At 54.5% G+C, this 117979-nt stretch overlaps 4 protein-coding genes and 1 long non-coding RNA gene across 17 annotated transcripts in view; 1 reads left to right on the top strand and 4 right to left on the bottom strand.

Annotated features, from left to right (window-relative positions):
* Positions 1–22201, bottom strand: part of Ppard (peroxisome proliferator activated receptor delta) — a 75537-nt gene extending 53336 nt beyond the window's left edge. The window contains exons 1-2 of one of the 3 annotated variants that reach the window (XM_006983116.4): positions 22057–22201; positions 17767–17850 (exon numbers count right to left, since the gene is read on the bottom strand). The gene's annotated coding sequence lies outside the window, so the exon portion shown is untranslated. Of the gene's footprint in view, positions 1–17766; positions 17851–18084; positions 18369–22056 lie in introns of those variants that run through there. The other 2 variants (XM_076558365.1, XM_076558364.1) reach the window with 2 other exon arrangements.
* Positions 22202–30548: 8347 nt separating this feature from the next.
* Positions 30549–52676, bottom strand: Def6 (DEF6 guanine nucleotide exchange factor). 2 transcript variants are annotated; one of them, XM_006983117.4, is made up of 11 exons: positions 52493–52672; positions 44586–44726; positions 43918–44103; positions 42292–42528; positions 41561–41707; positions 36689–36797; positions 36275–36573; positions 33887–34053; positions 33595–33793; positions 31314–31404; positions 30549–31143 (listed from the first exon to the last, which is right to left on the bottom strand). In XM_006983117.4, the coding sequence occupies exons 1-11, from the start codon at positions 52586–52588 to the stop codon at positions 30923–30925; spliced, it is 1893 nt and encodes a 630-aa protein (XP_006983179.2). In that variant the 5' UTR covers positions 52589–52672; the 3' UTR covers positions 30549–30922. The 2 variants fall into 2 exon arrangements, with proteins under 2 accessions (XP_006983179.2, XP_015857157.2); XM_016001671.3 differs by lacking the exon at positions 44586–44726 and having other exon boundaries at positions 52493–52676.
* A 1729-nt stretch (positions 52677–54405) lies between these two features.
* On the bottom strand, positions 54406–82002 carry Znf76 (zinc finger protein 76). Of its 4 annotated transcripts, XM_076558376.1 has the most exons (15): positions 81749–81879; positions 81281–81456; positions 70047–70202; positions 64344–64424; positions 64157–64234; positions 61536–61735; positions 59618–59734; positions 59314–59389; positions 58713–58838; positions 58397–58576; positions 57451–57681; positions 57203–57366; positions 56471–56635; positions 55817–55930; positions 54406–55210 (listed from the first exon to the last, which is right to left on the bottom strand). In XM_076558376.1, exons 3-15 carry the CDS (start codon positions 70117–70119, stop codon positions 55106–55108), a joined length of 1710 nt encoding a protein of 569 aa, XP_076414491.1. In that variant the 5' UTR covers positions 70120–70202; positions 81281–81456; positions 81749–81879; the 3' UTR covers positions 54406–55105. The 4 variants fall into 4 exon arrangements, with proteins under 4 accessions (XP_076414491.1, XP_076414489.1, XP_006983180.1 ...); XM_076558374.1 differs by lacking the exon at positions 81281–81456 and having other exon boundaries at positions 81863–82002; XM_006983118.4 differs by lacking the exon at positions 81281–81456 and having other exon boundaries at positions 81749–81886.
* An 801-nt stretch (positions 82003–82803) lies between these two features.
* On the bottom strand, positions 82804–117500 carry Scube3 (signal peptide, CUB domain and EGF like domain containing 3). Of its 6 annotated transcripts, XM_076558369.1 has the most exons (23): positions 117060–117498; positions 106776–106898; positions 105596–105721; positions 103364–103498; positions 102453–102578; positions 102156–102272; positions 100214–100261; positions 98366–98482; positions 96715–96837; positions 96208–96324; positions 95370–95495; positions 94994–95110; positions 94754–94858; positions 94388–94504; positions 93926–94081; positions 93493–93708; positions 92986–93147; positions 92612–92779; positions 92011–92172; positions 91488–91685; positions 90960–91112; positions 90777–90856; positions 82804–87685 (listed from the first exon to the last, which is right to left on the bottom strand). In XM_076558369.1, exons 1-23 carry the CDS (start codon positions 117142–117144, stop codon positions 87536–87538), a joined length of 3027 nt encoding a protein of 1008 aa, XP_076414484.1. In that variant the 5' UTR covers positions 117145–117498; the 3' UTR covers positions 82804–87535. The 6 variants fall into 6 exon arrangements, with proteins under 6 accessions (XP_076414484.1, XP_076414483.1, XP_076414488.1 ...); XM_076558368.1 differs by having other exon boundaries at positions 82804–90856; positions 117060–117500; XM_076558373.1 differs by lacking the exon at positions 92986–93147.
* Positions 86901–102162, top strand: LOC121824852 (uncharacterized). Of its 2 annotated transcripts, none has more exons than XR_013046875.1 (5): positions 86901–87006; positions 88076–92131; positions 95311–98713; positions 98945–99058; positions 99760–102162. It is a non-coding gene; the product is annotated as an uncharacterized LOC121824852 (long non-coding RNA). The 2 variants fall into 2 exon arrangements; XR_013046874.1 differs by lacking the exon at positions 86901–87006 and having other exon boundaries at positions 90641–91789; positions 92005–92131.
* Positions 117501–117979: the final 479 nt, after the last annotated feature.

Raw genomic sequence — 117979 nt, 5'->3', positions numbered from 1 at the left:
TGCTGTGCCGCAGCCATGGAAGTTCTAATTCTGTGGGCTGAGGAAAGAAAGGCTCAGGGAGTTAGCTTTTCCGAAACTCCCTGGAAAGCCAGCCAGCCGGCCATGTGTGGGAAACACTCGGTCAGGCACCATCTGGCACAGCCGAAGGCTGGCCAACCTGCACATCTGCCTGCAATGCAGTACAGTGGGGGGGTCCCCCACCCACCCAGCACTGCAGAAGGGGGTCTCATGCAGTGTGTGTGGGGTCCCCCACCCAGCCAGCACTGCAGAAGGGGTCTCATGCAGTATAGTGGGGGGGTCCCACCCAGCCAGCACTGCAGAAGGGGTCTCATGCAGTGGGGGGGTCCCACCCACCCAGCCAGCACTGCAGAAGGGGTCTCATGCAGTGGGGGGGTCCCCCACCCAGCCAGCACTGCAGAAGGGGATCTCCGCAGGGAAATTCCATGGTGTCTGATGCCTGGAGGCAGCTGGCAGATCCCGAGGGCACAACCCATCTTGGAAGGATCTCGACGCTGAGAGGCGAATGGGGCTGGCGCAATTCCCACTCAGCGGGTAAGAGGGTAAGAGGGAAAACCAGCCACACAGGAGCCAACACACTCTGCAGCTCCCTGAGAATCAATCAGAAAGGGACTCAGCATGGTACACAATGTTGTGGCAGAGTCTCCAGGCTCTGGGTTCAAATCCCAGCTCTCCATTGCTGGTGCTGAAGACAACGTGCCCTTTGCCACTCTTCTCGTGGTGAGGCAGAGGCTGCTGCCATCCTGGAACAGGGACTAGCCTGCTGAGGTAAAGACTCTCACTGAGCCCAGGCCTCCCACATGACATCCAGCTGTCAGGGTGGCCACCAGAAAGGAGTGGAAATCGTGCCAAGAGACCACCTTGGTCATTACACCCTGGCTTGGCAAGCTCGGGGGGCAGAACCAGTAGTCAGGCCCAGGCAAACCCCAGTGTCAGGAGACAAGATAAATGGCGTGGACAGTATTTGGTAACGGAGTTGCAGTAGGTGGTGGAGACCCAGCTTCTCGGTGAGCAAGTCAGCTTTGCTCCAAGCCTTGGCTTTCTCACCGTCATGCGGGGAACACTAACTCTGACGGGCATCTGTGCGACTGGACAGGCTGATTCTGGCTGTAGGGGGGGGGGGGCTCGGTGAACAAGCACCCCGTTCCCGATGACTCACCTGCCCCGCCACACCAGTGTCCCCGGCCTCTCTTCTCTATTGCCGTCATCTTTGCTGTAGGGACCTCTAAGTCAGCCTCCCCCATCTCCCTCCAGCATCAAGAGAAGGACCGGAACCTACGCCATGGCCTTCAAAGCCAGGCAGACTCCACTCTCAGCAACCGACTGGCTGTGTGAGCACACACAGGTGTCCTCGTGTCTCTGAAGCCGTTTCTGGGCTGCAGACTGTCAACAGGTATTCAAAGAGAGGAAACAGAGCTGAGGTCAGTACTGGAGGGAACTCAGCAGTCAATCCAGGCCAGAAGCTGGTCAGCCGAGCCACTGGAGTTTCCCTACGAGGTCTTTGGCTGGAATTCTCCTCTTGGACACCCCAGCACAAAGCCAGCAATGTCCAGGCCTAGGTGACATCATATTAGTTTCCAACAATGGCTCCATCCTGCAGCCCAGAGCAGCTCTGGCCCATACCATCCACACTGAAACCTGGCCATGGTGCCAATCTCCAAAAGTGCCCGGTGGGGACTAGAGAGATGGCTCAGCAGTTAAGAGCTCTGGCTGAGAACAGAGTGGCGATCAGGCTGGGATGCAGCTCAGTGCTTGGCCCGGCGTGCACGTAGCCCTGGGTTGGATCCCAGCACTACGTAAACAGGACGCGGTGATGCAGGTCTGTGATCCAAGTGCTCAGACAGTAGAGGCAGGAAACTGGAGTTCACTCCCATCAGCTACACACTGCGTTTGAGGCCGGCCCGGAATACCAGAGACGTTGTCTCCCCTCCCCGCAGAGGGTAAAGTGGGTAAAGATGCCTGCCACCAAGTGTGACAAACTAAGTTTGAATTTGATCCCGGGGACCACCCACATGACGCCCGCACGTTGTCCTCTGGCCTCCATACGGTGCTGTGGCATGCTTGTGTGTGTGTGCACAAACACATACCACACATACAAATAAATATAATTTACAAGTCTAGGGAGTAGAAATCGGGGTTGGAGGGAGTGCTTGGTGATGAACAGCGCTGGCCGCTCTTCCAGAGGACCTGGGTTTGGTTTCCAGCACTCACATGGCGGCTCACAACCATCTGTAACTCCAGTTCCAGGGGATCCGACATCCACCTTCTTCCGCTCGCCATGGGTACCAGGCATGCACAAGGCGCACAGGCGTACACATGGGCAAAACACTCACACACGTAAGTTTTTATGTTTCAGTAGAGACTCCTGCACATCCACACAGGCAAAGCAGGACAGGGCGCTTACAGAGGATGAGGTGGCTGTGGGAAGGAGTGAGGAAAGAGATGCTGTCTGGTCTGCGAGGGTGGCTGAGACATTCTAAGTGGCATCAGCAGGCCAGGGAGCACAGTGGCAGCCAGCCGCCCCAGAAGCACTGACGTCAGAGCTGGGTTAGACGGTGTGTGTGTGTGTGTGTGTGTGTGTGTGTGTGTGCACTTCAATCCCAGCACTAGGAAGGCAGAGCCAGGCGGATCTCTGTGAGTGTGAGGCCAGCCTGGTCTACAGAGTGAGTTCTGGCCTGGAGGGGCTACATAATGAGACCCTGTCCCAAAGTAAATAATAAGTAAAAAGTTTACCCGTGAAGCTCAGGGCTGGAGAGACGTCTCTGCAGTTCAGAGCACTTGCTCTTGCAGAGGACCCAGGTTCAGTTCCCAGCAGCCACACGGTGGCTCTCAAACACCATAATTCCAATCCTGGGGGATCTAGTGCCTTCTGCTGGCATCCCTGGGCACCAGGGACACAGGTGGTACACATGCACATATGTAGGCAAAACATTCATACACACAGAATAAACATAAATAATGCTATAGGAAGTTCAGACACACGCTACACACAACATAGATGAACCTTGAAGGTGCTGTGCTAAGTGAACGAGCCACTCAGAAAACCATGTCTGGGTGTGAGGCACACTTGTGATTTCAGTACCGGGAGGCAGAGGCAGGAGCATGAAAGCTCACAGCCAACCTGGGTACACAGCACAACCCTGTTACAAAACAGGAGGATCAAATAGATGGGCCTGGGGGGTGGGTCAGTAGTTAACAGCAAGTACTGCTCTTCAGAAGACCCAAGTTCAATTCCCAGCACCCACATCAGTGGCTCACGACCTCCCAGGGGATCTGACTCCTCTGGCCTCTCGGGCACCTACACTCCTGTCCACATACCTATATACAGACAGACAGACAGACAGACACACACACACACACAGACACACACACACAGACAGACACACACACACACATATACACACACATACACACACACATACAGACACACACACAGACACACACACAGACACACACACAGACACACACACACAGACACACACACACACAGAGACACACACACAGACACACACACACATACACACACACACATACACACACACAGACACACACACAGACACACACACACATACACACACACACATACACACACACATACACACACACAGACACACACACACAGACACACACACACAGAGACACACACAGACACACACACACAGACACACACACAGACACACACACAGACACACACACACAGACACACACACAGACACACACACACACACAGACACACACACACACACAGATAATAATAACAGAGGTGAGAAGGAAGGAGAGGGAAACACTTGGTAATTCCACTCGTGTGCAGCACTGTGAGTGACTTACAGAGACAGGGAAGGAGGGTGGACTCTGGGGCAGATGGGGTGGGGGAGGGGGAAATGGGAGTTAATATTTAATGTATAGGATTTCGTTTTCGGAATTATGAAAGTTCTGGAGGTGGGAAGTGGGGATGACGACGGAAACTGTGAGTACAGTTCAAGCTACTTAAAAACGGTCAGGACGGTAAACTGTTCGGAGCACATATCCACACAGAAGCCCACACAGGGATGCTCACGGCAGTGAGGGAGGGGAGGAGGAAAATGAAGAGAGGGATGAGGAGGGAGAAACACCCCAAATGTGCATCGCTGGATGACTAGATAAACAGATGTGATTTACACACACGAGGGAATGAGATAAACAGATGTGATTTACACACACACACACGAGGGAATGTTAGCTGACCCTGAGAAAGGACTGACGTCTGGCGGGACGTGTGGCTCCATCAGCAGAGCGCTTGCTCAGCACGTGCAAAGCCCTGGCTTGCTCCAAGCACGACATAAAGCAGAGCCTGGCACATACAGCTTACTGTGAATACCCGCACTGGAGGCAGAGGTGAGAAGGTCGGAAGGTGAAGGTCAACCTTGGCCTCGTAAGGACTCTCAAGCCATTCTGGATGACAAGAGGACTTGTTTTCAAAATCAGAGGTGGGGGGGGGCAGCAAGGGGGGGTACCAACACATAGTAGGGCAGCGTGGGTAAACTGGAAACGTGATGTAGGGAGACGGTTCAGTGGCCAAAAGCAATCGTAAGCCTGATGACCTGAGTCCCGTCTCGGAACCTACATAAAAAGGCAGATGGGCTGAGGTCCTGTGGTCCCCTAACCCCCGAGAGAGGGGAGGCAGACACAGGAGAATGAGCCACAAGCTCATGGGCCAGCTAGCCCAGAGCACACAGTGTGACAGAACAAAAGAGAACCTGCCTCAAACAAGGTGGAAGGGCAGAGCCTGCAAAGTTGACCTCTGACCTCCGCACACGCATGAGCCCACACTCGAGTACACATAGTTCTTCCAAAGAAGCCAGACGTGAGTGGTCAGGTGTTGTACGGCTCTCACATGAATATACAGAATAGAGACAGACCTAGGAGGGAGGGTGAGACCAGTGGCTGCTGGGGCGGGAGGGGGTGGGGGGGGTGGGGGGGGGTTGGGACTCACTGCTCAGAGGTGTGGGTCTGTTTTGGGGATGAAGCAGATGTTGTGCAGTTAGATGGTGGAGTTTTTCATTATTCTAAATGCTAAAATTCTCAATTCTAATTGCAAAAAAATGTAAACAGAATAGGCTGGGTGTGGTGGAGGCACTGGGTTGATCTGGTGGGCAGGATCAGGAGTTCAAGGTCATCCTCGCTTACAGTCAGTTGTAGGCCAGCCTGGGCTACCTGGGACCCAGGACTGAAATAAGTAAAAGACTCTAAGCCAGTTCACAGTGTGCCCTGTGGTGGGGCGCCCCCCAGGCCCTGCCGGCGAGCCTGCTTGCTGCCTCCATCTTCGTCCCCTGCCCTTTCTAGATGCCCATCCACCCTCCTCCTCCTCCCCTTTGGCCCAGTCCTGGGCAAAACCAGATCCACCTTTTCCTGGCAGAACAACACCTACTCAGACCTGCCAGAGACCATCTGGAAGCCAAGATGCCAGCCCCCGAAGTCACCCCAGCCTGAGCTGCCCAATGACCAGAGCTGTGGTCACAACTATGTGTCAGCTGAGGGTCCGGTTTCACATGGGAACTTAATTATAGCTCTGGAGTGGAGGGGGGGGAGGGGCAGTGTGGGCTTGCAGGGGACGAACAGGAAGCCGGTTCTCTGGGCCCGGGCATGTATGAAGGCTCACAGGAACACAGCTCATGCTAAGTGGACTCCGGGCCCAAACTGTGCACAGGCCACCATGGCACCCAGAAAACCTGACACACAGTTTTCACACTGCTGCTTGCTGGAGACCTCATTCATCCGGCAGGCAGAGCTGCTCCCCGGGAAATGCCATCCTCAGCTTTCTCCCTGACTTCGAGTTTTTCATGGGCTGGAATCTGAGCTGTGGATCTACGGGGCTGACCGTCCCACACCTGACTACACTCAGATGCCTGCCCACTGCCCGGGGAGGTGCCAAGGAGGAGCGAGGACACCTACCACACAGGTGTCGGCTGCTGTCCTGGACTTGATCCCACCACGGGCCTGGGCACTGCCAGGTGGAGAAAGTAAAGAGAGATGAAGAGAGAACCTCCGTGGAGGCCCATGGCAGAGAGGAGGCCCATGGCAGCAGATCTCCCTGTCTGTCTCCGAGGTCCCTGCTCTCCAGGCCTCTTCCCGCTCAGCCTTAGAGTCTCAGCAAGAAGTCCCTGCAACGTCACTGTCTCCACCCGCGCTGCCCAGTGCCCTCTGCCTCAGAGCGAGCCAGGGACCAGACCCTGGTCCCTCGCTGTTCCACAACTACACCCCAGCCAGGTCCCCACCTTCCCATCTCATAAGCCCCAGATTCCTCCCTCAAAGCTGTGAGAGGACATCTTCAGAACAAATGAGGCCGACTTTTCTAGATGTGTATGGAGAGAGGAAATGAGTTGGGATGACAGTTAAGAGGCGGCAAAGCCTAGGAGGTCTCCGGGAGTTACAGGCCAGCCTGGTCTACTAGTGAATTGTGGGGCAGTTACAGCCCACAGTGAGACTTGGTCTCAAAACAAAACAAAACAAAACAAAGCCAGGTGGTGGCGCACGCCTTTAATCCTAGCACTCCAGAGGCAGACGATCTCTGAGGTTGAGGACAGCCTGGTCTGCAGAGTGAGTTCCAGGACAGACAGAGAAACCCTGTCTCGAAAGACCAAAAATAAGTAAATAAATAAATACATAAATACAATAAAAAATAAAAATAAAAGGGCGGGAGCCAGCCATCCCCTTTAAGCAGCAACAGTGAGGAACAGCCTGGTATCTCCTCTCAGGGCCTCCCTAGGCCGACCTCCTCCCCACAGAGAGAGAAATCCTCTCTGTAGGTGCTTGGCCTCCAAGAGGAACAACCTGGCCGCGACTGTCTGAGTCCGAAAAGCTGACAACCAGGAAACCCTGTGGCGTTCCCTCAGAGGAGGGGGTGGAGAGGGTCACTAGCCCTCCCCGGAGATTCAGCCCTTCTGTGCTCTGCCCACCTGCCGGCTGCACCCTACAGAAGCAGGAACTCTATGGGGCGGCTGTGGAGGTCCCCCATGCTGAGTGGGGGTCCTTCTCAGCAGTACAGTTCTTGGGGGTCACTCGCTGGTTCACTGGGTTGAACGTGGCAGCAATCATCCAGAGGAGACAGCCGTCTGCTCCTCTCTCCTCAGGAAAAGTTACTGCAGCAGGGAGGGCATCACCACCCCAAAGCTAGCCAGGCCAAACTGACCGCTAACAGCTGGAATCTGGCAGAACAAGGAGCTGCCGAGGGAAGGAAGGACATTTCCTTCCGAGCCCCAGTCAGCAGCCCTAATAAAGACACTGCTTCATTAAAAGAAACAAAACCCTGTAAGTCGACAAGGGTAAGGCTTGGGAAGACGGAGGGGCAGCGAGAGCAGACGACAAGGACGGGAAATGGGAGTGGATAGGCTCAGAAGGCGTTATATACAATGTAAGAAAACGCCACGGTGGAACCCATCATTATACGTAACTGTCATATGCTAATAAAACATAAACAGAATAACCAGGCTCACGCAATCTGAGAAGACCGGAAGCCGAGACTGACTACAGCGCCTGCGTGATTGGACATGGAACTGATTTTCTTTGTGTTTCTCCTTTTCTTTTTTGTTGTTGTTATTGTTTTTGTTTGTTTGTTTGGAGACAGAGTTTCTGTGTGTAGCCCTGGCTGTCCTGGAACCCAATATGAGGACCTAGCCAGCTTGAATTTACAGATCTACCTGCCTCTGCCTGCCGAGTGCTGGGATTAAAGGCATAAAATATTTTAAAAATAAAAATGTAAAGACCTACAGAAATTTATCTCAACTTCATACCCTAAAAAACGACAGTCTCCCAGGTTCCACAGACCCAGCCTCAGGCTGACCACGGAGGTCACTGCTCAGCTGCAGCGAGATGCAGTGCTAAGGTTCCGTTCAGTCCTCAGATTCACGTGCAGTGCAGGCACTGCAGTAAGGGACAGCCCTTCCACTAAGGTAGAGAGCCCTCAGGGAATAGGGTGCGCAGCTGCCAACCCACATAAGGCACGGTGACCTGCCCGAGGCCACTCGGTTAGAATGGCCAGGACTGGACCTCAGCTCCCACAGTCTGCTCCCAACCACCACTCCATGTTTCCTCGGAGTTCTCCGGGTGAGCGTGAGTAACCGGGCCGCTGGTAGCTTCCTGCTCGCTCCAGGGAAAGCTCGCTCCTGTTTAGATTCCACAGAAACCACAAGCTGCCCCCTGCCCCTCCAGCCTCCGGCCACCAGCTCTGCAGGGTCCCTGGGGTCTGCAGCAGACAGGCTGCGCACAGTTCCCAGAGACCAGCCAGCGCCACTGCCACACCTGCGTCCCTCTCTGGACCAGAAATGGGAACAGAAACAGAAGGAGCCTCTGAAATAAGCCAGGTGGACCGGCGAGATGCTCAGCAGGTAAAGGCGCCTGCCACCAAGCCGACTACCTGAGTATAAGCCTCGGGATCCACACAGTAGGGAGGATCCACTCCTGCAAGCTGCCCTCTGACGTCCACAAGGGCGCTGGAGCATGAGCCCCCTGCCCCAGGAAATAATATAAAAACTTTAAAAGTTTTAGAAGAAATAGGAAAGGGTGCCTGAAACAAACTGGAGGGATGGGCATGTGCAACCAGGCCTGACATCCCAACTTAGATCCCCGGGTTCCACAAGGTGGAAGCGGAGAACTGACTCCACATGGTAAGCCAGGGTGCGCATGAGGGTCAAGGAAAAAGAAAACACGATACTGTGGCTTGTGTGAGTCAGGCTGCGACTCTAGGGAGGGTCCATGTCTTGGAGCAGGACGGGTCCTGGGGCCACGACTGCTTCTGGCCTCTGCTCACAAGCCTGAGATGTAGCACAGGAGCCACACACCTCAGGAGCCTGGCTGAGGGGACACTGTCGGGACAGGCAGTCACTGAACTAAGGGCACAGATGCTCTGCCTCCCCGATCTCATGCGTGTGTGAAGGGGTGTGGAGCATGTCTTTGGGGTGATGACTGACTCAAGGGAGCATCTGTTTAAGGCGATCTCCCTCCCTCCCCTCTCCCCAGATGCAGACATCTCGGTCATCTTTGCTTCCCTCCCCTTAGAGGGAAGCAGGGTCCCTGGGGTCTGCTTGGAGCAGAGACTGAGTCCTGCCCCACCCCCCACAAGGCTCACCCACAGTCTGGCTGGGCAGTTACTTGTGTTTCTCCGGGGCTGTGTTGGAGTAGGTCCCTGGGCCTCCTCTGCCTGCTGACCTGGAATGAGACCCTACCGGAGGCCTGCCAAAAGGCTGCTGCTCACTGACCAACAAGGGACCACTGTTCTCCGAAACCAACGCCAGGCTAGTGAGTCAAGCAGGTGATTTCCAACTGGACCAATCAGGTTCGGCTATCCGTGGCTCCTAAGAAACATTCACCGGCTTTTACCATCCGGTGCCTTAAGAATCAGCGATATCCAGCATCTTATCATCTGTGAAAGAACTCACGCACGCACGATCAAACACAACACTCACACACACTCACTCCCAGGCAGGCACAATCAAACAGGTGAGGTGTGTAAATGCCACCGGGTGCTCAGCTCACCATGGACAGGCGCTCACCACCCAGCTCCAGCAGTCACCAACAGCTCTGGGGACTCAAAACGAGATGACTCCTGAAGTCACCATCTAACAGTGAAATCCACCATTACGCACTGTGGCAGGGGCCAGCCAGAGGCAGAAACAGGGAGCTTCAGGAGCTTCACTCAGACCGGAAAGGGAGGAAGGCGCCAAGGTGGGGAGGTGGGGAGGGGGGGCTGGGAAAGCCTTGCCAAAGCACTCTGTCTTCTCCACTGAGCTCAGACGGGGAAAGGCAAGTGAGCCCTTGGCTGAAATGTTCTTCTGTTGTGGGATAACCCTTTGGTACACTGTGAAGAGGCATCTTTGCCAGGGTGCCTTCTGATTGGTTTAATAAAGAGCTAAATGGCCAACAGTTAGGCAGGAGGTGTAGGCGGGACTTCCAAGCACAGAGAGGACTCTGGGAGGAGGAGAGACAGAGAAAACAGCCAGAGACAGGAGGCGTAAGATGGAAGAGAGGTAACGCCACGTGATAGAACATAGATTAATACAAATTAATTTATATTAATTTAACTTAAGTTATAAGAGCTAGTTAGGAACAAGCCTAAGCTATAGACTGAGCCTTCATAATTAATAAAAAGTCTCTGAGGACAGAAGAAGGCTCATTACACTGTTCTCCTTGAATACTCCTAGAGAGGAACACTCTGGAAGGTGGCCACACTGGGTGACACTTAACCATCTTCCACCTGACCAGCTCTGTGGGGAGGCACTGGACGGCTCCATCAAGGAGCTGGTTTCTGGGGAGATGTCACTAACAGTGACGAGTGAACCTCCTCCCCAGGGCTGAGAGTCGGCTCTTCTGCAGATCATCAACTCCTGGAGCACACCCGGCAGTCAGAGCAATGGCGGCCGGTGTCGCACGGTGGAAGGAGAAGGCGGGGAGGAGGGTGAGTGCAAGCTGCTGCTCCAGGGACCAGCCCAGGAAAGGTGTCGCTGGGGGGCAGGGCGTGCAGGAGTGACAAAGGAAAGGTGATGTGGCCACCGACCTTGACAGCCCAACACACACACACACACACACACACACACACACACACACACACACTCAATCAATCCATCCATCCATCCATCACTAACTTTTTCAACTGAAGAAAATAAAAGAAAGAAATGAGTGGCCCTCACGGTGGTGGGGTCAGGTTGAAAACTCTACTCCATGTTTGCAGGAGACAGCTGAGCCCTGGCTCGGGCGCCCCGACACCGGCAGGGTCAGACAACTAACCAGACGACAGAGCAAACTGCCCACAGCTGCCCACAGCCACCCTCGGCACCGCCACGAAGCAAATCACACTCCATGCCACAAATGCGCTCAGCACAGGAATGGCCCCTCCAGCCACTGACTTCTTCACTTAGTGACTTCACTAGAACAGTAACAGTTATTGGGGGTGGGCACCTTTAACCCCAGCACTCGGGAGGCAGAGGCAGGCGGATCTCTGAGTTCAAGGCCAGCCTGGTCTACAGAGTGTGTTCCAGGACAGCCAGGGCTACCCAGAGAAACTCTGACTCAAAAAAAAAAATTGTTATTGATCAATTTATTGGTTATCAATGGTTCCCCCATAACCCTACCCTACCCCTCCTTCCCCAGTATGCCCGCCCAGAGGCAGACCAACCAGGACCCCCCACTAGTAAGCCATCCTGCTCTCTGCCCCACCACTGAAGACTTGTATGTTCTGAGAAGAATCAATTTGGGATCGTTACCTGAAAATACGAGGTCAGGGCAGGCAAGATTTAATACAAGGAGACAATTTGTACCCTGCCCCCAGATGACAGTGGGGGTTACTATAGACAAGTGACACACTGGCATTCTGGAAAGTGGCCAGGGAAGTAGAGGTGGGGGTCACCATCCAGGGGAGGGCGGCTTTTCGGCTTAGGCACCCTTGACCTGTGGGGTCTGAGTCTTAGGCACCCAAGGACCAGAAGCAGGAAGGAGGCCACTCCAGGTGTGGGTGGGAGGTTCCGTTTACTTCTGGAGGCAGGGAAGAAAGCCAGGCATGAAAACGCGCCCCCCCCCCTCCCACGGAGGCTGAGCAGGGGCGCGCCCAGCTCTTCAAGGTGACAGCCACACATACACCCTGGCTACCAGGCTCAGGGAAGACAGCTCTCTGGCCAGGAGGGAAGGACCAGGGCTGAGACGGTATCTCAGGTGCGCATCTGTGAGAGCGGAGAGAGGGGCCTTTCTTGGGCCTACTCTACCTCCCAGGCCTCTGAGGGAGGTGAAGACTCCAGAGACCCAGGCCTGCCTGCCGTGAGCTGGGACCCCACGTTAGGCACACGCCCCACACCAACACTGAGGGTGGAAGCGCCCTCACTACCCGGGAAGGGAAGGCCACCTGTCTCGTCTCTCCAATCATGTGCTCCCGGTGATGCTCCTGGATACAAAGCAGCAGATGTTCTACGGAGAAGAAAGGAGGCAGGCACCAGGGAGAACAACACTCCGCTCTGGAGATCGGGAGGTCAGGAGGCCAAAACCGGTTTCCTTGGACCGGAGCCAGTGCTGGCAAGGCCACACTTCCCTGAAGGCCCTTGGAGAACCCTTTCCATGGCCGTTCCCAGACACACAACTGCATTCCTCACATTTCCTGGCCTCATCTTCTGCCTCCAATGCCAGAAGTATAGCATCTTGCAGAGGTCACACGTCCGTCCTGTGCCCAATCTCTCAGTTTCTGGTGGCCTGGAGAACCCACCAGGAATACAGAATAACCTCTCCAGCCCAAGAGCCCTAGCTTAAGCTGGGCGGCGGTGGCGCACACCTTTAATCCTAGAACTCAGGAGACAGAGGCAGGAAGATCTCTGTGAGTTTGAGGCCAGCCTGGTCTACAGAGTGAGTTCTAGGAAAGGCACCAAAGCTACACAGAGAAACCCTGTCTTGAAAAGAGCACTAGCTCAGAGTTTTCACACCTGAAAACTCCACGTGGCTGCCGGACAGCAGCTACAGGTTCAGGGGTTTATGGCCTTGATGCCTTTGGGGGACATTATTCAGCTCACAACGACAGAAGCAACTCAAGGACACTTAAGGAACACAGGTCCCTGTCCGGCCTGGGAATCTGGTTGATTCCAGATGGCTTCCTCCGGCTCCACCTCCACCGGCTCACTATGTAGGTGGGTGTCGGGAGGAGGAGCTGAGTGAGCCTGAACACCTCGGCCTTGGGGAACTTCTGTGGAAGGAAAGGGGTTTCTTTCCACTTCCCCAAGGGCTCCTGAAGCCTGCTCTGCAGGATGGGTGTGAGGAGCCGGGCGGTGGCGGTGACGGTGGTGGTGGTGGCCGTGGCCATGGCGCACGCCTTTGATCCCAGCACTCGGGAGGCAGAGCCAGGCAGATCTAGGGTAGCGAGCTTAGAGAGGTCAGGGTGCCCAGATCCTTGGCCACGAAGACACCAGAGATGGGTCAGTGCATGTGCAGTCAATGTCACAGTAAATGTCACCAACTGTCCCAGGAACGTGGCTTCTGCAGACACTAAACGGTTTGGAAAAGCACAGCCAGAGGCCTGTGGCCTGGAGACGGCTGTGTGTCTTGGACATCGACCCTCTGCTGGGTGGCCATCACTGGGGCAGGCTACTCTTTGTAAATCATTTCCCACCTTCCCAAAGCTGGCCAGTACCTAGTGAGGTGACAAGAAGTCCACACAAGGACTATCTGCTCTCCTTACCCAGCTGGCCAGAGACACTTAATAGGCTGATTGTGGCCCCAAGGGTGCACTTGGAGATGTCTGGAGACCTTCTTGGGTTTCCACAGCTGGGGAGGGGCAGTGTCACCAACCTCTAGTGGACAGAAGCCAGGTATTGCTGACCCCCCGCCCCCGACACACACACAACAGAAGATCACTAACTTCCCAATACACCCAGAAGGCTGAGGAACCAGCCTGCACTCAAGAATGTTGAAGCAGAGGCAGAGGAGAAGATAATTAGTCACAAGCCTAGAAATGCTTTAGTTTAGGCATTCAGAACACTGGGGAAAAGCAAACTTCACTTGTTTGGAAATGGAGATGTATGGGGTTCTGGGTTCTAGAAAATTCCAGCACAGAGTTTGTGAGGTGAGAGGCCTAGTCAGCTACGCTGCCAGTTGGGAGAGTTGGCCTGCGCAGCTGTTGTGAGGAGGCCAAGTTCTCTGAGCCTCAAAGGTCACGGACTTCTGGACACAGTGCCAAGTGCCAAGGCTGTGCCAAGGATCATACAGGAAAGCCGTGGCGGTCTCACACAGGACACCCATTAGCATGAGGGCAGAGGAGAGAGTTCAGTGCCAGGCAGCTCCTCTGATGCCGTGTGGTGCCCTCCAAGGACAGTAGCTTTCCGAGCTGCATCCAGATAAGCTGTAAAGAACTCAGTAACGGTCCCAGGAGAGCTGCTGAGACACCACCGACCGGGCTGGGCTGACGCAAGGTACGAAAGATGGGGTAAGAACGTGCAAGAGGGGTACTGTTGTGTGCTGCCCCGGCCCCAAGGCCGTGTGACAGGTGGTAAAGACTGTTCAAATGCTGGCTCCTGAACGGGGAGAGAAGCTGCCTCAGGAAGTCCCTCCCTCAACATCCAGAACCCAGCTCACAGAAGGGGGCACATGGGGGCTGTGGTTCCTTCCAATCCTCGCAGAGAGGCTGATGAAGGCCGAGGACACTAAACCGTAGGGCAGGGCTAACGCGGCACTAAGAGCACTCTCCGTCGGCCTGCACCAAATCCACACAGGCCTCTCCAGACAAAGGGCAGCTCGGAACAGGGCTGCTGACTGTGGGGCGAAGCCCAGGGGAGTCTGTCCTTCTTCAGTCCCTTCTACAGTCTGCTTTCTGACCCTGGACCCTCACTGTCACCCCCAACATGGCTCCCCTCTTGGCTCTTCTCACTCCTTCCTCCTTTTGTTTTGGAGGCTTGGTCCCATGAGGCCCGGGCCAGCGTCACACTCCCTGAAGTCGTGATCCCCCTGCCTCCACCCCCATGTACCTGGGTTACAGGCCTGTGTCCCCTTGCCTGTCTCACACAGGACTGGACTCCAGCCCACACTGCCGCCACTGTCGGGACCGGCCACCAAGGATCATCGCAGCTGGGCTTGTAGACTGTCAAGTTCCCTCTTGGGAGGAGGGAGGAGGGAGAAGGGAGGAGGGTGGAGGGAGGGCCATGGGACCCTCACCTGAGTACCCAGACACCCCTCCCAGTCACACGTGTACAATTCTGCCCTATCTGCCCTGGTCTCAAGGTCTCTGGGAACAGCTAGAGGACACAGGTGGTGAAGGACTGGGGGAGGAGACGGCCGCGAAGGAGCCATCATCCACTCGGGGTGCAGACCCGTTGTGTCCGCTTCAAGATCAACCCCACTCAGTAAGTAAGCCTGATAAAAGCGAAGCTGATGGAATCAATCACACATTGGTTGTCAGTGGGCCTGTGGCAAGAGTGTCCAATCTCTCAAGGAAATTTTAGCTACACCTGCTTTTAAAAATATTCTTTAAGACTCATTTATGTTATGACTATGTTATAAGTGTTTTGCCTTCGTTTATGCCTCGGTGGCAATTCCATGCCTGGGGCCCTCAAAGGTGAGACACTGGATCACCTGGAACCGGAGTTACGGACAGTTACAGACAGTTGTGAGCTACCATGTGGGTTCCGGGACAGAACCCAGGAAGAACAAGTGTTCTTAACCACTGAGCCACCTCCGGCCCCATCCTTGCCTCTTAGTGGTCCTGAAACTTAAGTACACTTGCAACAATTACTGGTGTTAACATTTATTTCGTCTGCCTGGTTTTTCAGTTTTTTTAATAAAATGCTTAGCTTTTTATGTGCCTTAGCCTTGACAATAAAGCTTAAATGTAGCTGCCTTCTGATGTGTATAAACCCTTTAATTAATTTCTCCCATGCATCAGTAACCCTGAGTGGGGCTGGAGATCCCCCTCTCACACCCTGGGCACTTCTATGACTGGTGGGTAGGTCAAAGCCAGTGCAGGCCACTGCACCCACAGGGACGAAGACAAAAGCGAGGAAGGACCTCCCTCCTCCACCGAGACCCCTGGACTGGTCCTCCCATCCTCCACCTCAATTCTTTCTCCGTTCTAGCCACCTTCTGCAACGTTAGTACTCCTTCTCCAAAACCATCAGTGGTTCCCCACTGCCCACACACGATGGAAACACCTTCCCCGTGACTCAGTGTCCTCGATGTACCCACCAGTGAATTCCTAACAGGTCTGTTCCAGGACGGAAATGATGAGAAAGTACTTTCCTTCTGGAAGTGACTCATGTGCAGGCCAGGTGACCTCCCCACAGCAGAGGCCTCTCCCTCTCCATGTCTCTTCTAGATACACCCTGGTCTCAATTGGTCCTGTGACCAAAAGAACAGAAGGGATGAGACCTGGTCACACGATGAGACCCGGTCATGAGAAGGCCTACCATCCCTTCAGCTCTTGCTCTGGATTGTCTGTGCTCAGAGTTCAGCCGTTATGCTATGAGCAGCCAATGTCCTCCGACTTCCACATACATACACACAGTGCATCCATGCGCACAAGCACACAGACAGACTAAATACACACACACACACACACACACACACACACACGGTGTGTCCGTGCGCACAAGCACACAGACAGACTAAATACACACACAAATGTAACTTTAAAACAAAGGTGGCTGGATGTTGTGGCTTACACCTTTAATCCCAGCACCCTGGAGGCAGAGGTAGAGGCAGACAGATCTCTGTGAGTTTGAGACCAGCCTGGCCTACAGAGGGTCAAAAAAAAGGGGTGTGTGTGTGTGTAGGGGGGTGGGGTGTGTAGTGGGGTGGGGTGTGTATGCTGCGGTCAGAAGTTTGAAAACTCCTACTTTGCATGGTGATTTCAAAGCCCAGCAGTCTCGTTTGGCCCTCGGGGTGCCATCTAAAGATAAGCCCACCGACCATCACACTCTGGCACCTGCCAGCTCCCTAAAATCTGAAAACGTATCCTACGCTTGTCTTGTCCCCTCAGCCAGGTTCCTCACGCCTGGAAGAGGGGTGTCAGCTGAAGACTGTGTCTGAAGCACCTGTCACAGCTCCGGACCCAAGGAAGTGCTAAGCAGCCTGGAGAGGCAACAGGTGCAGACTCTCGAGATGTGTACAGAAAACTGAGATGGAGCTCGAGCCGAGCCTCCGTGGGAGGAGACAAGGCTCAGGCTGAACTGCGGCCATTGTTGCTGCTCACGTGACAGAAATCAGTGCAGCTCAGCAGCTCTCGCAGCCTAGAAGACTTCCTCCTCCTCCTCCTCATCCCATTCGGGACCTTCAGAAGCCTCTACCCCCTTCTTCCTCTGAATGTGGGTCTGAGAACCGCAGGGGCTCTTGCCCCAGACCTTCCAGAAGGATCTACAAACGACCTGAGCCCGATGACAGACACACAGCTCCAGGCTGGCCACCCTGCTTGGCAACAGGAAAATCCGCCGGGTGTAAAAGGCAGAGAAAGGGAAGTGTGGAGGCCACAGCAGCTCCTGGATCCACTGAACATCAGAGATGAAAACGGAGCCAGGTTTCCCCAGCCCCCAGCAGGGACCCGCCATGATCCAGCCTGCCAAACCCGCAAGACAATGACCATCAAACCCCCTGGGGTGCCCCTTCTGAGAGTTTCTAGAACCTGCCAGGCGTCCTGAGAACAGAGAAACAGCATGGGAAGCCCAAAGCATTGTTAGATTCTGCTGAGGGCTCAGACACCCAGCAGAGAAGGAAGAGCCCCCATTTCTGCCCCATAGACCTGAGGGCGGGGATCAAACGTCCATCATGTCCCTGACAGATGTGAGGGCACACACACACTTAGGAAAGAGAAGCAAAGGGATCTGGAGTTCTAGACCAGTCTGGCTACAAATCCAGGCTCTGTCTCCAAACAGCAACACATCTATGGATAAGCGGAAGAAAACGATGAACGGCACATCTTGGTGACCCGTTGCACCCACATGGCAGAGAAGAAAGAGTGTTCATTTAGTCACTCAACAAACACTGCCTACCCTCTGTAGCACGGAGTCCCTGAGACACAAGAGGAGCAAGAGTAAGTCCTTGTTTTTGTGGAGTTTATTTTTCAGTGGGTACCAAGGTACCACACTCCACACTCCTAAAAGACCCTACATGCGCCACACACAACGGATGACCCCTTGAGGAGCGCCCACTGGGCGTTAAGCGATGGTGCAGATGCTGTGATAGGCGCCCGTGATCGGGGACTCAGCCTGCGGAATCCCGCGAGGCCCGGCGCCTATGTGGAGTCAGTGAAGCGGGCTTTACCTTTACCGTGGGTTCGTCTTCATCTGTCGGTGAGCAGGAGCCACTGAGTGAGTGCCACGTGCATACCCACACCGCTGCACAGCGCTGCAAGACAGAAAGGGACCGTGGTCCGTAACTGAGTGGTGCCAGGGTCCCAAAAAAAAAGCGCTAGGAAACGGAACACTGGGACGCAAAAACCAGTGGTCCCATGTGACCTCACACACACACACACACACACCCTGGGAGGCTGCTGAGCTGAGCTTGAGTCGGCAAATATTTCCCAATCCTGGAAGGAGTCTGCACTTCCAAGCAAGCAGACACCAGCTCTGCTGATCTTACCTGGGTGGGGCGGAAGGAGCTGCCAAGGTAAAAAGAGGTAGTGCCCAACACCCCGCCAGCTCATAAAAGGAGAGGCCCTGAGTCACACGAGATTCCTCAGGGGAACACGGAGAGACTGAAGTCACGCCCCAGTCACCAGCCCCAAGTTACGAAGGCCCGGGGAGAAGACCCACATGCCTGAAACCTGAAGCTGACGGCCTGCTTCCCGGCCAGGCTCCAGCTAAGCACCCAGCTCCCCTCCGACACCCTGGAATCCCGCTGCCACAGCAAGCCACACCCCCTGGCTCTCACGGCACGCAAACATGCTCGGCGACATCCAACCATCTCCAAGAAACAGCCACAGGGCAATCTGGGACGGCGCGGCACAGACAAGGGCACCAGGCACAGGGCTTCGGGCAGAATACAGGCCAGAGCCTGGCAGGCCATGCCAGCCTGAGTGCTGGGTAAGGAAGAATGCCCCCAAGGGGGACAGTACCATGGGGCTAGCCTGGCACTGCTGGCTCCCCAAGAGGCACTAGAGGAGGGCACTAGAGTACACACACACACACACACACACACACACACACACACACACACACACACAACATACACGCAGACATGCAGCAGCACCCCGTGAAGGCGGGCCTCAGGAGAGGACTCAGCTGAAGCTGATGGAGGCCACAGCTCTAACGCCTCCTGAAGAGATGAGCCTCACTGTACCAGGACCACGCCAGGCTCAAGCCCGGGTGACAGCGTGCACAGCAGCCAGGCAGCTGTGTTCTATCCAAAATCGAGGCGCACCAGTTTCCCAGGCTAGTCTCCACACTGGCTATCCTCCCAGGCCTCTGGGAAAGAGAGTAAGGGACCATAGGTGGGGCTGGGAGGGGGAATACGGGCTGCTTTTCCTGGGGGGCTTGAAGGACACCCCAGAACGCAGCGGAGAAAAGGCAAGAAGAAAAGTTTCCAAACAGAGTCGGGGGTGGGGGGTCGATCCAGTGAACTATGGAGGTGACAGGAGATGCCACTGGCAAGGGCCTGTCCACCCGCACCTTGAAGACAGGCATTGACCCACGATCTGCAAAAATCCCCAAATGGAAAACAACTATTCCCTTGAAGGCTGCAGAATGGATGCGCCCCAGGAGGCTACCTGGCCAGCGCTGCTAGGACGTTCGAGGCTCTTCCTGGACTGGCCCTGTGCTCTGCCCAAGGCTCCCATGCACCGCCTCAGCACAGAGCGCTGTGATTGTTGGTTAAGTAAAGACGGGAGAGCAGCAGACTGCTCTAGGTGTTAGGTAGGGGGCCAGAGAGATGGCTCAGAGGTGAAGAGCACTTGCTACGTTTGCAGAAGACCCAGGTTCGATTCCCAGCACCCACAGAGCAGTTCACAGGCATCTGTGACTCCAGTTGGAGCAGCTCCAAGGCCCTCTTCTGACCTCTGAGGGCACACAGCACCAAGCACAGACGTGGTGCAGACAGACAGACAGATGCACCAAAAGAGTGTCAAGCAGCGTCTCTGGGGAGCCAGAGGCTGGACTAATCATTGCCAAGCTCTCAACTGCACCCCTCAAAAATGACTTGGGTGGGGTGATGTAGCCCAGTAATACCAGCACTCAGAAGACAGAAGCAGGAAGATGGCCGCCAGATAGGAGGCTAACCTGAGCTACAAAGTGAACTCAAGGCCAGCCTGGGTTACAGAGTGATACTGTCTCAAATTTAAAGGGGGGAGAGGGAGTGAATCAGAGGGCAAAGGTTCTTGCCACCCAGCCTGATGACCTGAGTTCAATCCCTGGGACCCATACGACAGAGAAAACTGATTCCCAAAATTTGTCCCACACACTCACACAAAAACAAATAAATAAATAGATATAAAAGATATAAAAAAAATAAAACCTTTATGGATGTTTTTTCATAGAAAGAAAAGATCTCTTCTAACCTACTCTCTGCTCCACTCCCCCCGAATCCAGCACTGCAGAGGGGTCTTGGGGGCCTGTGGAGAGGAGAGGGGCCAGCCACAGGCCAGCCACAACCGTGCTGCGTTCCTGGAAAAGGGTCAGTGTACACCGAGATCACAAAACTAGTAAGGTCCGGTCGGGCTGGTTCTGTTGGCTCCCGGCTGTGGCTCCAGAAGGCTGCCTGTTCTGTGGCCAATTCTGGCTCAAAGACGGAGTGCAACCCTCACAAGAGGAAGCTAAAGACATGGTACCAGCGAAACAAGGGGCTCCCGCTTCTAATAGGAGAGTGGGTCACGCTTCCAGGGTCTGCCAAGACCACGTGGGGTAAAAACAGGGTAAACATTCTTTCCTGAGGATGTCTCCAGGGGTCCAGGGCCAAATCAAGGGGCCCAAGCCCAGACACACCCGAGACAATGATCCATGTGCCTGGAAGCAGACAGCTCAAGTTCCTTGCAAGGCCTCCCTGGTGCAATCCCACAGCTTGCCCAGGCAGATACCAGGGCAATACCCCAGACCACACCTGGGCAAAAGGAACAACGTCAGCTGCCTCTCCCAGCCACAGGAAATGAAGCTGTCCAGGAAATGGAAGCAGAAAAGGTACCGAGAGACCACGTCCAGTGACCAACATGTAAGGCTCATTCCATCAGTGAGAGACAGAGGACAGAAATCCAGTGGCCTTTAGTCAAGGCATTGTGACTAAAGGGTGCAGATACCCAGCAGCCCCAGGGCAACCAGGCCCATAATCCATTAAAAAAAAAAAAAACAGAGAGAGGGGAACATATTCTGGGGCTGGTGAAGGGCTCAGCAGGTAAAGGTGCTTGCCACCAAGCCTTGATGTCCTGAGTCTATTTCCAGGGTCCACACAATGGAATGAGACAACCAACTCCCAACTCCAGTACCTTGTCCTCTGACCTCCACACACCTACACCTCACCCCATATCCACACCCCACATAAATAAATAAATGTAACTTTTAAACAAAAAAAGCTCTTTAGAGCCTGTACAGGGAAGAAAACCCACGTTGACGACCAAAGTCATCCCCGGGCATGGCTTCTGGAGACTTCTCTTAGCTCTCTGGGATAGGGCAGTGCGTGGAAGGGAGGAGTGAGGGCAGAGAGCTTTAAGTACCATGGTTTAAATGGGCTCCATAATATCCCCAATGAATCCCTATTTCCTGGCAGGGGAAAAGAGTTAGTTATATGAGGCCTCCGGCTACCGCTGGCACACATCCAACTCAGAGCTGTCTCTCCCCAAGGGTTCCTGGAAGTCAACAGACCCATAAAGGGGAAGTATTGTAAAGCTGAGATTAGCAGGGCCTAACAACTGGACATCCCTCTCAGTACAACACCCAGTAAAACCCTCCCACTAGAACAGACCCGGTCAAGAATGGTCAACACCCCACTCTGCCACCCTCCCATCTCCACCGAAGGGGAAACCTCTGGGTTCACCCCGAAGCAGAGGCAAAGAACCTAGAAACGCAGCGGTCGGGTGACCAGAGGTGACAGGGACGGGACTGCTCCCAAGGAAATCAGAGGCGTGCAAAAGCAGGGCCTCTGCGGGCCGCCAGGACAGAAGAGGCTCGGATAAACCGGACCGGCTCACAACATCCTAGGGAAGATGGGGAGGGATCAGGCAACCGGAGAAGCAGGGGACGGGGATGGGGACAGAGAGCAACGACCGACAGGACAAGGATGGGAGGCTGTCGGGGGAGGCAGGAGGATCTCCAAAGAGGGCTGGGTAGAGAGGGGCACCAGGGAGGCACTCGGGAAGAGGTCAGAAGGGAGGTGGAGATGGGGTTCTCGTGGAATCGGGAGGAGATGAAGCCACGGGGCCCCAGAGGGGCTCAGGGTGGGCAGGAGGCGGCCGGGATGTCAGCTTGGAGCAGCCACAGAGGTCTCCGTACTGTGGACCCCGGTGGCGGAGCCTCAGCGCACAGGCCGAGCGTGGAGGAGCCGCAGCCCCGCGGAACGCAGCCTCCGGAGCCCCGACCCCACCGTCCCCCTCGGCCCGGACCGCGCTGGCCTCTCCCGACCCGCACGGACCTGTCTCGGTCGCCTCCCGCGCCGCCGCCGCAGCCGTCCCGCAGGCTCCGCAGAATCCCCCAGCTCCTGCCAAAACTTTTCCCATTAATCCCCGGCTCCGCCGCGGCCTGCGGCGTCACACGCTCCCAGCCCCGGCCCCGCCCCCTCTCGCTGACGTCACCACGCCTCTCGCTCCCGCCCCTCCCAGCCGCCAGGCACTCGTCACGCCCTCTTTCCCCAGGGCAGCAACCAATCGCCGCGCCGCCGGGGCCATCGCTCCGCCCACCGCCCTGCTGCGCCCCTGGCGCGTCGGCAGCGCCCTCTGGAGTCCGATGTGGGAGCAGCAGCTCAGGAAGGCTCTGGGGAGAAGCTAGGGAAAGCGAGGAAAGAAGGTGGAGGTCATCTAGTACAACCTCCTCGCTCTTCCCGAGGAGAAACTAGGCACAGACGTGTGTGGCTTTGAAAGAAGCAAAGCTAAGGGCGACGGGGCAAGGAGTAGGGGCAAGCTGTAATATTCAAAAGAGTTCTAGGGCAGAGCGTGGGGGATGAAAGACCTGGGAATGAAAATACATACATACACAGACCCATTTTTAAAGTATTTGTCTGTTTTTGTACGTCTGAGAGTTTTGTCTGCGTATCTGTGCACGATGTACGTGCAGTGCCAGCAGAGGCCAGAAGATGGCGTTGGATCCCTGCAAGTGGAGTTACAGCCAATGGAGAGCTTCCGTGTGGGTGCTGGGAATGGAACAGCGGTCCTCTCCAAGAGCAGCCAGTGCTCCTCGCCACTGAAACATCTCTCCAGCCCTCCAGTATTTTTTTTTTTTAATTTGAGGAGAAAACTGGTGGTTCATTCGATGACTCAGCAGGTAATCATGCTTTGCCTTCAAGCCTGATAACTTGAATTCAGTCCCTGGTTATCCTCTTCAGCAGGTAATCATGCTTTGCCTTCAAGCCTGATAACTTGAATTCAGTCCCTGGTTATCCTCTGACCTCTACAACACCCCCATGCATGCACATGTGTACACACACACACTATAAGTTTAAAAAAATGTAATAATAATATTAAAAAGAAACAATTGGGAGGTATGGTGACATTGTAACTCTGGCACTCAGGCGGTGGATAAAGAAATATCAAAGGTTCGATGTCATTTTTAGCTATGCAGGAAGCAGTTCTAGGCCAGCCTGGGCCGTATGAGACCCTCCCCAACGGGAAAACAAATTCAAAAAGAACTTTCTTCCCTCTTGAGATCTCTTGTCACTGGAAATTCATGGTCCTGAACCTTGTGTCTACCTAAGTGGGGGGGGGGGGGCTGCCTTCCCTGGCAGAGGAAATTCTGATCTTGTCTAGAAGAAGGACCTCTCATCCCAACTTGCCTCTTACCATGTACCCTAAGAGGGTATGTAGCCAGAAGGCAATCTGGCAGGAGCTGGTTTCATCATCTTGGGATGATCAAAACTTGACTGGCAGGAACAGTCAGCAGGTACCTCCCTCCTCTACACCTCCATTAAAGGCTACCTCTGCCCTCTTCAGGCACTGCTTACACCACATCCTCAGCGCTCTGGATTTGAGATTCCCACACCACTTCTGTTCTCTGTCTCTCTCTCTTTCTCTGTCTCTCTCTCTGTCTCTCTGTCGTGTGTGTGTGTGTGTGTGTGTGTGTGTGTGTGTGTGTGTGTGTGTGAGAAAGAGAGAGAGAGAGAGAGAGAGAGAGAGAGAGAGAGAGAGAGCGCTCCAGCTTGGAAGACAGAGAAGAGTGTTGAGCATCCTCCATGGATAGATTTCCACATTGTTCCTTTGAGGCAGGGTCTCTCCATGAATAAGGAGCTCTTGTTTTGTGGGATAGGTTGTCAGCCAGCAAGTCTCGGCTATCCTGGTTCTGGCCCGATGGTCTGCAGTTTCAGGAGTGCTCAGGACCATGCCCTGCTTTTGTGTGTATGCTGGGATCTGAACTCTGGTCCCCTGCTAGTGCAGCAGGAGCTCTTAAATTCAGAGCTGTCTCTCTACCCCCTTTTATTGCCCTCCCTCCTCCCCGGTATTTTGAGACAAGGTTTCTCTGTGTATCCCTGGCTGTCCTGGAACTCACTCTGTAGACCAGGCTGGCCTCAAACTCAGAGATCCACCTGCCTCTGCCTCCCGAGTGCTGGCATTAAAGGCATGTGCCACCACTCCCTTTTATTGCTTCTTGAAATGAATTTGTATTGATTGTTTTTTAAGATGTCACTTTTTTTTTTTTTTTTTTTTTTTTTTTTTTTGGTTTTTCTAGACAGAGTTTCTCTGTGTAGCTTTGCGCCTTTCCTGGAACTCCCTCTGTAGTCCAGGCTGGCCTCAAACTAACAGAGATCCGCCTGGCTCTGCCTCCTGAGTGCTGGGATTAAAGGCATGTGCCACCACCGCCCGGCAAAGATGTCACCTTTCTTGTCCTCTGAGACTGCAGTAAAAATGGACTGTGGAAGTAAAAGTCCTCCCGAAGGCTTCTGCCATCTTTTGTTTAGATAGGCTCCCACGGAGGACCTCAGGCTGGTCTTGAACAGGATGACTTTCGTGTCTCCATACCCACGTGCTGGAGTCCTCCATGCCAGTTCACATGGCACTGGCATGTGGGCCAGGACTCCATGCATGTGAAGCAAGCTCTCGGCCGACGGAGCTACATCCCTAGACCTCTTTTGAGTTCTTTTTTATAATGTAATATTTTTGTTAGTTCTGAGAATTTTGTACTTGCATATTATGTATTTTGATCTTATTCACCACTCACTCTGCTTCCTGACTCCTCCCCCCATATCCAAATCCAAACCTTTGTGGTTCTTGCTACAGTGTATTTATTTTTTGTGTGTGTGTGTGTGCATGTGTGTGCACATGTGTGCACTCAGGGATATGCATGTGTGCATGCGTGTGTCTACTTGCCTGCACAAGTGTGTGTGTGTGTATGTGTGTGTGCATGCTTGTGCACACATGCGAAGGTCAGGGCACATCTTACAGGAGTCAGTCTTTCCATCACGTGGGTCCTGGGACTTGCAATCAGATGGCCAGGTTTGTTCGCAAGCCCCCTTGCATGCTGAGCCATCTCACCGCTCCCCCTGGGTTCTTAAGTATTCTGTTTGGGGGCTGGTAAGATGGTTCAGTGGGTAAGGGTTCCTGTTGCTAAGCCTGTGACCCGTCCTCTTCTCAGGATGCACACGGTCCCAGGAGAGGGCTGATTCCTGCAGCTTGTCCTCTGACCTCCACACGTGCGCCATGCTGAACTCATTCACCTCCATAAATAGTTAAATAATAATTAATCAGTCTGCTTCTGTTACTTGAATCACAACCCTGCCTGAAACAGTGCTCCCAAACCTTCCTGTTGGCTATATTTGCCTTTGGGGCAGCTGGGTGGGAAAAGCAGATTCCTGCCAAGTTTTTATGGCCCTTTGAAGGGAGCCAGGGGTCTCAGCTCCCCAGACCTGCCCGGAGATGCCCAGTGTCTGCGGAGTTTGTCCCCTAGCGTCCCGCTCAGAGCTGTGCCGCCTCTGGCCTGCAGGTGGCGCCTGCTGACTCTTGGGAATCAATCCCCTCCTTCCCCTTCTCTGCGGCAGGGGCAAGGGTAGCGATTCAAAGCAGCCACTTGCCAGGTCTGGGTGGCCCCCTGACAACAAGGTCTAACATGCCTGAGGCATGCCAGCCCTGTGTCCTCACCCATCCTTACACAGAAGCCACACTGAGATAGAGAGCCTGGGGCCACAATGGCTATGTTCCCTGTGGGAACCCCAGAGTTTGGGGGTATGGAACAGGACACACTCTCCTTTCAAGATGTTGGACAGGATGGGGGAATTATTTTATTTTATTTTATTTATTTATTATTTGTTTGTTTTTTCAAGACAGGGTTTCTCTGTGTAGCCCTGGCAGTCCTGGAACTCACTCTGTAGACCAGGCTGGCCTCAAACTCACAGAGATCCATCTGCCTCTGCCTCCTGAGTGCTGGGATTAAAGGCGTGCGCAGCCGCCGCCGCCGCCGCCGCCGCCGCCACCACCACCACCACCACCACTGCCACCCATCGGGAGTTATTTTCTAGCCTTGGGACTAAAAACTAGGAGATATCTTCTGGTCCCCAAGACGACCATGCTGCTCAAAATTAGATTGCATTCAGCCATCATGTGGTCGTCCTTGTTACATCACACCTCCACCATCAGTGCTTGCCCATGCCTCACCCCAGGACGCTGGAGAGCCCACTGGGGAAACTGAGGCACAGGGGATAGTTGGTGATCTCGAGTCTAAGTTCTTCGTAGGGCTGGGATGTGGGAAGGCCCCATGTGACCACAGCATGGCAGGAGCACAAACTCACCTTAGCCATTATGATGGTGTACACACTTACAACCCAACACTTGGGAGGTAGGGGCAGAAGGAGCAGGAGTTCGAGGCCAGCCTCAGCCTCGCAGTGAGTTCCTGGTCATTTTGGGCTATATGAGACCCTGGCTTAATAAACAACCCCCAAACAAGAAACTTTATCGACATACGGTTGATGATTTGGTCAGTCATGGTGGTACATGCCTGTCATCCCAGCTCTGGGAAGGCTAAGGCAGATAGAGATCTCAAGTTCCTAACAAGCCTGGGCTATAGATCTTGTCTCAAAAAAGATAATAAAGATTTGTAAATCAGCTAATCAACTCAATCAGTCAACTCTGTCTAGTTTTCAAGACTCTCTTAAGTAGGCCTTCTGTTACTTTTTTCTTTCCTCCTTCGTGTGTGTGTGTGTGTGTGTGTGTGTGTGTGTGTGTGTGTGCTTTTGTTTTGTTTAGATGGTGTGTGGGTGGGGGGGGGGGGTGACGTACTATGTTCCTGGCTGTCCTAGAACTCCCGATGTAGACCAGGCGGCCCTGGAACTCTCAGAGATCCTCCTGCCTCTGCCTTTCAGGTGCTGGGACTAAAGGCATGTGCTACCTTGCCCAGAAGTTATTTGATTTTTATCATATCTCCCCCTTTTCCTGTTTTTGTTTTGTTGTCTCATTACTGTTTTGAGACCAACAGGGTTTCACATATTCCAGGATGGTCTCAAATGTCCTCTGTATGTAGCCAAGGATGACCTTGAACTTCCGATCCTCTTGCCTCTGTCAGTTTATTTATCATTAGTGTGTACGTGTGCAAGTGCACATGTACCATAAAGAGCAGAGCATGAGGTCAGAGGATGCTTCCAGGGACTTTGAACTCCTGATTCCCCTGGATAGTCCACTCTGGCAGGAGAATGAATGGGTGAAGGAATGGCCAGCCTTCCTTCTGAAAGCAGAGAAGGTGAGGTTGAAAACAGGAAGACCATTTCCATACACAGCACTCGGGAACTGACAAACTGATTTTCTCCCAACTCTTTGCACACTATAGATTCCCTTCTCCAATCAGAAGGACATTAATTCATCAGTCCTATGCCCTCCAATAGCGGGATCCTGAGTGTGCATGCCTCTGTGTGTGTGTGTGTGTGTGTGTGTGTGTGTGTGTGTGTGTGTTTTGAGATGGAGACTCGATATGTAGATCAAACTGGCTTAAAAGTTTTTTTCCTTCATCTGTGTATTCCCACTCCCCTTTATTTTTGTCAAACTTTTGATCCACCTGCCTCCATGCCTCCTCCTGCCCCTCAGGGCTGGAATTACAGCCCCATACGGGGCTTAGAATTCAGCCTTCTTGAACCCAGATACTCAGTGCTTCTTCAGACCTACTTATTGAGTGCTGTCCTGGTCTCCTTCATATGTGTAGGACACTGAGAGATTGCTGGCTTGGTGGCACACACCTGACATGTCAGTGTGTGGGAGGCTGTCGGGCAGACTGTGAGTGGAGGCCAGCCTGGGCTAGAGTGAGTCTGAGGGCAGCCCAGCATACAGCAACAACACATATAAAAAAAAAGTTAATAAACAAAAGAAGAGTGAGAGGCAGCTCCCGAGGGGTGAGCAGCGAGGGAACGTTCCCGAGGCCCTGGTTTCCATCCTCAGCACCGCAGGAACAAGGCAGCATCCAGGGCAGCCTCAAGTCCCAGCGCCACCTTAAGCATCCCTCGGGCCCGGTTATCCCCACAGCACTTGGAGTCTGGACTCTCCCTCCCCCCCCCCAGCCCTCACCTCTGCACCCTCTCGTGCTAGCAGCTGTTTCTGTGACACTTTAAATGTCACAAACTTCCTTGAAAGAGCACCAGGTTCACTTGCAGAAGCTGTGAACTTTGTGACCAGATAGCAAGCCAGCTCCAGGAGGGCAGGAACCCTTTCTAGATAATGGCTCACACCAAAACGTCAGACCTGGCCCATCCTCCTGACTCACTGAACTGGATGAGGGATGGGCTTGAACTCCAGTCTCCACTCTGTCATCATGTTCTAACTGCGTCACACCCAGTCCTGCATCATACCCATTCAATACACGTTTGTCCCACAGATTTCTCAAAAGCAAGCCCTGGGCCAGGCGCTGGGAACAGCACTGGAGAACTGAAGTCTTTGCCTTCAAGGAATGCCAGCACTTAGTTACAAATGCTGTGACATGAACCGAGGAGAAAGCACTGCCGTGGTGAGACCTAGGAGGAAGAGAAAGCTGAGCCTAGATCCTTGTAGCAAGTCTTCCCACAAGGAAGCGGGGCCGGCAAACTTGACTGTCAAAACTCACAGTGCAAGTCCAGGAAGATGGCTCAGTGGGTAGAGCATGCTGCCAAGCTTGGTGACTTGAGTTTGATTCCAGGGACTACGTGTTAGGAGTGAACTGACTCTTGAAAGTTTTCCTCTGACCGCTACACACCACCATGGCACATGTGACACACACACACACACACACACACACACACACACACAGTGGGTATCTGTTCCAGCTTTGGCCTAGAAGTACCACTCCCATTGAGGCTTCAGTAACTGTCACGCCTACAAGCCGAGACAGGACCCCCGAAGACCCGAGATCCAGATGGGCCAGCTCTCTTGGTTCCTGGATCCTGGACACTGGGCCGAGACTCTTCATCTCAGGGTCGTGGGTTCGTGCCCCATGTTGGGCGCCAGATATTGGTTGAAATATTAAGGCAACTCCACGTAGTTCAAAGGGAGGTTTATTTTGTGGGGTAACTTACAAGTGAAGGGATAGGTTGCAGGTTCTGAGAAAGGTAAAGCACAGTCCAGAGGTGTTCTCTGGAGAACGCTGCTCGGTCTACCTCCAGCATGACAGTTACTGAAGCCTCAATGGGGGTGGTACTTCCAGGTCAAAGCTGTAACAGCTACCCACTACACACACACACACACACACACACACACACACACACACACCTTAAATTAACTCTTGGATGTAGCTAAGTGTGGTTGTGTCTACCTGTAATCCCAGCACTTGACCGACTCAGGCAGGAGCATGCTGAGTTGGCGGCCACCCTGGGTTATAGAGTGAGCTCCCGTCTCAAACAATAACAACAAAACCCTTTTAGACAGCACCAAGGAGCTGGAAAGGAAAAAGAGTCGCGATCACACCTGCGTTTTGGAGATCTCATCCAGACAGCAGGACTAGAAAGGAGTCTCAGTGGATTTCTTAATTAGGAGCTGACAAAGACCAGCATGAGGCAGTGGCCCCCTGGATACAGCACCGCTGGGGTGGATTTGAGAGTGGCCCCAAGAATCCAGTTGATCAGGTTTGGCAATTTATTTAACATAGGGCCAAACCATCAACGGTTCACACTGAGCAGCTATGAGGATAGGAAAGGAGGGCACGTTAGTTATTCTGTATCACGTGACAGTGCCTGCCACAAGCATCCCCAGGGAGGAAAGATTTCTTTCTGCTTAGGTTTGGGAGGGCTCGCTCCATCTCAGCAGGGCGGCATGGCGAAGCAGTTCAGTTTACATTCAGGCAACAGAGAGCAGAGAAGAACCAGGGCTGGCCTCACAGTGACCCCACTTCCCAGGTGGGTCCCACCTGCTACAAGCTCCACAGTCTCCCAAAAACAGTGCCCCTAGCTGGGGACAAGCATTCAACACATGAGCTAGGGGGATAACAATCTAGATTTAAAGCATACTAGAAAGAGGTACAAGACCATAAAGGAGAGCGATCCTAGTGAACTTCCTAGGCTTCGGGTGAGGGGCATGAAAATGGATGCAAACTTTGTGGAGTCCAGACTCTCAGATCTCTTGTCTGAGAGAGCGAGGTCCGTGTTCAGGGAACATGGGACAAAAAGCAAGTTTGGAAGGCTTTGGACAAATTGCCCAATCTGGTATTGTGATATAGTAACCCAGTGGCTCTTAGGGCTGCTCTGAGAATGAAGAGATGTAGGTGTCCTCCAGGCACTCAACAGATGCTCAATAACCACTTCAGATAACACTAATGATGAGTAGTTATCATCATTAAATGTGAGTTTGTGCTCCTCACAGGCCCTCTCCATGGGGACTGAGATCCTCTCCATTGACCAGCATGGGGAGTGAAGTTCACCCACTAGAAAGTGGCAGAGTCAGGTTCAACCCACAGTCCATACTCCTAACCACCTCACCACACCTGCTGCCTCTGGGACCTTGAACTTGAACTTGAGAGAGGGACAGAGAGGGGCAGGAGCAGTGGGCAGATGGGAACAGTTTTATTTGGAAGTATGCCTCCATGACTTGCTGGTAGTCTGGGCAGGGGAGGGGGCAGATGACCTTTGGGGGCAGATGACCTTTGTCTTAATTGTTCAGTTTCTTTCCCAGCCCTGATCACAGGGTCCTTGAGGCTGAGGCACAGAACCATAGTCTCGAGTATTAATACCCCAGACAGCCTCTATGGCCTGGGCCCAGTGAGAATGTCAACCACACCTTATCTTGGACCAGCTTCTGGTCGGCAGGCCTGGGCAGTATCCCCAGGACCTCTCCCAGAGGCTGGAGTCAACCCTCAGGCCTGCTGTAGCCGGGTCCTAGCAGACACAGCATCAGAAGAACAGGAGTCATCAGAAGCTAATTTTCTGGTGCCGGATCCAGTTTATCTTCCTGAGAGGCAGAAGCCAGGATGGGAGTCTCATCCCCACCATTGAGGGACTTCTGTTCGCTGCTGAGGCCTGAAAGGGTTCTGCTGCCTTGGGAACCCCAGCGGGTCAGGCGCTTCAGAGAGGAGTCCCGGCGGGCAAGTGGAGGGGGCTGGAAGCCAGTGAAGGAGCTGCTGGTGGTCGGACGCTTGTCTGGCGGAGGGAAGAGAGGTGGGAAGGAGGAAAGTGAGTTGCGAGGGAGAAGGGAAGGTCTTGCCTTAGCCCTGGGAAAGGGAGGGAGACCTTTGACCTTCAGTTCCACCTCTGTGGCCCAGCAGACGTGGAAGCCTCTCTTTGTCCACCCCAAGCCAGGGAAGGCTCACCTCCTGGCTCAATCGGATGCATGAGCCTGTTCATCTGGACATTCCAGTGTTTCACGTTGGTGCTGGCCTGGCGCAACTTCCTCTGGGCAGCCTGTGGAGCAGGTGGTGGGGATGGGTCAGAACTGCCACCCGTGGTGGCAGGTCAGGGTCAGAGCCCGAGACTCTGACTGCAGCAGCTCATCATCTCCCTGGGAAACTCATGTGAGGCTGGCCATGACGGTGCGTGTCTGGGATATATACTTAGATATAGAGAAATGGGGAGGTCATGGCCCGGGCTACATAATGAGTTAGAGGCCAGCATGGGCTACATGAGACCCTGCCTCAAAAAAGGTGGGGGAAGCGAGCTGGAGAGATGGCTCAGTGGTCAAGAGCACTTGCTGCTCTTGCAGAGGACCCAGGCTTGGTTCCCAGAATCCATGTGGCAGCTCACACCACCTGTGGCTCCAGGTCCACGGGATCCAATGCCTTCTTCTAGCCACTAAGGACACTTACATGCATGTTGTGCACATACACATCACATAGAATCAAGAAATCTTTAAAAAAAAAAAAAAACAAAGGCAGGGCGATGGTGGCGCACGCCTTTAATCCCAGCACTCGGGAGGCAGAGCCAGGTGGATCTCTGTGAGTTCGAGGCCAGCCTGGGCTACCAAGTGAGCTCCAGGAAAGGCGCAAAAAAAAAAAGCCCACGGGTGTCCATAAAACATAAGGGTTTGCCTCCAACTTCGGGGGGCTCGTGTCCTCCCAAAGGTTCAGCAGTCATCATCATTTTCATCGACGGAGCTGCTAAGACATGCTACTTCCTGAGCAGAAGTTAACACAATCACATTTGAAACAGGTTAAATGTCCAGCCCAGGGACATACACTGAGTACCAAAGCACTGTAGAACAAGGACCTTGTAGGAGAGTTTCTGCGCCAGCACTCAGGGCCCTAAGCAGGGGTGGGTCGGCTGGGTGGGCAGATCCAGGCCTTCTGTGTTGTGGGTGGCCGTGAGCTAGGGTGCTAGCGGCTAAACCTGGGTCCCCTGAAGGGGAGCAAGTGTTCTTATCCACTGGCCCATCTCCAGTCTCCGTCCGCACTGTTTTTGCCACGACCGTGTTAGCCGGAAAGATTAAATAAGAGCACCTTTAAGATTTCTTTTTATTATTTTAAATTATGTATGTCACAGCTGGGTGTGTGCGCATGAGTGCAGGTGCCCACGGAGGCCAGAGGATTGGAGCTCACTGGAGCGGGAGTCACAGGTGGTTGGGAGCCTGCTGATAGGTGTGCTGGGAATTGAACTTGGGTCTTCTGGAAGAGCAGCACATGCTCTCAACCCATGAGCCATCACTTCAGCCCCAATAAAAGCTTTTTAGACTTTATGTGTAGCTCTGGCCGGCCTGAACTCACTCTAGACCAGGCTGGCCTAGAACTCAACAGAGATCCACTTGCCTCTGTCTCCTGAGTGCTGGGATTAAAGGCCTGTGCCACCACACCCAGAAAAAAAAGCTTTAAAAAAATGTATTTCTTTAATTTCCTTTCATCAGACAAGGCCTTGTGTATTCAAACTCCCTATGTAGCCGGTGATGACCGTGAACTTACCCTTATTCCAGCTCTTGAGTGTTCAGATTACAGCCACAATGCCTGATACAAACAATGCTGGTGAACATACCGAGGGCTTTGTGCATGCTAGACATGCACATTCCCAGGCCCTAAAAGACATCACCGGGCTGGAGAGATGGCGCAGCAGTGAAGAGCATTGGCTGCTTTTAGAGGACCTGGATTGGACACCCACATGGTGGCTCAACTCCAGACCCAGGGGATCCAACACTACCACCTTCCCGTCTCTGTGGGCACTGCCCTCACATGGTACACAGACATACATGCACACAAAGCATCCATACACATAAAAGTGAATAAAAAAAATTTAAAAAGACATTTAAAAAACAAAACAAACCTAGAACCCTTATCTATAGAGATTCAAGCTCCAGGGAGTGTGTACAAAGCTAGGGCTTAGAGGAGGAGGAGGGAATTCTGCCCAGGTTAATTATATTATTGGCAAATACAGGTGTGTTCTGCATTTACATACTAAATACCATGTGGTAGCTTGTTTCGTTGTGGTAACCAGAGCTATCTGTTTCCTCTCCCAGATGAGAGACTCCAGACTGAGAGGTTAAGCAACCTGTAGGCGGTAACACCGTCAGCGGATGATAATGCGCGTTTGAAGAAAGGGAGCTTGGCTCCTGGGCAGGCGCAGTGACACACTGGCTCCCCCAGCTTCTCCCGGTTCCCGCCGGCGCCTCACCTCCACGTCCTCGTCCGCCCTCTGCCGGTTCTGCCGCACCTCCTCCAGCTGCTGCTGGGCTTGCTGCAGGGAACGGCTCTGCAGCGCCATCTCCTGCTGCAGCTCCTGCTTCTCCTGCTGCGCTCGCTCGATGTAGCGCTCTTGCTCCTCCTTCAGATGCATCAGCTGTTTCAGCTTCTCCTCCTCCTCCTCTAGCAACCTGCCCGGAGAGCACAGGGACCTCTCAGAGCGAGGGGCGGAGGGAGGTCCGCTCAGGCCCTGGCGGGAAAGGGACCCGGGTCCTCGTGCCTACCTGGTCTGGGCGAGGCGCACGGCCTCCTCATCCCGCCTAGCTTTCACCTCCAGCTGCAGGGCTTCCTGCAGCCGCTCCTGCATCTCCTCCAGCTCCGCGATGCGCTGCCGTTGCCGGGCTGCCTCTTCCTTCTTCAGCTCCATCTCAGCCTGCATGGAGGCCCGGGCCTGTGGGGAGCGCAGAGCCGGTCAGTGGGGCACCGGAGGAGGCAGACAGGCTGCTTACTGCCTTTCCCAGGCTCTGCCTGGCTGGGTATGGAGGGTCTTCAGTTGTGGTTTCCTGATCTGACCTGTCCAAGAGCCTGACACCTCAAATTATTCTTTCCTTGCACTGGCCTTAGAAATAATAACTAAACGTTTGCTGGGGCTGGGGCTTAGCTGGCCTAGTATGACCACGGCCCTGTGTTTGCCCTCCAGCACCTCACACAGAACAACACCAATTATAATTACATGTAATTAAACACCATAGTGTTATATTACAATAAAACAACATATTAAATTAAGGTAATCCCTTCCTAGCTCCTACCCTAACAATTATATTATGGTGGGTACCAGGGACTGCAGTTATAACGACAACCAAAAGCTATTGAACTCCTTTTTTTTATTTTCCGAGACAGGTTTCTCTGTGTAGTTTTGGCCTTTCCTGGATCTGTAGACCAGGCTTGCCTTGAACTCACAAAGATCCGCCTGGCTCTGCCTCCCAAGTGCTGGGATTAAAGGTGTACGCCACCACCGCCCGGCCTCTCTCTCTTTTTTTTAATTAAAAGTTTTTATTCATGTGGATGGGTGTTTTAGCTGCATAGATGTCTGTGAACGATGTGGGGACAGTGCCCACAGAGGCCAGAAGAGGGTGTGGGGTCTGCTGCCTGGTTCTGAGCTGCCATGTGGGTGCCGGGAGCCCAAGCTGGGTCCTCTGAAAATGTTGTATAATATAATTTTAAGGTGTGTTACTTTTGTTCATGTTGCATTTGTTTAATTCTGTGAAGAGGTGTTACTGTGCCTGTCTAAAACACCTGATGGTCTAAGAAAGATCTGAATGGCCAACAGCAAGGCAGGAGAAAGGATAGGAGGGGCTGGCAGGCAGAGAGACTATATAGGAGAAATCTGGGAGGAAAAAGGAACTAGAGGAGGAGGAGGAGCACTCTTGGGGCCAGCCAGCCACCCAGCCACCCACCCAGCCAGCCAGCCACCCAGCCAGCCAGCCACGGAGTAAGAGTGAAAGTAAGATTTACAGACATAAGGAAAGGTAAAAGCCCAGAGGCAAAAGATAGACTAGGCAGTTTAAGTTAAGAAAAGCTGGCTAGAAACAAGTCAAGCTAAGGCTGGGCATTTATGTTTAAGAATAAGCCTCCATGTGTGATTTATGTGGGAGCTGGGTGGTGCCCCCATCCCCAAGAGAGCAAAAAGCAAACAGCAACATGAAAAAGCGGCCAGTGCTCTTAACTTCGGGCCATCACTCCAGCCACACTTGGTTCTTTGCGACAGGATCTCCGGAGGTTCAGACTGGCCTCAAACTCTCTAAATAGCAAGGATGACCTCGAACTCTTGACCTTCCTGCCTCCACCCCTTCAGTGCTGAGAGTACAGGCGGTGAGACACCCGGCCTGCTTCATTGAACTCCTTATGAGTATTTCCTCACCGAATCCTCATCCTAACCCCGTGAACAGGGTTCTAGTTACTGACACAGAGAGACAGTGCGTGCTGTACTGGGCTCAGTGAGCTCTTAAGGTGGAGGTGTAATGGGCACACACGCCACCGCGTGCCTACGGGGGTCAGAGGACGACTTTGTGGAGCCGGCTTCCTCTGCCTATCTTTAGTGGATTCCAGGAATAGAATTCAGGATGCTAGGTTTGTGCGGGAAGCGCCTTTACCCTCTGAACCAGCTCGATGGTCTAGAACTGAGTTTTCTCAAATTATAAATTGAATTGTTTCTGCACGCCTACTTGGCCCTCCGCATGCGTCCTACCTACAAATCCCAGCTTCTAGTCCCCAAACTGGTTTTGTTAAAATGTAGTTCAAGTCCAGATTGACTCCGTTCCAAACTATTTGCAATCAACAAGTCTTAAGCAGCTTTTTCAGCCCAAGTCCTGCCCCCTAAAAGGTTTCTGCAGTAGGTCCCATTCTACAACAGGGGTTTGCCCTAGGCTCTACCCTCTATTACGGCCCCACCCCACTACCCATTAGGCCACGCCCACATTATCCTCCACCCTTCGGCGAGGCCCCGCCCACAGCATCCTCCAGCCCTGGTCCTCTCTTCCTGTCACGCTTCCGTCATGACCCCGCCCCACCCTCTCACCGGACCCGGTCCCCAAAGTCTCCCGCCCAGAGGCTCCGCCCTCTGCCTTAGCCCTGCCCCGGTCCTCCCTGCCCCGCCCTCTGGACAGCCTCACCTGCTCCGCCTCCCGCAGCTGGCCCTCCAGAGCCTGCTGCAGCTCCCGGTGCTGGCTGCGGCGGCGCTCCTCCTCCTCCTGCAGCAGCCGCTCGGCCTGCCGTTGCGCCTCCTGCAGCAGCTCCAGCTCCTGCAGCTTCCTCTCCTTCTCCTCCTGCAGCTGCTGCAGCCGCAGCAGCTCCTCCTCCTTGGCTGCCCGGCGCCGCTCGCGCTGCTCCCGCTGCTCCCGCCGCTTCTGCTTCAGGTCCTTGTGCAGCGACGTCTTCCCCTCCGCCTGCAGCCGGATGGCGGTCTGGATGGCTAGGGGCCGAGTGGGACGGAGTCAGCCGATGCCTAGGCCACCACGGCCAAGGGCCTCCAAGGGTCACTCGGATGAAGTGACCGGAGGTCCAGCCAGACCCAGGCAGGCACTCACCGGCCGTCCACTCCTGGCGCTGGCGTGTGTCGGAGGCGCTCATCTCGTAGGTGCGGCTAGCCGTCTTCACACAAAACATGCAGCGCTTTCCTTCGCGGTCCGGAAGCACCTAGGAGAGGGGTTAATGGCCCAGGTCAGATGACTTCACTGAGATGGGGGCCACATCTGCCCCAGCAGTGCCCCAGCTCCAGCCCCCTCCTCCTCCTGGCTGACCATCTTCTCTGGGACCGTCCCCACCCTGCCAGGAGTAGGCATGGTCTGGGGTGGATGGTTAGTTACTGGGGTGCCTGTGTGCCCACAGTTCTGGTTTTCGTTCTTTGGAGGCTAGCCGGCGCCATTTTCATCGTGGTATCTCTCCACAAGGTGTAGTAACATGCTTGAACATGTGCCTGGGTCCTCACCACTGCTGATTTCCACTTAGTCTCTTGAGTGACGCTTGTTCTTCATGGTCTGTGGATTCTGGTGTTACAGGGGTGTGTCTGGCGCTTTCGCCTCCGCTAAATGTATGTTCCATGGGAAAATAACAGCTGTCTGAAGTAGTGTTTCCTTCTTTCTTTTTTTTGTTTTTTGAGACAGTGTCTCACTATGTAGTCTTAGTTGTCCTGTAACTCACTATGTAAACCAGGCTGGAAATTTTTTTTTAACATTTTTTATGACTAATTTATCTTTATTTCTGCATGTATGTCTGTGTGAGGGTGTCAGATCCCCAAGAACTGGAGTTACAGTTGTGAGCTGCCATGTGGTTGCTGGGAATTGAACCCAGGTCCTCTGGAAGAGCAGCCAGTGCTCTTAACCACTGCACCATCTCTCCAGCCCCTGCACTGATGTTTTCTATATAACATTTATCGATATATTCCTGTCAGGCATCACTTCATACAGAAAGAAACTGGCTCTGAGATGTCTGGAGGCTTGTCCAACACCTGTTTCCTTATGTAACAAAAATGGATAAAGGCTTGGGTAACTGATTATTTTTTCTTGAGATAAGGTTTTGATACGCAGCCCAGGCTGGCCTCTACCTCCAGTCTTCCCTGCCTCCGTCTCCTGAATCCTGAGAGCCCTTAATAAATCTTTAATATAAAAACAACAAACAAAGATATAGAGAAACTGTAATACTTAGATCCCACAGATGAGTGTATCAGATGATACAACTGTTGAAAAAAAATTGGCATTTCCTCAAAAGTTAGAATTATCATATACGGTCCAGTGATTCTATTCCTATATAAATATTTACCAAAGAGAAATGAAAACATCTGCAGTAGAGGGGGCTGGAGAGATGGCTCAGAGGTTAAGAGCACTGACTTCTCTTCCAGATGTCCTGAGTTCAATTCCCAGCAACCACATGGTGGCTCACAACCATCTGTAATGAGATCTGGCGCCCTCTTCTGGCCTGCAGCCATACATGCAGGGAGAACATTGTATACATAATAAATAAATAAATCTTTAAAAAAAAAAAAAAGAAAACATGTCCAGTAGAAATGTGTCCCATTCCAGGGGGCTGGGCCAATGGTTCAACAGTTAAGAGAGCTTGCTTACTGCTGGTGCAGAGGATCTGGGTTCGGTTCCCAGCACTCGCGGCAGCTCGCAACTGACTCTTCTTACCTCGTCAGGTTCTTGAACATATATGGTGCGTATACACACACTCAGGCACACATACACATAAATGAAAGGTAAATATTTCAAAACCTAGTGCCTGGTGTGAGTTCCTGTGGGAGCTGTTGGCCCACGAGGTCCCCTGGATTCCCAAACATTACAGGCTGTTGGGCTTGCGCTTCAGAACTTGACCGCAAGGCCCTATTGCCGAAGGCGCCAATTGCTTGAGTCTCAGAGCATGGCAAAACCAAGCTGGTGTGACCTCGGAAGCCTTAGCTCTGCTGCCTGGCTTTCAGAGTGCTGGGAGGTCCACGACACTGGAGAAAAGTCATCATCAGTCATGCTCAGCTGTGAGCCCTCCAGGCTGCAACCATGACTGGCCTGGAAAGACATGACCACTGGTACAGCAGTGTCCTGAACGCCATGGGAGTCGCTTTCTGATTAGATCCAAGTCCCGCTTCACAGGACAAAACCCACACTTGACACCATTATTTAGCTACCTATGGCTCTACAGGGGTCATGGGCCCTAGAGAAGAACCCACTGGTTTTTGTTGTTTGTGTGTGTGTGTGTGTGTGTGTGTGTGTGTGTGTGTGTGTGTGTGTGTGTGTTTGAGACAGGGTTTCTCTGTGTAGCTTTGGAGCCTCTCCTGGAACTCACTCTGTAGACCAGGCTGGCCTCGAACTCACAGAGATCTGCCTGGCTCTGCCTCCCTGAGTGCTGGGATTGAAGGCATGATCCACCACCGCTGCCACCGCCACTGCCGCCGCCCGGCTTGAGGAGAACTCACTATGATTGTGCTGCTGAACGGACCGAGTCTCTAACTAACTCCCAGTGAGTCATCCCTATCCCCACAGACCAGTGCATCTCTCAGCCCTCATCTGAGAAGCTTCTGTTCACAGTAGATGGCGATAAACATGGTGAACCATAACTGGCCAAGGGAGGGATTGCACAATGCTCAGCCCTCAGGGGATCCGTACATACTGCAAACTCCCTCCCAAGGTTCAGGGATCATTTTGGAGGAGAGTGGGAAGACTGTAAGAGCCCGAGGCAGCTGATGACGACAAGGAAACAGCAGGGCAGCTGAACTCACAGTCATTTCAACACCATGGCCAAAACCTGTGCAAGCCCAAGCCAGACCAAATCCCACGAGGGGAGTTGGGCACATTGTCCCACCACAAGCAGTGGCGCCAATGGCAATTGTTAGTTGCTGGGAGAGGAAGAGTCAGCTTTCTCTGAGAGTGTAGCCCTTGGTAAGTCACCCGCTCTCCAGAATCCAAGAATATTTGGACAGCACGAATTATCTTGAAAGATTAAAAAAAAAAAAAAAAAAAAAAAGGAAAGATACAGAGTTGGGTGAGTAGGGAAGGGGGAGGGGGAGGGGTGAACTGAAGAAGAGTTGTATGGGAGGTAAATATGATCGGGACAAGTTGTATGACATTCTCAACTATAAAAGGACCTCAATTCAATCCCTAGAACCCATGTAGGAAGCTAGGTGTGATGTCATCAGAGCTGGGCATGATGGTACATGCTTTTCTACTAGCACCGAGGAGGTGGAGACAGGCAGATACCAGAGCTTGGTGGCTACCAGCCTACCCTACATAGCAAGATGCCAGCCAGTGAGAGACTCGATAGCAAGATGCCAGCCAGCGAGAGACTCGGCCTTAGAAACAAACAAACAAAATGGGGTTGGGAGCGCTGGGTGGTAGCTCAGCAATGTGCTTGCTGTGTAAGCATGAGTTCTAGCCCAGCACTAGGTTAAAAAGCCAGGCATGATGATGCATCCTATAATCCCAGTGCTATAATCCCAGGAGGCAGAGAGAGGAGAGTCCCGGGTCTCTCTGGCCCACCAGCCTAGCTGAGCCAGTGAACCCCCAGGTTTCATTGTGAAAGACTCTGTTGTGGAATATTACTTTAACTGTGTAAAATGTGTTGCATTTGTTTATATTGTGGAATATTTAACTACAGAAAGATGTGTTACATTTGCTTATGTTGCATTTGTTTAACAATGTAAAGATGTGTTGCTTTGCCTGTATAAGGCACCTGACTGGTCTAATAAAAAGCTGAACGGCCAATAGCTAGGCAGTAGAGGGATGGGCGGGGCTGGTGGGCAGAGAGAATAAGGAAGAGGAATCTAGGCTCAAGAGGAGAAGGAGAGAGAAGGAGGGAGAAAGAGAGGGAGACACCCAGGGCAGCCAGCCAGACAGCCACCAGCCAGACAGAAGAAGCAGGAAAAGGAGGACATACAGAAGGAAAGAAAGGTAAAAAGCCTGAGGTAATACATAGAGGAAGAGAAACAGGTTAAATTAAGTTGTAAGAGCTAGTGGGACACGCATTAGATAAGGCTGAGCATTCATAACTAATAAGAAGTCTCCGTGTCTTTATTTGGGAGCTGGTTGGTGGACCAGAGAAAGCATGCTATAAGACTCTATCTCAAAAAATAAGGCAAATACTCCTGAAGAAATTCTATCAAAGGATGACTTCTAGTTTCCATCTACATATGCACATGTGTGTGGAACACACACACACACACACACACACACACACACACACACACACACACAAACAATGTGGGTAGCTCCTGAGGAATGACACCCTAGTTTAAACTTCGGTGTCCATATATGTGTGCATGTACACCTACAAATGAAAGTGCACACGCACCCACAGGAACATGTACACACACACACACACACACACACACACACACACTCCTGGTATTTGAGAAGTAGAAAAAGCAAGAGAATTAGGAATTCAAGGTCAGTCTTGACTATATAAATAAGTTCAGGGCCATGCTAGACTACAAGAATCCCTGTCTCAAAGGAAAAAGAACTGGAAAGATTTGCTGTGCGGTGTAGATATGAGTCATGTCCTCTGAAATCTCTCTTGAAGTTTAATAATCCACCAGTGACTTCCGAGTCTAGTTGGTGGTTTCAGTCTTTTTAAAGTGCTGACACTAGGCTGGTAAGGCGGAACACCTGCCTATCATGCTAGAGACTCTGGCTTTGACCACTTACACGACAAAACGGAAAGAAAAAAAAAAGTGCTGACGTGGATGAGAAACGGCTCCAGGCAGCCAGGTGTGTGTGTCCTAACCTAAGTGGAACCGTCACAGTGAAGGAACCATCATCACAGTGAGGGAACCATCAATCATCACAGCGAGGGAACCATCAATCATCACAGCGAGGGAACCATCATCACAGCGAGGGAACCATCATCACAGTGAGGGAGCTTCCTCTTTCCTCCACCCTTGCTCCTGACCCCTTGTCTGCACACTGTGCCCTCACCTCCACACAGCAGTGAGCATCCAGTGGGATGGTGCCTCTTTTCTCCTTGCATTCTTCACTCCCAAAGTAGCAGAGGCAGCTGGGCTGCAGCTGGAACCAGCGCTCTGCCCAGTTCCTCCTCAGGTGCCCTCGCTTCCACAGATAGCCCTGCGCCAGAGGCAAGTCAGAGAGGACTCCTAGGTCTCCATCACCCCCTCCTGATGGTCCTCTAGGTCTCCATCACCTCCTTCTAATGGTCCTCTAGATCTCCATCACCTACTCCTAATGGTCCTCTAGGTCTCCATCACCCCCTCCTGATGGTCCTTTAAGTCTCCATCACTCCCTCCTGATGGTTCTTTAAGTCTCCATCACCCCCTCCTGATGGTTCTTTAAGTCTCTAACACCTCCTTCGAATGGTCCTCTAGGTCTCCATCACCACCTCCCAATGGTCCTCTAGGTCTCCATCACCACCTCCTGATGGTCCTCTAGGTCTCCATCACCACCTCCTGATGGTCCTCTAGGTCTCCATCACCCTTTCCTGACAGTCCTCTAGGTCTCCATCACCACCTCCTGATGGTTCTCTAGGTCTCCATCACCACCTCCCAATGGTCCTCTAGGTCTCCATCCCCCCCTCCTGATGGTCCTCTAGGTCTCCATCACCCACTCCTGATGGTCCTTTAGGTCTCCATCACCACCTCCCATTGGTCCTCTAGGTCTCCATCGCCCTTTCCCGACAATCCTCTCAGGCTGACCTGTTTCAGGACATCCTGGATGAGCTCCTGGTAGACCTCTTGGATGGCCATGCTGAGGGAGTCCCGACCCACACCCCGCAGGCAGCGGCCGGAGTTGAAGAGCTCCAGGAACTGCCAGACGCTGAGCCCCCCAGAGGTCTGGGCGCCTTGAGCCTCCTGCGCCAGCAGCTCCTCCAGCTCGCCCAAGCCCAGCTCCAGACTCAGGCTGCCCAGGAGCTTCTTCAGCAGGTACTCCACCTGGAAGGGAGAGGGGGGCCAGGTGACGTCAGCAGCTCCTCCAGAGGAGCCTGGACCAGGGACGAGGGACGAGGGCACGGGAAGGCCACGCACAGGTGGAGACCGGGGGACAGACATGAGAGGGAACCCTAGAACCCTAACCACACCCCAAACAGCCTCCCTCACCCCCCATGCTGTGCTGTTTATGCTTTCTGCCATAAAATAAAAGTAGGGTCACTCTCCCAGCCCTCGGGAGGCAGAGGCAGCTGGATCTCTGTGAGTTCAAGGCCAGCCTGGTCTACAGAGTGAGTTCCAGGACAGCCAGAGGGAGCTACACAGAGAAACCCTGTCTCAAAAAATCAAAACCAAAACCAAAAAAAAAAAAAAAACCTCCTACCCAACGCCCTCAACTTTGCATATGACAAAAGCCAAGGACCAATATAGAAAATGACTAACATACTTCAGGTAAGTGGGAGGCAGCCAGCACTCCATTTGGCTTTCTGGTCCCAAAGCCAATCCCCAGCCCTTGAGATGCTTCCCTTTGGGAGAGCAATGGAACTGGGGCTGGGGGTAAGCAGGGTAGGCACAGGAAATCCATGGCAGAGGAACAGGAAGTGGTGGTTGGGGTACATCCTGCTGCAGTCTGTTCTCACAGCAGAGAGAGCCTTCCCACTCTCTGAGGGGCCACCTTGCCCCAACTGGCAGAGACCTGATTGGAGCGTCCACATTGGCCCCAGCAGTCTTGAGAGACTCTCTTTCGGGATGTCACCCTGGGGACTACGGGGTCTCCAGTGGCAGTTGAGCAGGAAGCAGTAGTTCAGATCTCAGTCCCCCCAGAACTAAGAAGGCAGCGCCCAGACTCTCTCAGTCTCTTCCCCCAGCATGCCCTAAATCTTTAGAGTCTGTCTGCCTCTCCAGTTAATAAGAAAAAAGAAAAAGAAAGAAGGGAAAAAAGCCCTCTGAGGTCAAGGCCAGACTTGGTTTGTCCACTTTGTGTAACCAGAGAGTTACTTCCTGTCCGCGAAAGCGCCCCCCATTTCCCTTAACAAAGTACCTCCCTAGATTGCGACTGCGCCTAAGAATCCGCTGTTTGATCTGAATGCTCTCGTTTAAAATGCTCATCAGTGTGTCGGGCATTCACACTGACACAGAACATAAGCATTGGTGGTTCGTTTTCTTCTTTAGAGAACCCTGATGGAAATGTAGTTTTGCCTCTCCTAGAAGAAGGCACAGGTGATGTGATGTGGACACTTCTCAGCATCCAGAGACAGCCTGGTGAGGCTAAAACGGCACGGAGGGACGATGAAGACAGGGGACATGGAAAGGCACAAAGACAACCTCCATCCTTCATGGCTTTGCCAGGGGCTTGGCCCTGAGTGACTCAATCTCTGGATCTGACGTCACCCTTACCTCATCAGGAACCATGATCAGGGGGTACTTGTCCTCAGACAGGAAGTTGAAGAGGCACCAGAGACGGAAGGCATCCTGATTGGAGAGCAGGCTGTTTCCATTGCTGTCTGCCCGATAGTTCTTCTTGGCGGTCAGCGTCCAGCACAGCTCATCAAAGTGCTCTTTAACGAAAGCCCCCTCCTCCACCTGCCACGAGCGAGGCCTGGAAGTCAGCCAGCTGCCTCATCCCCGCTCCAGCCTGGCTTCTTCCGTCCATCTATAAACCCCGCTCCCCACTCCCGCCAGGCCCAAGACTGAACTCAAGCTGGTCCAGGCACTTCACCAATATCTCCCACCTTCTCCCCCTAATTTCCCTGGCAACAGTGAAACTAGTTTCTCAGCCAAGGGAGAGAGGAGGGGAACCCCAGGGGACAGGACAGCCAAGGAGAATCTGCAAAGACAGTGAGGGTGGAGATGAGCAGGGTGGGGGGCTAGGGTGGGCTTTGGCAGGGAGACGCTGAAGATAAGACAGAGGACAGGCGGTAGGGGACCGGTGACTGAGGTGGGGAACGGAGATGAGGAGCGCAGATGGGCAGCAGATGGGCAGCGTGGAGAGAGTGGAGAGATAGAGTCCAAAGCTGGGTATTAGGGTCCTGGGGCAGGAGCACTCCCCACAAGCCAGGCCCCACCTTGTCTAAGATGTACTTGTTGAGGTAGGGCATGTAGCCTTGGCTGGACACGGGGCCATCGTCATCATCCCGGAAGTGCTCCTCCAGGGCCACGGGGTCATGGGGGATGTGCAGGACCGTGTACAGGTTGTGGGACAGCACCTTGGACAGAGTGACAGTTTGCTTTCCCGCACCCAATCAGGCCTGGACCATTGACTGCCTGTTCATCCATCTCCACCCTGTGTTGGCTGAGTTCTCTTTGGGCACTATCCAATCCCTCACGAGTGTACTCAGCACTTTCCATCATTCACAGCACCCCCACAGCGACTACCCATGTCCCCAGTGACAGATGAAGAAATACTGAGGTCCTTCTCTGCTGGCAGAGCTGGCATTCAGATCCGGGAGATGGTGACTTTTCCTGTTCTTTTATTACTAGTCGGTGGCTTCTTTCTATAAATCAGGACTCGGGATCCTGGTCTCTCAGAAAGTGAATGAATGGGAACTTGGGATTCCAAGCGTGTGTGGCAAGATTCTAAAGCCCAGGTGCTCCCCACAAATGCTAGGCTATCTGCAGGGAAGCAAGGGTGGGGGGCATTCCAGGGCAGAACCCTTGACTTTGATCATTTCCAATCAAAGACTCGGTATTCAGGCTGCCATGCGCATCCAAGTGAGTCTGATCAGGGAGGGCCCTCTGAACAGGGGAGGGAGGTGGAGGGCGTTTCAAAGAATGAGAAATGGCTCATGAGATGGAGACATAAGAGCAATGGTAGCGGCCGGGACGGCAGTGGACACGCCTTTAATCTCAGCACTCGGGAGGCCGAGCCAGGTGGATCTCTGCGAGTTCGAGGCCAGCCTGGTCTACAGAGTGAGTTCCAGGACAGGTACCAAAACTATACAGAGAAACCCTGTCACGAAAGAACCAAAATAATAATAATAATAATAATAATAATAATAATAATAATAATAAAAAAGAGCGATGGTAGCCATGTGGCCAGGATGGTGTGTGGGGGGCGGGCTTTAGCTGAACAGGTTTAGGATGCTAAAACAGGACAGTGAAGTTTGAACAAGAAGATTGGGTAAAATGAAGAGGAGGGGAAAAGTGACTTTGGGGAAATTCTGTTACATTGTTTAATCATAGACAGCGTGAGTTTTAAAATCACCCCACTTACTGGGTGGAGCATAATTCGGCACGATTTTAATCCCAGCACTCAGGAGGCAGAGGCAGGTGAATCTCTGTGAGTTCCAGGCCACCCTGGTCTTCAGCGAGAGATCCAGGTCAGCCATAGATACACAGAGAGACCCCGTCTCAAAGGGGAAAAAGCCACTGCTATTAACCTGTCCCTCCCTGTGTACCAGTCACTGCAGAAAGAGATTTAAAATGTCTTCTTACATTTATTCGTTACGTGTGGCCAGGGAAGTGCTTAAGTCATGGTGTACTTAAGTCACATGGAGGTCAGAGGACAACTGTAAGGGTCCAGTTCGCTCCTTCCACCATGTGGGAGAGGTCGTCAGACTTGCCAGTAAATACCTTTACCCACTGGGTCAGCTCTTCAGCCAAAATTGCTTTTTTAATGAAAAGAAAAAGAATTTAAATGCACCACGAGCATGGTGCACATACACGTAATCTTAGCAACTAAGTGGGGGTAGGAGGTTTAGGAGTTAGAGGCTAGCCTGGGCTACATGAGACCACATAAATAAAACATTTATGTGTATTTGTGTGTGCGTGCGCCCCAGCCTTGCAGGTGCTGGGTAAGGATTCTACCAGTGAGCCCCTCTCCCGGCCTCGTTTCCGGAATCCTGGCTGTGAGAGCTAGAAGTATCCTTACTCTCAAACCATGAGTTCATTCCTGTCACTGACATCTGGCTAACGATCTACGGTCCACTCTATGGGTGCCATTGGCTCAAGGTCCAGCACTTTACCGTCCTGTGACCTCCTCAAGGAGACAGTGACGGACAACCACTATGACGGTGACAGTGTCTGCCCGAGAGTCTTACTTATCCCGTCTGCCATGCCTCTTCTCAAAGGGCCTCCTAGGGGGCTGCCTGCAAAGCCCCAGGGAAATGGCTACCCTCCGGTGAGGGAGAGACCCTGGGGTCTTGGATAAACCCTTTCACAGTCTGAGCCTTGGTTTTGTTTTCAATCAAATGGGCTATCACTGCTGGGGGCTACAAGGTGTCGGATGACGCAGAGCCAGGCTCAGGTCTGCACACTGTGAATGTGAGCGTCTGTCCAGTGTGGAAGGCGTGGCTTTTTATCTATTTGCCAAAGATGAAAAAGACAGTAACAGCAAATACTGAGGAGACTGGAAAAATGGGGGCTTTACTAATCCACTACCAGCTGGCCGCTGGTGGGGCACTCCTTTACCCCCAGCACTTGGGAAGCAGAGGCAGGTGGATCTCTGTGAGTTCGAAGCCAGCCTGGTCTACAGAGTGAGTTCCAGGACAGCCAGGACTGTTTGTTACACAGAGAAACCCTGTTTCAAAAACCAAAAAAATAAAACCAAAACCAAAAAACCCTACCACCAGGGTGTGAATTAGTCATCTAGATATGTCTCACGTAGCCAAGGCTGGTCTTGAACTCACTATGTAACCAAAGATAACCTTGAACTCATGATCCTGATGTCTCTACATCCCAACGCTGGGAATACAGCTGAGCACTGCCGTAACAAGTAAATTAGTCATCTTTGTGGTGTTCAAGAATCAACTTAAAATTGGATGTGGGCTGGAGAGACGGCACCACCGTTCAGAGCATTTGCTACTCTTCAGAGAACCTGAGCTCAGTTCACGGCATCCACACCAGGCAGCTCACAACTGCTTTAATTCAGGAGGTCTGACATCCTCTTCTGGCCTCTGAGGGTACCCACACTCATGAATACACACACACACCACCACCACCACCACCACCACCACCACCACCACCAACAACAACAACAACAACAACAACAACAACAAAATTTTAATCTTTTAAACTGGATGTGACCTTTAACTCAGCATTTCTTTTCTTTTTCGTTTTATATTTTCTTTTCATTTTATGAAGATTTACTCTACCTTTAATCATGTGATGTGTGTACGCCTATGTGTGTGTATTTGCTCACAGTGTGGGTGCTCTCGGAGACCAGAGGAGGACATCAGGTACCCTGGAGCTGGAGTTACAGCTGTGAGCCCTCTGACATGGGTGCTGGGAGTCGGCCTTAGGTCTTCTGCAAGAGCAGTGTGAGTTCTTAACTACTTAGTTGTCTCTAGGTCTTTTTTTTAAAAAAATTTCGAGACGGTTTCTCTGTCTAACAGTCCTAGCTGTCCTGGAACTCACTCTGTAGACCAGGCTGGCCTTGAACTCATAGAGATCCGCCTGCCTCTGCCTCCCAAATGCTGGGATTAAAGGTGTGTGCCACCACCACCCGACCCATTTATTTATTTATGTGTGTGTGGTGGAGTACACATCTCACAGTTCTCAGGTGTTATTTAGACATTCAACACAGATCTGGGGAGGACATCAGCTGAACTCTGGGGAGGGTTTGGCTTAGGCGTTCTTGTCCTTAAGGAATGGGTGACACCCAGAAGCACACAAACAGGGACAGCATAACACTATTTCACAGAGCAACTTAATAACTGGGCAGAGTAATAACAGTGGTTAAAGGTCCGCCTTGTTTTTTAAATCTCTGTTATTTTAACAGTGTCTGTGTGGAGCTCAGAGGACGACTTATGGGGAATCAGGTCTCCCCTTCCAAAGGTGGGTGCCAGGAATCCAACTCGAGACGTCAGGCTTGGCCGCAGGTGCCTGTTCCTGCTGAGCCACCCCAACAGCCTGTCAGTGTGTTGTTGAAGTCTGGAACATACATTGCCTTTATGACAAAACACTGGAGGGAACATTTGAGACAGGGTCCCATTCTGTAGCCCAGGCTGGCCTTCCAACCCTTCTACCTCAGTTTCCTGGTGCTGGAATTCCAGGTCGACACCATCTTGCCTGTTTATGGAACTGGAGTTACAGAAGTTGTTTGCTACCTTGTGGGCCCTCTACAAGAGCAGCCAGTGCTCTTTTTTTTTTGAGACAGGGTTTCTCTGTGTAGCTTTGTGCCTTTCCTAGAACTCACGGAGATCCGCCTGCCTCTGCCTCCCGAGTGCTGGGATTAAAGGCGTGCGCCACCACTGCCTGGCTGCAGCCAGTGCTCTTAACCACTGGGCCATTCATCTCCTATCTAGCCCATTCCTGGTTTTTTTTTTTTTTTTTTTTTTTTTTTTTTTTTTTTTTTTGAGACAGAGTCTCAGGTATTCTTGGGCTGTCCTCAAACTCATTCTGTATGACCTTGAATTCCTGATCCTCCTGCCTCTCCCACCGAAGTACCAAGATTACTGTGCTCTCTACCATGCCCAGTTTAGGCAGTGCTGGAGACCCAACCCAGGGCCCAGTTGCACGCTAGGCAAACCCTCTGTCAGTTAAGCTGCATCTGCTGGCCTGCTGCCTGCCTTGGGGCATTCACCTGCAGCCACCTGCCCCGCAGGGGTCCCTCATCTCCGCCCTTTGTGACTGAATCTGCAGAGCCCAGTGCCGGTTGTCAGAGTGTGGTGGTACTCAGGGCTCCAGACACTTAGGGCCCTCCACACAGAGAGGCTGACCTCAGACTACTAGACTTTCCTGGGGTGAGGGGTGGGGTGAGGGGCGGGATCAGGCAAGACAGGAAGTGGCAGGGTGGGGCAGTGATGAACAGGAGCTCACTGCAGATCTCAATCAGCCCTGGGCCAGGAGGAAGGGACGCTTATCCTCCACTCACAGGTGAGGAAATGGAGGCCCAGGAGGAAGTGTCGAGCTCCGGGGCCCCTCTGGGTCTCTGCTAGAGCAGGTAAAACTGAAAGGCTGCCCCACCCTGACCTCCTGACTCAGAGTTTCCAGGGGTGGGGTCTAGATATTTTCCGTATGCTGACATCTGGACTCACATCTGGACTCCCTCAGCCCCTGGCCTCGGGGTGGGCAGCCCTGGCCCTAGAAGGTTCTGTGTATTCCCACTTCCCTCTGTAGGTGTGGGGTGGAGCTCTTCTCCTGGGGACCCAGGTCCAGGGAGAGGTTGGCAGTCATGTCTACACTGGCCCCAAGAAATCGAAAGGGCTCATTCTGCGGAGCCCCAGCTCTCAGACCCCTGTCTGACCGAGGTCAGAGGTGTACACACGGCAGGAGCCCATAAAATCACCGGGCAGTGACCCCACAAAGCAGGAGTAATCTCGCTCTTACACAGACTACTCTTTTTTTTTTTTTTTGACTCCTTTTCCTTTTTATTTGTTTTGTTTTGCTTTTTGGGATAAGAACTCACATTGTAGCCCAGGCTGACCTCAAATTCTCAGCAATCCTCCTTCCTCGGCCCCTTAGTGCTGGGGTCACAAATGTGACCTCTGTGTAGGTTTCAAGTTATCCTTTGAAAAGGATGCACAGCCAGGCATGGTGGCACATAGCGTTAGTCCCAGCACTTGGAGGAGGCAAAGGCAGAAGGATCTCTGTGAATTTGAGGCCAACCTGGGCTATACTGAATGCTGGGATTAAAGGCAAAATACTAGGTTAAGGCTCAGCAGATAAGGGCGCTTGCCCCCGACCTGACAACCTGAGCTCAGTGCCTGGGACCCAGCTGGTGGAAGGGGAACCCAACTTAAGCTGTCCTCTGGCTCTACATGCACACTGTGGTTCCCACAATACAGACAAAGATTTAAATAACTAAATAGCTAAGTAAGAGGATTCACAGAAGAAATAGCCTTCTATTCTCCAGGGAAAACAAAACAAAGCCACTCTCCATCCTTGGGGCTCCTTGGCTTCTTGGTTTATTTATTTATATGTTTATTTTATCTTTATTGTTTTATTTGTGAGACTCTCTGGAGTGTCCTGCTTCCCTGTGCTGGGATCACAGGTGCCGACCCTTCCAGCCCCTTGGGCTTTTCTCTTCCCTCCTCAGCCCCAGCGGGACGTCCCCAGGCTAGCCAAGGCGACTCTGCACACTTCAGGGGAGAAGAGCGACTCACAGACACTGCGAGACTGGGGCTGGTACAGCCGCCCCCCACCTGCCTCCCACAGAGACCACAAAGGCTAGGAGCACCTTAGTTATGCCCAGCTAACCTCAGGACCTTCCCTGTGTTTACAGAAGATAGGGTGTACCCCGCTGGTGATTTCTGTCGCTCCGCTTCTTCCTCTGCCTCCCGACCACTTCTCCATTTCCTCTGCCTCTGTCCCCACCTCCAGTACGATCACGACTCACGACTTCCTCCCACTCTAGCGTCCGCCGCTGTGGGCCTGGGGGAGACCCTCTCCTCCTATGCAGGGATCCTGCCTTTTCTGCCTCACCTCCACGGGGGCCCAAGACTTTCCGTGCTAGTTTGAGAGTGGATAAGTTTCCTGTCCGGCAGGTGTGACATTCACTGTTAATCCAGCTGAGCTGTGAGGTACACAGTTCAGGCGTGCACATTCTCAGACTCTCCCCCAGAAATGCTCATCCTGTGGGTGTTGGAGGTGGGAATGGGGCCAGTCAGAAGCTAACACAGAGGGGTTCTAGTTGGGAGACCACCAGAAAATGGGAACTACTCGAGGGCTGCACCCTCTGCATATAAGGCAGAGAGAGCCCGGAGAGGTGTCAAAGGTCACAGATGGAACATACTATCTTGGGAGCAGAAGCCATGTGGTGGGGTGCTAATGAGACAGGATGGAACGAAGGTGGGTGGGCACAGTTTCGGCAGGACCGGTGTTCTGGATGATCTAGTTTCCTTTCACGGACAGAACTCAACTGGATGAGCTGGGCTTACACAGGATGGAAGGAATAACCTGCCTCCCTCGGGGACCAGAGGTGCACTGGACTCTCCTTCCCCGGGGAAGTACAGCATTAGCCTTAGATGCTCACAAATCCAGCTAAGGGACAGATGAGGACAGAACTGGAGTATCTAAGTTCATAGGACCCAACTTCAGCAATATCAAGGTTGAGATGAAGGAGGGCATGCCTATTCTGTCCCATTTGCCTCCCAGGCTTCCTGTCTTGGTGATCAGCCGTGGAGGTTGTAAACACACCCGTCTTTTGAGGGGAAAGCGAGACAGAGAGACAGCCTAGCCTCGTGGTGGCCCCACAGCCTAGATGAAGTATTTACAGAGTGAATGGACCCCTAGGCAGGGTCTCAGAGTGGGGCCACTCTGACGCTTTCCCCAGCACGCCGCAGCTCCAGGGGCAGAGGCCTCCCCCAGGGAGAAGAGAGCTCGTTCCTCTCCTCAGAACTGTCCAGACCAGGTGGTTCGAAGACGACGGGGGGTGGGGGGGGGTGGGGGGGTGGTCACTGATGGGGTTCTCCTGGGCCTGGCTTCCCCCCAACTCTCAGCCTCAAGTCTCAAGGCATAAGGCGAATTTCCCAACCTGCTGTGTTCCTGGGCTGGTAGGTGGAGCCGGCCGGTGCTCTGTGTGGCAGCACTGTGGAGACTTTGGCCATGACCCCTTAGCTGGCCCACAGTACTGTTTCACTCTCCAGCTTGCTTTGCAAATGGAGGAGGCACTCAGCTCCAAAGGAAGTGACTGGCAAGCACTAACTAACTGTCTTTCTTCAAAGCCCCGAGGAAGCCACAGGGAGGAGCAGGGTACGTGCCCAAGCATGACTCTGGAGAGCCCACACGAAGCCTGGGAAGGGGGGCAGGCTACTGAATCTCAGAACCCCATGGTGCCACCTCTGCCGTCCAGTCAGAGTGCTCGGTCCCGGATGGTGGCTCCGGTGACACATGCCTGGGACCTCTGGGAGGCGTTCCCTGAGCTGCGTGGGCTCTGTTGCCTACCCTGGGCCGCCACTCCACCAGGGGCCGGGGCTGCTGGAGGGCAAGGTGCCTGCCAAGCAGCCAAGGCTTCCATGCCTGACTCTCGACAGGGCGGATGGGAACTGGTGTAGCGAGGGAGCCCCCCCTAGGCCCCACGGACGCCCCTCACCTTGAGCTGGGACTTGGAGACCTTGCCGCTCTTCTCCACGTCCAGGGCGGTGAAGGCGTACCAGATGGACTTGAGCAGCTCCTTGCGAAGGGCCATGGCTGAGGCGCCCGCCCCGGCCCAGGGGCGGCTCTGACACCGAGATCCGGTTTCAGGAAATGCAAACGGCTGCAGACCACAGCGAGGCCCGGGTGCAGAGCGGAGCGAGAGCTCCACCTGCCTGCGCGCTCCGGCTTCCAGCGCTGCCTGGTTGCTCTGGCTTCCAGCGCTGCCTGGTTGCTCTGGCTTCCAGCGCTGCCTGGTTGCTCTGGCCCTGCTCTGCTGTCCCACTCCCTCAGGGGACCAGGGCCAGCCTTCCCAGAGTTAGCGCTCTCCTTTGCCTGGCCTGGCTCCTTCGGCACAGTAGCCCCCCCTTTACAAGCTCCCCTGCCCCAGAACCTTCCCAGGGTCCCAGTGGTCCCAGAGAGAAAGCGAGCGGCCCTGACTTGGAGGTAGACAGGGTTGGGAGTCAAGATTACCAAGTGGGAGAGCTCGGACGAGTTAACCCTGAGTCTACTCCTAGTAAGATGCCAAGTCCCCACTTCACAGAGCTGGGTAGACGAAAGACTGGGCATAAAGGACACAGCAGGCTCGGGACAGGACTTTCCTTTTAGGGCCACCTAGCAGGATCTCAATGAGGAGTTCTATCCAAGCAGACGAAACCCACCTGGAGGGAGATCAGAAGCAGCCCCTCCCCAGGACAGGGTGAGCTGGCACGCCGGCTGCTGCTTCCCTTCCCTGGGCCTTGGCTCTAAAGGAGACTCAGAGCACTGCCCGCTCTGCACCCAGTGGCCGCCAAGAACTAGAGCCTGTGTGCGGAGCGTGCAGAGCAACCTTGACAGCGGGGTTCACCTCGGAGGTCCTGGCAGGAGCAGGACCCCTTCCCTAATGCCTCCACCTCTTCAGATGCAGTGCCCACTCAGACTGGGGTGCACCCACATCGTGGTGGCCACCAGATTTCAACGAAGCCTTGCTGAGGCTGACTATGGGACATCCCACTCCCAGGGGAGCGTGCCCAGCCTCTCTACCTCCACAGGACTCGTGCCCAGAGTAAATGGGAAGCAGGATATGGAGACACACACCACAGCTTCTTACTTGGAGTTCTTAAACTTAGGGATAAGTTTGGGGCCACCCAGGCTATGAAGCACAATTCTGTCTAAAAAAAAACTAACAAGAGACCCCAAAACAACAAAGAGCAAATGTGAGCCTTCTAGGTACCCCAGAAGAGGATGCATTTGGTCCTTGGTGTTCTGCATCCATTCTCAGTAAGGGTCTGGGGGCCCATTAGAGGACCATGGTAGAGAGAGGAAGAGGCACCCCCTAATTCCTACAACATTCCCACACAGCTGTTGTCAGCCCTACAGCTGCTCTCCACGAGGTCCCTCCAATATCCGTCCTGTGTGGCTGTTCTGCATTACGACTCACTCTTTAATGGGGTCACCCTGCACCTTTGGAATCCCACAGCCTGGGCTCAGGTGTTCTGTCCCCCTAACTGGGTAACAAGAGTTAGGATGTCAGCAGTGAGGCGTTAGAACCCCAGCAAGCCTGGGGAGGTCCTTCCCCTGGGGCTTTGTGTGTCAGTGGCTGGGAAAGGAAGGACTCAGGCTTCATTCAATGACAGAAAGACAGGAGACCTGAATTTGTCCAGTCCAAGCACGGTGAGACCCAAGATTCAGACTCGGCCCGGGGACCACGGCCACTCTAGCCCTATCTGGCGTGGGTGTGGGCAGAAACCCCTAGCCGCTCCTCGGGGCTCATCTCTCCCGGGGCCTTCCTCCTGCCTGAACCCACAGAGAAGGCTGCACAGAGTTGTGCTGGCTAGGGAAGCGGCTGGGACCCAGGGAGCTCAACCCTGAAACGATGGAAGGACCCAGGTGGAAACTTGCAACTTTTATTAAATACTCATTCACCCGTTTGCCGCCACCACCCAGAGCAGGAAAAAAAATAATTATCAAAATAGAATTAAAAAACTAAACCACAAAACAAATTAACCCCGATCCCAGCAGTCTAGGTACAGGCCATTCTCTGTGTCTCTGCCACAGACAGAGTAAAGAGCCACTGGGGAGCCACGGCCTGGGAACCTACTCCAGCCACAGGCCCCTGAGGAATTAATTCTGACTGTGGTGGCAGGAAGTTCCTGGTGCCAAGTGGCTGGGCATCTTGGCCACCCTACCCCCAGGAGGTGGTTATTGCTGGGATGCGCTGGGCTGAAGAACTGTCTACCTTTCCCCTGGTGGTAGACCAGTCAGGGTGGAGGCCAGTCCTCATCCACCTAGTCCCCATCTCTGAGAAAGGAGTGGACAGAAGCGAATATTCCCCCAATGGAGGAATGCAGGCGTCCAGGGCAGCCTGGTGACCACGCTGGTTGTCCTTGGCCCCCACTGCCCACTGCCTGACGCCCATCTTGGGTGTGGCCCACAGCCCTGTCCACCAGAGGTCATTTTCCTGCCGCCTTCTCACCCCAGAGGCCCATGTGGCCATCTTCTTGGGGTCGGCCACAGCCAGGGCCCCCTGAGGCGGGGCCACCTGTGAGCATGGCACCTTCTCCGCACTGTACGGGAGCCAGTCACCTAAGGCTTAGCAGCCGCTCTCCGCCACTGTGGTCTCCAGGGTCACAGCTCCTTGCTGCATGGCAGCAGTGGCCACGCTGATGGCGTCCTCCAGCGTCTGCTGCTCCTCCAGCTGTGAAGAGGTGCAGCAGGAAGTTCAGTGTGAGGCCCCCCCTTCCAGACCCCAACAGAGGCCTGGTGACCGTCCAATCTTCCTTATTATGGCTCTAATATAGGAAACGCCGCAATGAAGAGTCCTGCGAGGCCCGGCCTTGGCAGAGACCACAGGCTGCCTCAGGGTCAGAGACACCAGACAGTTCACAAAAGAGTACTTGGCTGGGTGGTGGCACACACCTTTAATTCCAGCACTTGGGAGACAGAGGCAGGTGGATTTCTGAGTTCAAGGCCAGCCTGGTCTACAGAGTGAGTTCTAAGATAGCCAGGGCGGTTACATAGAGAAACCCTGTCTGAAAAAACCAAACCAAACCAAACCACAAAAGAGTGACTGGCTAGGAAGGTCCTTGGAGGGAATGTGCTCCAGCCTCTGATCTCCTGGGTGAAGAGAAAGACTCAAGAAGAGACGAGCTTTCACCTCAGGTCGCTCGCTGCCTCAGTCACCCCCAAGGCAAGGATGTCCCCACTGTCCCTCAGATGTGTGGATGTAGGCAGAGAGGAATCCAAACTTGGCTCCCTTCCACCCACCCTGCACCCAGACAACCCCCCCCCTTCTTCTACTCACCTGCACGGCGATGTGTGTTCCGTTGGCTGTGGCCAACAGCGCCACCTGTTGATGATGAAGAGATGCCACACTTGAGTCCTCGGTTACCAAGGCCCCGGAGGTAATGATTGTGACCTGCAAACACAGAAGCAGAAAGACCTTCCTTCCATCTACCTGCAGCACCATCCCCTCCCCATGCAAGTGAAAACATTCCCATGGGTCAGATTAAGTAGCTTGGAGCTCAGAATTAAACAGGACTGGATTTTTTCTTCAATTTGCAATTTGTTTTTTGAGAAAAAGGTCTTTCCTGGCTGTCCTGGAAATTGCTGTATAGAGCAGGCTGGCCTCGAACTCACAGAGATCCGCCTGCCCCTGCCTCCCGAGTGCTGGGATTAGGGTTAGGGACAGGACCTCTACTACTGAGCTGTACCCCACACCTTTTTTACTCTTTAGCTTGAGACAGGGTCTAAGTTGCCCAGATGGACCTTAAATTTGTGATCTTCCTGCCTTAGCCTCCCACATAGCTACAATTACAGCCCTATAGCACTAGGCCTGGCAGGGAGACCGTTTACGGTCTCCTCCTTTCATGAAATGTCTTGATTAGTTTGGACTGCACGTTTAATGCCCCCCCCCATGGGAAGGGACACAGAGAACAATCAAACTGCCTGCTCGTACGGGCTGCGTCTGCGTGCCATCGGCGCTGACCATGGTGACCGTATGTGTGCCAGCTGTGGCCAGTTCGTCAGGATGACTGGGGATGGTGAGGGTGGTGCTGCCGTGCTGGGTCACCACACTGATGGCACTGCCCAGGGCCTGCAGGTCTTCCGGGGACAGGCTGACCTGTCAACAGGGGAGAAGAGCTGCAGCATCAGAGGAGGACTGTCCACGCACACGGGGGCCACCGGCTTTGCTGGACACGTGTGGCGTGCAGCAAGTGAGAGCCAGGCTGGGGCTGTGGGTGCAGAGGGGCTCCCTGAGGAGCCCGCTGGCTCGTCTGCTTCCCGCTACATGGCCTCTGGAAGCCGCTGCATGCAGGTCAGGGGCTCCACCTAACTCATCTTCCTGATCACTCTGGAAGGAAGAGGCGGCCCAGACAATGAGCGTGGCCAAGGGGCAGGACACCCTGCGGCCAGCAGCACTGGTGGACGGACTTCCAGCTTCAAGACCCGCGCACTGACTGACTTCTCTTGAGGACATGCATCTCATTCAGATGAGGACATCAGTCTCAGAGGACACAAGACCGGGAGGAGCAGGTGACCACACGGGTCCCCTCAGCCTTAGCTTTCTCAAGTCCATAAAGGCAAGCAGGAGCCTGGGGGCAGCTGAGGCTGGGACTTCAGGACTCCCCACAGCCCCAGACTGGAGGAGCCATGCTGAAACTGCTCCACCCATGCCCAGGGGCTCTACCTGCTGGGCACCATCCTGAGTGATCAGAGCCACCTGGGGGGCCCCATCTTCCTCGGTCACCATGGCTACTTGGGTTGGGATGTCACTGCTCTCCTCCTTCACCTCCGAAAGGTAGGTAATGTGGGCTCGTTTGGTCGGTGGGCTTTCCTCAGCAGCAGAGGCGGCTAGGGGAGGAGGGCCCAGGCTGTCACCTGCCGCCAGAGGCTGGAGAGGCCCTGCGGCCCGCCTCCCGCTTCCTGCTCCCTCACCCTCCAGCTGCTGCTCATACAGGGCCTGCTCGCTCTCCTCGGTGGCCTCCAGCTCCCCGTGCGCGCTGCGCTTATGCATGGCCAGGGTGGAGGTCTGCCGGTAGGTCTTGCCGCAGCTACTGCACGTATAAGGCTTGCAGTGTGTGTGCACCACGTGGTGCTTGTACAGGCTCGAGTACTCAGTGAAGCGCTTTCCACAGCCTGGCACCGTGCAAACGTATGGCTTCTCCCCTGGGGACACTGGGCTGTGAGGGGGCGGGAACTGGGGCTGGCCAGGGGGGAGCTAAGGGGACCGGGCTGGGGACAGGGCTGGGGAAGGGAAAGCCAGGGGAGAGGACGGGGGCTGGGGAGACAGGAGGGCATGGGAGTGGGACCCCTGCACCCAGAGACGAGGTGCAGAGAGCAAGGTCGGGCTCAGAGAGGGGATAAGGCAGGGCATTATAATGTGGGGTGGGGGTTAAGGGTCGCGAGCAGAAGAGGAGCCAGTGGGGCGGAACGCAGTGTCAGGGAGGAGGGGGAAATGGGAACGGAGAGAAACGACGGAGAGCTGGACAGGGTCTGACACCGGGCGGGTAAGGACACCAGAGTCATATGCACAGGGGGGGCTTGGAGGGGACGAGGTGACATTTCCCTCTGCTTCTTCCAGACCACTCCTGACCCTGGCCTCCTTCAAAAACTCAATGGACAGGGAGACCTCAGGGAGTGTGGAAATGTGGCTAGGAGCTGTCCAAGTCCACAGAGGGTGGGCGACACCAGTCAGACTAGACCCAACTACCAATGGGGAACTGCTCACGGGAGGTGACAGTCATTTGGGGGACCCACCCCAACTCAGCCCGGAGTGGCTGGCAGAGAAGGGCTGAAACTGAGAGGTGTCTCAAATCAGAAGCCCACAGGAGAGGGAGATGGGGCCTGGGAGAGGGTGGTCCTCACATGCCAGCCGGCCCACCTGTATGGATGCGCACGTGATTCTTGTAGTTGGTGGCACTGGTGAAGCCACGGCCACAGTGGGGCTCGGGGCAGGTGTAGGGTCGCTCGCCTGTGTGGGTGCGCACATGTACCTTGCGGATATTTGAGGTGGTGAAGGAGCGGCCACAGCCCTCAAAAGGACACCGGAACGGGCGTTCACCTGTGCACGTAGGGATTGGAGGGATGGCTCAGGAGGACCAGGGTCAGAAGGGATAGCCCCGACCGAGCTCTGGGACTCAGTCTGAAACAGAGTGAGCCCCCGGCCGCTGTGGACGGGGTGGTGGGGCCCAGCCTACCTGTGTGTGTCCGGACATGCTTCTGCAGGTCCCCTGAGGTCTTGAAGGCTTTGCTGCACAGCTCTTCTGGGCACTTGTATGGTTTCTCACCCGTATGAGTACGGACGTGACTTTTTAGCCCATAGCCTATCCACGTGTGGTGGGATGTAAGAAGGGCAGCCGGCGAACCCTCCTCCCTGAATGCCTACCTTACTTAGTTAGAGACTCTCTATCTAAAGTGATCTTCCGGGAGGCTCCAGAGGCTCAGGCCAGCCTCTGTCCCACCCTGCCCAGGAAAAGCCCACTGTGCCCTGTGGCACTTCATTCTAGAACATGAGACTCAGGGAGCCTAGGGAGCAGGACCCGAGGGTCCTTGTTCTACAAAGGAGACAGACAGAGAGGCCCGAGTCCTCGGGAGCCCACAGCTGGTGCGCCAGAGCTGACTCAAGAGCAGCCTCTCTACTGAGCCCAGCCTCTCCTGGAGGCCCAGTCCCCACGGTCACCTCAGTGGTTTCTCTGCGACAGCAGGGTCAGCTTGGCCACCTTTAAGGAGGGCCCCAAGTGCACCTAGAACCCTTTGCCCTCAACTGGAAGCAGACCTTGTCTTCATCTTGTATGTTACCTGTGGCAAAGGCCTTTCCACAGCTGGGGAAGTCACACCTGTATGGACGGTCACCCGTGTGAGCTCGTTCATGTACCTGTGAGGAAAAGCAAACCCGTAACTCAGTAGGATGCGGGATGGGCTCCGCTCTCTGGCTCTCTTCCTCCCACACTATGTGGCAGCTTCCTTTGCAGACACATGTGTGAACATGCCTCTTCCTCCAGCAGGTAGCATGAGGGGAGGACCAGGACCAGGGCAGGGCTGGGGTAGAATTACAGCCTTCCCGGGAAGAGGACAGGGTTGAAAGCTGTCCATCAGCCCTTACCTTTAAGTGATGGGCGGTGGTGTAGAGACGTCCACAACCCTTGTAGCCACATCGGAAAGCTCTGTCCCCGACCTGTTGCCCTTTGCCATTGTGGGGAGCTGAGCTGTCATGCAGAACCTAAGGAAAAAATCCTGGTGTCCCTACGCACACTCCGAGAGGATGAGAAGGGAGGATCCAGGACCCAGCTGTAGCCTAAGACCCAATGACCAGAACTAAACTCCTGGGTCAGGAGCGGGAAGCTGACCATTCAATCTTCCACCACACACAGACAGAGGGACCTGGCAGTGGCGAGGCTTTACATCTCCAAGTCCATGCCCAGTGGCACACTTCCTACTGTCCCCAAATGGCACTGCCAACTGGGAACCAAGTGTTCAAACTTCTCACTCAAACCCAACAGCATGCCATGGCTCCGTGTGGCCACAGGCTGGACTCTAGGAGGGAAGGGCTGGAACAAGAACACACCAGTCCCTTGAGATATGGTTTAGCTTAGAACTGGAACTCCTGTTTTAAATGTTTTTTTTATTATTGTATATACATATACGATGTGTGTGTGAGAGTGTCTCTGAGGCAGAGAAACACATCTAGACAGACAGGGAGAGATAAGCAGACATGCTACATGAGAAACAGGGCTGACATGCAGTCGTGGTGCAGCCCTGGGGGGTACAGGGAGGGCTGAGTGGTACAGGGATCTAGAAGGATCTCCAGGGCAGCTGGGAAGGAGGGAGGCAGAGTTGCTGGGATGGCTGCACTTGAACTAGGCCGAGTTAGAAAGTCCTGCTGACCACACCCCCCAAGGAGGCCGGGGTTCAATGGGTACAGTGGGTGAGGGGTCCAAGTCATCAGAGCTGCAAGAGATCCCTCTTAGCTTACTCACTCAGCTCGGGCCTGGGAGGCGAGTGACTGCCCGAGGCTGGACTGGGCAGTGGCAGAGCCAGCATATACATAGCCCTAAATATATAATCATGTAAAATCACGGCTCCTGCTTTAAGAGAGGCCAGCTCTCCTTCGGCCTCACCTCTGGCCTTTAACGTCCCCTAGGGCACAGGGGCTGAAAGGAGACGGAGCCTGAGCAGTCTGTGGTAATTTTGTGCTTCCTTTTGAAGAGGCATGAGATTTCCTCTTTTCTCTTACAGCCTATAAAGCCAACTCTCCCAGCATGCAGGTTAGCCAGTGTTTGGGACACTGCCCATCCGCCAGTCTCTGTGGTCAGCCCAGGGTGGGCGCACACCCATGGCCCACAGGTCTCTGTTCCTGTCCTCAGCAGGTAGGACACCAGGCCCAGCAGAGACTCAGAGAGAACCAGAGCCTTCTCGTCAGGCCTCATGTCCCAAGAATCCTAGGTGCACATGGCCTGCTCGCTGCCTACTGGGTTCACCTTACCAAGTGACTGAGTGAGTCTCAGAGAAGCTACAGATACACCAGCATGCACTTCAGTGGACGAGAAACCAGTCAAAAGACACGGGCAGAGCTTTCCCAAGAGCAGATGGTTATCACAAGCGCTTTAGTGGGGCTGGGCCTGACTTCCTGCCACACAAGCCACCGTTCCTTACAGTAGCCTTCCCTCCTCAGGCAGCGTAAACGCTAAGCGCCCACAGCTGTCTGTCATGGCCCCCGTGGGTCAGAAGGACTCATGAGAGAAGAGCAGGAGCCGGGGTAGAGGGCTGAGGCAAGAGCAGTCTTGGCCACGCTCAGGCACAGGCCTGCCACAGTTCTCTAGAGGTGAAGTTCTATGCTTCCTTTTGGTTTGATAGGATCTTGTGTGGTCCAGACTGGCTTCAAGCCCCTGTCTCCACAGGCCAAGTGCTGGGGTTCCAGGCACTTGGCAGGCAAGTTAGGTGTGGGAGTTAGTTCCAGGAGGTGGTGGATGGGCGAGGCCCTCCTCTCCTGGGAATGGCAGTGCCGGGCTCTGCGTGCTCACCTTGCTGGCATATTGCTCCAGGGCCACCACTGTGTCCGCACTGAAGGCCTCTTCGTCCTCCGCGGCCAGGTCCTCCAAGCCCACCTCTGTCTGCACAGCCAGGACGGCGCTGTCTGACGGCTCGGACACAGGGTGATGAATGTAGGCGGTGGAGCCGTCTTCCAGCTGGACAGCTTCCAGGGCACTGGGGTCATAGCCCTCTACAGGGCACATGAAGTTAGTCCTGATGCCACACAGGGGGAGACCCAGCTGAGACCCTGACTAAATTATGAGCAGTGAGTACAGCAATGGGGGTTTCAGTGTGGGGTCTCTCCAGCCTTCACTGTGGTGACGTTTCTCTGGTTGGTCCTTCTGGGACTGTCCCTCATAAGACAAGGCTTCCCAGGGTCCATTATCATCTCGACATAGATGACCCCCAAGGGCTTCCTGCCCGGGTACTCACCATGCCCCACACCCCAGTTGGTTTGGTCTTAGGATAAAGACCCAGAGCTCTGTTCTGATGAGCCCCACATACTCTGACCTTGGCTCTCATCCCTTTGCCTCTTTTCCCAGCCTTCCTGCTCCAGGAGATCCTCGGAGGTGCCTTTCCTCGAATGGCACCTCCCACCTCCACTTCTGCACAGTTTGGTCCTGTCTGGAGTGCTGAGCCCACGCTGCCACCCCTCAGCTAGGAGCTGAGCCCTAGCTCCCAGCTGCTTAGACTGTGGACGGTGACCCCAGACAGCTGAACATAACTGAATGTTGGAGTTGTGAAAAACTGGGCATCATTAAATGTTTCTAAATATGCAATGGCTAAAAACTGAATCAAAACAAAATGCGCAGTGACTCTGAGGTGTTTCTGGGGTGCTTGCTAGCATTGCACCCGAGGCCTCACTATGGCCTCCGTTCTGAACACACAACACGCACGCACTTTGTGTTCTGCATGCTATCAAGCCACACAACACAAACCAACCCTGCCTGAAACACCCCAGCTCAGATTGGAGACTGTGTTTTAATTTGCAGTTTTAACTCTTCATACAAGGTGTCCTGCTCTTACAGAAGCATAATTACAGAAAATAAAAATAATATTTTTCTATTGTCGTTGTTCAATAAGTATCAAATCAGTCTACTTTTGGATTATAATGTGTTATAGGTTTGATTTTAAAAATTGCAGTTTGAATTGTTGATTTGGATTTCATAAAAATTGTTAAGTGAAGCTGGGCAGTGGTGGCGCACGCCTTTAATCCCAGCTCTCAGGAGGCAGAGGCAGGTGGATCTTTGTGAGTTCGAGGCCAGTCTGGTCTATAGAGCGAGTTCCAGGATAGCCAAGGCTACACAGAGAAACCCTGTCTAGAAAAACCAAAAGAAAAAAATTGTTAAGTGAATTTTGGCTTGGGATTAGGACAGAATTTCCAACCCCCTTTGAGATGGCCCCGAACACACGGCTGCCATTTTACACTACATGATGTGAAGTGGCACTTAGCAATGATGATTATAAAATGAAACTATTGGTCAAATCCGAAATGCTGAAGATGCTCTACACTGCTCAGCCATCATCAACCTGTGCTGCAAACGTTTGGCCAAGAGCTCAATATGCAAATCTGCATTTGTCCTCAATAACAGTGAATTTAGATGTATGCCAAGGAAATCTGAAGATTTAAAAATTGACGTGTATGCATGGGCGCCTGTGGGCGTTTATGTGCATCAATGTGTACAGGAGCCCGAGGAGGCCAGAAAGCACTGTATTCTCTGGAACTGGAGCTATAGGCATTGGTATACGGCCTGACTGGGGATGCTGGGAACCAAGCCTGGGTCCTCTCTAAGGGCAGGAAGTGCTCCCAACTGCTGGGTCATCTCTCCAGTCCCAAACTGTAAATGTCTTTATGATTCATTATTGGTGATTGTCTATTTGTATACCAATTTTACATGATTATATATCTAGGGCTCTGTAAGCAGCCCAGTACCTGAGGAGTCTATCCACCCTGGCTCAGAGGAGCGCTCCCCGAATCTGCTCTCTGTGTACAATCACTTCATCCCCGACAGCTGGCCGACAGCTGAGCACGGCCCCGTCTGACTGTTCTGCTGTGCATGCTCCAGCACAAACGCAAAGCCTCGTGTGTGCTTGCCCACAAAACCACTTCCAGACTAAATGACTACTCTTCTGTACATCAGAAACTATTTTCTGTTGGGTCTTTAGACAGTCTCATTCCGTAGCCCTGGCTAGCCCCGAACACACTAAGTAGCGCAGTCTGATCTTGAGCTCCTGGTAATCCCGCCTCAGCTTCCCAAGTAACGGGAGCGTAGGTGCGAGCCACTGCGCCTGAGGAGAGCTTCCTTCACTGTTAGAGATGAGTAAGTTTCTCTCCCCTGCTTTGTGATAATTCCCTCAGGCCCAATGGAAAGGCCTAGGTCTTGGTGGCTGGTCTGTGCCAAAGCCAGCACCAAAGCCTATGCCGATGTTTAAGACTTGCGGCCGTCTTACGGCAGAGGCTGCTGCTCCTGTGCTCTGCCCCAGGGAAGGCATGCAAGGCTGCTCTTGGGGAGGCACAGTTGTGTTTCAGGGAAGATAGCCCGGTGCTGACTCCCCGCCCCCGGCCAGTTCTGCCTCCTTTCCCCGCCAGCCATGACCGCCGCCGGCCCACCTTTGGGTGTGTGGTGTATGTAGGCCATGCTGCCATCCTCCAGCTGCACAGGCTGACCATCCTCAAAGGAGAAAGACTCTGTGAAGAGAGCAAGGCCAGCCATCCTCTGGAGCTTGTGGCCATGGAGGCTCCCCGAGGGAGGGCTGGCAGGCCTCCCTCCGCACAGGGCTGTGCCGGGGCGCCTCACCTTTCTGTATCGTCACCTGGTGAATGTACGCAGTGGTCCCGTCTTCCAGTTGGAACACTTGCCCTTCAAGCAGCTTCTCCCCTGGGGAGGAGAAGCAGAGACGTGGGCCAGGCTGGCAAAGGTCTACCACATGCTCGCCTGCTTTGGTAGATGCCTGCTGGGGTCTCGGCGTTCTTGCCTGTGGCCCAAGCATGGGTAACATTCACCATGTTCCCTCGTTCCCCACTTCCTAAGCCTCAGTCTGGAGGCACCGAGGGAAAAGTCATCCTGCCACAAGGTAATCTTCCGGTCACTTACCCAGGATCAATCTCCTCTCTTGTTCCAGCCAGACCTGTGAAGATGGGGGCCTCTAATCTAATACAGAGCTGCTGAGATCGAGCTAAGGCAAACCAAGAATGTCCTGAAACCAGGGACGATCCCAAATGCTAAAAAATCAAGATACAGACCAAACTAACAAAATCAAACACATTACCTCATTTTCCTTGTAACAGTGTGCCAAAGCCTCCACAAGGCAGGCTTTGGTGTGGGCAGTGGCTATGATTGGCCCTGGAGACAGGACAAACCTCCGGAGTGTAAACTCCAGGTTCTTACTTCCTGTGAGACCCTGATCCCTTATTTAGACGGTCTCAGCTTCCTGTCCATCTTCTAACTGCCCTCTCCCCTTATACGGCTGCTGTGAGGACTGAGTGAGTTCACTGGGGACAGGCCAGGGTTGTGGTCAGCCCTCCATGAGCCTCAGTGCTCACTACAGGGAGCCAGCGTGCAGTTTGAAATCCCAGCACCTGGGAAGTGGTAGCAGAAGGGCCGGGAGTTCAAGGCCAGCCTCTGCTACAGATTTGAATTTGAAGCCAGCCTAGACTCCATGAGATCCTTTCTTGAAAAACAAGACAAACAAACAAAAAAAGGAAGTAAAGCAGTAGGAAGCTATGAGTGTGTATGTGTGTGAGAATTTGCGTGTGTGAGATGTGTGTGTACATGAGACGTCTGTGTGTGTGTTGTGAGATGTCTGTGTGTGTAACGTGTGTGTGTGCATGGGCGTGCATGTGTGTGTGTGTGTGTGTGTGTGTGTGTACGTGCGTGCGTGCCAGAGGTCAACGTTGGGTGCTGCTCCTCAGTAAGCTTTCCCTTGTTTTGGAGACAGTATCTCTCATTGGTTGGCCAGGAGCTCCCAGATTAAGCAAGGCTGGCAGGCCAGAGAGTCCCCTGAGGTCCTCCTGCCTCTGCCTTCCAGCAGTGGGCTTATAAGCATGTGCCATTGAACCCAGCTTTTTATGTGGGTGCTGAGGGCTGAACTTGGGTCCTCACACTCATGTGACAAATGAGCCAGCCATCTGCCTAGCCTGAGTTGACTACTATGTCATGGGCTCATCTGGGTCTCAGCTCACTGTCATTTCAGTCATGTTTCCTTAATGGACCTATGGAGCTTCATGCCCCCATCTCTGCCCCCGCCCAAAGCACTTCTTGTTCCAGGGTCTTGCTGTGCAGCCCAGGGTGGCCTGGAATTTGCTAACCAGACAAATGAAGAGCTCAAAGTGGCTGTAACCCTCCTCTTTCTGCCTTCTAAACGCTGAGACTGCAGCTGTGGGCACCATGCCAGGCTCTCGCTTCCTTCTCAGGGCTGGGGACTGAGCCTGGAGCTTGTGCACGCTAGGCAGGGGCCTCACTCGTGGCTACAGCCTTATCCTTGATCTGTGTTTTTCAGATGAGGTCTTGATAAGTGGCCCAAGCGGTCCTCAAATTGGCAATCCTCCTGGGACCACAGGCATGGGCCGCTGTATCCTGGCTGATCTGTGGTCGTTCTTATCTCTTCTTTTCTCTCAGACCAGTCTCCTGTTGCCCAGGCTGGCCTCACCACCATTATGGGGCTGAGGATAACCTTGACTTCCTCCCATCCTCCTGCTTTCACTACCTAAGTTCTGGGCTCGCAGGAATGAGCCACCGTGTCAGGGTGGCGCTTGGAATTAGACTCAAATGCTCCCTGCTCAGGTAGGTCATCCTCTCAGGAGGCCAGAAAGAGGAATGGAGTGAGGACAGAAAGGAAGACATGGAAACTGACAAGTTCACGCGAGAGATGTGTTTGCTTCTCTCTTTCCACGTTTCCAGCTCAGGACCTTGAGTCCTGTAAGTCAGGAGAAACGCCAGCTGGCTGCTTCTGACTCACTCATCTGCTGACTTTTCTCCCCTGGGGAACCCCCAAACTTACCCTAGAGGGAGCCTTCTTGGGTTCTGTTATAAATGATGGATTATGCACAGCACAGCTGTGACTCACCAGTTATGTAGCTGTACACAACCTTGAATAGCAAATGCCCTTCTGTTTTGGAAAGTTCTGGAAACTATAGGAGGTGGGCCTGGCTGGAAGAAGTAGGTTCCTGGGGGTCAGGCGGTGTGTGTGTGTGTGTGTGTTTTCCTTGGCCCGTTTCTGCCTCACTTCCTCCTTCCTGTCTGCCATGTGGTGAACAGGTCCCTCCCACCACCCACAGACTCCTGTCTGCTTGAGGTCAAATGACCATGGACGGGCCACCTTCAAACCGTGAATCAAAATAAGCCTTTCCTCTTTCCTGTCGCTCATGTCAGGTCTTCACCACCGCAGGAAAAGATCACACAGAAAACTGGTCTCAGGGAAGCTGGCTGCTGGCTGTGTGGACAGTGTGGATCTTAAGGCTCGGGGACTTTTTGTGGGAGGACTTTGGAAAAGTCTGGAGAGGCAAGCTGGAAAAAGCTTAGGCTGCTGTAGGCAAAACTTAATGAGCAGTTCCTGTGGGAGTTCGGAAGCCCAGGATGCCAAGAGGAAGTGGTCAGTGAGACCAGGCTCCCGTGGTTTCAGAGGGACACAGGACTCGAGTGGGAAATGGACTGGAGGGCCATACAGGACACATTCCGGCAAAGAATATTGTCCATGTCCTAAGATTCTGAGTAAGGCTGAATTTAAAAGTAAAACACGAATTACTGTTTTTAAATTACACGTATTTGTGTGTGTGCATGGGGGTGTGTAAGTGTACACACATGTGCACACTCACTGCAGCACAATGGGGGAGGCAGGGACCAGAGCCGGGAAGAACGCTGGAGAAAGACACAGAGTGGAGCAGGCAAAGGCCTGACTTAGGAAGGAAGGCGCAGGGGAGTGGCTTCTTGGGCCAGGGAGTCTGGTCTCTGCTCTTCTGTTCTTTGGAGACAGGGTCCTGCTTTGCAGCCCAGGCTTGCCTCAGTTTCCCCAAGTGCAGAGATGAGAGGGTGTGCCTGGCTGACAACTGCTTAATTCCCTCAACTCCTAACTCTCTGTGGCGGTCTGACGTAAGGGAAGGAACAGTCTGAGGAGAAACACGGCCCCACCTAAATTCTTCCTCCCACAGACTTCACCGGAGGGACAGGACTCCTAATGGAAGGTCAGAGGGTTCGGGACTTTATAAGAATTGTAGAGAAAACACCTTCCCAAGAGAACAATTCTACAAAGAACACAAACAACACACAGTTCGTAACAGGCTCCCAGGAGCCTGACCACCTGCTTAAGAGCTTACTGAGGGCATCTAGGGGTATCTTACATCATTATCAAGAAACAAAATTTTAGGCTGGATGTGGTGGCTCACACCTTTAATCCCAGAGCTCAGTAGGCAGGGGCAGGTGGATCTCCGAGTTTGAGGCCAGCCTGGGCTACAGAGTGAGTTCCAGGACAGGCAAGACTACACAGAGAAACCCTGTCTCAAAACAAAACAAAACCCAACAATAAACAAACAAAAAGGAAACAATTTTAAATGAAAAATAAAAAAACAAGGCACCTGTAAACCTAGGCATGGAAATGTTCTTAGCCATGCATTGAAATGGAAGATAGCGACATTGGTCATAAGGACAGCAATGCTCCAGAATCCAGAAAAGGTAGGAGGAGGCAGAGTTCCTGTCCAAGGAGGACAAGACAGCATGGGACACTGTGGTGACATATTGTGTACCCGAATAAAAATTGCCTGAAGATCAGAGGACAGAACAAGTCACTAGATTAAACACAGAGGCCAGGCAGGGGTGGCACACACCTTTAATCCTAGCACCCGGGAGGCAGAGATCAGTCTGGATCTCTGTGAGTTCAAAGCCACCCTCGACTACATGAAATTGACTCAGTCTAGGAGAGAAAACCTAGCCAGGCAGTGGTGGCACATACCTTAAATCCCAGTACTGGGAATCACACGCCTTTAATGGCAGGGTGGAGAAAGGTATATAAGGCGCGAGGAGACAGAAACTAAAGCCTTTTTGGCCGAAGCATTCCTTTCAGCTACAGGCTTTTTCGGCTGGAGCCTTTCGGGTGAGGGCTCAGAGACATTCAGTCAGAGGATTCATGGAGTTGGCGAGGTGGCTGTGGCCTGTTCCTTTGTCTCTCTGATCTTTCAGCATTTACCCCGGTATCTAGCCCCGGGTTTTTATTATAAGACTATTTAGGAATTGGTGTTACAGGGCATGGTTGGGAATGTGGAAGAAAGGAGGAGCACCCTACCCAAAGGCCCCCTGCCCGACAGCACTTCCTGCCGGCTCTACGCTCTCCTTGATTGAACTTCCTTGATAGAGGAGGGAGGGTGCCAGATGCAGCACATCTGTGAGTCTGAGTTTCAAACCAACAACAGACTTTCATTGTGAGTATCCCTCATCTGAACATCTACAATCTGTAATGCCTGAGATCCTGACGAGCTTTAAGTTAGGAATGTACAGGCTAAATTTATGCAAACATTCCAAACCCAAGTCTCCAAAACTGACACGTCTGGTCCCAAACATTTGCATAAGGGATATCTCATCTGTTCTTAAAGCTTCTTAAAATTTAATTTTATCTTTTTTTCCCTCTGAAACAGGGTTTCTCTGCCTGTCCTGAAACTTACTCTGTAGACCAAGCTGGCCTCAAGTTCACAAAGATCTGCCTGTCTCTGCCTCCCGAGTGCTGGGATTAAAGGCGTGCACCACCACTGCCAGGGTTTTTGGTTTATTTATTTATTTATTTTGGGTTACTTTTACTTTTATTTAAGTATCTATGTGCAAGGAGGGTGGGGTGCTGTGTGTATATGGGTAACTTCAGAGACCAGAAGAGGGTGTGGATCCCCTGGAGCTGGAGTTACTGGCAGCTGTGGGCTGCCCAGCATGGGTGCTGGGAACCCAACTCAGGTCCTCTCTGACTGAGCATCCCTCCAGCTCCCCCGTCTGTTCTTAAGTACTATGAAGAATTTTTTAGTATTTAATCCTATGATCAGAACACATGCCCCATGAAATCTGAGGATATACTTATACTACCAAAGAACCTGTTACTTGTCTGCAAATCAAGTCTCTTTGTGAACCCGACATTTTTATTTCCGGCGCCCACTGGTGTCGGACATCAGGGCCCAAACCACCTGCTAGGTCCCCTTCTGAACCTAGGCTATCTTGTACAGGGTGGATACCTAGGCTCAGGAAGACAGTCCGAGACTCACACTTCCTTGAATCAAGATGGTGAACTGCCTTCTTCTAGGAAGCACCCACAGACTGGAACAGTTGTGTCTGAAAGCAGGAGGCCTCAGCAAGCACGCGCTCATCCGTCCGTCCCACAGGATTTATTCTAAGGAGTTCTCTTCCGTCAGATACACACAAGACCCTCCCACACACGCCATCCCGGGTGGGGGCGAGCAGGCAGGAGAGCAGGGCACGAGGCTCCTGGAGGTGACTGAGGCACAGGATCCTGACGGCCCTGGCCACACTCACCTCTGACAGCTTGCTGGACGTAGGCTGTCGTCCCGTCACTGAGGGTCACCGTCTGCAGCCCCAAGCTTTCCATGACAAACTGCCACTTGTGTCTTCAGACATGAAGTTGGCTTCTGGCCACCACTGAGGTCAGAGACTTCCTTCTGGGTCACCAATCTGAGAAAATGGATAATGTCATGTAAAAACTTTCACAGCTTCCTCCTGCTGCCCTTAATGAAGGCAGCCAAGAACACAGACACATTTCAGATAACTAAGTTGGTTCCTATGGAGAGTGTACAAAATATACACACGACGCTCTAAATGGTGAGCACAGACGCACACCAGTCAAGCTGCTTGTGAAGTGAAAGTCCACTGATCAAACCCTTTGAAACTCACTCTGTTAGAGGCTGTAGGCAGGCAGCCTCCCTGCCTGCTTCTCTGTGCTTATTAAGCATCTTTCCTGCGCTCAGACACATCCATCCTCTGGCACTGTTGACCACCATCCTTGAAGAATAAGGAAGTCCCTAACAGAATTCACACTGTCTCCACTCCACAGATGGCACCTCCATCCACCCAGTGGCGGATCATCCCTGAGGACTCTCCCCGGGCCAGCACCACCTCTCGGTGCTCAGATCAAGACCCACCCGCTTCTGATTTGTTTCTAACAGGCTGTGAGGATGGCATTTGAGAAAACCAAAAGCACAAACCTCAATCCGCGGCTCCCCTGACTAAGGCCCAGTGGCCTCCTGGGAAGCCGGGACCCTCCTCTTCTTGGCTCGCAGCCCTGGGCTCACCTCCTCTCACCACGTACTGTAAGCATCACCCATGTTCCACCCGGGGCTCTTCTGGCTCAGGTGGCTGCTCCAGCCTCTCATGCTGTAGGCTGCACACACGAGTGACTCCCTATGTCCCAGCAGCATGGAGCAGGGTCCACTGTAGACCCCATACCGTGACCTGCCAGGAGCCCTCAGCCTCTGCTGTGGTCTAGGTAAAATTCTCTTTTTATAAAGAGGGATCTAGTCTTACATTTATTACAACTTTCAGGAGTTGGTTCCCACCTTCCATCCAGGTATCAAACTCAGGTCATGTTGGCTGCAAGTGACTTTTCCCACACAGCCATCTTGATGGTCCTTATTAAGGCTCTCCCGGACTGCCTGCTTTATCCTCACACCCTCCCAGATGACTGTGTCACATTGGTGTACCCAGAGGATGTTTATATGTCACAACACATGTCACTTGAAGCCCGAAGTGACAAGCTGGGGCTTTGGCAGCCTCAAGGGTTGAACAGATCAGTATCTTGGCGTAACTACAGCCCATCTGTGACACGCTGGCTGTGACGCTCCATCCCAAGCTTAGCATCTTCACTAGAACAACTCGGTCACTGAGTCCACAGACATTTACTGAATGCTCTGTTCCCCCAGGGAACAGCATCAGCACCTGCCAGAAGCACACAGTGCTGGGGGCTGATGGGACAGCAAGGGCACCACACGTCCGCATCTCTACCTTCTGGTAGGTACCACGCTGCTCCCTAGTTTAAACCCACTTTATTTGTGTGCGCATGCAGAGCTCAGAGGACAACTTGAGGGGGTGGTGCTCTCCTTCACCACGCGGGTTCTGGGGACTGAACTCAGGCTGGTGGCCAGTGCCTTTACATGGGGAGCCATCCCGCTGGCCCTGTTTGTCTCTACTCCACAGTCTAGTCCTAAGACATCAAACAACTTGCTCAAGGTTGCACAGCTACTAAGTGTGAGGGGAGGATGTGAACCCACGCCATCTGATCTGGAATGAGAGCTCACACTATTCTGCGAAGTGCAGAGGTGCTCCTGGAGGTTTAAAATGCCGAGGTCACTAAAAAAAAAAAAAACAACTCTTGTGCAACACGGGCATACACATTTTGAAGAGGTTGTCTCAGGCTGCCGCAGAGAGATCAAAGGCAAGCAGCCTCTGGGAACGGGCACCTGAGCCAACTCTAGAAGCGCCCCACCGGTGCCCAGGTCTCCGGTCCTGGCTTGTCTTCGCTGTTCTACAACCTCAGTGCCCACCCTTAGTCCGGGAGAGAGCTGTTTGTAGCCCATTTTACTGTAACCACAGGGGTGAGAGATGAAGGACAGACACCAGCGTGAGACAGCAGTGACACTGTCCCTAGGTCACTGTCAGGGCTGAGAGGGTAAACGCGGTCCCTCAGCACAGCGCTAGCACATGGCAGGCACTCCAGAATGGAGGAGGCTCTGAGGTATGCGAGTAAGATGCGCTCTGAGTTCATTCCCTCATGAAGGAAGCGGGCGGGTGGGTGTCTGCAGAACTGGCTTCTGGTCCTGATTTAGCTCCTTGTCTGCTTCTGTACCCACTGGCCCAGATGGCCCTCTGCTCCTCCTTCCCCCCCTCAGGCTAACAGTACTGATGACGGACATACCCCCAACTGTGCTCAGCATCCTGTCTGCACGGACTCTGTTATGAGGAGCACACACAGTCCCTTGCGGATGAAGCTTAGGAGATCAAGTGATCTGCCCAAGGTCCCAAAGCTACCAGCCTCTGACAAAGCGCGCGCGCGCGCATGCACACACACACACACACACACACACACACACATACACACACACACACGCGCGCACACACACACACACCACACACACACACACACACACACACACACACACACACACACACGCTCAGCATGTGCTCTACCACTAGCTGCCTAGCCCAACCAACCAAACAGCACTGCTTTGCCTGGCCTCGAATCCGGGCTGAAGAGCTTGGCCTCCTCCATTTCCTCCTCCTCCTCCCTTTCCTCCTCCTCCTCCCTCCTCCTGGCACACACCTTTGAAACACCCACACTCTGCTCTGCTCTTCTCTAACTCCCGTGTCTGAGTGCCTTCCTAAAGCATGTGACTTCCCAGGTGAGAACGAGGTCTCAGGCTGCCAGAGTCCTCGTCTCTCCCTTTTCTTTCTTCCTTTTGCTTGAGACATGATCTATGTCGTCCAGGATGGTCCTGAACTTGTGATCCTTCTGCCTTCTGAAAAGCAGGATTACAGGGCTGTGCAGAGTCCTGGCACATGAAGTCTAAGGGATGAGAGCCGTGACGGTAGCCATCTACCTGCCTTCACCCTGTAAACCACAGCCTCCTTTCCCCTTCTTTAAATGACGGCTTATTCTGAATCCCCTTATGCGTAACACTAAACTCCCAAGTGACCACAGAGGCCATCTGGACAGTCCTGCCTGCACTGGGCATCAGATTCTAGATGGACGGAGAAGGTGTGCAGTTGAGCAGCTCTGCGATGATCTGAGCGGGAGGGCGGGGGGGGGGGGGGGGGGGAACGACAAGAATGCTAACAACAGGCCAGGCCTAAAGCAAGTGCTCCCGACTTCCTAAAGCAGCATCCGGCTACGTCCTGTGCTCCACTTCTGAAAATGAATTGAACCTGTCAGCTGTATACAGAAAATCACAGTCAACAGAGAAGAAACGCAAGACAGGAGACCAGAGAGCACCCGTGCACTCGTGCTGATTGACAGGACACTAGAGAGCACCCGTGCACTGGTGCTGATTGACAGGACACTAGAGAGCACCCGTGCACTCCTGCTGATTGACAGGAGACCAGAGAGCACCCGTGCACTGGTGCTGATTGACAGGACACTAGAGAGCACCGTGCACTCGTGCTGATTGACAGGACACTGGAGAGCACCCGTGCACTGGTGCTGATTGACAGGACACTAGAGAGCACCCGTGCACTGGTGCTGATTGACAGGACACTGGAGACCACCGTGCACTCGGGCTGCTCCCCATGCAAAGGTCCGCATCTGATCTGGCCCACATCCAAACTCCCCACAGATGACAAACATTAGTCCAGGAGGGACAAAGGCTGATGGGACAAGGGGCAAACAGATCAGAAACAGATTTGGGAGAGCTGTGTTAACAAAATGATTCTGCATTTGTTACTACAGAAAAGGACTTCAGTGCACATCAAGACCCAGGCCTAATTCTGTGGCTTTCTAAATAATAAAGAGAAAACAGGAAATTAGTAACAGAAAATTGCATCGCTCAGTGGAGATGTAAAGCTTATGCACACACCTCTGTCAGAAAGCGCACGGGCTTTAAAAGCCCAGCTCACGTTTGCACGGTTATGTGGCTATTTCAACTGTGGAGATGTGAACTAGTCACAGAAAATGGAGTGACTAGGCAGACAGGGTATCATTTCCAGTTCCAAAGGGCAGGGAATGCAGGCCCCGATTCTTGCAGAACAGAACTCATTTCAACTACAGTGAAACTCAGCTACACATTTAAGCAGAGTTTTAAGACCTCAACTTCTGAGCACCAGCAGGATGATCATGGTGGACCTCAGCCTCACTTTTAGTTCAGGAACATCTAGAATCAAGGTATTTTGGAAATTATGCCAACTCTGAGTAGAAATGTTCTACCAGGGGATATGTAGCAAGACCCTGCCTAAAAAAAGAAAAAAACAAAAAAACAAAAAATAATAGCAGAGCAACGATCAAGGCATTCAGCTGTGGTCACCATTGGCTTGACAAGGGCCATTTATGTGAAAGATGGCATATTCTATCCAAATCAGGAGGGACAGGGGCACTCCCTTAACACACCATTTTATCAAGACATCAAAGTGGAGCAATGTGCAAAATCTCAATAAGGAAGAGAAAGGTCCGGCGGTGGTGCCTCACACCTTTAATCCCAGCACTCGGGAGGCAGAGGCAGGTGGATCTCTGTGAGTTCGAGGCCAGCCTGGTCTACAGAGCGAGATCCAGGACAGCCAGGGCTACACAGAGAAACCCTGTCTCCAAACCAACATCATCATCAACAACAACAACAGGGAAAGCAGCTCTGACCTTGAGAAGGGAAAAAGACAATGGATAACAGCTCGTTAGAAAAACCGAGAGATGGGGAATACTTTCATAAACGATCTATGAAGTCTATTAATACACAGACACAGGCTGGGTGTGGTAGCTCCTGCTGTTAACTTACAAGGCCCATACAGGAGAATCCCCAGGAGTTCAGAGCCACCCTGGTCTACAGAGTGAGCCCTGTCTCAACAAAACAATAAAGAAGGCAAAAGAGTTAAGGAGCCGTCTCAACAGAGAAGCCCTAAGATGGAAAACCAGCGAGCACCAAAGAGAGAGTATTAGAAGGGTGAGCCCCAGAACGCTGACAGCATCACGTGCAGACCGAGGGTGCGGACGGACATCAACTCCCATCCGCTGCTGCTCGGAATGCCAGAGGGAACGGCCACTTTGGAAGACAGCTTGGCAGCCTCCAATGATCACGTTCCTTGTTATTTACCCAAGTGAACCGAGAACACTTCACAGGTCTGCTCATTCAAAGCTGCCTTACTCATGGAAACCAAGATGTCCTCAACAGGCAAACTGCGGGACACCCCTACAATGGAATATTTTAAGTCTTTAAAAATGTGTGTGTGTGTGTGAATGTGTGCACACGTCTGAGTGTGTGTGGAGGCCAGGGGCTAGAGGCTGACATCAGGTGACTTCCTCAATCACTCTGTACCTTACTTTTTGAGACAGGCTCTCAGGAACCAGAAACTCACTGATTGGCTGGAGCTCTTCAGATCTTTCTGTCTCCCTCCACCTGCCCAGAGCTGGAGCTAATAAAGATGCACACGACTGCGTCCAGCTTTCTGTGTGGGTCCTAGAGGTCTTCAGGCCTGTCTACTGTGAGGCTAACTGGTGGCTCATCTGCAGTGCTCCGGAGGGCAGATCACAGCCCCCCAAATCATGCCCTCAAGTGGCATTGGCACTGCACACATGACAGGTGCCCCCGGTTATTATCTTATGGGCCAAGGAAGGAGGAAATTTATTGTCAATGCACTGCCCAGGCAGAGCTCGGCGGCCTCCAACATGCTCCCACAGCACAGACATGCTGTCTTGTTTAGTCTGAGCCTGAAATTCATCAGTCTCCACAGTGGGAGCTGAGATGACAGGTCCTTTCTAGTCTAAGGTGGTTCTTTAAAGAAGGGAAGCCAGGAAGGCGGGGTCACCCAGCCACATGGCAGCAGGCCTAGGCAGACTCCTGGAAACCAGGAAGGTAGGGTCACCCAGTCACAAGGCGGCAGGGCCCAGGCGGACTCCTATACCTCTAGGTTTTCCTTCTAAGTGCATCTGCTGCCTAGTGCTGGGAAAGCAGATAGTTCCTAGGGTCCTACAGATCTGCATATTGAGCTGCTTATCAATGGCTCTGCTAGGCTGTTTAAAAATCTCTCACAGCTGAAGTGTTTATTCCAGGGCAGCCAGGGCTGCGTAGAGAAACCCTGTTTCAGGGGGGGAAACAAGGCGAATTGCAGCCAGGTGTGGTGGTGCACTCAGCACACAGGAGACAGAGGCAGGTGGATCTCTGAGTTCGAGGCCAGCCTGGTCTACAAAGTGAGTTCCAGGACAGCCAGGGCTACACAGAGAAACCCTGTCTGGGGGGTGGGGGGGTGGGGGGAGTAAATTCCTAATCTCCCCTTCTCAATCTGATGTTCCAAACTCTTTCCCCCAGCATGTGGGAATTCCATCCTTCACTTGCCCAGCCTACAAATGGGGGTTGTCCTCAACATCTTTACTGGCCATATTCAATCCATCGCTCTGTTGGTACCTCTTTGAAAGTTAAGTCCATAATTCAACACTTTCTCTCTAACTCCTTAACTTTGGATCCAAGCCATCAACTTTTCTTTTCTGGACCACTGCAGGAGCGCCCCCCTTGGTTCCCACTGCAGGAGCCCATCAGTGCCTGTCCTTCCATTCTGCCCCCATACAGCTTATTCTCAACACAGCAGCTAGAGTAAGCTTTCCGAACATAAGTCAAATCGTGTCACTTATCTGCTTAGTGGCTGGTGGCCTGTGAGACCCAAGATCTGCTCTCAATCCACTCCCCACCTCAACAGCTCCTGCTCTTTCTCGTCAGAATGCAGCCATTTTGGTACCACAGCAATCCTGGCTGGCTCCTCCTGTTTTTGGAATATACAAGGCTTATTTCTGCCTCAGGGCCTTTGTGCTTGCTTGTCTACTGTTACAAATAAATTTCCCTCAGATATATGCCAGGCCCATCTCTAACTTCTTTCAGGTCTTTGCTCAAATGCCACCTTTTCAGCAACAAGTTCCTCAGCGCTCTGTCTAAAAAACCATGGCCACTCTCTCTTCTCTACTTAATGGTTCCAATTGTTCTGTTTATCATCTGTCTCCCTTGTCTGGTCCCCAATGGGCAAACCCAGTCCTCTATCCACAGCATCTAAAAGAGTGCTTTGCACACAGCAGACAAATTAACTTACAGAATGGATGGGATGGACAGATGGACAGATGGATGGATGATCAGTGAATGCATGAACACCCATCCCTTAGGATCTCCAAGTAGGTCAGCAGGGAAAGATCTTTGCTGAGCCTGGGGCTCTCTCGCCCTGGAGGAGGGTACCCTCTTCCTGCCTCACCTGTTCCCAGATCCAGTCTGGCTATTTACCACCAGAAGACTTGGTGAGCCGGCGCCACGATGCGCCATGGCAACAGGCTCTTGTTGCTAGGACAGTGCAGGTCCCAGGCCACCAGCACAGACTCTGCAGAGTGCTAATTTTTACATGTGGCCTTCTGCTAGCTCACAAACAGAAGAGGTCAGACACAGGTTAGAGCTAAACATTCTACTCAGTCTAGGGAAGCCCCGATTCGGTAATAGAGGCTCATTTGATTGGAGGTGTTTTCTGAGGAGCAGTGCTAAATTTGTACATAGTCATCTAAGTCCTCCTCCACCACCACCTCTTGACGTAGATTTCCAACACACAGAGAAGGAGAATATTAAAACCTTCACAGGCCCAGCAATGTCCGACAACCAGCCAGTGACAGGTTTCCAGTCCTCTACTCCAGCCTAAGCAGTTCATGTAGCCATATTCTTAAAAACAAGTCTATCCAAGGCAGTTCCTGACGTTACCGCTGGATTCTACCACTCCTTTAGAACTGTGTTTATTTGTTTCATGGGGGTGCGCTCGCACCACAAGCATGCCGTGGCATTTGTGTGGGGTTAGAGGACAACTTGGAGGAGTCAGTCCTCTCCTACTATATGGATCCTGGGGATCAAAGTCGGGACATCAGGCTCTTTACCTGCTGAGCCATCCTGCCTGGAGTCTAGCGTCTTCTCAACCAACAGTCAACGAAGCAAAAAGCGCAGCACTATCATCAATTCCCTCACCTGAACAACGACTAAACCAAGAGGCATCTAAGTTCCACACTGTCCGACCTGTCAACATGCTTAGAGGGCTTTGGGGAAGAAGGACGCGGCTACAGAACGCGTTTCACTTGCTGGCAGGTGACACAGACCTTCAGAGCTCACTCAGTGTAGTAAGCAAAGACTGACTTCCTGCCTTCTCAGACAAGGAAGATCAAGACGCCAGAAAATAAAAGGATCCAGCCCCTGTTCTCAAGGAAGTCACAGGGTGGCTGGTGGAGGAGAAAATACACACATAAGGCAGATTATGTCCTGTACCCTGGAAAGAGAAAAGCAATGTATGGTGTAAGCGCCTTCTGAAATCCACCCAGAGTTCTGCAGTCTCACCTGCCGTTTACGGCTACTCAGCCAACACTGGGAATCGGGTGACCCACAGAATAGACTTTGGGGCATGGTTCTTTAATGTCACATTTGCTACTCACCATCCGGCTTCCAGTGGGAGGGGAGCCAGGGCTTGGAAAACAATAGGACTAATTCAGTGCTGGGGAGGCGACAACAGTCTATCCTCTGAGGATCTCCAGCAAAGCAACTGCATAAAGAGCCTGGGAACAAGAGTGTGCTCAGGAGACACAGCCGAGCAATGCTGCAGACTTCCAAGGGCTCAAGACAGGGACTCTCGGGGCTCAGTATCTGAGTCCATCAGATGTTCCCAGAGAAGAGTACAGTTCTCAGGACAAACCAATGCATAGGATGTCTGCCCTACAGGACTGAGAGTGGCAGCCCCAGAACTCAGAGCCAGGGAGAGTGCCAGTGCCAGAGCAGAGCTGTGTGGGAGGGAGAGTTACAATGTAATCAACTTGTTAGCAAGATCTGTGAGGTGACGAAGCTCACTGACAAGAGAGAAGGAGAAGGAGGAGGCTGACGCTGTATGAGAGGCATTTGATGAATATGAGGGGACCAGATTCAGCATCTGAGCAGGGGTGCAGGCAAAAAGGTGGGATCTTGGAATGGGCAAGTGCACAGGTATATGAAGAGGGGGACTGCTGGGCAGCAGTGACTCGTTTCACAGAAGCTGGGCATATTATAAGGTCACTGGAAGAGCTAATTAGAGGTTTCTGGGAACAGGATATGGCCGAGGATGGCAGAAGTAAGGGGAGGAGCTAGGATGCACACTCAGACAGGCTTCCAATAGCATCGGGACACAGATGCCTCAGGCATATGCACCAGGGATGGACTGGGGGTAATGTCAGTGGCATCACTGAGAGCTGGGAGCTCCAAGGTCCCAGACTTGAGCAAAGGACAGACACAGGGGCTGAGAATATAGCTCAATGGTACAGTGCTTGCTTAGCATGACAGGGGTTAGGGTTAACTGGGTTCAGGACGTGCTACCCCAAAGCACAGTGATTTGAGGACATGAGAACCACGGTCTCTCTTATCTTCTCCTCTGAAGCAAGTCATAAGACCATCACTGGCTAGATGCCCTTCTTTTTAAAGATGCAGGCCCCAGGTAAGAGCCTGGACATCTGGAGCTTGTTATGTTACCCTGATCCCATTCATTGCACTTTCTGGGCCTTACATTTTTCTTGAACTATCCATCTTCACCAAGTCTAGAATGAAAATATGTGGGTTCAACCTGCAGGTCTCCACCTCCTTAACTGAGCGCTTTCCATCGCTTAAGTTATACTAAATAGACTTATATGCTTTCCACTTGTGAATCTGTCTTTTATTACAAGAGCCTCAAACAGGAATTTTAAAAAGGTATATATGTCCCTCCCACTGAAGGGGCAAGGTCTTAGGGGAAAAGAGGTCGAAAGTCATGAACAGGATGAGGAAAGTCACTAAGTCGTGGGGCAAAAGGGAGTGGAAACCCTTGTGGGTCATGAAAGGTGCTGATGTTGAGTTTAAGAATTACTAGGAAGCGAGGAATAAGGGTCTGAGGAGAATCGGGGAAGCCAGGAAGTCAGGGTATAAGAGGCATTGGAGTTAGCGAGTTTTCTGAGATGGCTCAAATGTATGAATTCCAGATTCCTTTATTTAAAGCAACTACCAGGGAAAGTCGGGGAGGGTGTGGCGGATATAACTAATACCTAGAGCTTGTGAGAGGTGGAGTTATTTTATATAAACAAAGCTTGACATACAGTAGGTGCTGGGGGGAGAGGCAATCATTATAAAGGAGCTATGAAAGCGAAAGTGAGAGGTGAGGAGCCCTCGTCAGATTGGGACAGAGATTCCAGGATGTGAGAGGCCCTCATCAGATTGGGACAGGGATTCCAAGATGGCAGCAGCAGTGACGGTATGGGCCATGTGCTCATTGTCTCTTGAGTCCCAGGACAGTTAAGGCCTTCACTAAAAACAACTGCTATCCCTTAAAGGTTTCTGTGGGCCGGCAATGGTGCTGAACGTTCTGCATATGTTACTGGGGGCATTGTACCACCCTCCCTTGGCAGACTAGTGACAAAGGGGTCAGAAGGCTTTAAAGGGGATGCCAACAGTCCCACAGCCGAATGGCCAAGTTTATGATGTCAGCGCCCCAAAGGGAGGCTCTCAGCTACACTGCTTTCCCAAACTGATAGAGCCAGACCGAGCAAGAGGGATGAGTGGAGACAACTAAGTGTAGGGTCATGGAAATGAAGAAAAATGATTCAATGGAGCAAGTGGACCCTGGGGCACTTCTAGGGCCGAGTACCAAAAAAGTTCTCTATTTTTTGTCTTGACTAAGAATTGCGGAACTTTAATTGGAAGAAACATTTGGGATCATCAAGCTCAATCATATCACAACATTGATCAGAAGGTGAAGTCCAGCATAAGGACAGGACCTTTCCCAGGTTCCCAAAGCCCAACACGACAGACTCTGAACTTGAACCTGGGACCACACACTCAATCCAGAATTCTCTGATGCCTCCACTGATAACTTCATTTCCATACACACTCTTCAGCACCACAATGGTGGTGGTGGTGGTGGTGGAGGCTTACGTTATGTGCTGATTGACACTGGAGGCTGGGGGGTGGGGGTCAAAGAGGGGGGGTCAGTGGGGTGAAGATGATCATGGTGTTACAGGGCGAAGGTCACGAGAGTTAACGTGGATGAGCAGGTGGGAAACTTACGGGGTCTGATTTGCAGTAAGCCAGGAGAGGTTTGAAGGGTGTCCGCAGAGGGTCGTTTAGGGGTCACTAGGGCCGGTGGGGGGGGGATCTTGGAGCCGTGTGATCACTGTATCAGGACTGAGGTTGGTGGGTCCAGAAGCGGGGCTGGGGTTAGCAGTCCATGAATCGGGGGTCACCTAGTGAGGTCTGCTGGTGAGTGGATGAGGTGTGTGTCCGGGGTCAAGGAGGTGGAGGCGGGCGCGGTCACGGGGTGGGGTTTGGGAGCCCTGGGGGAGGAGCCCGGGGCGGAATAGAGGGGCAGGGACCCTGGGTGGGGGTGGGGCCAGGCCACCGTCCAGGGAGGCCCAGCCGCCCGGCCAGGGCCCGAGGAGGGTGGGCACGACGGGCTCCGGACCTTCCCGGGGCCCCGCGTCCGCCCGGCCTCCCGCCTCGGGGCACGGTGGACCCACTCTTCCCGCGGCCACCAACCTGACAGCCCCCGAGGGCGACTCCGCCGACAGACCGCCATGCACCGGGCCCCGCCACCAGCGCCGGCCCCGCAACCCGCCTGCGCCATAGCCCGCCCGCCCGCGCGCGGCTTGCCTCGCGCGATATCCAGGTTCCAGGGCGGCCGCACTTCCCTCTGGCTCCCGGCGCGGCCTCCGCCGGGCCCCGGAACCCGGATGGCCAGCGCGGGGCCACGCTCCAGCCCGCCCCCCTCCGCCGCGGCGGCCGGCCTGCTTTATCCCGGTTCCCGGGCCCCGGAGCCCCGGCCGCCAAGTCTCCTCGAGCGAGCCTCGGCGCTCCGCCCCCTGCTTCCCTCACTGCTGGCGGCCGGGTGACGCGGCCTCGCCGGCCCGGGCGCCCGGGGAGGGCGTGATGACGTCACGACGCCGGGTGGAGGCCGCGGTCGCCATAGCAATGGGTAGGGACCCGCGGCGGCGGCGGCGGCGGCGGCGGCGGGAGGCTGCGCGGCGGGAGTCGGTGCGGAGGAAGCCGTGGCAGGTATCTCTAGGTAGTTACCGCCGCCGAGGGCGATGCCGAGGAGCCTCGAGGGGCCGGGGCTCGGGGGAGGGACGGTCCTCCCCGCGCCCCGGAGGACGGCGCCCCGAGGGATGGCACCCAGTCCTCTCTGCACTTTGCGGGAGGATGCCCTGGAGGACAGCGCCCTGACAGTGCTCCCTGCGGTACCGCCCCTGTCCCGTGTTCTGGGGGACGGTGCCTTGGGGAACCATGAGTGTTGGGGAGGGGTGGTGTGCCTTTAGGGCCGCCCGTCCTCCCTCCCAGGGGGCTGATCCTCCTCCCCGAGGGAAGCTGCCCTGACAGCCCCTGCTGAGGAATGGTGCTCCCTCCAGACACTGCCTTTCTTGACAGATGACATTGTGGTGGATGGACACGGAGGGAGAGCACCCTGCCGGTCTCCTCAGGTCCTCGGGCGCTCACTCATTCCTCCACCAGCTTCTAAACTAACCGCTCCTCTTGGTAGGCTAGCAAAACCAAGGGCCTACCCGCTTTTTCTTTCTTTTTTTTTGGGGGGGGGGGGGTTCGAGCCCAAGGTTCTGGTGGGTCAACCCAAGGTATTAATTGCTCAGGCCATTTTTTCCCCCTTGTTCCTCAAGTCATTCTCTGAAGTGACTCTGGACTAAGGTGAGGCTGTTATCTATAAAGAGCTGGGAATTGCTTGCCAAGACCTACAGGCAGAGTGATGATGGTAGCAGCTGACTTCTCTGTATTTCACAATTTTGGTGGCCAAGACCATCTTTCATAAAGAGAACACAGCCGGGCGACCTTAAGTGCTAGGAATGAGACATCTCAATCATGGATGTCTGAGAACTTGTATCCTGGCCAGGTTCTACAGACTATACGGTGGTTAAGAGGAATAATAATCTCTGTGAGTTCGAGGCCAGCCTGGTCTACAGAGTGAGTTTCCAGGACAGCCAAAGCTACACTGAGAAACCCTGTCTCAAAAAGAATTTTTAAAAAGAAGTGATACTTTAAAGAGTCATTTTTGTTCTTTATTAGTTTATGTGTGTGTGAAGGCCAAAAGAGGGCGTCAGATTCCCTAGAGCTGAAATTATAGGCAGTAAAGAGCCACCTGATGTGGGTGCTGGGAACTGAACTCAGGTCCTATGGGAGAGCAGCCAGGGCTCTAACTGAAGCATCACTCCAGCCCCCGGAAAACAATTCTTTAAATATCCACCCAACCCCATCTTGTTTTGAGACTGGGTTCCATTACGTAGCCCTGGCTGGCCTGAAACTCACTATGTAGATCAGGCTGGTCCCTACTGCCTCTGCTTCCTGAATACTGAGATTAAAGACATACATGTTCTACCAGACTCAGCAATGGAAGTTCCTGATACTGCTTTAAAGGTAGACGAAGTCATTAGGAATAAGATGCGTTGGGGGAGCCAGGTGGCTCACGCCTTTAATCCCAGCACTCGGGAGGCAGAGCCAGGCGGATCTCTGTGAGTAAGATCCAGGATAGGCGGAGAAACCCTGTCTCGAAAAGCAAAAAAAAAAAAAAAAGGAAGGCAGGAAGAAGGGAAGATGAGTTGGGGGAAGCAGCCAGCCCTGTCTGGGAGTCATGACACTTGGACTATTTACGATCCCTCCCCAGCTATAGGGACACGTTGTTGAGGTAGAAAAGATGCGTGCCAGCCTGAGGAGTTCCACTTAGTGTTTTAATAATATAAAAAAGACAGTACAAAATCCAAACATTCCGTTTTACAGGTTCAGATACATATTTTCCCCAAGTGCAAAATACTCTATGAACCACACTGCTTGCTGTTTATTGTTGATTGTGAGATGCTCACTGTATCGATATAGTGGAAGGCAGGTATAAAGACAGTATTTTGAGATTTTCTTCTGCACTAAAAAAAAAAAAGCCTTCCACATGATAAGTATTCTCTGAAACTTCAGCTTCCACCGAACAACATGTTTAGCGTGTCCAAACTACCACCGTTGGTTTTGTGCTGGTGAGCTGCCAGCGGCACCGGGGCTTCTGTTCCCTCTAATTCTTAAAGGATTCCTAGTCCAAATAATGGCTGTTCTACCTTTGAGACAGGTCCAGTGTGAAGGTTTCCTCGGTGGGGTTTACTTCCACTTTTCCTGGACTTGAGAAAGAAGCCAGGCAGGTGAACATTTTCTGCTGGGGGCAGTTACACTTTGCCTCCCTTCCCCCGCTTTGAGACGGTCATCTTGAAGCACAGCAGCAAATACAAATACTCAAATGCTCCCTAAGCCTTCCTGGCATATTGAGACATGACTTCCTAGTCCATTCAAGAGTCACCTCAAACATGCACGCGGAGAACACTTCTCAGATTCACAAAGAATCGCAAGAGCCAAAGCCCAGCCTGCCCACCTGACCTTGAAGCACCACATCTGAGTCTTCTCAGCCTCCACATTCGGGGACACAGGAGCACTGACAACCCAGTGGCAATCCTCAGAGGGTTCCTACAGGCTTCGGGTGAGCAGCCCGAGTCCAGGCTCTGGACAGTTTTCTCCTCATTCTGAGAGTGACCTCAGGTTTAGGGGTTGGCTGGCCTGACAATACAGAGGCAGAGGGCCACAGAAGCATCACTGTGCTGCTGAAGACCCTCGTACCTTCTTGAGATGTGTCCCTTGGTTCTTGGAGCCTCGTGGAAATGACTTCCCACGCTGGCACTCCACTCAGGGCAGTTTGTGCTAAGATGAATGAGGTGCCGTGGTCCTGTGGCCTCTTCGGGGTCAGCTGATGAGGGGTTCCTGTTCACACCATCTGCACTTTTCTCCCACTTCCTCCTAGAAAGTCCCTGAGCTGTTATCCTCTTCCATCCACTGAGCCCCCATAGCCAGGTGCCCCAGGGCCAGTCTCCTCCAAGTTCAGCAGCGGCTTGCTCTCCTCTAGCCGTCTTGATATTGGCTAAGCCTGGTGGCCTGTTCTCTCTGTACCATGAAGTCATGTGCAGTTCCAGCAGCCATACAACGCATGATCAGAGGAAGTGTTTGTGTGTGTGGGACGACCGGAAAGGGAGCAAGGAGGAACTGTGCCCTAATGGCAGACACTGGGAGGCACTCACTGTGTGGCTTTCCAGGAGCTGGGCAAAATGGCCGGGAGAGAGGACTCGCAAAGTTAGCCTTGCTTCTAGTAGGATGGTCCGAGTCGATGGAGACTGCTCCGTGGCACTTGTGGAGAAGTAGAGACATTCCCACAATGCTGTTCACCCTCGTAGGAAGCCTTCACAACAGCTCTCTGACCCAGACAGACAGACAGACAGCAGACCCCCGCCCATTCCACCCCATGGTGTTGTCCAACAGATGGCCAGGAAACCAGCTTTGATGGCGCTGGCTATTTGGCTGGTGTGCGTGTGGATCAGACCATTCAGGGTTGCCTCTCTTGGCGGTCACCAGAGCTGGACCTGTGGAGTCCGTTGGTGCCTGTCCAGGCCTACAACCTTGAGGAACTGGAAGGAGCAAATCGGGAGGCTTTCCAGGCAGCAGTTGGTTAGGGCGGAGCCCATGCAGGGCCTGGACTTGGTTCTTATCCTTTTGAGAACCAGTAGTTGAAACAGGCTGGAAGTCAACCCTCAGGAGGCAGGCGGCCAGTGTTGGTCGGGCACATGCCTGCTTCTTGTCCCGTCACCGGCTGCATGCGTGGATGAGCGTCCTTTCCGAGGCTGCCCCAGCCTTCTCTGGCCTTGGGAGCCTGAGCTGGCCATCCTTAGAGTTTGTCCTGATCCTTTCCCTGGCATGCCAGGGAAACAGAAGGCAGTGACAGGGTAGATGTCCCCTGCTCGCAGTGGATCACCGGCCAGTCCATCTGCATCAGAACCATGAATCCACAGGCACAGAGATGGCAAGGGCACCTTGGTCAACAGCCCCTCCTTCCTGCTTCGAGTTACCAGAATCGCCCTCCTACCCTTGCGGCACCTCCGAGGGACTGCCCTGGCTCCGCACAGCGGAGGACCCTGAAGTTCTAGGTGGCCTCAGGTAGGACAGAGACCCATAAGATGCTCCAGCGCTCAAGGCCTATGAGAGTCAAACTGATGTCCCTCCACTCCCAACGTGCTCTTCTCTCCTGGGCAGCTATAAATAGGGTTCTGCTAAGAGGAAAAAGAAAAACCAAACCCCCTCCCTCTAGACGACACAGGAAGACTAGAAATGATTGCACTTCTCAGATGTGGACAGGCTAGGCGGGCGGCCTGCCAAGGGCACACACACACTCTTGCTGCTCACAGCCCGAGGCCAGAGGTAGGCAGCTCCAGGCTGGCTGCAGAGTGGGGTCCTCTCTGGTGGAGCCCACAAGCCACCTTGGGCTGCAAGGGAAAAACTGTGGAGCAAGGTCTAGGCTGGTGGTGGTCAGTGGCAGGTTTCTTTAAGGAATGCACTTAGCAAGGGGAGAAAGTCTCCCCCACGGAGCACTTGGGTGGGGTGAGGGCATGGCTGGGCCAGGGAAGACTGGCAGGGAAAAGGCTAGTGTCCGAGGCTGGCTCCACTCGCTCTGCAGGCCGGTCCTTTAGGGCATAGTTTTCTTTTCTTTCTGTTTTGGGCAATGGTTTAAAAAAAAAAAAAAAAACCTGCTTTCTGTCCCACAGAGGTTTCTGGGAGCATCGTCACTGGGAGCCCCGGTGGGACTCTGGCACACAAGATAATGCCTGTTGCTCTCTCTCCTCAGCCAGGGTTTCCCCCCACCCCCCAGTGGTATGGAGCACTTGTAAACCCTATGGAGTCAGCCCCAGGCAGGCAGGCAGATGAGAGGCGCTGTGCAGGTGAGAACGCCAACCGTGTGGGCACCCCAGGGCCAAACCGTGTGCCCGGCAGCCCGTGTTGGCACAAAGTTGCTGTGTCAGAGGCTTCTTTGGCAGGACTCTGGGCACACAGTGGGGGTGCTCCGGCTCCTGGCTAGCAAGGCACAACCCTAGAATGGCAGAAGCCTTCCTTCCCCACCCCCACTTCCTAGCAGACCCGACCCTGTTCTGGGCCTCCGACACCCTTCCAGAGACAGGTGGGGGCCGGGGATGTGAGCTGGTGAGATGGGCAGAGGAGAGAGTTCTATTTCTTCACCTCTGGGGGAACAGGGACAGCACTGAATGGCTTTTCCAGGGAACATGTAAGAAAGAAGTAGAGAGAGAGAAAGAGAGAAGACAAGGTAACCAGGAAGACAGGAGGGGAGAGGGCCTGGTGTAGAGATAGTTCTCCTCCAAAAGGAGAGGACAGGTTCTTGTCTGAGGTTGGGGTGCCAGCTCTGAGGGCCAGGGAGTCGGCGCTCTGGAACCTGCGTCTCTGGGCCCACGGGCACTATTTGTAAGGCCTCAAGAAGCTGGAGACTTTGGAGCGGAGCAGCTTGATGAAGGATTTGGGTAGCATCTCCTTGTGTTTCTCTGTGTACTTGAAGTAGTTTTGGGGGTGGGCCAGGACCTCAAAGAAGGCCTTGATCAGCTTCTTGTCCTGCAGAGACGTCAGTGGCATTACTCAGCAGCCCCTCTTTATGTCTAACAGCATCTCACACTGAGCATGCCCAGAGGTGACCCCTCGACTCTTCCTACCATCTGAACCCTGCAGCTCAGTTAATGGCAGCTCGAGCCCTCTGCCACTCGGGGCCTGGTCTGGGGAGCCATCGTGAGCCCCACTTTCTCACAGCTACAGCAACTGTTGGCTCCTCCAGAGTGCGCCCAGGGGCTGACCAGTCCATCTGTGCCATCTCAGTGGCTGCCACTCTGAGCCAAGGCACCGTAGTTTCTCCCGTAGACCATTTCAATAGCTGCTCTATTTCATTGTTCTGTTTTATATGCTGCTGAGGCTGAACCTAGGCAAGTATTCTTTTCTTTTTTCTTCTAGATTTACTTCTGTGCCTTTCACCTGTGTGTGTGCCCTACATGTATTCCTGGTGCTGGAGGAGGTCGGAAGAGGTTGTTGGGGTTCCTGGAACTGGAGTTGAGGTTGTTGGATTCTTTGGAACTGGAGTTATGGATGGTAATGAGCCACTGTGTGGGTGCAGGGAACTGAACCCAGGTCCTCTGCAGGAAGTAACAAATGTTCTTAACTGCTGAGCCAACTCTCCAGCCCCTGGGCATGTATTCTATTACTGAGCTATGGCCCCAGCTCTCTTGTTACTTTTTGAGACAGGGTCTCACTAAGTTGCTCAATCTGGCCTTAAACTCACTTTGTAGCCCCAGATGACCTAGAACATGCCATCCTCCTGCCTCGGTCTTTTGAATAGCTGGGATTAGAGGTGTGAGCCACTAGGCCTGGGCTTGATCTCCATCCTTGGCCCACCATAGATCAGTCTCTTCGCAGCAGCTACAGTAGGGTGTTTAGTTAGTTTACTTCATGTCTGAAACACATTTTTGGTTTCTGTTCTCTGGATTTTCTTTCCTGACATGAGGCCCGGCTAGCTTGTGTAGGGAAATCTTAAACTCGGGGGTTCAGATGGTCCTGGTACCTGAGCTGCTCCAGTAGCCGGATCTACAGGCAGGTACATCCTGTCTGGTGAAAGTTTATTCTTTTTATAACGATGACAGTAACTGTGGCGCTGGGAGCTGAGCCTCGGGCCTGACAAGCATTTCTCCACCACTGGATACACCCCGCCCTTTCTTTCCTCACTCACAATACAAGCCAGGTCCTCTTTGCAGCATGCTAGCTGTGTGTCTGTCCTCTGTGCGGCACGCTAGCTGTGTGTGTGTCCTCTGTGCGGCACGCTAGCTGTGTGTGTGTCCTCTGTGCGGCACACTAGCTGTGTGTGTGTCCTCTGTGCGGCACGCTAGCTGTGTGTGTGTCCTCTGTGCGGCACGCTAGCTGTGTGTGTGTCCTCTGTGCGGCACGCTAGCTGTGTGTGTGTCCTCTGTGCGGCACACTAGCTGTGTGTGTGTCCTCTGTGCGGCACGCTAGCTGTGTGTGTGTCCTCTGTGCGGCACACTAGCTGTGTGTCTGTCCTCTGTGCGGCACACTAGCTGTGTGTGAGTCCTCTGTGCGGCACGCTAGCTGTGTGTGTGTCCTTTGTGCCCTGCTTCTCCTCTACTCTTCCTCCCCTGTGGAACCTCAAATACACCCCACTACCGCCGTTCTCACTTGCGTGGAATACTCCTTTCAAGCCCTTTCCTCCTGGCGTCTCGTGCCCCCTCACTAGATGCCAGGCACTGTGCCTTAGACCCGCCAGGAAAAGGCACTGGCGACCTCAGCTCAATCCCCAAGACCCACGGGGGGGGGGGGGGGGAGCACTCCTCCAAATTGTCCTGACACACACACACACATACCCCCACCCCCGCTACAAACCAACAGAACTAGCAACACATCTCCTGCGTCTAGGCTGTACCCACAGATTCCTGAAATGGGTGGGGCTTCCAGCCTCTCAGCTCCACTTTAATCAAGTTGTACTCTACTGTCCTTTGGTTTGGGGACAGAGACTCACTGTGTGGCTAGGGCTGGTCTGAAGCTCACTGTAGACCAGGCTGACCCAGAGCTCACAGAGCTCTGCCTGCCTCTGCCTCCACCTCCCAAGTGCCGGGATCAGCAGTGCGCACCGCCGGACCTAGAGCAGCGGCACTGTGTTGTAAAAGATGGCCGCACTGCACATCTGATTGGCTGTTGGGGATGGGGTCCTTTGTGTTGCCCAGGCTAGACCCTTAACTCTTGGGCTCAAGTGATCCTCCCACCACAGCTCCTCGACGGTCCAATCCTTATGTGCACACCGTCACACCCAGCGACGTTTGATTTGAAATAACGGTCAGGGCTAGAGAGACAGCTCCGAGGTTAAGAGCATAGGACAGAGGACCTGGGTCCTCTGAGGACCTGGCAGAGGACCTGAGTGCAGTTCCTAGCATCCACACCGGGTGGCTCACAACCGCCTGTGACTCCATCTCCAGGGGATCGGATGCCTCTGGCCTCCCAGCACTCACAGGCACATAGCCACACAAATACCCATAATTAAAAGTGAAGTAAAAAAAAAAAATATTTTGGAAGGCATTGTGTGTATCCCTGGCTGGTCTAGAACTCCATGTACAGACCAGACTGGCCTCAAACTCACCAAGACCCACCTGCCTATGCCTCCCAAGTGCTGGTATTAAAGGTGAGCACCACTACAGACGGCCAGACTCCACAGACCCAGGGCGTTGTCCATTCCTCAATGTCAGAGATGTTTCTTTTCCTCTGATCTATAATCCCAGCACTTAGGAGGCAGAGGCAGGAGGAACTGAAGTCCAGCCTGGACCACATGAGACCTGGTCTAAAACACTGAAGACAACACTGCTCTACGTTTTGTGTCCCCTGCATTCTTGATGGGAAAAGTAGAGGACACTTCTTCTCCTCACCTTCTCTTTCGCCCCCCAAGGTGTGGTGCAGCGGGGTAACGCTACAGTTCTAGGAGCGAGACTCAGAGCCCAGGCCGGCCACGGGTGAGCTCTTTAGAGTTCTGTGCCTCAGCTCTCTCATCTGGGGAGTGGCAATGAGCCAGGAAACAGGATGTCCTGCTGGCACTCAGTGTTTTAGCTGCACATTGGTGTGTGCCCGTGTACGTTAGCTGCCATAGTGAATATTCACTTGCCTTTAGGATCTCCTGGTGGTTTTCGGAGGCGTAGAGCCGGCCGTCCCGCACTATGTCTTCCACCAGCTGCTCATAGTCCTCTGTGAAGCCAACCAGGGTCGGGGGCTGAGGGTGGGAACTCTTTGCTCCCCTGGTTCCCTCACAAGACCAACCCACCGCTCCACCCCGCCTGTCCTTGCTCACCATCATAGGTCACGTAGGGAATCTGGAAGCCTCGAGCGCTGTTGGCTTCACTAGTCTTGAAGTTGATCCAGAGTTTCCTGGAGCGGGCCGTGAAAGCGATGGGACGCTCATAGGTCTGGCAGGTCTCATAAGTGGTGATGGAGGATGGCGAGGCTGGCAAGGCAAGCGTCAGATCAGAAAACAGTGGGGCTCCCTCCCCCACACACGCCTGCACACTCCCTCCTCCATCGTTCCCAGGGTTGGTCTGCATGCTGAAACTGCACGATCACGTGGTGTATTAAAATTGACATTTACGCCATCAGAACAACAGAAGGGCTAGGGTTAGAGGTCATGCGTTCAGCAGCACCGGCAGCCCAGCCTGAGACTAGCTTCTTCGCCACTGTCCACCAAACGTCCTGTGCCAGCTGCTGTCCCCAAGGTTTTGCTCACATCTGCTCTCCTGGGTTCCCAACATCACTGCCCCAGCTCTTCCTCTTTCCCAACCAAATCCCAACTGTCCTTCCCTGAGCCCACTCTGGAGACACCCACAGTTCTTTCTCATGACGAGAACGTCCCCACACTCGTCCTCGGATGGCAGGAAGATCTCAGGGACCACGATAAGGATCTTGCGCTTGGGTGGGGGGTTGATGTTCCAGATACACTCCACGCCCGCTGGGTAGTTGCCCGGGTAGTTGGGAGACTCGATGTAGCCAGTGAATTCACCCAGCTCCCCACCACACTGCCGGTCTGCAGCCACACCCCAGGAGATAGAACAGAAAAAGGATGCAGCGTCAGCAGGGGACCTTGTTGAGCAAGCTGAAGAGTTTGAAGATGGAGGACAGGCATATAAGGTAGCCACCATGCTAGTTCACCATCTGCTCTTCAAGTTCTGGGTCCACCCTCCTTCCTGCCCTTTCATGCCTGAAAGGATGCTCCAGGCTTAGCCCGAGGGCTGGCCTGGAGACCGAGGGGACTGGGACCATGCGGAGGTTGGACGTGCTGCTGGTTCACCCCCCACCCCTTATCCCACGCCCATGGCTCCGAGATCTCTCTCCACTTCCCACAGGCGTACTCTTGCACTGGGCCACACTGGTAGAGCCGTCAAAGTCGGTGCTTGTGTTTCCTGGGCAGCGGGTGCAGAAGTTCTGGCGGAAGTGCGGCTGGTAGGAGCCCATGGCACAGCGGATGCAGCGGTGGGTGCTGGTGTTGTAGTAGTGGCCCGGGGAGCACTGGACTGCAGCAGGGGGGAGGGGGCATGAGCTGAGGCGGTAGGGAGGTGGGCATCTGGGCGGAGGACGGGCAGGACACGTTGGTCATGGAGAAGCAGGAGATCAGCGGCTCCCAAGCTCCTTCTGGGGTCCCTACCTTTCCCAGTCAGGCCAGAATTTAAGGCCAGGGAGAAGCCTTTGCCGGGTGGCTGGCTGCAGCGCCAGGCTCCTCCTGCAGGCACTGGGCAGTGCCAGACTGGTGGGGGAGCTCACTTGCGGGTGAAGGGGACGGCAGTCTGACAGTGGGTTACTGGTTACTTTGTATTCCCGGGTTGGTTTGGTTGGGCACCTGGGGCTTTGCTTTCCAGGGAATATGGTAGGCTAACACACCCAGGTCTGCTTTGCAAGGGACTTGAAAAGTTTCGGATGCCAGGGCAGCCCCGGTGGAATAAGGAACCTCCTCACCTTTGGTGTCACAGTCCTGGAAGGAGATTGCCCCCTCATGCTTGGTAGTGAGGCCTCCACCACAGGGGAAGCACAGGGTTCGTCCTGCTTCGGGCTGATAGGTGCCCCGTGGGCATGGCTGGCAGGGCTTGAACCCGTCTACTGAATGTTGGCCAGGTGGGCACTGACCTGCAGTGAAGCAAGGGCCCAACTCTGATGGGGTGGTTCCTCTGTCACTCCACGGGGTCACCCCAGTCTCAGGGAACAGAGGCATACGAACAGGACATCAAATGGAGAGCGGCCTGGAGCCTGGGCCTGCCCTTTGGAAAATCCCATGCCCACGGCCGTCCCAGGGCCCACCCTAGCCCAGTCTGTGGCGTTTGCTCCCCTGGCACCTGCACACGTGGTGACGTTGGTGGCTCCAAGAGGCCCATGGGCATCACTCCCAGGGCAGAGGTCGCAGGAGAGCTGCCCTTCCCTCTCCTGGAAGGTGCCCGCTGGGCATGGCACACACTGCTCCGTCTGGCCGTGGTAATACGTTCCCTGCGGGCAGCTGACTGAGGGAGAGTCGGCCGCGCTAGCCACCCCCCATCTCCCACCACCCAGGCCTAAGACTCCCCTTCCCACTCCTGCAGATATGGGGGACGTCTGTCAGGGAGCTAACAGAATCGTGCTTAGAGAGGTGGGGAGGTCACATCTGTGTGCGGGAGGGCTGCTGGCCCTGCCCGGTATCCTAGACATCAGCCTGGGACCAGGGAAGGGAGGACAGTGGTCAGGAGGGTCCTCACTGCCTCCCCGTTTGAGATCGGCACCTGAGGCAAAGGGTCCGGCTCCGCTCTGAGCCAGGGCCGTTAGGCCTCCCCCGCTCCCCACATCCTTGGCTTCCCATCAAGCTCTCTTACCACACTTGGTGCCCGCCCGGTGCTGCCCGGGCCTGCAGACCTCCGCCGGCTCTGCTCGGTCCCCAGCTCCCTGGCCTGGCTTGTGGGCCAGCTCATAGTCCAGGCCTGCCAGCCGCAGCAGGAAGCGGTCCTGGTTGATGGACTTCCTGAGCATCTTCAGGGACCCTTTCAGCCTTCGCTCCATCCTCTGTCGGAGGCAAGGCAGCCCGCAGCTGGCTGGGAATGGACGGTTGTAGGAGCAAGAAAGGATGAGAGAGTGGTCAGAGCGGAAGGCGGGGAGCAGTGGCAGGAGGCAGATGCTCAGGAGAGAGGCGGTCCAGACGCTAGCTCGCTGCGTCTGGACCGAAGGCGCCGGTGCCCCTCTCTCGACTGTCTCCTGGACCCAGGCTTGCCTTCCTCTTTGGCCCTCCACCCGACAGCGTCATAGGCCCACCTGTGGTTTCCTCCGCCCTGACCTCAGCCTCCAATTCCAGGGTGAGCCGGGTAACCTCCTTGCCGGGGGTCCGTGCCCGTCGGCCCTTGCCCTTGCGAGAAGAGTCACACTTAAGGTGGATGAAGGTGACTTGGCAGTCGGAGCAAGGGGTACCACCTAGAAACAGAGGCCTTGTCAACTCCAACCTCGGGGGCTCCCGCCGCAGAGTTCTCCGTCCTGGCTCTCACTTCCCCGTTGAGCCCAGGCAGCCCTGAGCCCACCTCTGCCCGCAACCTTCTCCTCGGCTCCTCTACCCAGGGGAAGGGATGGTGGGGCTTCTCGGGCCCTAGTCTACAATGCCCCCCCACCCCCACCCCCCGTTTTCTGTCCAGAGTTGAGGGTGCAGGTGACTCGCTGGACAGGACCAAACGGGCTGAGGGGCACGGGAGAGTTCGGTGGGACCCATCGGAGTGCGGTCCAGACCTGGCCCCGGGGCTCTGCTGGCTTCCTCTGCTCGGCCTCTGTTCCGCAGATGCAAACGGCATTTGGCGTCCTTGACCTTGAAGGAGGCCCGCTGCTTAACTGACAGCGCGGCAGCTTCTGCAGGGGGAGAAGGGCTCAGCACAGCCTGGGGCAGGGGTGAGGCTGCAGTGGGAGGGGGCAAAGCTGGGCAGTGAGGGTCAGCGGGAGAGCAGGGTGGGAGAGCCGAGGGCATCCGCATAGGAGGCCAAGGTAGAGAGTCACCAAGTGACACGTGAGGCGGGGGGGGGGGGGGGGGGGGGGGGATGATGAGTGAGAGAGAGCTGGGCTGTTCAGGGAGGAGGGGGAGGGGGAGGGCTTAGTGCTCACCGTGGCAGTAGTTGGGGGTGGTGCTGTTCCCAGGGTGGGTGACTCGGGCTGGAGCAGCTTTGGGGCTCGGGGTACCACAGCTCACGGTGAACCCATTCTCGGACTCTGAGAGAAGGCCCGATCACAACTCCGACCCGCCGCCTCCCAACCCCCAGTGGTCGCAAGAACCCCAGGGGGGCAGAGGGGCCGCTCAACAGCCAGCTCCTCCCCCAAGCTCTCCAAGCCCCTCTTCCCACATACCTGGCAAAAACCGGGCCCTGGAGGGGCAGGTCAGGGCACACGTGTCCTTCTTGCCAGACCGATTGCAGCTAAGCATGGCTTTGGAGGCCCCAGGACTGCCCTGACACTTCACCGGCTCTAGGAAGGGAACCAAGGCCTGAGGATGTGGGACAGGCCCCGCCCACCTTCTCCCTCAGATGGTTAATTCGGAAAAGGAGATTATCTATGTGCAGGACTACAGATGTGCCCAAGGACACTGGGCACATCTTACAGAAATGGCATGCCTAGCCCAGCTGGCTACATTCCTCCCCCTTCTCCCCCTCACATCTTCCCACCAGACCCCAACCTTCCCCTGAAACAGCATTGCCAGGTCCGGCCAGCAGAGGGCACCACACACCTGTACAATCCTTTCCGTTCCAGTGCAGGCGGCCCTGGCCCGCCGGGCAGGTACACTGATAGCTGCCAGGGGTGTTGATGCAGCCAAAGCGGCAGCCTCCCTTATTGATGCTGCATTCGTCCACATCTGTGGGAGGAGCAGGGAGACAGACTGGCGGCGGTGGTGGTGGAGGCGGCGGAGCCAGGACTGGGCCGCAAGTGAGGACCTTTGGTAAGTGTCTAGACACACTGAGCTATGCAAGGTGAGGGAATACCTTATAGAGATCCCGTGTGTATTTACAGATCTGTCAGGTAGGGGGAGCCCATGTTAAATATTCTCACAAAGACACTGAAGGGTTCTCTGGCCTGTGGAGAGCTCAAACGTCTTCCTCTTCTCTCTATCCCTAGTCAAAGACACTGTTGAGCGGGTGCCAACTTGAGCAGCAGTTCAGTGCCTTCCGCTCTCGCCCTCTCACTGACTAGAGCCTGAGGGTGGCTCTCTGGGGATAGTGATGGGGATGGAGGGTAGAATTCAGGAGCAGAGCCTGGGCACGGTGGGGGACCGCCTGCAGTCTCAACCCTTGCAGGTGGAGGCAAGAGGATCAGGAGGTCAGGGTCACCGCTGGCTACGGCCTCGAGTTCATGAAACCCTAAAATAAACATCCTGCTGGCGGGGTGCTGTTCCCCGGTGCCCAGGCTGCCAGCTGGCCTGGCGAAGCTTTCTTCTCTTTTGTCATGTTGGATGCAGACATGACACATGCATCCAGGGGTTTCTTATCGCCACAAACCAGCACAGGGGCACCCGACATTGGGGGGCAGAGAGCTGACGATTGAGGTGGCTGGGGAGCTTGCTGGCTTACCCCCGCAGTGAGTGACACCATACAGCAGGTAGCCACGATGGCAGAGACACTGGAAGCTTCCTGGCGTGTTGACACACATGTGGTCACAGGTTCGATCGAAGGAGCACTCGTCTATGTCTGGAAGAGCAAGGGTTTGAGACCCTGAGTCTGTCTGACCCGTGCTCAGGTGCAGGACTTTGGCGTTGAAGGAGGCCCCGGACTGCCTCCAGGTCTGTGACTGAGCAGGACCAACACCCTGCGACCCTTGCCTGGAGTTGATCAGGGTCTGGACCGTGTGGGTCATGGCCTAGCTGCAGCAGTCCACATCTGGAAGGACCTGGATTGTGGTGCAAACTCTCCCACCCCTGCCACGCTGTGTGCTCTAGCATGGAGCTGTGGTCTTGGAGGAGGGAGGAGTCCCACTGGCTGCCTGTGGCTCACACTGCCGGTACAGATGCGCCCAGACTCCAGCATCCCTGAAGCTCTCACACCCAAGAGCCTCTCCAGAAGACCCCCCACCCTGCTCACCCTGGCAGCTCCTTTCGTTGATGAGGAGTTTGTAGCCTTTCTTGCAGCTGCATTCAAAGCTGCCCACCGTGTTGCGGCAGATGTGGTCGCAGCCCCCATTGCTTAAGCGGCACTCGTCTATGTCTGGGGAGCAGACAGAAGAGAACAGAGGACAGTACTGAAGGTTAGGAGCAAACCGGAGACAAGGGAATCGGGGAGGGGCCTGGAGGCCCTTCTAACCTGGCTGCCACCGCCAGTCCCCATGTCTTCCCTGTCAGGACATCGGGCCCCTACAGCACCTTTTCTCCTGGGGCTGAGTCTAGGAACCACCTAGACCAGCAGAGAACAACCGTCTGGGGACCGTTAGGGGGCCAGGAGGCCATCTGAACTCCAGGCTGGTCCACATCCCTTTCTCTGCAGCTGGTAGCCCTTCCCAAGACTGTAGGCAGGGCTCCTTGGGATCCCTGACTCCTGTCACAAAGGTTGGGGCAGGAACGCTGAGGGGGGGGGGGGCTGGTTCTAAGGAGAGCCTAAGGGCCTTGCTGGCAAAGGGCAGCCTTCAGGGAGGAGGAACCCCAGGTAGAAAGGACTTCCAAGAGAGAGAAAGGCTGCGATGAGGAGCGGGGGCCAGGCAGGGGACTGGACTGCAGCGGTCTGGAGAAACTCAGAGCCTGGCAGCTTTTGGTACTGGAGGGAGAGGGGCGGGTGAACAGCTTCCTTCCTGAGGTCAAGTTCCCCTAGCTGGTGGCAGACAGGACCCAGGCTTCTCACCACTCCTGGAGGGAGGGGGCAGGGACTTCACTCTTAGTCTACCTGTCAACAGTCCTTCCCAGCAGGAAACCTCTCAACTGCGGCCAGCTGACCCGGTGCCCTGGCCCTCCCCCTCCTGCAGCTGTTGGGCCAAAAGACACAAAGAGGGCGCCCGCCCCGCACTACCTCCCTGTCCCCCCTTCCCTTCCCCTGACCAGAGGACACAGACATGGTGAGTCATCATTTTCAAAATGGCTGCCCTCCCCCCTTCTCCCTCGGGGTCCACAAACGGCAGCTAACTGGAAGGAGGGGACGTACAATGGCTGGGGTGGGAACTCAAACCACAGTGACGCTAACCCGAAAGGTTCCCCACGCAGACTGTATACACGCTAGATTGTATACAGTTCATCCCCAGCACATCTGTGAGCGGGGTGCAATGGAGGGCGCCGGCCACCGCAGCCTGGAGGAAGCGGCCCAGGGCCACCGCCCTGGAGCAGACGGAGCCAGGCTCTGACCCCACAGCACCCCAGCAGCCAGGCTCTCATGTAGGTGCTTCTAACGCTCCCTAGTACAGCTTTCCTAAGGGACATACCCTTCCAGAGCCGCGGGGGAGACCTGAGGAAGGCAGGTCCAGAAAGTTAAAAAGCCCCCGTGACCTCAGGCACAGTCAGCTCAGATGTCCTTCTAGCTCAGGGATGGCCATGTCCATTCTCCCCAGTGCAGGGGCAGGGTGAGAGTCCCAGGGGAGCAGAGGCCCAGGAGGCGGCAGCACAGTGCCAGCTGGACCCGGTGCCCTTAGCTCTGTCCGGGCTTCTTTGTAAGGGGAGTTGAGGCGGTGTGGCCGGGTAGGAGCTCTCTCACCTCCGTCCCCACCCCCTCCTCTGGCGGAGGTCGCCATGTGCCTGTGCGCAGGCCTCCTCACCTTTGCAGGTCTTCCGGTCTGGCTGCAGCATGAAGCCCACGGGGCAGCTGCAGTGCACCCCGGTCGCTGCGTCGTGGCACTTACTGTCGCAGCCTCCGTTGTTGACGGCACAGGTCTCTGTGAGGGAGGCGTGGGTAGTGGCGGGGTTATGGCCGAGAAGAACGCCACTCAGGTAGCAGGGCCTGAGGGCAGGCCTCGCCCGCCCGCCCGCCACCGAGCTGGGGTTCAGCAGAAGCCCTGGGCTCCAGCCTCCCCTTCCTCCCAGGGCCCAGCCCTCACAAGCGCAGCCAAGCGCTCCACATCCCTGCCCCCTACTTGATTGAAACAAGGTGGACAGCGGTGAGGCAGGTACAAGCCGGAGCTGTCAGGCGGGAATGTGCTGGGGGTGGGGGTGGGGAAGCAGGAGAGATGAAAGCGAGGGGGGGGGTCTGCCCGCCAGGGAACGGAAGGGACAGACCAGTTTCCTCCCATCTAGGGGGTGGGGGGCTCACGGCGGACAGTCTCCTAATAGGTTTGGTGGGAAGAGTGTCTCAAGACACTGAGGGCTGCCCATTGATCTATCCTTCCCCGACACTGCAGGCCTGACCCCTGCCTCGGAGGAGAGAGCCAAGCTGGGTCATCCACCTTCAGCTCCTCCCCCAACCCTCACGTCCACTGGAAATAAGCTGGCTGGCTGGTTCTTTCATTTTGCTGGTGAGATAATGTGTAAGAGTTGGCTAGAGAGAGGGAGAATCCAGAGGGAAGGTGGAAGGTCATAGCAGAGTTCAGAGCCCTCCTTGTCTGCCAGAGCAGGAGGAAAACAGATGTCAACAGCTGCTTTGGAGAGGGGGTCCCAGGGAGAGCCGCCAGCCCCAGGAGCCCAGAACCTGACATGGGAACCTGGAGGGATGTGGCCTGTCCTGGAGGCACCAAGCATTCTCCCATTAGCACCCCAAGGTCCCCATGGGGCAAGAGAGGAGAGCTGTTCTCAGAATCAGGATGTCAGGTCCGCCCTTGTCACCACTGAGGGCAGTGTACCGGGGCTCTAAAAGAAGCCCACCTCTGCCCGCCAGTCCCTGGCATGCCTGGTCTGGAAGCAGCCGCAATGGGTTCTCCTCTCACTGTGGTCTCCCCGAGGTTCCCCCAGACCACAAGGAGCTCAAGTACAGTTCCCCCCCACCCCCTAGAAGGACTTGGAGTGTGGAAAGAGAGCCACCAAGGCCTGGACAAGATCCTGTCTGTGTGTAGATCCTCGGGAGGACCCCGGATGGGCACAGAACTGGCACAGTGCCCACCCCAGGCTGCACCAGGAAGTGGACAGTTGCTCAGAGCAGGGAGGGTGTCAGGAGGGCATAGCCTGTGTGAGGCCCTGACCACATGCTACATGCTGTCCTAATCACCCCCTCCTCCTGCAGACGAGTGGGCCGAGCGGCGGAGCAGACGAGGCTCACTCGAGACTGGCAGAGCCAGGATCCGAACTCAGGGCTGCTGAACCCAGTGTCAGGCAGAGATCAGCAGCTGTCGTTGGGTGATGCACTAGCAGGAACCCAAGAAGGATGACCCGCAGGGGACAGGCACCCAACTCTGACGCGCCTTATCTCGGTGGCACCGTGGGGATGGTGGGTAAGGTGGCACTGGCTGAGGCTTTAGATGCAGTGGCAGAGGGGTGCTGACGGCTGGGGAGGGGGTGGGGTGTTAGCAGGTGGTAAGGGACTCAGGTTCCCTGACCCCTGATGGGTCTTGTGCCTGCATTGCCAGGGGAGCCCTGCTGGGCATGCGGGTTAGTGGGAGCCCCGGCGGGTTAGCCCTTCCCTGCAAGCCAGTGCGAGCGAGCGAGCGGGCGAGCGGGCGGAGAGCGGACATATTTACCGTTAGAAACGGCCTGGGTGGGCACGCGCTGCTCTAGCCGTCTCTCCCCTGTTTGACATTGCGAAGAAGCTGTTCAGAAGGGGGCGGGCGCCACCGCAGCCCACCTGTACCCTCCGCCCCGAAGGGCCAAACCACTAGTCCTGTATGGTGATCCCTGGGCCCCCAGATTAGCCTCGTTCCTCAGCCTCGTCCTGCCTGGCACCCTCGGAGAAGTCGGGCCCCCACCAAGTGACTATAAAACAGAGACTGGGTCTCAGAGAGCAGCTGTGGGTCCAGCCCCCCGCGGCACGTCAGAGGCAAAGCTGGCAGGAGACGTCAAGCCTTGCGTTCAGCCACCTCCCAAATCCCTTCTGTCTTAACCGCACTAAACTCCCCGTCTCCCCAGTCTGAGTGCCCTGGTAACCCAGTGACATTTCCTCCCGCCACGGCAAGTGAGCTCGTCTCCCTCAGAGCAGAGGGAGAGGGACGGAGAAGGCACAGGACATTTGCTCTGTCCTGCCTGGATGCCGCCGCCGCCGCTGCCCAGGGGGTGCTCTGGGTCTTGGGTTAGAGACGTCAAGCTGGATAAGGACATTTCCAACGAGCAGCCATGTTTGAGAGAGCATCCGAACACAAACCCCAGAGGGAGCCCTGCCTCTTCCCCAGTGGGCCTCTGTCTCTTCTCCCTAGGGACCACATGCAGTTTCTTCTAGAAGGATCGGGGCGGGGGGGGGGGGTGTCCAAAGGGTGGTGGGAGGTTTGCGAAGCAGATGATTAGCCCTATCAGGAGAATAGGAAAGGAGCTGGAACAACCCAGCCAGAGAGAGCAAGAGAAAGACCTGAACCCGTTTTGGGTCTTTGAAGAGTTAGAGCGTGAGCAGGGCAGGAGAGCATTCTGCTGCAGCAGGCCTTCCATCAACATCTGGAGCAGGCGCTGGGAGCCCTGTGCGAGCCCATCTGCTCCCCTACCCTGTGGCTGAAGTGAAGAGGACAGGGCAAGGGGCCGAGCAGTTCCTAACCTGAACTCGTCTTGGACACACAGGGCTTCACAGAGCCACGGTGCTGGCCTTTCCTTCCCCAGTCTGCTGTGGCCCACCAGATGGGCATATCTCCATAAACACCCATGGCCACGGAGCAAGTAACTATCTGTGCCTGGCTGGAGACCTGCCTCACCCCTAGCCCAAGTCCTTCCTCTCGTTCCCTCCTCTCTAAGGGGATATACACTGTCCAGTCATCTCGCCACTGAAGAAAGAGCAACAGGGAATTTGAAAGGGAACTTGAAGGAATTAGCTCATTCAGGGTATCTGGAGACGCGGTCAGGCCTAGGAATTCAGAAGGGTTTCAGGCAGAGGGATGGAAGGCTGTAGCAGCTGAGGGGTGTGGCAGCCGCAGGCACAGTGGGGAGCCAGTTCCACTGGACGCTGAGTGGGAGGTGGGCCTAGGGGCATCAGGTGAGGGGCAGGAAGGGGATTTGCAGGGGTAAAGAGGAAGCCGTGCCTGGAGCCACCCTATTGTCAGCCCACGGCTAACTAACTGCTCCAGGGACAAGCAGTGTGTCCTGGCCTCTACCGCAGTGGGGACACCGGGCTGCGGCAGTCCCCATCTCATGACACTAGTCAACCAGGACCTGGGTCAGCTGCTCAGCTGACCACCCTGGAGTCCCTCCCGTCATCCCTACCGTCTTGTTGACCAGCACTTCTGCTAATGGTTCCTAATTTGGCAATGCAAGAGGAGGGCGAGACTCCTGGGGAGGGCAGACGGTCAAGTGTGCCTTTTAGTCTCTCAGAGCTGTCCCTCACTAGACCTGCCACCATAGGGGTCTTCATTCTCTCAGCAGTCACTACACGCCGCCCCCTGGGTCTGCCGCCCCTGGCCCCCTGGGTCTGCCGCCCCTGCAGCTCTCCCAGCCCCTGCCCTGCCCCAATGTCCCAGGTGGCTCGCATTGCTCCCTGGCTTCACCCACCGATGCACGTCTTCCCGTCAGTATGGAGCACAAACTTGACGTGGCAGCCGCACCGGGGACCCTGCTCTGTGTCGTCGCACGTGTGCTGGCAGCCACCGTTACCGTAGTTACAGGTCACTGCAGAGAGGGAGGGGACCTGTCAGCCTGCTTTGCCCTCGTGCTGCGGTCGGGCGGCGGGGCTGCGAAGGCACTCTTGCCCGCCCGTGTGCCTCCATGCCTCCCCATTCTTCCTCCCATCCCTGTTCTTGGGCCCCTGAGGCCCCACACCCTCCTGTCCCCCGCTCCCTTGTGTCTCACGTTTACAGTCTCGCTGGTTCTTGGTGAGCTCGAAGCCAGGGCGGCATTCACAGGCAATGCCCCCCTTGGGAGTCTCCCGGCAAATGTGGGCACAGCCATGGTTCTTGTTCATGCAGTTCATTCCTTCTAAAAAGGGAAGAGGAGAGGGTGGTACTCCATCTGCACATGGAGGCCTCAGAGGGGTGGGACCAGTTGGGGCTAAGGAGCATCATAGAGATGCTGAGAATTTAGGAAGGACCCAGAACAATCTAAGCCAGGACCTTTTGCTCAAAAAGCTTACACTGAGACTAGAAACCTGAAGCTAGATAGCAATCAGACTGAAAAAGTGGGAAATAATCAGCACAGATAATTTCTAGGCCACTTTTTTTTGAAGGGAGCGGGAGACAGGGTTTCTCTGTGTAACAGCCCTGGCTGTCCTGGAACTCACTCTTTAGACCAGGCTGGCCTGGAACTCACAGAGATCCGCCTGCCTCTGCCTCCTGAGTGCTGGGGTTAAAGGTGTGCGCCACCACCGCCTGGCTGTGCCACACATTTCTTAAGTTCCTAGCACAGGCAGGGCAGCACACTAGGGGGTGTGATACAAAGGCAGAGTAGACGTGGCTGTTACCCTCAGGGTAACTCCGCATGGAAGGGGGCGGTGCCGAGGCTGTCCCCAAGAAGAGGCAGCTTACAGACAAATGCTCACCAACAAGATGCACATCACAGCGGGACCAGAGAACGCCCCAAAGCAACCTCCGTTCCATAGGGACCCGATCCCAGACTTATCCCCTAGAGTTTTTCTCTACTACGGTGTCCACACGTGGGGGAGCCCTTGGGCTGTGACTAAGTCAAGGAACAGAGAGGAATCTTCGGTGAGAGTGTGGGGAGACAGGGGCGGAGAAGCCTGGGGGCCTCCCAGGCCATGGGCTGACCTTCCGGCCGCTGGATACAGGTGTGCTGGTTGTCGCTGAGGAAGAAGCCTTCTCGGCAGTGGCATTCATAGCTGCCCATCATGTTGACACAGCTCTGCTGGCAGCCGCCGTTCCCTTCCGCACACTCATCCACATCTGTGCGAGACAGGTGATTGCGGGCGGGCAGACTTGAGAGCCCAGCCCCCCACACAAGGAAGGCCGCTCTTAGCAAGCATCCCCATCACTTGTGAAGAGGCATGTAGGGGAGCTCAGGTAGGGTGGGGAGCATCCAAACCTGGCCAGCCTAGGTGAGGACTGGACCCGTCCCCCACACTGGAGAGACTGGGTTTGACCCCTCAAACCTAGAGAGATGGCTCAGCCATTATGAGCCCTGACTGCTCTTCCGGAAGACCTGAGTTCCATTCCCAGTGCCCACATGGCGACTAACTGCCTGTAACTCCAGTTCCAGGGGACCCAGTGTCCTCCTCTGGCCTCCAAAGGCACCTCAGGCGTGTGGTACACAGAATATAGATGCCCTCACACACAACCTTTCAATAAATAAAGGCCCTGGGCCCGAGTGAGGGGGGCATTGGTAAAAGGATGGAGACTAGTCACACTGGCGGCAATGGTGTGCCAGGGGTGGCGGCCAGCTGTGATGAGCAGCCAGGAGGTCAGGGAACCCGGGAACGGCTCTGGCCTCAGAGAGCACCATGGCTGTGGTGCTGAAGATGGTAGGGACGGCAGCTGAGTCACAAGTCCTCGTGAGGCAAGGACCATTCTGTGGACAGGCCACAACCCCCCCCCCCGCCCCACCCCCGCCCGGGCTCACTGCCACGGTCCCCAGATCTTCTCCTATTTTGGTTTAACAAAACAAAGCTTGGCAGTGTGGTATGGAAGGGTGGGGAGGTGGCCAGGCCACACCCTGGACAGTAGAGCAGGAACAATGGGTGCCCCCAAGTCACCACCCCTGCGGCCACGCTCACCCCAAGAACTCACTTCTGTATCTTGACTCTATGCTGCTACTGCCCTCCCACCCTCTACTGCTCCCTGGGGAAACTGAGGCCCACAACATGAACAGTTTTCTCAAGGGTTCCCTAAGAGTTAAAGGGATTGTTGAGGCTTTGAATCTGCACCTTAAACAGACTCTTGTAACTCTGGCCCTCTCAGTACCCTCTCTCTCTCTCTCTCTCTCTCTCTCTCTCTCTCTCTCTCTCTCTCTCTCTCTCTCTCTCTCTCTCCTCTCTCGTCTCTATGGTTAGTTCTTGGTGAGAATTGGTGTTAGAAAGACCCAGTGGAAAGGCCACAGAACTGGAGCTGACGTTCAGTCCCATGGGCACCCCTCCCCTGTACCCAGTGCTTCAGTCCTGTCCCTAAAGAGTCCCTTGGGTGACAGGGTAGAGAAAGCCCTTCCACAGTAGCAGGGGGACGGGAAGCCAGCTACCGGAAGGCCTGCCTGGGTAGAAGGTGGCAGTGAGGGTCACATGCATCTCTGCAGTAAGGGGCTCCTAGGCATGGGGCATCTGACAAGTCACCTGGCCATCACGGCTCCCTCTTTGCTGATGCCCTCTTCTCACAGAGCCAAAGAGAAAGCGGAGAGAATTTCAAATCTCAAGTCATGTTGTACACCAGATTGTCTACTTAGGGGGCAATCTCTCTTGGTCTGAGTAACTCGCAAAAATGACAGACTGAACTGACTGTGGCCCGGGATTCCATCCGTAATAGAGCTCCTGGGACAAGGGACGTCAGGCAGATGGAGGCTCAGAACTGGAGTGGGGGACACTAAATACAGGAAGGGTGGGGACAAAACCAGCCCCGAGGAGCAGGGGCCCCGAGGAGCAGGGGCCCCGAGGAGCAGGGGCCGCAGGGCCCAGAGGGGAACCACCAGCTCTCACCCCTCTCACAACAGTGCTCCTGTCCCCTTAGCGCCTGCTCTGTGGCTGTGACGAGCCACACCCCCTCCCACAGCGGCCCCAAAGAGGGTACTAACACTTCGGGGATGAGGAGTCGAAGGTCCCCAGAGGCCAGTTCACTTGCTCAAGGCCCCACAGGTTCTGAAGAACCAGGGCTTGTCTGGAGCTACCTCGCCCTCCCCATGCAGGGAGCTCAGCCCACCGTTCTCACCCCCTGGCCCTCGCCCGAGAGCGGCGCCTCCTCTAATGCTTTTGGGCCAGCGGCAGCACCTCAGAGTGGAGGCGGCCCCTGCTCTCTCTCGAGAACTCAGCTCTTTTTGACCCCCTTGTCTCCCCTGCTCACCCAGGCAGTTGTGTCCGTCATGGGCCAGGTGGAATCCATCATAGCAGGTACATCGGTAGTTGCCAGGGATGTTGACACAGTCGTGTACACAGCCTGCGTTGTCCTCCCGTTCACACTCATCCACGTCTGTGCACAGAGAGAGAGGACCCCGGAGGGGCTGAGGAGCATGTACAAACAGCTACGCCGTCTCGCTTTTACTGTTTCCATCATGCCATTTTAGATAGAGAATCTGAACATTTTCAATTGTGGTATTGCTGGGAAGGGGTGTCATCCTTGAACCAACACCCCTCAGGTCCTGGGGGTAACTGTAGTTCTCAGTTTACTCCGCCAACAAGAAGTAACATGTACGCTGTCCACAGAAGCCTCAGTGGTACCCAGGGTCACACACCGAGAACGCTAATCCTAGGCTACTTTGCAGTGTTTTAATTATGGCAGAAGAGATGCTTGTTTGTGGGGTGGATTCCCACTGGGGCACACCGGTCCCATCCTCTGAGCCTGATTTGAAGGGTACAAGGAGAGGCTTCTGCTGCAGGGATCTTCGGGCCTTCGTTTTGTGACTGTGGTGTGCCCACTCCAGACAGCTACGGGACCACGGGGCTGTGGGGTGTCCCACCAGCACTCCAGCCGGTCTGTGCAGTGTCTGAAGCACACCGGGACACTGTGCTCGCTGGGGAGATGCAGCTGCCCGCCCTGGCCCGTGGGGGCTGCAGGCCTTTGCGAACTGTGCTGCAGCCCTGGGCACCAGCATTGGCCCCCACTGCTGTGGGATGGTCTGTATGTCAAATTGCTCTGATTGGTCAATAAATAAAACACTGATTGGCCAGTGGCCAGGCAGAAAGTAGGTGGGACAAGGAGAGAGGAGAATTCAGAGAAGCGGAAGGCTGAGGCAGAGAGACACTGCCAGCTGCCGCCAGGACAAGCAGCATGTGAAGACGCCGGTAAGCCACCAGCCACGTGGCAAGATATAGATTTATGGAAATGGATTAATTTAAGCTATAAGAACAGTTAGCAAGAAGCCTGCCATGGCCATACAGTTTGTATGCAATATAAGTCTCTGCGTTTGCTTGGTTGGGTCTGAGCGGCTGTGGGACTGGCGGGTGATAAAGATTTGTCCTGACTGTGGGCAAGGCAGGAAAACTCTAGCTACACCCCACTCCCCGCAGGCATCCCCCAGCCTCACCTTTGCAGTGTTTTCCGTCCCCAGTGTAGCCGGACTTACAGATGCACTTGTACGACCGCGGCGTGTTCTGGCAGATGGCATCAATGTGGCAATGGTCAGTCCCTTCCACGCATTCATCCACATCTGGCAGGGGCAGAGGGGGACACGTGAGAACCTCAACCAGCGCCTCAACTAAGTTTTGGAGGTGTGTCCCCCAAAGCTAAAGTCCCCTCTTCAAGACAGAGTCGCTGCACCCGAGGTCCTTCACATTAGTTCATCTTTCTTAGCAGCAGGCTTGGAGGGAGGAAGAGACAGGCAGGGAGCCGCTGGCCTCCTAAAAGGTGGCCATGTCCAGTGGTCACTGATAAGTATTTTTAGACAGGGACACTTGTAGTCCAGGCTGGCCTAGAGCTCACTACAGAGCTGAAGGTGGCCTTCAACGCCTGATCCTCCTGCCTCCATCTCTCCCAAATGTTGGGATTACAGGCATGTACCACCCTGCCCCGCTGGTCACTAGTAATTAAAGAAGAAAAGGAGACAGGGCTCATGTGGGATCCTCATCTGCCTCACAGTCCACTGTAGAACAGACCTGTCCTACCCTGTACAGCCGTGCATACCTGTGATCCAGATGTGCACACCTGTGAGCCCAGCACTTGGGTACAGCTGTGCACACCTGTGATCCCAGCACTTGGGTACAGCTGTGCACACCTGTGATATAGCTGTGCACACCTGTGATCCCAGCACTTGGGTACAGCTGTGCACACCTATGATCCCAGCACTTGGGTACAGCTGTGCACACCTGTGATCCCAGCACTTGGGTACAGCTGTGTACACCTGTGATCTAGCTGTGCACACCTGTGATCCCGGCACTCAGGTACAGCGGTGCATACCTGTGATCCCAGCACTTGGGTCCAGCCGTGCACACCTGTGATTCCGGCACTCAAATGTCTCAAAAAACCCAGACAAAAGATCAAGCTTGCTCCTACTTGTTCACCATGGCACCAAGAAGCTTTAGAGGAACAGAGTTCCATCCAGGAAGAGTTTCTTTGGCCCCTGGACTATCAACAGAAGGACCAGGAGCTGGCAGGTGTTGGCCTGGCATCTGAAGCTTGGCAAGTGCAGTTCTCTGAGCTCCTCCACTGTCCAGGCAGCACCCCACCCGCAGTTCTGGGTCTCTGCTCCAGCTAAGTGCTCCCTCTAATAGGCATGACAGAGAGAGCCACACTAAAGGAAGAGGCCCCTCCAGAGCGGCAAAATGAGGGTGATTAAGAAAGGACTTCCGGCAGGGTGGTGGTGGTGGTGGCGGCGGCGGCGGCGGCGGCGGCGGCGGCGGCGGTGCACGCCTTTAATCCCAGCACTTGGGAGGCAGAGCCAGGCAGATCTTTGTGAGTTCGAGGCCAGCCTGGTCTACAGAGTGAGATCTAGGACAGGCACCAAAACTACACAGAGAAACCCTGTCTCAAAAAAACAAAAAAAGAAAGAGAGAGAGAGAAAGAAGAGAGAGAGAGAGAGAGAGAGAGAGAGAGAGAGAGAGAGAGAGAGAGAGAAGGAAGGAAGGAAGGAAGGAAGGAAGGAAGGAAGGAAGGAAGGAAGGAAGGAAGGAAGGAAGGAGAGAAGAGAGAGAGAGAGAGAGAGAGAGAGAGAGAGAGAGAGAAAGGACTTCGGGCGGGGCCATGGGGGCACACATCTTTAATCCCAGCACTTGGGGGGGGGGGGGCCGGGGAGACAGAGGCAGGTGGATCTCTGTGAGTTCGAGGCCAGCCTGGTTTACAAAGTGAGTTCCAGTACAGCCAGGGCTGTTACACAGAGAAACTCTGTCTTGAAAAACAAACAAATAAATAGAAAAGAAAAGAGCCTTGGGAAGTCAGAGACAACATTATAGCGCCCATAAAGCTGAAGTGATTGGAGAAGGAGGTCTCATTCAGCGGAAAAGGGGTTTTCTGTGGCACTCATTACGTTTAGGACCACACAGGTGATTAGTGACTTAGTGACAGGAAGCAGGAACAGGTAGGTGCCATGAGACACTAGGGATGAGGAGGGCCTCAACCCAGGCAGTACAGCAGAGCCAACTCCCCTAAAAATGCCCAAGGCCCCAAAGACTGTAGTCAGCAAGTCTGGACTCGGGCCTGGCAATCAGTATTTTACAAAAGTTTCCAGATGATTCTACTGAGCAGCCAGGGTTGAGAGCCCTGTCATAGTTTGAGGAGGAAGAAGCCATGTCCACCTGTGAACTAGAAAAAGTGTACAGCGTATACAGAGCATATGAACAGAAGTCTGCCAGTGAAAGTGGGGGTTTGGGGGTGAGGCAGGTGTGACTCCCGAGCTGTGAAGTGGGTTTTGTTACAATGCAGGTTCTCAGGCCTCGCCGTTGATCCAGTGAATCCAGGTGAAGATATGTCCTGTGGTTTTTGTTTGTTTGTTTGTTTGTTTTTCTCTGTGTTAACAGTCCTGGCTGTCCTGGAACTTGCTTTGTAGACCAGGCTGGCCTCGAACTCACAAAGATCCACCTGCCTCTGCCTCCCAAGTGCTGGGATTAAAGGCGTGCGCCACCACCGCCCAGCATGCCCTGTGTTTTTAACAAGCAGAGTACACTGAGCATGGACAGTTTCTGTAGTTTGTCAACAATTAGAAGCCTGAGCTAGAAGCAGTCATTTGTCCTCTGTCCCGATGCTTCCAGAAGCATTGGGGGCAGGGCTGGGGCGCTGTGGGGCTGAGAACTGAAATGTGAGCACCCCACACCCTGCCCCAGATCTTCTGGCTCTGTTCCGCTCTGCTCAAGACCCCTCAGCTCCCCTGTGTGTCACCGGCTGTCCCCACAGTTCTGAGTGTTAGGAGACGGTCCACACGTACTGCCCACCTCACCCAAGCTCAGCAGTCACGTGCCTGCCAGCCAGCCAGTCACCACGGAGTGGAAAGATGGAAGAGAGCGGCAGGGAGATGGACTTCATAAGCCAAGTTAGAGTGCCCTCGTGGATGGCAAGAGGCTGTTGGAGAACTAGTCTGTCCAACTGATAGAGTGGACACAGGAGCAGGAAATGGCCCCGTGAAGGAAGGCCATCAACAGTGGAGACGGTCCCGGGTTAAGATCCAGCTCTACCCCCCTCCAGGGAGGCTTTTTCATAAGTCTTCCTTTAAAAGACAAGGTTTTACCATGTAGCACAGGTTGACCTCCAACTCATAATCCCCCTGCCCCAGCCTCCCTAGTGTTGGGATGGCAGGGGTGGCCACCACACTTGGCCTCTTTCTCATTTTCGGTACTGAGAGGCCCCCATACAGTGGGGGTGATGGTGCTTCCTCAGAGAAGGCTGTGAGCAGCTGATGAGGTTAATTTGTGTGAACTGCCTGATGAAGTCTGTGGATGACCGAGGTGTCTATTGCCGGAAGCCTGAGCTGGACGAAGCCGAGGGTCGCGCAGTGGGGTCTAGGTCTGTTCTGTCCACTGCAGCAGGAGCCACGAGCCACGTGTGGTCTTCTTCATTTCATTTCAAAGACAGCTCTTCAGTCCCACTAGCCATAGGCTAAATGTTTATGGTGACGGTGGCGGTGCAAACAGGAAACGCCCCGACAGCACCTAGTTCTGAGGAGCAGCAGAACCCCAGGGGTTCTGAATAAGGAATACTTCTGGGTCCGGCCCAGAAACCTGGAGGCTCCTCCCAGTGTCCCTGTGTGAGCCATCTCAGTGGCGTCTGTCTCCATCTGCTGGGGCTTGGCTCCTGGTAGACCAGGCTCTTCCCTTGTCTCCCTCCAAGTGCTCACCAGGCCTAGAGCGGAGGTGAGGCAGCCCACAGCTAGGGCATGCCTGCTGGCGGCCTCAGGCTTCTCCTAATCACAGCCATCTCCCCCCTCACAAGGCTTGCCTGCCTTCAGCACACTGCTCCAGACTTCATGTCCCACCCTGTCTATTCCCCCAACAGCAGCCAACCAGTCCACGGCACTCTACCTGCCTCCTCTTCCCATTCTCGCTCCAGGCCCGCCCTTTTCAGCTTTCCAAGCCTGGCTCAGAACTGACTTCCCAGCTCCCGAGGAGCCCTGGGCCCAGGGGACAAGCCTGGGAGGTTCCAGACAGACACGGTCCCCTTGCAGGCTGGGCCCGTGCTTGTGTGGTCTTGAACCAGCCTCTGAGCACGCCTGCTCCCTCCCCTGTGAACCAGTCACAGCGGCATCCTGGAGGCTGCTACCAGCATCAAATGAGTTAATAGCCACCAAATCCCCGGTGCCACGGCGTGGACAGCGAGTGCTCGGTAAAATCTTGCCGTCATTATCCACCCCTCCCGTGGTCTCCTGGACGCTTGCCTCCTGTTCACTCGGGGCTGTGAGTCCCTCGAGGCCAGGGCTTCTGAATCTTTGAACCCGTGACACTCCTGGCAGAGCTGTGGGTACTTGACCACTCAGCAAATGGCTGCTAGGTACCTGCGTGAGGGTAGCGTGCCAGGTGCCGAGGGCTAAGCAGTGAACGAGACGGTATGGTGACGGCGCTCTGTAGGCATCTGTTGCACAGGGTGCTGGCCGAGACCTTTGCCTGTGGCATGCCTCCGACAGAAAGGCTGCTGCTTTACTTTCCCGTGGCCGGTTGGCATTCTGGGGAGAGGGGTGTCCTAGGGAGTTTCTTCTGAGGAGGACAGAGCTGGGCAAACTGCGCAGTGTGAAAAGCACTTGCCGGGTAAGCATGAGGACCTGAACTGGGAGCCCCGGGACTCACGCAAAACTACATCCAGCAGGGTGCATCTCTGACCCCAGCCCGCCTGCGGAGGTAACCGGGAGAGTCCCCAGACTGCAAGCCAGCCTGTCGGGCTGATGCAGTGAACAGGGACACCGTGTTAAACAAGGTGGAAGGTGAGGACTGACCCACCCAAGGTTGTCCTCTGACCTCCACGTGTGTGCATTTACACACACACAGCTTTTTGAGAGTCCACACAAAGACAGTGCACTGAGGCCTGGTGACTACAGGGCCGGAAGAGACTGGGCACAGTGGACGGTGGGATCTTGGGCTCCTTCGTCACCCTCTCGGGCAGCTGCAGGCATGTCCTAGTCAATGGATGGGGAAATGCCCACTGAGGTTATCCTGGGAAAGAACCAACAGCCAGTGTGACGGCAGAACACAGACTGGCCTTCTAAAGATACGTGAGAGATGGGTCTCTGCCTCTCCTGGCCCCAGCTCAGCACGCAGCTCGGCTTGAAGCAAGCAACCAATACAGAGCATGAGATGGAGTGGGACTGAACTTGGCTGCGGGTCAAAACCAGCATACACATGCTCCGAGGCAGAAGAGGAGACCAGGGTAGACAGGCAGCGGGCAGACACACGGGCAAGGAGAGGGTGGGCGGGCGCAGCGGTGGGCAGGTGTTGCCAGCCTTGGGATTCACTGCTCTGGGGCCAAGCAGCTGGTTAGAAAGGAAAACAAACACTGGGTACGGGTTCCTGCTGTTAACAGCTCCCAACCGCCAGAGGAAAACTCCAAATAAATATAATTAGAAACTTGTAAAAAACGTCCTCTCTCTAAACCTGCCCCCCAGGGTCTACCCTTTACCATCTCATCCTCCCTCCACCCTCCCCGAAGCCCACATGGCCTGATGCTGCGCCTCACCCCGGGATTCCTTAGGCCTGTTTCCTCATCCTGCATCTTCCGTGGGTCAGCAGTCATGTCCTCTGTTTGCCACTGTCGGTGACCACAACCAGACAGTCCTGGGCACAAAGCTCTGAAAGTCAAAGCCCACAGCTCTCTGGGGCCACGGCTTGTCGCAGGGGAAAACCATTGGCAAACCAAGGTCCCCAGTGCCCAGTTGAGGGGGCCATTGTCCCACTTCTGAAACCCAGCTGCAGCATCCAGCTCCAACTCCAGAGCAAGCCCTTGGTGTGAGGAGGGCAGGCTAGGGAGGATACAGGGGTCAGCCTTGGGCACCACGTGTGTCCATACACAGAAACACGCATGAGCGCTTCGAGGGCTGGTGTCTAGGCTAGCTTCTCACACACACAGGGCTGTCTATCACACTTGGGAAACTGAGGTGAGGGAAGAACAGAAAAGTCCCGAGTGACCAGGCTTCCAGCAGGCAGAAGGGAACAGAGCCCAGGTGGAGAGGGCCTGGCCCTTAGGGGAAGGACCAGGGCAGGCCAGGCCGCATGACTGAGGCTTACCAACATGGATGAGTTCAGTAAACCGGGCAGCACCCCAGAGCTCCGGGCCACCAGGCTCTGCATTTGTCAAAACTCCCTCATGCCCGGGTTCCACCTGAGTCAGGAGAACGCAGGCGGCGGGGAAGAGAGTGGCCGGGCCAGACAGAGAGGCAATGTCCCCTCCGCCCAGGTGAGTAGTCCATTCATCCCTCCAAACACCCGGGGCTGTTTTCACCTCTGCACTGAGCTCCAGCAGTCCACTCCTTCCCAGACTCCTGTCTCCCCAGGTCTGGGCCTCCCGTGAGCCCTGCCAGCCTCAGAGCGGCGGCTCCGCAGTTTCCAGCCCTGACAGGAACTCTTTCTTACTGAGTGGTCATGTGCTAGGGGCACAGAGGCCCACACCCGCACACCGGCCGACGACGCAGGCGGCAGGGACCAGGGTGGGTCCTGGCAGCAAGCTCCTCCACCTCCATCTTCTCCAGAGATCTGAAGCCGTGCTCTCCCCTCCCCCACCCTCAGTTCAAGGCACTGGACCAAGCCATCCTGCCTTCCTCCTCCAACTAAAACAAAACGCACATTGCCCGCTTCCTCCCCCTCGCCAGAGTGCCACACACATGTGCACACACACACACACACACACACACACACACACACACACACACACACACAGTCATGCACATGCATGTTCACACGCCCCAGTGAATGCACACCTCACATTCCCAAACTCACACTCCGCCTGCCTCCATTTACAACAGGTCCTAGCCGCTCACATCTCAAACCGGTTCTCATGTTCCCAGAGCCCAGAAGGTTCCAGAAAGCAATCTCATCTGGAGGGCTCCTGATTCCTCTCCTCTTGCTCTCTCTCTCTCTCTCTCTACCTGTAGTGGCTGTGGCTCCTAGGTCTTCCGTAGTCCCCTCTCTCCCATCCCACCCCACAGAGACCAGGGTGGGGGGTGAGGGGTGGTGGGCGGAGACAAGAATTTATGTCCCCCGAGCTCCAGGCTTCCCCACCTGTGACATACCACCAGCGGGCCACGGAAAGAGGTCAAAGGCATCTCTGAGGACTTTGTAAAAATGGGGATGAGCTTAGGGAAACTGATAGAACAGCAGGATCTAAGAGTGGGGTCTGTCTGTCTGTCTGTCTGCTCTCTCCAGCAGGGCCTCGATGGGTACAAGCGGTAGCGGCTGCCCGAGGAGCCAGCCTAGCCTCACCCGCTGACATGGTTATGGTTTTCATTTCATATTTGGGAGGGAGGGGCTAGGGAGGAACAGTCCCTCACTGTACAGTCCCTCACTGTAGGCGCTGGCCACAGGAGCCCAGGGAAGCAGGGAGGAGAGGAAACAGCCACATTAAAGAGCAAGAGGGTGGAGAAAGGAAAGAGACACACACCCAGACAGAGACCCAGAGACAGAGAGACACTGTTCGCCGCCAGATGAACGCTCTCAGTCTCGGGGCTGTCGTGATTTCTCAATGGGTGACTCTCTCAAAACTCTATCCCCAGCAAGGAAAGAAAACTACCAAGCAAACGAAATGGCCAGGCTGGCTGTCCCAGAGCCGGCCTGGGGACAGGACCAGTTCCCCTGGAGGCCCTGAGACCTTTTCATTCAGCTGCAACCTGAGCCCTAAGTGAGGATTAGGTCCTTTTAACCATGGCTGCTCTCCCACCTCTACCCCACCCCCACCCCTCAAAAAAAGCAAAGCAAATTAATGCTTTTAAGTTTACAATTATCTTGGTTATCCAGTCTGTCTACTTTAAGACATACAGACAGACACTTGAAAACCACTCAAAACTACGTGCCCAGCAAGCTCACTCATTCCCAGTCCCACTGTGTGACCCGCCCCCTCATCCACAGGGACAAAACTTCCAGCATTCCTGATGGAAGAACTAGGTCCCAGTAGACACAGTGGCCAGGGATGTCCCGTGGTGCTGGAGTTCGTGTTCTCTCTCTCTCTCTCTCCCTCCCTTCCTCCTTTATTCTTAAGTTATTCCTTGTTCCATCCTCTACCCCATCACATGGCTTTGACGCTCCCAGAGACACAGATGTCCCCAAAAGTGCAGCAGCTCCTTTCAAGATGCTTGCCGGGAGTGTTTGCAATTTACAGACCCTCTAGAGTTCCCCTGGAAAGCACGTGGCATCAAAGGCGAACTTCCTAGCCATGGTGATAGATGAGAGATATGTCGAGGGGGCAAGGGAGGCCTCCCAAAGCTCACAGCACTATGGGTAAGCCTGTAAGGCTCAGGCCAAATAGCTCTCACCCGCCCTGCAGCATCTACCTCCAAGTGTGGCTCCAGGCACAGCTCGGTGCTCCAGCAAACCTGCTGTTAGGCAACCTCTGATGGACAGGGTTTCACAGATTTCCTGAATGGTAGGGTTAATGAGAGGTTCCATTCTAATCCCAGCTAGACTCAGAAATCCTAAGGGGGGGGGGAGGGTGCAGATGCCAAGTTGCTGCAGCCTCATCAGGGCAGGTGGAGCCCAGGACGGAGTTAAGCAGGGGCCTTGAGGGTACCGCCCCCAGCTGAGCGTGCCCCAGCACCCAGTGGGATGTCCAATAAAAGAAGGTACCTTGGGTACCCTGGAGGTATCCCGACTCCTTCTATCCCTTGAGATCCTTGGTTTCCCCCACACCTGTCCCATTTAGGGGTCTCCAGCTGCACCTGGAGCCCCTTTAACAGGCTGCTTCTCCTCTTGCCCCCACCCCACCGCGCCCCTGCAGACACTGGCTCCAACTTGAAAGCGGCCCTTATCTTGTCTGTAGATTACTGCACGAAATCTGTTCCTTCCTCAGACTAAACTCCCCAGCTAATTCCACGTTCTGAGTAAGTCAGCGTGCACTACAAAAGCCTGCTTTGTTTACGAAAACACACAAGCAAATCCACAGTGGGGAGAGGGCTGTTCCAGGCAGCAGGCTGTCTGGAACCAAGGCTGCAGAAGAAGCAGTTTGGGGCAGGAAGGAGGGTGGGGTGGGGTGGGGTCCGGTACTTGACAGCTGAGGGTCTCCAGTGTTTAGTTATGTTAATGGACAGGTTGGACGGAGCCAGGGAAGAAGAGACCTGTGTTTTGGGGGAGGCGGGTGGTGTCGACTTAGCACCTTCCAGGAACACAGTGAAAGCTGGCACACAACAGCTTAGGACTCCAGGGCTCAGGCCCCTGCACACGGTGACCTGACTGCCAGACACTCAGACTTCCTCAACTCCCAAGTTCAACTTTCCTCAGGCTCAGACACCTCCTCATCCCTGGCTGGCTTCAGGAGGAGCTCCTGGGACAATAGGCAGAATCTACCTCCCGGGCAAAATCTTGCTAAGAGGAATTTTCTTTTTGTCCATATAAATCTCTTTTGGGTGAGGACAACGTGGGGGAGGGGTGCAGCAGGTCAATGGGGGAGGGGAGGCTGTCCCCAGAGAACTGTGGGACACCAGCCTGGTTTCTGCCAGCGCAGCCTTGGGACTGGCTGGGCAGTGAGCTCGGGGTCAGGGACCGGGGCAGGAGGGCCTCCCAGTCTCTCTAATTCCTAGAGGGATCTGTCAGAGCTCCCAGCCTGGAATTTTACTTTGTTATTTTAATGCAATTCTGACCTGGATTTAAATGGAATTGGAAACCCCAGGCCTTAATAAATAAATATTATGATAAGAAATGAAAGCCATGCGAGACGAAAGAGATTTCCCCCCCGAAAGGCAGAAACGCAACGTGCGTGCCAGAAGCCAGTCACAGACATTTTCTCCTCCTGCCCCCTACCATCCCGTGACAGGCAGCCGCTTTCACGGCGAAAGAGCCTGTTTTCCTTTAACATCTTTAGACTTGATAAGACAGCAACTTAGAAATTTCGGCCTGACTGCGTGCGGGGAGGGGATGAGGGTACGAAGTGTGTGCGGCATGGCTGAAAACTTTCTTCCCTCCGTCTCAAGACCGTCTCAATGTCTGGGAGAAGATTCTCTGACCTCGGCGGAAGATGCCAGAGGTGGCAGGGAAGCCGGCAGAAGTGCGTGCTCCCTTCTGCCGGCCGCCCCCAGGCTCCTCCAAGCGCTTCGCCCCGCGCACAGCGCCCCGAAGTCTGGCCCTGGCCGGGGAGTCCCGGGGCACAGGGCCGGGTCCTGACAGCCACGCACTTCCAGGCACCTGCCCTGGCTCGGGCCCCGCCGTCCCGCCGCCCCGCCGCCCCGCCGCCCCGCAGCCCCGCGCCGCGCCTCCCTTACCTTGCGCAGCTTTGCCATGCTGGGCGGCGCGCGCGTGGACCAGCAGGACGAGCAGGCAGAACCCGGGGACGCGCCCCGAGCCCATGGCCTGGAGCTCCGCGCGGCGGGGCCGCGGGGGTGTCGCAGCCCCGGGGAGGGCGCGAGGCGGAGGGGGAGGGGACTGGAAGGCGCCCCGCGGGGGCTCCGGGCTGCGCGGTGGGGAGCGCGGCCAGGCGCGGGGCGGCGGCCCGAGGGGCGGCCCGGGCTATCGCACCCGACGCCCAGCTTCGCCCGCGGGGAGCTGTAGCCGGAGAGCGAGCGCGCAGAGCCGGAGCTGGGACCTGAGAAAGGGGAGGGGAGACGTAGCGCCTAAACACGCCCTTTCTGCCTCTTTCTTCCTCCCTTGCTTTCTCGTCTCCCGGGCTCCGTCTGTTTTTCTTCGCTTTTCTCCTCCTCCTCCTCTTTCTCCTCCTCTCCTTGCTCCTTTTCGTTTTTTTTCCTCCTCCCCTTCCCACTGCCCCTCCTGCTTCTCTTCTCCGTCCTCCTCCTCCTCCACCTCCTTTTTCGTGCCCTTTTTTTTTTTTTTTTTTCTTTCAAAGGGGGCCTCGGCGTGGCGGCCGCTCCCCCTGCGCGCCCGGGCGCGCGGCCCCCTCCCCAGGCTGCCGGGCCGCTGCCTGCAGGAATTTACAATCCGGCGCTGGGGGAGCGGGCCCGGTCTCCATGGAGACGGCTTCCCCGGGAGCAGGGAGGTCAGGCGCAGACCGCGCACAATCAATGGATCAATGCAAGCCCCCGCTCCGCTCCAGACCAAACAGCACCGGGGCTCCGGCTCGTCCGCTCTCCCGGTGGGGAGCTAGCGGGGGAGTGGAGGGTGCGCCCCCCGCGCTCGCACGCCAGGAGAGCCGAGCGGAGCAGGTCTGCATGCGCACCTCGGAGGGGAG

Source organism: Peromyscus maniculatus, chromosome 21 (assembly GCF_049852395.1).
Source record: "Peromyscus maniculatus bairdii isolate BWxNUB_F1_BW_parent chromosome 21, HU_Pman_BW_mat_3.1, whole genome shotgun sequence".
Taxonomy (NCBI): domain Eukaryota; kingdom Metazoa; phylum Chordata; class Mammalia; order Rodentia; family Cricetidae; genus Peromyscus; species Peromyscus maniculatus.
This window is presented reverse-complemented; position numbering and strand designations above follow the sequence as displayed.

Coding starts and splice junctions, on each gene's coding strand:
- Znf76 (XM_076558374.1), bottom strand. CDS start 70,119: ATGGAAAGCTTGGGGCTGCAGACGGTGACCCTCAGTGACGGGACGACA. Junction 58,577..58,712: donor GCATGTCCGGACACACACAG/GTAGGCTGGGCC, acceptor CTACGTGCACAG/GTGAACGCCCGTTCCGGTGT. Junction 57,367..57,450: donor GTATGAGCAGCAGCTGGAGG/GTGAGGGAGCAG, acceptor CTCCTCCCCTAG/CCGCCTCTGCTGCTGAGGAA.
- Def6 (XM_006983117.4), bottom strand. CDS start 52,588: ATGGCCCTTCGCAAGGAGCTGCTCAAGTCCATCTGGTACGCCTTCACC. Junction 42,529..43,917: donor TGATCATGGTTCCTGATGAG/GTAAGGGTGACG, acceptor TCTCCCTTCCAG/GTGGAGTACCTGCTGAAGAA. Junction 31,405..33,594: donor GGGCGGACGAGGACGTGGAG/GTGAGGCGCCGG, acceptor CCTGCTCCACAG/GCTGCCCAGAGGAAGTTGCG.
- Scube3 (XM_076558368.1), bottom strand. CDS start 117,144: ATGGGCTCGGGGCGCGTCCCCGGGTTCTGCCTGCTCGTCCTGCTGGTC. Junction 102,579..103,363: donor CTGTATCCAGCGGCCGGAAG/GTCAGCCCATGG, acceptor TTCCCTTTTTAG/AAGGAATGAACTGCATGAAC. Junction 94,082..94,387: donor CAGCAGAGCCCCGGGGCCAG/GTCTGGACCGCA, acceptor CTCTGTTTCTAG/GTGGTACCCCTTGCTCCGAC.